Source organism: Equus caballus, chromosome 5 (genome assembly GCF_041296265.1).
Source record: "Equus caballus isolate H_3958 breed thoroughbred chromosome 5, TB-T2T, whole genome shotgun sequence".
NCBI classification, from domain to species: Eukaryota; Metazoa; Chordata; class Mammalia; order Perissodactyla; family Equidae; genus Equus; species Equus caballus.
This window is the reverse complement of record NC_091688.1, coordinates 75,956,107-76,100,285: the sequence shown is the minus strand read 5'-3', so window position 1 is coordinate 76,100,285 and position 144,179 is coordinate 75,956,107. Positions and strand designations below refer to the sequence as shown.

At 39.2% G+C, this 144,179-nt stretch overlaps 2 protein-coding genes across 8 annotated transcripts; one reads left to right on the top strand and one right to left on the bottom strand.

The window, feature by feature from the left end:
• The first annotated feature begins 44,028 nt into the window (after positions 1-44,028).
• ABCD3 (ATP binding cassette subfamily D member 3) lies at positions 44,029-119,673 on the top strand. Of its 7 annotated transcripts, none has more exons than XM_070268695.1 (25): positions 44,198-44,586; positions 62,942-63,145; positions 70,451-70,487; positions 76,908-77,110; positions 77,512-77,610; positions 80,049-80,137; positions 84,893-84,962; positions 86,331-86,428; positions 86,789-86,912; positions 89,134-89,190; positions 91,722-91,864; positions 94,534-94,603; positions 96,928-96,997; positions 97,086-97,183; positions 97,293-97,384; positions 99,200-99,291; positions 99,376-99,448; positions 99,575-99,638; positions 105,263-105,340; positions 105,446-105,511; positions 105,609-105,698; positions 106,156-106,275; positions 112,140-112,244; positions 115,599-115,655; positions 117,635-119,673. In XM_070268695.1, the coding sequence occupies exons 4-25, from the start codon at positions 77,072-77,074 to the stop codon at positions 117,710-117,712; spliced, it is 1,872 nt and encodes a 623-aa protein (XP_070124796.1). In that variant the 5' UTR covers positions 44,198-44,586; positions 62,942-63,145; positions 70,451-70,487; positions 76,908-77,071; the 3' UTR covers positions 117,713-119,673. The 7 variants fall into 7 exon arrangements, with proteins under 7 accessions (XP_023497366.1, XP_070124799.1, XP_023497367.1 ...); XM_070268697.1 differs by lacking the exon at positions 84,893-84,962 and adding an exon at positions 83,220-83,289 and having other exon boundaries at positions 44,465-44,586; XM_070268698.1 differs by lacking the exon at positions 76,908-77,110 and having other exon boundaries at positions 44,129-44,586.
• Positions 119,674-132,622: 12,949 nt separating this feature from the next.
• On the bottom strand, positions 132,623-143,997 carry F3 (coagulation factor III, tissue factor). The gene is made up of 6 exons (XM_023641597.2): positions 143,201-143,997; positions 141,932-142,043; positions 137,709-137,899; positions 135,693-135,871; positions 134,990-135,149; positions 132,623-133,615 (listed from the first exon to the last, which is right to left on the bottom strand). The coding sequence occupies exons 1-6, from the start codon at positions 143,298-143,300 to the stop codon at positions 133,479-133,481; spliced, it is 879 nt and encodes a 292-aa protein (XP_023497365.1). The 5' UTR covers positions 143,301-143,997; the 3' UTR covers positions 132,623-133,478.
• Positions 143,998-144,179: the final 182 nt, after the last annotated feature.

The following is a 144,179-nucleotide window of genomic DNA, read 5'->3' as shown; positions in this document are numbered from 1 at the left end:
AGTCATTCGTTTACTCATTCAACAAATACGTATTGAGCATCTCTTTTTATAGCCAAGTGAAAACTGCCTGTATTACCAGTCTTTAACTTCGCTGCTACATTTTGATAAGTAAGTAGGCAGACAGCAGGTAGGAAGATAGATAGACAATCTGATGGATAGATAGATAGACAGATAAATAGATAGATAGATAGACAGACAGACAGACATAAAACTTCATCTTGAACACTTCCTGAATGAATGAATTGTTGAGTTACTATAAACTTCTCCATAAACTCAAAATGAAAATACACACCTACCACTTTTATTTTTCCCAAGTAATAGCTTAAGAACACATCTGTTGCGTAAGCAGGAAGCAGAGTAGCTTCCTCTGGAGGATGTTCTCTTGTTGAACAGTCCAAGAAGCCTGGTGCTTTCAAGGTTTAAAAAGGGCAGTCAGTGTCCCCTTCCTATGCTCTGAGTATTGCGGGATTTAGGGCACAGCATTTTTTTTTTTTTTTTTGAGGAAGATTAGCCCTGAGCTAACTACTGCCAATCTCCCTCTTTTTGCTGAGGAAGACTGGCCCTGAGCTAACATCCATGCCCATCTTCCTCTATTTTATACGTGGGATGCCTACCACAGCGTGGCGTGCCAAGCGGTGCCATGTCCGCACCAGGGATCCGAACCTGAGAACCTCGGCCACCGAGAATTGGAATGTGTGAACTTAATTGCTGGGCCACCAGGCCGGCCTCAGGGCGCAGCATTTTAAGATTACACGGAGAGCCCCTTTTCTGGGGCATCAGCCAGCCCTAGAAGAGCTGGGTCAGACCTGAGCCCTCTTGCCTTCCTCTGGGTCCACCTAAAATGTTTTTCTCAACCCACAGTGAGAAATACATTTACTCAACTGAATAAACACACACACTTACGTACGTGAATTTGAAACAAAAGTTTGGCAAAAATTATCCTTACTACATGTGATCCATATTGATATAGTCTTTCTCTATTCTATTCTGTCATTTTATTTAAAAACATTCGTTGTGATCCATTAAGGGTTCAAGACCCACAGTTTGAGGAACACTGATCTAAACTTTGGTCAGCTTTTCTATTTAAACCTCAGAGTCAAGGAGGGTCTGGTTATGCCCCATTTCCTTGGATACTGGAGATGAAAGTGAACCCTTTTAAGGCAGCTACCTTCAGAGCCTCAGGGTCTGAGGAAGTCACTCTCAGTGACTTAAAGTGGCGCCTCCTTCAGCAGGGCCCTAGCCCTGCCCTTGCACGAGCAACTTGATGGCACTAACCCCTTCTCTTCCGGAAAGTGAGTCTACTTTCATTGAAAACAAATGATTTCCTGACATAACTCTTGCTGAAGAAGAGAAAAAATAACTTGAGATTTCTTCTGACCTCAACAAGGACAACAATTAAAAATCAGGTACTATTTTAAAAAATTATATAATATGTGAAATCAAAATAGCAGTTACTCTTGGGGCACAGTGACTGGACGGGAACAGGAAGACGGCTTCTTTTTCTTGACCTAGGTGCTGGTTTATGTGCATGTGTTCAGGCTATGAAAGTTCAGTGTATCCCGCTCAATCCCCAAAATAACTCTGTGAACCTGAAAGCCCGTCAAGAACTGAATGATAATTACATTGTGGAATATTCATACAATGGAATACCATACAGAAATATGAGAGAGCAATTTACAACTTACAATCACATAATAATGGATTTAAGGGAAATGTTGCTTCATGATCAAGGTGCTAGTTATACGGGTGTGTTCAGTTTGTGAAAATTCGTTACAGCTTAAAAAGTCGCCATAGCTCTATGAGAAAATAGTTATTACTATTTCCATTTGCAGATGGAAGGTCCAAGGTTCTGAGAGGCTGTTGACTTGGCCAAGGTTGCACATTCCTTAAGTGCTGGGATTGGATCCAGGCTGCCTGGCTCCAGGGCTCAGGTCGATAACCTTCTTTTTTGTTTTTTTTTTTTCTGAGGAAGATTAGCCCTGAGCTACCTCATCTTTTTGCTGAGGAAGACTGGCCCTGAGCTAACATCTGTGCCCATCTTTCTCTACTTTGTATGTGGGACGCCCGCCACAGCATGGCTTGATGAGCAGTGCGTAGGTCCACACCTGGGATCCGAATAGGCAAACCCTGGGCCTCCAAAGTAGAGCGTGTGAACTTAGCTGCTGCACCACCAGGCCAGCCCGATAACATTCTGATGAGTGGTATCTGCCTGGAAATCACGACTCTGCAGGCCTTGATAAAAGAGCTTGATACTAGGCCTTTCAAATAACCTATAACATTGTAACAGGTTTCCCTGCAGCTTTTGTGTGTGTGTGTGCATGAGTGTGTGTGTGCGCGCGTGTGTGTGTGTGTGTGTGTGTGAGTGAGGAAGATTGGCCCTGAGCTAACATCTGTTGCCAATCTTCCTCTTTTTGCTTGAGGAAGATTGTCACTGAGCTAACACCTGTGCTAGTCTTCCTCTATTTTATGTGGGACACCACCACAGTGTGTCTTGACATGCGGTGCTAGGTCTGCGCCCGGGATCCAAACCCGCAAACCCTGTGACTGGGCCACCTCTCCTTGTGGCTTTTCTACTCACTCTTTAATGGCAATGTCTTACTTCTAATCATGGAGTCTAATGTGTAATAGTGAGATAGCAACCACACAGAAAGACTGTATTCTAAGTAGCCAACGTTTCATACAACATAAGAAAAAGAATTTATATTCATAAACCAGGATAATATGACACAAATCTAAAATACATAAAAATATAATGTGGGGTGCAAACTGATTTTTTTATTAATAGCCTTTATTTTTTACAGCAATTTTAGGTTATAGAAAATTGAAAATACAGAATTGGTATACCCCTTAGTACCCACCCCTGCCAGTTTCTTCTATTATTAATATCTTGCATTAGTGTGGTGCATTTATTACAACCGACGCACCAATATTGTTACATTATTATCACCTAGAGTCCGTGGTTTCTATTAGGGTTCACTCTTGGTGTTGTATATTCTATTCTATTGTCTATTTCTCCTTGCAGTTCTATCAGTTTTTGCTTCACATATTTTGTCGCTCTGACCTTTGTGCATGTGTTTATTTTAATTGACAGCTGTGAAGAGAGACTTAGTAAAAACAAGAACACAAACTTTGTCCCAGGGACACAGTCCCAGAACGGAGACTGTGCCAGGCACGTGGGAAGAACAAACAGTGAGAGTACAGAGGGCAAGTGCCTACTTCACTGGACAAACCATCACTCGTCCGACACCTCTCAACACTGCTGTTTTCTGAATGAAATCCCTGGAAGGAACCTCTCAGGAGCGAGTCTCCCAGTTCTCCAGTCTCATTTATCATAACAACTACCTTGCAATGGAGTCAGCCCCAAGGTTCTTAATAAGGGCTCTTTAAAAATTTATTTTTAAATGTGAACTGATTTACTTAACTCATTCGTAATTTAAAAAACAAACGAAAACTAATAAAGAAGTATCATTGTCATACGTTATGGAAAACTTTGCCCAGACCCCCACCCTCTACTTCCACATAAAGACATTATCACTTGCACTGAAAAAAGCGTAATCCTAAAGATGTGAACACCTTTCAAAAGGGCGGATTTCCTTCCTTTTCATGACAATGACACAATAAATGTCCTTAATACAAATGTGTATGTACAATGTGCCATCCTTGTGACTTTTTTGCTTTCTCATTTATTATGATATTCTTTAGGAAATGGGTTTAAACTGTGGATGGAGTATTTGTATTGAAGGAAGAAGAAAGTTCTGGAGAGTAGGAGTTGAAGGCCTTAGGTGTCTACCTTAGAACTTAGCTTTCTGGGTTTACTGTGGTTAGGGGGCCTGACTGGAACAAGAGGAACAGATCGCACGATACCGGACACCTCCTGTAAACAGCCCAGGTCCTCCTGACCCCTATTCCGGCTGTGCTGCCATGATCAACGTCTCTCAAGATTCAACCAGCTTTGCCAGGGCTTCTCTAACGCTGACATAGGGATACCCCTGGGGACCTGCTCCCCAAAGGGTAGTTAACTCTCCAAGTGGCAAAAAGAGGAGAGGAACCTATGGACAAAAGCTTCCCTTTTCCTTCCCTTGAGTGGATAGTTTTGAGGCATCTTTTGTGATTCTCAAAAGATTCTCAAAAGTAACTGTTTGCCCTTAGGGGTAACCAACTGTTGAGAAGGAAAATAACTTTCCTTCTACACTTCTGGTGTTCTTGGCTGAGACACCCACTGGAATAAAGAATAGATTAATGGGAGAAAAATAAACAAAAGTTTAATAACATGTAAACTTGAGAGAAACCCAGGAAAGCAGAGTAACTCTCCAAAATGGAGGAGGCCCTCACCTTAAATACCAGCCTCAGCTGAAGACAAAAGAGGGTGTTGGAGGTGGGGAGAGTCAGGGCCTTTAAAGAGAAGGAAGGCAATTCTCAGGTACATGAAAAAGAGCAAATGTTTGGTAAATAAATGTTTGGTGTCACATAGAAACAGCGGGGCACAGAGGGGAGTGTAACAAACAGGCTTTGCTGGGTTCCTCCCTATCTACCACCTAGTTCATATTATGCTATGGTAAGAGCTTGCTTCCTGGAGCAGATTTTTTTAATTTACCCGAATTCCTTTAGGCAGTTAAGGGGTAGGTGACAAGAAAAACTTTCTGAGCCTTTTGTTTCTTAAAAATAATCAGCCTAAAATAACCCTTATGTTAGAAAGACACATTTTGGGGTGGCAAATTTTGTTCCTCTTCACAACCCATAGGGGTAATGCATTTTTGCACTGGTTTTCTCTCCATTCCTTTTTATTCTGATCCCTCATTCCATGCTCCCAGTTATCACGTTCAACTAACTGCACACAAGCTCTTGTCTCAGGCTCTACTACTGACTAAGATGACTATCTTTCACCTTCCAGCACTCCTCTTTAGACCCGCTATTGAGTGACTATTAGTTTGGTAGTGGTAATGATTGTTATGGGTCTTCTTTTATCAGTCTCGGCTATTTTTTCAAATTAAATCATCCTATTCTTAGCAAAGTTTCCAATAGATTACCATCCACAATCATCGTTCATTTTTATTGCATTTCTCTATATCGTGTTTCCTTTCTATACCTCTCAAACTGAAGCACCCCCTACTCAAATAGCATGTTTTATAAAAGAGTTCTGAGTAAGGGCTGATATGATGGGTTTATTCCTGCAAGGATAGTGAGGCATGGAAACCCATGAATATCTGAACTCTCTGGGCCCAGGAAATCAGAGTCCATGGGTTGTCTGAGGCCCACAGTGAGAGCAGAGGCCTTCAGGACCCACTATAGGGCTTCTCTGCCAGCCGCACTCAGCTATTCCCCACTAGTCTGCGCCTAATGGGATCCAGCTGTTTCTGAAACTAGCCTATTTCTCTGTTTCACCTATTTGCTCCTCTACTTAAAGTGTCTGCTTGCTGCTAGTTTCCATTTTATGATAATAACAAGGGCTTGTTCTGACTCCTCAAGGCCTGTACTCTTGTCTTTTCCCTTGTTGCCCTACATCATGGCAGCTCTGTGGGCTTCCTGTCATGTCCACTTCTGCTATGCTAAAAATCTTCTCTTCCTGTTTCCTAATCAGAAGGGAGGTGGGGGAGAGAGAGATTGAGAGAGACAGAGTACCATTCCATCTTTTTGTGCTGAGTCATGTCAGAAGCTGCTGGTCAGCCCATAAAGTCGCCCTCCTTAAGAAAGCTTAGAAAACCCAAAATGTTATATTTGTAATCCTCATTATGACCCCAAAGGATTCAGAAAATATACAATTATTATGGGCATCCTAAAGCATTTTTTATTGTGCTAAAACAGACTTAAAATTTACCATTTCAAATCCTTTTAAGCGGACAGTTCAGTGGCATTAAGTACATTCACATTATTGTGCAACGACCTATCCATCTTCAAAACTCTTTCATCACCCCAAACTGACACTCTGTACCCATGAAACAGTAAATCTCCATTGCCCCATCCCATAGCATTTTGCCTGCCTTTGCTGAGTTTATGTATTCTGACTTGCGTTAGCATTAGTCAGTCATTAACCTTCTTTTCACCTAACTGCTTGAGCGTTCTGCCCGACGGGACTAGAAGGTTAGCTAGCGAGTTCAGTTAAGCGACGCCAGCTGTGTAGGATTGGGGCCTGGGTTTCTCAGTAGGAGGGAAGACATCTAAGCTGAGTCATCATGCTCTGAAAAAGAAAAGGGAAATAAACAGGGATCTTTATTGTCAATAATAGGCATTATGATATCCATTTTTCAAATAAGGATACTGATGCCCAGAACATATAAATAATTGTTGGTGATCACGCCACCAGAGTGACTGAGTCCAAAACGGAGACTCGTTTCCCCTCTCCTCCAGGCAGGTTCTGCTTTTTGGTTCCATGCCATTTAGGAGACTGTACTTTCAAAGTTACGGTGACTACTTTGTGTTGGGCTCCAAGGGAGAGAGAAAAAGAAGACTGAGGTTTTGCTTTCAGGGAGCTCACAGATCTTAAAGCCTCAAAGTGCTGCTCACTAGTGGCTCTAGGCAAGTTCTTACCTCCAGGCTATCACCACCTACTCAGACCTAAGCAGGGTCATACGAGGAGGTAAAGGGTGAAAAGCTGGATTGTCTTTAGTCGGCGCTGATGAACGACTCAGTGAACTATACAGCGAGGAATCCACACTACGTTAAAAAGAAATAGCCCGTTTCTTCAAATAGCCAACTCCTCTAGGGCACTTAAAATGTCATTTGATTTAAAAACTTAAAGGTGCTACAGTTTTTTTGGAAAATGTATAATCAGTTTTCAAAACCCTTTTCATCCGCTGTACCAACGGTTGAGCGCAAGGAAGCAAGGTCCTGATGAAGCTGTGTCCTATCCAGCAGGCGGGCCACTGCTTCCCTTACTTTTCCAGCAGGTGTGTTTGCTTGGCACATGGTCTCCAGTGTGGAGGATGGCTGGCCCTGCATGCCCTTACATAATCCTTCCCTTCAAAGAAAATCCTGTTTCCACATTTTGGCTCTCGCAGCCCACGGTTTATATAAGTCATTCACTTCAGGCTGGCAAGACCCAGAGCCAGAACCAGAGCCGCCAGAAGAGCTCCTATCCCACTCTCACCTGTGGGGATCCTCTCCCCCTTACACACACAGAATTTAGTTACCTGTCTTCTCACTTACAAACATAAGGAGAGCAGAGCATGATGATTAAGACTTCAGGCTCTTTACTCAGGTGTCTAGATTCAAATTCGCCGCTTACTGGGCAAGTTCTTTGATCTATCTCAGTCTCAGTTTCTTCATCTGAAAATGGGGATAATAATAACCTCATAGGTTAAGTTAATTTTTATACAAGTGCTTGGAACAACCCAAATGTCCATCAACAGATGAATGGATAGGCAAAATGTCACAGAACAAACAATGAACATACTATTCAGCCTTAAAAAGGAATGAAGTTCTAATACATGCTCAGCGTGGATGAACCTTGAGACATTATGCTAAGTGAAATAAGCCAAACACAAAAGGCCAAATACTGTATGATTCCACTTGTACGGGGTACCTAGAATAGTCAAATACATAGAGACAGAAAGTAGAACAGAGGTTACCATGGGCTGGAGGAGGGAGAGAATGGGCAGTTAATGTTTATTGGATATAGAGTGTCAGTCTGGGATGACGAAAAGTTTCTGGAAATGGATGGATGGTTGCACACAATGTGAATGTGCTTAATGCCACTGAACTGTACACTTAAAAACAGTTAAAATGGTAAGTTGTATGACGTATATTATGCCATAAAAAAAGTAAAAAGTATATTACGCCACAATAAAAAAAATGTTTTTAAGTGAAGTGGGTCCTGCCACATAGCAAATTCTGTGTGCTGTGTGGTATCTCTTGCACTATTGCCAATGTTTTTCTTTAACTCTTGCATTTTTATTCAGCATTCAGTTTGATGTCCTCTCTCCTACTTCAGGGCAAGGGCTGTGTCATGCTTTGGCTCGTCCTTCACTGTATCTGCCTAGGAACCATGCATCTTGTTAGACCCTGTAAATCATTGACTGATAGTACAGATTCCAATAACCTGTGTAAAATAATGCGGCCCATGCTTTTACTCCAGTAGAGTGGATCTCAACGTTTTTTCTGTGGGAGGCTGTTAGTATGGTGACTAACAGCTAAGATTTGGAGTCAGTCAGACCCTGATTTACGTTCCAGTTTTGCCATTTACTAGCCGTGTATTACTAGCCGTTTACCTTTGGGAAAGGTACTCTTTCTTCTCAGCTTCTGCTCACCTGTTATTAGGATTACTAATATGTTACTTTCTCATATTTTTGTGCTGGTAAAAATGAAATAACATGTTAAGAACATGGCCCTGGGGATGCAATAAATGATAGTTAATATACACATTTTTTATCCTAGCAATACTGCACCTTAACTTCATCACCCTGAGAGTTTCTGAAACTGGCCTTTTCCCTTAAAGCTGATGAAATCCCTGCTCTACTGTGGGTGTTTCTGCAATGAAAGACAATGTCTTGAGACCATAAGTGCTCAGGACGATTGTGGGCCTTACTCTGCTCCCCAGGTCCAGCAGTCTCAGATGCACCAGGACGATTCTAAAAGTGCAACAGAGTGAAAGTAGAGGCTTTCTCAACTCAGAGGTAGTTCGCACTCAATGCAGATGGCTGTTCTTGGATATGAATAGCTGCTCAGAGCCCTTAAGGGAAACGATACCGAGCAAAGTTAGAGCCAAAAGCCTGGTCTCTCTCCAAAACCCACAGTACAGTCATGCATAGCTTAAGGATGGGAATATTTTCTGAGAAATGCATCATTAGGTCATTTTGTCATTGTGTGGACATCACAGATTGTACTTACACAAACCTAGATGGTATAGCCTACTATACACCTAGGCTATACGGTACTAGTCTGATGGAACCATTGTTGTATGTGTGGTCTGTCACTGAATGAAATGTTGTTATTTGGCACATGACTGTAGCTAGAGAGATGGGAGCAGAGGGGCTATTGGTCTATCCAGCCTTAAAAGGCAGTAAATACGTGAAGACAAGGTACATTGCTCAGAGGCTGAACTTGGCTTAAAAAAAAAATGGTGGCCACCATGGTTGACTTTGAAGTCAGCCAGGAACAGGAAGCAGAGGGATAGCCACAGAGATGAACCACTGAGAGCCGAGTTTTTTCTGTAGCAGGAATCAGATCTCAGATCTGGGCAGATTAAATCTTTCTCTCCCTGAAATATCTCAAGGGGCTTATTCCGGAGTGGAGTTTTGGGACATTCTCCTAGCCCAGGGGAAGGCAAGTGGTCATACTTCGAGGGGAGTGTTGGAGAACAAAGGAGATTCTCTTGGAACTGGCATTCCAGGAAGTCTGGAAGTGATCTTGAGCAAATGAAATACAATTGTGAACTGGAATAAGACATTTGATTTAACAACACTTGAGCTGACTCCAGAATACAGAGCAGAGAGAGAAAAAGAAAGCTGAGAAGGGAAGGGAGCACACAAGTCAAGAAACCACACTTTAAGTGAAGTAACTAAGAAGAAGGAAGGCCAGAGAACTGTGAACATGCTCTTACACAGAGCTCTTCCACCTCTGCCACCTGTCAACATTCCTTTGAGGTCATGCACCTGATGGCACAAAGTTTTGTATCTCTGTTTGTATCAGGCACTGCCTCAAACATGGACAGATTCCATTTTCCTGCCCATGAAAAACATTTGTGACTAATCTTCCAAAGAATGTTACATTTTATAGCCCCTACGTCTAAGTTATGAATCTTCGATCAATCATAACCCACAACTTGAAAAATATCACCCTAATTCAACTTTAGGAAATGTTTATGTCACTAAGGACTTGTCTTGAAATTTTCATAAACAGTGGGGAAATATACAACACACGCACACACATGCACAGGGATACCAGTAGAATGTATAGTGTATAATCATAACTATGAAAAAAATATAGGAAAAAAACACTGGAAAGACATTCACTAAAATGTTTAGAGGTTATATTAATTTTCTTCTTCATATTTAATATATATTGTAGTTTTCAAATTTTTAGGAGTGAATAGGTTCCTTTCATAAACTCTTCTCTCTCTCACTGTAGGCGCCCCTTCTCCCTCCTAAGCAAAATGCCTCACTCTGGACCAGGGGGTGGGCCGAAGTCTTGTGAGACTGGCATTGGGTTCTATTACTTAAATGGTGGTCTCGAAGGCCATGGTAAACAATGAGCTCCTTAGAAGAAAGGTGTGATATCAATTCAGATGATCCTAAATTATATTTTAACTTCATAGTAGAAACAATAAAAGTCTAAGTTTCAAAAACACATTCTTACCCTTTCCAAGGCAAACACTAAATTATTGAAATAACTTAGGTTTTATTCTCTCTTCTATGTGATTAGCACTGGCAAGACTGTCAATTCAATTCAGCACATATTCATCACTTGCTATGTACAAGGCGGTTTGAAGGAACACAAAGCTAAGCTTTAATCTAGGGGAAGAGAAAGTACAAGTCCATAAACAACAATATCACAGGTCAGAATATGGTCAGTTCAGCAAAGACTGTCACAGTGCTCTAGGGTGCCTATAACACCTTGTTTACACTTTCTGAATCCTTTGGGGTCATTATGCAGATTACGGATGTAACTATTTGGGCTTTCTAAGCAGTCAATTGAATATTTGATCATTAGAGAAATTCATGGGAACAATTAAGATTTTCAATAAGCAACATTTCTTAAAGATTTTTGTATTTTTAATTTTTTTTTAATTTTTCTTTTTTCTCCCAAAGACCCCTGGTACATAATTGTGTATTTTTAGTTGTGGGTCCTTCTAGCTGTGGCATGTGGGATGCTGCCTCAGCATGGCTTGATGAACAGTGCCATGTCTGTGCCCAGGATTCAAACTGGTGAAATCTTGAGCCGCCAAAGCAGAGTGCACAAACTTAACCACTCAGCCACGGGGCTGGCCCCAGTAATGTTTCTTTTATTAGATTTAGTTTTCAGAGTTAAGCCTCTCAGAGAATCTGTAATGATTATTTTGAGCTGCTAAAAGAAGTGTAACTAATTCTTTGATTTCCTAACATTTTCTTTTCAGGAGATGTGCTCACATAACTTATTTGCCTTTGGTTCTATATTTGCAAACATTTTTTCTGTGTGAAACATCCTACTGAGTTATGCATGAACCTCCATTTCACAATTTAAGGAAAGTCTGATGACCTCTTCAATGTTTCTGTCAAGTCCCAGCTCAAAACAGCCTGCGCATGTCCCTGACACCACTGCTTACCTGTCATCTTGGGTGGGTCATTTCACTTTTCTGGGCATCTATGTAATAACAGGCCTTGAGTGGTTTAAGATAGTCCATGTCATCTATTACTTACTGCTGGTTTGGTGGAGGCTAGCAGTGATGGTGGGTGGCTTCACTGGGGGAATCAAATTTTTTAAAAAGACACTGAGAGTTAGCAATTTATGTTCCTACAAGTTCTTGGAGCCCATGCTCCACCCTACATGGCACCAGGCTATTCATTATCTTGCTGCTTCTCTCTCTACTCCTCCCATTCTCCTCCTTACCTCCATCCCTTTCCTTCTGGGTTCCCTGAAGAACTCCAAACTCTTCTATTATGAAGAACAATTCCATTTCTTGAGCCTTTTCAAACTCAGTTTTTGGTTTACCTTTGCGAAACCAAACCGATTAAGATACTTAACTCAGGGGAAAAAATTCAAATATAGGACCAGTCATTCATAAAACATCGTTATAGGAGAAAAATAGCAACTTTTACTCTGCATGGATGAAAGCGTCACGCGGACATTGTCAAGGGTATGCAATATTCACTTTTTGTAAGTAATTCATGTTCTTATAAGGTATCTGCAAAATAATTTGTAACCAACTTATTCTGGATATATTCCAAATTTTCCTAAAGATGTTTTCTTTTTAAAAATAATTTTAATGGAAGAATTTATCACTAAAATTTCTCTTATTTGTGAAGTGTATGTGGGTGCATATATTTTTTACGAAATCTGCCCCAGATTGTCATGAGAAAAGAGTGTATGGAATGACTTTAACTAACTTTCCCTCTTACAGTTTATGATGTTCTTTTCAAAGTCGTGTCTATGTACACAACCAGAATTTGATTTCAGGTATTACTCAATCTACTTTTCCTTATTTGATGATCTGGGTTTCTCATTGAGTATTTATTCTCTTCCCACAGTTTCAATTGTATCCTCCACCTGAATCATGCATAAATATATACTTCTGTCTTGTCCCCTAAGGGTAGCATCTGCTGGCTGCCAGCTGAATATCTTCCCGAGATGTTCTACATGCGTCTCAAAAACAGACCATCCAGAGCAGGAGTCATCATTTGACCCCAGACATTCCCCACCTAGTGTTTCTGTTTTATTCTTTTCCTCTGTTCATTATCTTGAGTCATCACCATCCTCCTAGGGATTTGGGCTTGAAAGCTGTGTAATCTCCAAGTTCCTCCTTCTTTTAGTTCCACACTCAAAAATCTCTTCTCAAATCCTGTTGATTCCGTCTCCAAAATACCTTTTGAATTTACCATCACAGTGACTACCCTCATTCAGGCCTCATCCATAGGTCTCCGCCCACCTTGGTCTTCTGTCCCAGAGCCTCCTACACATGGCTGCTTAGGAAAATATTTCTATAGATTCAGTGATAAGGCTGTTCTCTTTGCAATCCTCAGATGGCTTCATGTCACACATGGAATAAAGTTCAAACTCAACCTCATATTCAAAGCTCTTTGAACCTTGACCTCAGTCTCGTTTCCAGACTTATCTTCAATCTATCAACAAATATTCGTTAAGTCTACTATGTGCCAGGTGCTATGCTGGGCCCTGAGGATACAAGGGTGAGCAACACCAGACCCAGTCCCTGGCCTCACTGCATTTCATCTGGGACATGCTTTCTCGCCCCCTTGAATTTCCAAACCACTCATCACTATCCAGATATGCTTTATGCTTTGCTCTCTCTAAGCTTGTCCTCTATCTGGAGTGCCTTTTCCTTCCCCATAGTCACCTGTCGAATTCTTCAAAAGGTCAGACCTAAATTTTGCTTCCTCCAAAATTTTTCCCAGGTTCCCCCAACCAGGATTAATTCATTTATACTCCACAGGCCCTTTCTACTTCTATTATAATTCATTATGGTACAGAGGAACGACCATGAACCTTGAAGCTAAAAAACACTGGGGTCAAGGCCTGTTTCTGCCACTTACTGACGTTGCAAACTGGAACAAATCACACAGTTCTTCAAAGGCTATTTCTCCACCTGTAAAATGGAGACAATAATATCTAGCTCACGTGGTTGCTATAGGTTAAGCAATACAGATAAAAATAATATGATGGCACACAACATGGTCTATCTTTTATATTATATGTTTGTAGAAATGGCTGATTATTCTATCCCTGTAGGAGTGTTAAAGGGAAATAGTCCATAATAAATTGAAACTTTTACCATGGTGATATCACTTTACCCATTTTTTGAGTTGAATATTGTTGTCATGTATTTAATCCTTTCTCTAAACTGGCTGTTGTATGTAATCTCAATCATCTCCATTCCCAGGTAATATGTATTATCCCTGTGTTTAATATTGTTTATTAGCAATCAGCATTTATTTCCATCCTCTTCTATGCTTTCCCCTGTATCAAAAGGACTGGAAGCTTAAGAAGTACATTTCTGGATGCAATTTAAATTACAACAATAAGATAAACTCAAGATATGTGGAAAAGGGAGGGAAAGTTGAAGGCATTCTTCCAAAAGAAGTGGAGGTAGACATGGTGGCTTTGGCAGATGTGAGTTTTTGCAGGTATGTCCAGACTCCATGTTCTACCAGTAGTGCCTAGCCTTGAGGCTCTTCTTTCCACTAGCTCCAAATAGAGAAAATTTGGAGAAGCGCTCTCCTTGGCCAATGTCCCATGTTCATCCCTTAACCAACTACTGTGGCCAGGGAAACAAAGCTCCCTAAGAATATGGCAACTCTCATTTGGATCATGTAGCCACAGATGATAGCGGTATACTTCCCCAAAGTAAGTGGAGTAACACAGACAAGGCCACTGAGAAGTTATCTTAGCCTAAGCTTCCCAAAAAGCAGTTTTGTGTGAAGGTAGCTTATTTAGAAGTTATCCTAAGGCACAGGAGTGAGGGTCTGGAGGAGTAAAACAGGAAAGGGGGAAAAAAAAATCCCATGATGCATTATTGACTTGGTAACCACTATGGGTAGCTGGTGCTCAATCCTGCCAGCATGTATTATTTACTTTGACATGTTAACTTGGCTGAGGGAAGCAACAGTTTCAAGTTTCTTACCGTATGGCTCTGACTGCACAGGTTTGGGAACAAATGGGAGAGGTCTGCCAGCTACTAACTATACATATCCCAACTGCACGCCCAAAAACCAGGGAAATCACCACAGGGTAGACCCCACAGATCCACTGAACCCACTGTGAGACATACTTGAGCTCGAACTCCATTTATCACCTGGCTTCCCAATGGCCCCGTTTTAACTGAAGGATAATGAAGGTACTTTAGGTCCCCTGAGTCAGTATCAACACAGAGCCATGGGCTCCTATATCAAGAGTTGTCAGAAAGTCTGAGGATTCCCTTTGTGCCAGTCCATATTCATCCTGATAAAACAGTCTTAGATGCCTTTAGAGAAGGATCATGGGAACATCTATCATATCTACTTGCAGTTGCATTGCTTTGTCTTTCCTCAAGGGGATCCACCTCTCCTTCAATGAGTGGGCTTTGGGTCTGGGAAATGACGCATTTGGAAACTGGGTGAGGGACTGTTTTTCTCTGAAGTAAAAATTGATGAAGGTTTCTGTTCACCAGCTCTTGATTTTCTGGTTATTGTATAAGTCAAATAACATTCTTGTTGGCTTTCCATCTATCTCACCCCTAGGAACACATGATTTATTAGTTATTACTACAGATTCCTGAGGGTCAAGGCATACTGAATACTACTGTAGCCTCACTGCCCATTATCCTAACAGATAAGTGCTGCCATTGGTCACTGTCATTTCAGAATCCTATCACTCCCTTGACATTAGGAATCTCAATTTCCTGACAACATTCAGTCAACCCCAGACTATGCAAGACAGGTATCACAGAGCTTCTCAAATTGACTGGTGCCCATTAGCAATACTTGCCTCATTGTTTTGGTGAAAGAAGTGTCCTCTGAGTTCTGCTGGGGAACATTGTCAAGTGCCAGCTTCTCTGATCACAAATAATAAATTTATTCTAACATTTTCACCTCTTTGAATCTTCAGACCCTTTCCTCTGTACTATGCCAAGGCAGTTCCAGCATCTCCACCTCATTTATAGTGGGCTATCATAGTGCTCAAGCTTCAAAAAGCCATCTCAGCAGCATGTCAGATAGGCTTTGGTGCTAGGCTCCTGGTGTCTTTGCCAGAACATTGAGCCCCAAGTCGTGGGGGAGTGCTCCCATGTCAATAAACTATACCCCACCCAGCTTTATAATCCCACTCCCACCACCATCCCTGACGAAGTATCCTCAAGATCCTCAGGCATTTGTGTTCCCTAGATTCCCGAAATATTCATATTAACGAGGTCCTGCTATTTCTTTGGCATGTAAGCTACTTTCCTGCAGAATGAACTGTATTTCTGCTCTGGGGCTATGCTGATATCTTACCATAGTTATGGGTCTGAAGGCAATGAGGGAAGTCATGTCAGATCTTGAAGAAGAAAACCATAACCTTGAGAGGAACCTGCTCAGGTGTGATCTTTCAAATGTCTCCAGACAAGAGGAGGTTGCTCTCTTCTACAAAGGTCAAGAGCTGGTGAACAAAAGGCTGATGTCAGTTACCACGATGGAAAAAAGGAGTCCACCTCATTTACTGTAGATCTGTGAGATGCTAGTTCTGCTCTAATGGATGACATTGGCATGGACATCCTCTACACCTGGTAAGGCTTATGCCTTGTGGGAAACTAATAAAAGAATATGAAATCTCAGCATAAGAACAAAGTAAATATATATAATCAGGCTTATTAAATACTCCACAAAAAAGAAGCTACCAAACTGATAGGGGTAAAACATACCTTGGAGCCAAGTTGATGCTGGTCATATTTTATTCAGACCTGGTGTAGCCTGCAGTCAGGACACAACACAGGGAGTCAAGGAGAAGGCCCTGAGCAAGCAGAGGAGCTTGGATGAACTTTTTAGACTTTGGTTAAAGAAAAAAAAGACCCTTTAGGGGCCAGCCCAGTGGCGCAGCGGTTAAGTGCACACATTCTGCTTCGGCGACCCAGGGTTCGCGGGTTCGGAACCCGGGTGAGGACATGGCACCACTTGGCAAGCCATGCTGCGGCAGGAGTCCTACATATAAAGTAGAGGAAGATGGGCACTGATGTTAGCTCAGGGCCAGTCTTCCTCAGCAAAAAGAGGAGGATTGGCAGCAGATGTTAGCTCAGGGCTAATCTTCCTCAAAAAAATAAAAAAAGACTCTTGGCAGATGACCTTCCGTTCTTTTCTTGAAATTATAGTCAAAGTTGTCTTGTCTTCACTTCAGCACCTCTAGAAGTGATCCCCCCGAATAAGCCCTCCAATCTATGGAAACTCCAAACCGTGTGGAGGAGGCAGTGTGATTGTGGCTGTCTACGTATGTAAACAGGTGAGCAGCTATGAATAAAATTAGTGAATTCAGAATTCTGTGTCTATGGTGATTTGTTTGAAGTCTTCTTACTCAAAATCTAGCTTAAGGAAGAAAAATACCATTTGTATTTTAATTGAAAGCATTCAGTAGTGAGGAATTTGCTGAATTTTCCCCAAGACATTCTTTTCAATAATTTAGTTGTACTGTAAGCAGTTTAAGAAAAGCTATTTGGACATACTGTTTTAGGAACATTTATACCCTCTACAGAAAAGAATCCAGTATTGTGACACCATCGTAAGCATTTCTCTGATAAGAGGGAATCGATTCCTTACTGTACGACACTGGAGTAGGGCTTACCCAGGGAGTTAAATTCTTTGTTTGGAGTAGGAATGAGGTGAAATAAGCTTTAAGTTAAGAAATTTGGAACAAAGAGGGGAGTCAACGCAGTATCTGGGACAAAGATGGATCTAGGAAACAAAATAAAGATCTAAATGTTAACACATACTAAGGGAGCGATCTTGCCTATAGGAAAGAGAGATCTTCAAGGGCAGCAGTCTGACTGGGCCAGAACTGCCAGAAATGCTTAACCTGGTTTTTAATACAAAGTAAATATTGTCTTCTCCCTTAGTGAAAGCAAATTAATAAGAGATCAATTACGGTGTCTAATCACTGACATCTGCAAGGGGCAAAGGGTTTAGGGATAACAATCAGCCTGATAATCTTGCATGTTTTGTAATGTGTTTTATATCCATTTCTCATTGTTCACATATGTACAACTCATTTCCAAACTGATCTGTAAGTCTCTCAAAGGCGAGGGCCAAAGTACTAATTTTTCAGCAAACAACACAAGGCCTATCATAGTGTCTTACAAAAAAGTCAATGAGCAAATATATTCCATAATTCAGAACACTGTAACACTGTTCTAGTTTTGCTTTTAGATTAAAATTGATCTTGTTGCTAAGAAATTTAACAGATACTCTGCATTGAAATAAATTTGCTTATGTAGTGCCTTGACCTGGGAGCAGACAAACCATGGTATTCTCTTACTTATTAGGTAGGTAAATTCAACCTCTACAAGACCATCTTAAGTGAAAGAAGAGAAGAATACTATTCACCCCGGAGGATTATTATAACCATTCAGTCAGGTGAATTCTGATTTAAAAACATTTATTAAATACCTGTTATGTACTAGGATTATCATGCTGAGCTCTGGGGATAGAATGAAGGGAATATTTTGTAAGACAGTTCACATTCCATAGCACAGGGATTTCAGAACCTTATACCTCACACGGCCTAAAGAATTTTAGAACTCAGAGGGAATGAAGATATCATCTTGATCAATATCTTCACTTCTCAGATGAGTAAACAAGGCCGAGAGAGTTTAAATGAATTCGCCAAAATCACCAACAGGTTAGCTGTAGAGTCAGATTTACAGTCTAGGTCTTCTTGTTCCTGGTACTCTGTTCCCCTGCATCCTGACACAGTATGTCCTCTCCTTGTGGGTAATGCACGGATGCTTTGCTGGAAATAAAGACAGAACTTGAGAACAGCATTTCCTCCACAGTCCTGCCTATTCTCAAATGGAACAGCATTTTATTACTGCCCACAACTTATCTAGTTCACATTTAAAAATAAAAATGTTGTGGAATTTTTTTTTTTCACTGAGGAAAATTTGCCCTGAGCTAACATCCGCTGCCAATCTTCCTCTTTTTTGCATGTGAGCCACCACCACAGCATGGCCACTGACAGATGTGTGGTGAAGGTCTGTGCCCAAGAACTGAACTGGGCCAACAAAATGGAGCATGCAGAACTTAACCGCGAGGCCACCGGGGCTGGCTCTTCAAAAAAGTTGTGGAATTTTAGGGGCCAGCCTGGTGGTGCAGAGATTAAGTGCACGTGTTCCACTTTGGCAGCCCGGCCTTCGCCAGTTCGGATCCCAGGTGTGGACATGGCACCGCTTAGCACACCATGCTGTGGTAGGCGTCCTACATATAAAAAAGTAGAGGAAGATGGGCATGGATGTTAGCTCAGGACCAGTCTTCCTCAGCAAAAAGAGGAGGATGGCAGCAGTTGGCTCAGGGCTGATCTTCCTCAAGAAAAAAAAAAACAAAAAAAAAGTTGTGGAATTTTAGAATTCATCAATATACAGCCACTCTAACATTTTGTCTATTTCTTTAGCCCCTGATCACAAATGCACCCATCAACATAGATGCAATTTTATGAATTGATCTTTTCATTAATAAATCGTAAACATCTTCTCTATGTTGCTACAGTCTCATAAATATACTTTAAACAATTAAGTTTATTGGTAGTTTCCATTATAAAAGACGACAGTTACTCTGGAAAATTTATAATTCAGAAAAGGCTAAAATTAGAGGAAAATACAGCACCTATTATTTCATCACATATAAATTTAACCACTACCTGTTTTTTGGAGTTTTTATTATAATATTTAATGACAGTAATTTTTTATCTTGACAGAAATATATTCTTTATTATAACATATTTAGGTAACCGTGTTGGCATTTCTGGAGGAGGGAGGGGCTTGAATGGGTTGGTAGAATTAGTTTCAGGTTGTTTAGTGCTGTTCAACAATATTTCTGTTTCTCCTTTGAAGCATATGGCAGAATTGTATTTCTCTACCCTCTTGAAGTCAACCAAGGCTTTTATCAATAGGATATGAGTGGAAATGACATGTGTTAGTTGAAGGTGGGAGCTTCTAAAAGCCAGTGCACAATTTGCTAAGTTTTCTTCCTCCTGCCATGGTGACCTGCAAAGTACCAGATGGTGGAAGTTCTATCAGCTCGAGTCCTTGTGCAAGGATGATGCAGAAACACGCCCACAGCAGGGCAACAAGAAACATACAACAGGAGCAAGAAATTGTATTTGCTGTTTTAAGACAGTGAGATTTTATTACTGCAGCGTAACCCTAGTCTATACATTCTGACATTTGCTTTAATTTTTGAAGCATTCTATCTGTCTCACATTGAAATGACTGCTGGTGATAGGGTGATCTGACTTTGACATCCGCCACTCCACTGGTCACCAGAGGTCATGTGATTGTACTTTCGGTCTGTTCCTGTTCCATATATCTCCTTCCCAAAGACAAGAGTTCAGTGGGAGAGGATAATCTTCTCAGATAGAAGAGGACCACTTTTTATTTATTTATTTATTTATTTATTTATTTACTTTTGAGGAAGATTGGCCCTGAGCTAACATCCGTGCCCATCTTCCTCTGTGTTATCTGTGAGATGCCTGCCACAGCACGGCTTGATTAGCAGTGAATAGGTCTGCTCCTGGGATTCAAACTGGCAAACCCTGGGCCGCCAGAGCAGAGCTGTGAACCTAACCATTGTGCCACCAGGTGGGCACCGAAAAGGATTACTTTTTAATCAAAGTGATAAAAATAACTGCACTCTCTCCTAAAATCTGAAAACAAAGCAAATTGGGTTTTTATAAAGAGATTTGTGTCCTTAACAAGAAAACAGTGTGTTTGGAAAAGTCCTATTATAGATGGTTATAATTCCTTGATTAAAGAACTCAAAGAATAGGCTGCGTAGCACAATCTCTGGCATGTAACAGATATTCAATATACACAAATTCAGAAAGAGAAAAGAGTAAAGTGGAAGAGGAAGAAAAGATAGGGAGAGGGAGAAGGAGGAAGATGAGAAGGAGGCTGAAGACAGACATATACATATATATATATATATATATTCAACCTGAATAAGATAATTTTCAAAAAGAAGGGTATGCCCATGTTGGCATTATCTTAATCAATCAAGAGGTTCTTTATAGCAGCTATGTCTCACAGAGAGACTTCCAATACCACTGGGTCTAAAAAGTCACAAGGCCCAAGTGGCAAAGCAACTTGCCTTGCAGCCCAAACCTAATACAGAGCCTTTTCTTGCTCTGGACGCCACTCAAAACCGGATGCCTTATGTGCTACTTGCTCAAAGAGTCAGAGAATTGTGCTCAAATATGGTATAGGTTGCCTCCAAAATCCAGAGAGGTCTTTTCTTTGTGATGGGAGATGCCAGGTATAGCAATGTGTTTGTAACTTTTAGAGGGGATATTTTAACATGCCTCAGACCACTGTACCCATCGAAACTCACTGGTGTGCCAGACCCCTGAAGTCTCTCAGAATTTGTCTTCCATCCTTTAGTGTACATATTAAGGCATTTAGGGTTCTTGCTTCTTCCTGCTCACCAGGTACAATTAGCATAATGTAACCAATGTAATGGACCATTGTGATAATCTGTGAGATATTAAGATCAAAATTTTCCCTCTGGGTTCTGTTATGACAGCAACAGGAGAGCTCCTATAGCCCTGAAATAAGACAATGATAGTGTTCTATGCTCCCTGCCACATAAAGGTAAACTGCTTCTGCTGACCTTTGCTAATAGGAACTGAATAAAGCATCTTCTAGGTCAGTATCTGCAAACTAGAGGCCAGACTACAAATGACATCATCACCTAATTAGGCTTGCAAAAATCTACATTCATCTTCCAAGACCTATTTGGCTTTTGCCACCAGCCAATGGACAAGTTAAACGGGAAAGTGAAGCAAATTAGCAGGTTTTTATGCAGGGGGAGTCTGGTTCTCTGGGAGCAGGGGGAAGGTAACGCTTCTGCTGGCAAGGACGGTTTAGGGGATACGAGGATTCAAAGTTCTCAGCCCCATCTCCTCTGCTCAAATGTCCTGACCATGTCTTAGTTTCCTACTCCTTTCCTATCGATGCCTTAACTTAGCACAAGAGACTTAATGGTGTTGTGCATTTAACTGATGCTGCAACTCTGCAACCTTTACAGTCAGGCTCTGTGTTTAATTCTCAGTCACACCTGCCCTGAGCATCTTAGACCTAAGGGAGTCCTTTAAAAATGTGGTAGATACTTTCCAATTATCCATCCATGCCCTGAGTTGGGCATTCAGTGCTCTAAATTTGCCCTTTTTTCTAGATATGCTCTTCCGGGTTATCAGACATGGCCATCCCAAGCCACACAATCTTTGTACCTACCATTGTTGCCATAGCCACTAAGTGTCAAGGCCACTTGACCTTCTAGTGCCCTGCTTTTAACCTTCTTTCCATTCCACGCCATTAGTAATCGTGTCCCAATATTCCCCCTTGCAAGATGGTTATCCATGTGGTCTGTTTCCTGGAGCTATCCCATTCTCCTTTAATAGTTCTATCAGTCAGGAACCTGCCAGGAAAGAGATGGAACCCTCAAAAGGGGTGATTAAAGAAATTTTAATGAACTCAGTATTTACAAAGGTGACAAGATATAGGGAAATCCATAAGAGATGGTGGAGTACCATAGGGCTAGCAATAGCAGGCACCATCGCCACCTCTAAACTAGAAAGGGCAAGTAGAGAGAGGGATTATGAAACCAGTGAGAGCTGTAGTCACAGGAGAGGGCTTCCCAGCAGGAACGTGGCCTTTGGTACAGGAATACATAATGTGCCACCCAGCAAAGAAGCAATCTAGGGAATAAATCCATCAGCCTTTCTTTGTCTTCCCATTTCCAGTCTCATGCCAGTGCTCCCCACTGGCTAAACCCAACTGGAAACCTGGTGAACGCTATTGATGAAGGTTAGGATCTTGGGGCACAGAGCAGAGTGTGAAAAGAAGGCAAATGGATCTGAAAGAACAAGTAAAGACTCTGCCCCCTAATCAACCCTCTTTCTTCCGCATTAGTATCCACGATTATTCTTTTGTTTCCAGATGAAAAACTCATTTCCCCAAAATAGGGTACACATGCAAAGTCCGATCAGCTAGTATAGCATCCTTGGGTGTTATCAATTCAGTCATATTCTCACCTGAAATCTAAGATGTTAGCCACCACCAATGCTCTTCATACAAGACTGCAGATCTTTTAAAAAGAAGAAAGAGAAACAATTAACCTAAAACATTGCTGGTATTGTCTAAAATGGACAGTATCTAGCACAGCACAGTCCTCTGACACGTTAGTATCTATGTGACTCATAACTGGAGGGCTCTGAGGCAACTGGAGTTCTCTGGAGGAAAATGGTTATCAGATGGAGATGGGGCCAAGACAGAATTAAGTACCAGGATAGCAGGGGCAGAGGGACAAACCAGGAGTTTCTGAGCTGGGTTGTCTTCAATATCAGAGCCCAATTCCAGAGATGTCAGTCCTGACAAGCATGCTCTAGCCCATCTTTAGAGGAAAGAAGGATCCGGACCCAGGGAAAGGACCTAGTAAAAAGTAGGTGATGGGGTGGTTAGAACTCCAACCTGTTAGAGTTAGGCAGGCTTTCAAGACTAGGTACTAATTCTGTCCAGTAACAGGACAGAAGGTTGAGTAGATTAGCCTCTTCCAGCAGAGATTAGATAGACAGGGAGCAGCCCGATGCTCATGTGGCACCCTGTTAATCAACAAATATTGAGCTTTATTATGTGCCAGGCATTGTCCTGAAAACTGGAGATATGGTGTTCAAAGAAGAAAAAAATTCTTGTCTTTATGGAGCTTATGTAGAAGTGAGGAAGGCAGAGTTCAGATAAATTCATTCAAATGGTTAATTAACTATTATAGTAAAACGTGCTGTGGAGGAGAACCGTAGCGTGATATCAGGGCACACCATGGGGACCCAACCTAATCTAGGGTCAGGAAGACTTCTCACGGTCATTAGCCTGTAAGGGTGAGAGGAGCAAACCACTTCCAGACACCTCTCCTCTATGGGGAAAGAGCTCCCAGCCTTGCCTCTGCCAAGCTCCAGGCCTGCACAGAACAGAGCCTGACGGAAGGCTGGCCCTGGAAGAGTCTAGAGGAGACAGAAGCTGCTTCTGGAGGTGTGTGTGCTAATGTGGGGGCTCCAATTCCATTTCCTCTGTAAGTCTAAGATTTCTGTGTGTGTGTGTGAGAGAGAGAGAGAACACTTTTATGTCTCTGTCTCCATCGCTATTTCCTTTTTGCTCCAATGTTGGGTCTTCAAACTTGGAAACCAAGCCCAGCAAACACTCAAACTGATTCTCAGGTAGCTGAGGCAAATGCTGAATTCTCTCGTTATTCCTGCCTATCCCTTCTTTCTCTTCTTGGCACCTGTGTCTGCACAGCTTTTGATTCTTTCTGCGTTGTGATTAAGAGCTCCAACTCTGAGGTCATATAAACCTAGGTTCTAATTCTGGCCTCCCCAGTTACTAACTGTGTGACCTTGGGCAGGTTCCTTAATGTCCCTTAGCTTCAAGTTCTCCAATTACGAAGGGAGGGTATTAATAGTAGCTACCTCACAGGGCTAGTGTGATAATAAAATGAGATATGCCACGAGAAGGAAGCTCTAGTAATTATTCAGTTTTTCCCTTTTCATCCCTCGGACCTGACAACACAAATCTCACCCCTGAACTTTAACCCCCATCCTCCACCAGGACACTGACTGCAGCTACTCCTAGGTGCTTCTCACTCAGGGCTGCCTCACAGAAACACCTCATCCAGCCTCGTTCTCTAGGGCGCCACGAGAGGGTTGGCCATGAAGTCGGTGCCCACCCCAGGGTATCGGGCAGCTCCTCCTCATCTCCTAACCTCTCGCCTTTCCCTCTCATTCCATACACTGTTCCTAATGTGGATAGAAGGTTTTTTTTTTCATATTTATGGAACAATTTTATGTAAACTCTTCTTAATTTTAAAGTCACCTGAATATAATGTTACACATTTCAGTCTGCAAAAAACTCTGACAACCACAATGGTTTGTACTAATGCTAACGTTTTTCTCTGGTTCTATGGGCCTGGATAGGAACGAAACAGTTCCCCAGCCTGGGACGAGATGATCTCTTGCAGTTCTTTTAGAGATATGAAAACCAAGCTAACGACAAAATAATGAGTTCTGGTCTTACACAATGTGCAAGGCGTGTGTCCAGGCTCTGTTGATAAGTCTGAGGGGTTTGGGGCTGGCATTTCAAGAAAAAAAGAGTACAGTGGTCTATATTTCTTTCTATTTAATCTTTTGTAGGATTTATTTATTTACGCTAGTTTCTTGATTTCTGGATTCGCCAATAAGGCTCCTGATTAGACACACATATTCTTCATTTCGACACTGAATGTATTTTATCATAATGTTTTTCCAACCTTTTTATTTTGGAACAATTTAGATCTACAGATAAGTTACGAAGATAGTACAATGATAAGTTACAAAGATAATACAGAGAATTCTTTTATACGTTTTGCCCAGCTTCCCCTAACGTTGTTATACTCTTCATGACATTTATCAAACCTAAGAAATCAACACTGGTACCGCGTTGTTAACTAGATTACAAAGTTTATCTGAATTTCTGGATTTCACCATTATTCCCACGTATCCTCTTGTTCTGCTCCAGGATTCAGTGGGTACCCCATTGCATTTAGTCATCACATCTCTCTAGTCTCTTCCAATCTGTGATGGTTTCTCAGTCTTTCCTTATGTTTTGTGAACTTGACGCTTGAAGAGCACTGACCAGATATTTTGTAGAATATCCCTCAATTTGGGTTTGTCTGATGTTTTCTCATGGTTAGACTGGAAGTATGGGCTTTTTAGAATACCACCGAGATGAAGTGCCCTTCTCATTGCAACATATCAGGGATACAGGATATCAACATGTACTAATCAACTTACTACCAGTGATGTTAACCTTGATCACTTGGTTAAGGTGGTGTCTGCCAGGTTTTTTCACCGTAAAATTACTATTTTTTCCCTTTTCATGTTCTATTCATTAGAAGTGAGTTACTAAATCCAGTTAACACTCAAGGACTGGGGAAAATGCCTGACGCCTCCTGGAGGGAGCAGTACTGAAGAATTTGTGGACATATCTTAAAACCACCAAAGCTTTAATAAATATTTGGGGGAGCTACTTTGAGGTTATGCAACTATTCTGTTTCTTTTTAAAGTTTCACCCACTAATTTTAGCATTCATCCCTGAATCTTGCCCACAATTATCACTGTGGTGTTAGAATAGGGATTTTCTATTGCCCTCATTTCTTTTACATTTATAATTTGGAATTAAGGAATTTTTCTTTAAGGAAGAGTTTTTCCTTCTTCCCCATTTATTTATTCGTTGTCATTTGTTTATATTGGTATGGACTAATAGACATTTATTTTATTCTTTGAGTTATAATCCAATACTATTGTTATTAATTTTCTTGATCAAATTTTTCCAGGGTTGGCTCAATAAAAGCTCTTTCTATTTCTCTATCTATCTATCAATCAACATCGGTTTATACTGATACCTTTGACTCATCCAACACCACCCAGTTCATTCTAGCCTTCCCTCCTTTGCTTATTTGTAACTTACTGTCTCTGACATAAAGAAACATGACTTCCATTATCCACAATTTATTTACTTATTTATTCAACCTTAGTGTACCTGTCAAGCAGCATCAGAATTGCTAACCTGTACTCTTGTGTGGAACACAGTTACCAACTAGAATACTTGTGTTTTTCTATAGTTCTTATGTCTTTAATCTTATAGTTTTCAGCAAAAACACTGTTTTCCAAAATTACTTAGGTCAGCTCCTTCCCCACACCTCCCATGTAGTTATGTCATACATTTTTCATACAGTTAGATTCATTTGTCATAGTCTTTCCGCATTTGGTCTTGGGATCCCCCAACATTCTGATTTATTTTTTAAAATTCACACACTGTAAAGTTTACTCTTTGTGGTACACAGTTTAGTGGGTTTTACCGATTGCATGAGTCATGAATTCACAAATTCATCCCCATAATACCATACAGAACAGCTCCATCACCATAAAATTGTGCAGCTCCTTTGTAGAGAATTCCTTCCCCTCACCTAACACCTTATCATAATGTTTTTAGTAATAAACATTTTCAAGCAATAAAGGATATTAGCAATCAATTTGTCCAAAATTTTTCCATTTTATAATTTTTGATATTTTTTAAATTTATAGAAGTAATACATACACAGTTTTGTTAAATGGTAGAAAAATGTATAATATGAAAAGCAATTCTCCCTCAGTTGTTTGCATGCATGAAGATGTAAGGGCTTATCTACCTCTATGGGTCTTTTTCTCTCCACTGGTATGCTCTTGTCTGGCCCAGTCTTGGGCCTTTATATCTAGAAGTCTCTCCCAGTAGTTAATGGTTCCAAGCCCCATTCTCAGAAGTAACCAGCACTGATTTTTTTATTTCACATATGAGAAAGTCGAGAATCAGAGATTACTCACACAATTATTTATGGTAAAACTTGAGATGAAACTCAGACTCAAGACTCCCAGCCCATTAGTCTTCCTGCCTCCTGGTGTTTTTGTCCAAAGGCATGTACTCAGATCAATCTGCAACCCAAATATGGATGACTTTGAAATGAATAACTTGTCAAACACCCATGAGGTGGTAAGTAGACATTCTGACCTCAGCTGCTGCAGCTGTAAATAAAGGGCCATTCATGTGTTGGGGCAGGGTCTCAATCCCGATGATTTTTCTTTTCCATGTTATGCCCTGGAGGCCTATAGAAAACCTTTCCACTCTGGCTGCAGCAGAGGTTTAGTAGGGATTTGTAGAGAAGCTTTCACACAGAAGGCCTCAGCAAAGATTTTCTTATGGAAGTCCCTGTTTTGAAACATTTGAGCAGTAGCAATTAGAAGCACAGCATTCCAGAACAATAAAAGCATCATTAAGAAAATCTGTGCCCTTAAAACTGAACTTTGAGGAACTGAAGAGAATGAGAAACTCCAGATTTCAGATACTAGCTGTGACAAAAAGAAGCAACCCCCCAACTGGATCAGTGTGACACTCTGAAGCAAAAGAGATCAAAGAGAGAATGTACGGAGCCAGCCTGACTCGAGAGGAAGAGCTGCCACAGGAACCGAATAGGACATCCTCCTATCGCCTCCTGGCTGAAGGGCTCACCAGCATCGAGACGAGAGGAGCTGCTCCAACTCTAAAACTATACCATGAGCATAGCTGTGAGTACTAGAGATACAGCACAGATAGTTACAGTCATTATTTCCATTGCACGATTTAGTTTTTCTGAACGAATTTTCTTATCACTTGAATAAAATGAACTCCTTCATGTACTGTTAAAGATAGATGCCCAGGGGCCAGCTTGTGGCCAAGTGATTAAAGTTCCATGCATTCCATTTCAGCAGCCTGGGGTTCATGGGTTTGCAGCCGGGGTGCAGACCTGCTCCACTCATCAGCCATGTTGTGGTGGCATCCCACATACAAAATAGAGGAAGATTGGCACAGATGTTAGCTCAGGGCTAACCTTCTTGACACACACACACACACACACACGAAAGATAGATGCCTTAACTGGTTGGAACATGCTAACATGTATAGTTGCAGCCCTGGGTGGAGCCCGGCACGGGCAGACGGGGACGACACACCCACTACAGAATGGTGCCCAAACAGGCCCTACTCCTTGCATGTATAAAACAAAAATCCCAAGCAGCAAAATGTAGAAATCTTTCCAAGTGTAGCAAAATATGCATCTTTCTGGGTCACAAACTGGTTAGATATGTTTTGAAATTAACTGGATGTCCCATTGGACATTCTCAAATACTCTAAAGCTTCTTTAGGGAAGGTTAAGATAAATTATTTCCCTTCCATGTTTTCAGATACCCTAGGTCTTCTTAAGATAAATTATTTCCCTTTCACATGTTTAGATACCCCAGGTCTTTCTCAGGACATAATAGTCTTAACACTGGAACAAATTCCAGGGCTGTTTAAGTGAATGCAACTTCTCTTTCAACCTGAATTTACCTTAAAAGATCTCCCTTAAAAAGTAATTAGCTTGTTTGTTTGTTTATTCTTTCATTCATTTAGTTGGAGTTATAACTTATATACTATAAAAGGCACAGATCTTAAGTGTTCAATTTGATGAGCTGTGATGTTGGTAAATACCCATGAAACCACCACCCCAAACAAAATATAGAACATTTTCACCACTCCAGAAAATTCCCTCATGCTATCTTCCAGTTGATTTTACCCCACTTCCAAATGCAACCACTTTCTGACTTCTATCATAAATTTATTTTCCCTATTCTTGTACTTCATATTCATTGAATCAAGTAGTATGTTTGTGTTTGTATCTTTTTTCATTCAATGTTCCTGAGATTCATTCATGTTGCTATACCTATCAGTAGTTCTTCCTTTTTCTTGCTGAGTAATGTTCCATCATAGGAATGTACCACAATCTGTTTACTCATTCTCTTCTTGATGGAAGCTGAGGATTTCCAGCTTTAGGCTGTTAGGGATAAGGCTGCTATGGACATTCTTGAATTAGTCTATAATTTTTCCCTTTTTAAAAAACTTCTTATTTTGAAATAATTTCAAACTTATGGAAAGTCTCAAAAATTAAAATGGCACAAAAACACTAATATACCCTTTATCTAGATTTAGCTATTATAAACATTTAACCTTTGCTTTATCATTTGTACGTGTGCTCTTTCTTTTTGTATATGTGTGTGTGTGTTTTCCCTGAACCATATGAAGACCCTTTACTCCAAAATTATGTCCCTTTACTCCTAAAGAGTTCAGGATATATTTCCTTAGAATATAGATATTCTTTAATATAATCACAGTATAGTTATCTATCCCAGTGAATTTAACATTGATATAATACTCTAATCTACCAATCATATTCCAATTTTGTCATTGACTCAATTCTTGACCCAATAATGTCCTTAATGAAATCTCCTACTCCCCCCCAACAGAAAATTCAGTTTAGGTTCATCCTTTATCTTTTAATTGCCACCTGTCTTTAGCCTCCCTATTTGGTCTGAAGTCTTCCTTTGTCTATACGACATTGGCACTTTTGACAAATACAGTACACCTCTCTTTTAAAAAAAAATGCTCCTTGTATTAGATTGTCCTGATATTTCCTCATGATTAGAGTCACATTATGTATTCTAGACCAAAGTACTGCATAGAAGATGTTGTGTCCTTCTCAGGGTAGGACATTTACAGGTCTGAGATGTACATCTCTCTCACACTGGTGATGTTAGTTTGGATTGCCCAGTCAAGATGTTGTCAACTTATTCACTGTAAAATTACTGTTTTTCCTCTGTTGTAACTAATAGGTAGTCCATGGGGAAATAATTTAGGATTGTGAAAATATCTTGCTCCTTATCAAAATTTCCTCCTATATTTGGCATCCATTGATGATTCTTGCCTGATTGAATCTTTACTATGATTGTTGCAAAATGATAATTTCCCAACTTGTGAATTCCTCCCATTTACCAGTTGGCTCCCAGCATTCAACTGTAATCAAGAGCCCTTTCCTCTGCACTATTATTTATTTGTTATAGGTATGGACTCATTAATTTCTATTTCTTCAATAGCTTATAATTCATTACTGTCCTTATTTTGATGCATCAATTATTCAAGATTTGGCCAAGAGGAGTCTCTTCAAGATGGTTCTGTGTTCTTGTGACATGTCCACATCATTTTTTTAAATTGCTTCTTTATTTTCTGGCATAACTAGATATTCCAGGCTCATGTTATACCTACCCTGCTCCATCCCTGGAATTAGCCATTTCTTTGAGGAGCCCTTGTTCATCTTAGTGAAGAATACTAAAGAACTTAGTACTATACCTTAAAGAACTTAAAGAATATTAAAGGTATTAAAGAGCAAGATTAGGTACTAGGTGTGATCGTTGTTATCAGAATATGTTTGCTTCTTGGCTCTTTCAGTGGACAGAATTAAGAAATATAAGAGCCAGTCCTGATGGCCTAGTAGTTAAAGTTCGGTGTGCTCCACTTTGGCTGCCTGGGTTCAGTTCCTGGATGCAGAACCATACCACCCATCTGTCAGTAGCCATGAAGTGGTCACAGCTCATGTAGAAGAACTAGAAAGACTTACAACTAGAATCTACAACTCTGTACTGGGGCTTTAGAGGGACAAAAAAAAAAAAAGAAAAGAAAAGAAAGGAAGATTGAAAACAGCTCTTAGTTCAGAGAGAAACTTTCCCAGTGGAAAAAAAAAGATAAAGAAGCATAGAACATCCCAACTTATTTCCTCCCACCCCTTGTATACCACCAATTTCATTGTTATCTTGTTTTTCCTTTAGTGTCTCTCTCTCCTTTTATTTTTTGCTGAGGAAGATTTTCCCTGAGCTAACATCTGTGCTGATCTTCTCCTATTTTGTATGTGTGTGGCCATCACATGGCTGCTGATGAGTGGTGTAGGTCCCCACCTGGGAACGGAACCTGGGCCACCGAAGCAGAGCACATGAACTTAACCACTAGGTTAGGGGGCTGACCCCTCTCCTTTAGTATTTCTTTTGGTAAGATAAGCAAATATATGTCTATATCCTTATTTTCCCTTCTTTTGTACACAACAGGCAGCATCCTATGTAAGTTTTTCTGCTTTTTTTAACTTAACGGTACCTCCTGAAATTACTCTGTCAGTTCATAGAGATCTTCTCTATTATTTTTTACAGCGCTTAGAATTGTGTGCCTGGGCCAAAGATTTTTCAATCAATGTCCTATGCTTGAATATTTTATTAGTTTCTACTATTTTGCAATTTCAAATAATACTGTATCACGTAATCTTGTGCATATGCGTTTTTATGTTTCTGGAACTGTATCTATTTCTTTGTGCATCTAAATTTCTAGAAGTCAAATTGCTGGGTTGAGGGGTAAATGCATACATAATTTTGTATTTGTATTGCCAAATTCCCCTCAATTTTTTCCATTCCCACAGTGATGTATGAGGGTGTCTGTTTTCCCCACGGCCTTGCCACAGAGTAACATTGCCAGGCTTTTGAATTTTTGCCAATGTTATGGGTAAGAAATGGACTTTAGTATAGTTCATTTTGCATTTCTCTTATTATGAGTGAAGTTCAACTTCCTTCAATATGTTTAAAGGCCATTTTTATGTCTCTTTTTGTAAATTGTCTGTTTTTGTCATTTGCCCATTTTTCTACAGGATTTATTGTCTTTTTCCTCAAGTTTTATAAGTTCTTTATAAATTAAAGATATTAGCCCATTATCTGTGATGTAGGTTGTGAAGACTTTCTTCTAGTTTGTCATTTGTCTTTTGACTTTGCTTTTGTTGTTTTTTGACATGACAAAGTTTTAAATTTTTTATTACTTATTATTATGATTTTTTTCTTTTATTGCACTTGGGTTTTTAGTCATAGTTAGAAAGCCTTCCTGATATCTAGGTTATAAAGGAATTTGCCCATGTTTTCTTGTAGCATGTGTATGGTATTATTTTTAACATTTAGTTCTAATCTGTTTGTAGTTTATCCTGGTGTATGGAGTGAGCAATGGGTTTAAATTTATCTTTTTTCAAATGGTTGTCCAGTTGTCCAAACGCCATTTATTAAAAATATATATATTTGCCCAGTGATGAAAAATACTATCTTTATCACATACCAGATTTTTATATGCAGTTGGCTCCATTTCTGGATTTTCTGTTCTATTCCACTGGTCTGTCTATTCATGTGCCGATACCATACTTCTAATTCCAGAGGCTTTATAGTATGTTTTAGTATCTGATAAGGCTAGACTCTTTCTTTTCAGCTATTCTTGCATGTTTATTTTCCCCTATGAACTTTAGGATTAACTTATCTGCTTCTACAAAAAAATCTCATCAGAATTTTTCTTGAAATTGCATTAAGGTTATTAATTAACTTAGGGAGAACTCATATACTGATGATGTTGAAACATCCTAACCAAGACAGGGATGTCTTTCCATTTGTTCCAAAAATACTCTTGTGTTTTTCAAGAATGCTTTGTAATTTTCTTCATTATAGGTTTTGGATCTTTCTTGTTAAGTTTATTCTTAAATATTTAAACTTTTTTTATTGCTACTGTAAATGGGATTTTCCCATCCATTATATCTTCTAACTGGTTGTTATTTGTGTTTCTGAACGTTACTGATTCTTGCATGCTAATTTTATATCTTGCTACCTTTGATAACTGTTTTATTGTTTGAGATAATTTTATCGTTGATTCTGTAGGGCAGAGGTTGGCAAACACTTTGTGTAAAGGACCAGAGAGTACATATGCTAGACCTGAGGGTCTAATGGTTACTGATGCAACTCTGCTGTTGTACAAAAGTAGCCATAGACAAGTCACAGGTGAATAGACGTGGATGTGTTCCAATAAAACTTTATTTAAATAACAAGGGAAGGGCTGAATCTCACCCATGGGCCACAGTTTGTCTGCCCCTACTCTAGGGTTTTCCAGGTGTACCATCATGTCATCTGCAAATAGATAGATTTACTTTTTATTTTCCAATTCCTCTCTCTCTGAATATTTTCTGTAGTCTAATTGCATTGCATAGTGTCTTCAGACAATGTTAAATAGTGTCAGAGATAGAGGCATCATTATTGTTCCTGACTTTAGCGAGCATGCTGCTATGCTTCCTCATTAAGTAAGAGGCTAACTTTAGGAGTGAGGTTCATGTATTTTAACATGTTGAAAAATTATCCATCCATTCCTGTAGCACAAATAAAACTGTGAAGAAAGCTGGTCCAAGATGCTCTCAGGGACATTAGGGAACAAGTAGTTAAGACCAAGAGAACAGAATAAATAGACCAAAAGATGAACCTAACTCTCCAAGCAAAAGATAAACAAGCCCAAAAAATTCAAACAAAACAATCAAATCAAAACCATCCTAATGATTGGGAATTGGTAGCCAAGTCCACTTTCCTACACATAGCTTTCTTAAGGAAGAGATCTTTAATTAGTTATATCCTTATATGAAATTGTTTAATAAGTCTCCTTATTATTTATCTGTGGTGTCTTTTTAATTTATTTCCAGATAATCCTGTTTTGATTATTAAAGCCTCATGTTAATAGTTTTAAACAGAAATATCTGAATCCAAGTGTGTGGCAACGATGATTACATTACTACTCTGGATGGGTCTGTTTTCCTGTAACTATATTATAGAGGAAGGATGTGGAAAAAGTATAGAAACAAAGGATGGATGGGGGAAGATTATACTGATTTTGGCACTAATTCGTCACAAAACATTGGCCAAGCAACTTCACCTCTCCATAACTCAGTTTCTTCATCTGTAAATAAGACCATTAGTCTAGATGTACAGGCCCATTGTAGCTTTAAGATATTCTGTCTGTGCTTGTCTTTTTATAGTTTCTCCCTCATAGTCATCATTATGATCTAAATAATCATCTTCTTGCACCCGTTTCACAAAATAGGAACCAAGTAAACCAACACTAAATCATAAGTCACCTGATACTTTTAACTGTTTTATGTTTCAGTGTTTTCTCCCTAAAAATTAATCACTGATAGGTCTTTGATACACTTGTAACACAAGCAATTGAGACAATATAACATGAGTTAATTTAGATCCATATTTTATTATAAGCCAATTTATATTTTTCTTATCTCAAAATTTAGCACTACAATACACAGGCGTATTGGTGAAGTTGTACTCATTGCAGTTTTTAAAACATTATATAAAGGAAAATAATTGTCTCCATTGGCCTTTTTATAGCTTTTTTATTTCAAAACTTTCTGGCATTATTCTAGTTTTTCTGACACACCAAATTTTAGTAGGCTTTTAAGTTTCCACTCTTGTGGGTAGCACAGTGATAGAGAAGCTAGGAGCCAGACAATGGCTGATTGTGATACAAGGGACTGGGGAGAAGGATCCCAGGCTGGCCAAGTTATTGGGCAAAGTTCTGTGTCTGAGAAGGAGGCCTGACAAGGTTCAGCAAAGTGTCCAACCCCAGCTGGCTTCAGGGCAGCACTTTAGTCCTAAGAGGGGGATGGTGTAATGGGGCTGAATCATGAGTCAAACTTAGCTTTATAGAGGTCCCGGACCTGCGTTTGATTGATTGGATTCCATATGCAAGCAGATGACTGAGCATTAAGCCAGCTGGATAGGGCATCAGGCGGTACTCAGGGTTTCAATCATTCACTCAATCAATAAACATGATTGGAACTGAGCATGAAGTGTGGGGCACAGTAGACCAGACAGACAATAGAAATAAATGTAAACGTAAAAGGTAGGTACATGTGTAGCAGGATAATTTCTTGAGATCTCAGTTTATGTTTTCTCCCTATAGTTTCCCCTTTCCCTTTTTCCATTCAGAGAGCAAGCCCTATGCTTCATTGCCTCAGTTGGGCTTGCCTAGGTGGGCTTCCTGGCTTTTGATTGTCAAAGCTTAAACTGAGACTGGGGTTTGAGGAGAATAAAAAGATCCTTCCAGATACCATAGGACAGAAGTGTTCTTCAGCTGTATAGTACACCAGGTCATAGGGATGCTAATTCGGAACATCTCAACCTCAGCCAAGATCTCTTGGCATGGAAGGAACTGTGCAAGCTGGGACAATGACACTTCAGTCATGGCTGGTGCAGATGACCAATAAATGGAGGGGCCTCTCAATGCTTTGGTGATGTATCAGACACCAGAACTTTGACACACTCCAAAAGGAGGAAAGCCTGAGAAGACTAGGTTTTCGTTTTTTTTTTAAAGATTTTAGTTTTTCCTTTTTCTCCCCAAAGCCCCCCAGTACATAGTTGTATATTCTTCGTTGTGGGTCCTTCTAGTTGTGGCATGTGGGACGCTGCCTCAGTGTGGTTTGATGAGCAGTGCCATGTCCGCGCCCAGGATCCGAACCAACTAAACACTGGGCCGCCTGCAGCAGAGCGCACGAACTTAACCACTTGTCCACGGGGCCAGCCCCAGACTAGGTTTATCTATTTGTTTTATACTTAAATTTCATTAAGAAAATATAACATGTTCAAAAATAGTTCTGTAACAACTGGATATCCACATGCAAAAAACTGAAATTAGACAACTACTCCATGCCATATGAAAAAGTTAACTCAAAATGGATCAAAGATCTAAATGTAGGAGCTAAAGCTATAAAACGATTAGAAGAAAATATAGGGGGTAAATCTTCATGACCTTGGAGTTGGCAATGTATTCTTAAATATGTCAACAAAAGCACAAACAACAAAAGGAAAAATAGATAAATTGGACTTGATCAAAATTAAAAATTTTTATGCCTTGAAGGACATTATCCAGAAAGTGAAATGACAACCTAAAGAATGTGAGAAACTATTTGAAAATCATATATCTGATAAGAAACTAGTATCTAGAATATAGAAAGAACTCTTACAACTCAACAACAAAAAGATAAACAACCTAATTTTAAAAAGGCAAAGGTTTTGAACAGATATTTCTCCAAAGAACATACACAAACGGCCAACAAGCACATGAAAAGAGACTCAACATCATTAATTATTAGGAAAATGCAAATCATTATCACAATGAGATACTAATTAACATTCACTAGGATGGTTATGATAAAATGGAGGTGTTGGTAAGAATGCGGAGAAATTGGGACCCTCATTCACTGCTGGTGGGAATATAAAATGGTTCAGCTGCTGTGGAAAACAGTTTCATGCCTCCTCAAAAAATTTAAACATAGAATTACCATAAGGCCCAGCAATTCTACTCCTATGTATATAACCAAAAGAATTGAAAACAGGGTCTCAAGCAAATACTTGTACACACGTGTTCATAGCAGCACTTTTTACAGTAGCCAAAAGGCGGAAACAACCTAAATGTCCATTAGCTGATGAGTGGATAAATAAAATGTAGTCTATGCAAAAAAATCACCCAGCCATAAAATATTATTCCTCCATAAATAGGAATGGAGTATCGATCAATGCTACAATGTGGATGAACCTTGAAAACATTACACTATGTGAAAGAAGCCAGACACAAAGCATCACATATTGTGTGATTCCATTTATATGAATTATCTGGAATAGATAAATCCATGGAGACAGAAAGCAAATTTGTGGTTGCCAGGTGCTGGGGGAAGGGGACAGTGGCAGGTCACTCCTTAATGGTTTGGGTTTTCTTTTGAGGTGATGAAAATGTTTTAGATCTAGGTACAGGTGGTGGTTGCACAACATTGTGAAGGTACTAAATGCTGCTGAATTGTTGACTTTAAAATAGTTAATTTTATGTTATGTGAATTTCACCTTGCCAAAGAATGTTCTTAAATGTAACAGATGATATATTCACATGGTTAAAAAGTTAAAAGGTACACATTTATTCAGTGCAAAGTTTTCTTCCTGCCTCTCTCCCTACTCACTTAGTTACTCTTCCCGAAGTCAGTCAATATTATCAACTTCCTGAATATCTTCCAGAGATATTATATTCATCTATAAGCAAATAAGTATATATTACTCCTCCTTCTACTCCTTTTATGAATAATAGTACACTGTACATACTATTCTGCTCCTGGTCTTTTTTCTGCTTAACATTATATTTGGAGATCATTCCATCTTGGTACATACAGAATTGCTTCATTCTTTTAATGGATGTATAATATTCCATCATATTTATTTAATCAGTCCTTCACTGATGGGAATTAAAGAATTTTCCCAATTCTTTGCTTTTACAAGCAAAGATGCATTATATCTATGACATTTCCCTTATGTGAGAATACATCTACAGAATCAATTCCCTGAAGTGAATTACTGGGTCAGAGGGTGTGTGCATTTGTAACGATTTCTCAGCTATTGACCAATTGTTCTACAAATTGTACTAATTTATCTACCTCTCAGAAATAGTGATGAAATATTACATAATGCATTATCAAACTTTTGGATCTTTGACAATCTGGTAGGTGAAAATTGTTTTGTAGTGTAGTTTAATTTTGTATGTCTTGTTATGTGTGATAAGCATCTATTCATATGTTTGAGTCATTTAAATTTTTATTTTATGAACTATATTTCATATGCTTTGCCAATTTTTCTATTCAGTTCATGGCCTTTTTCTTACTGATCTGAAGGTACTTTTAGGAAAATGAACCACTTGTCTGTGAAATGACATGCAATTTTTTCCTACAGTTTTCATTCTGCTCTGTTTACAGCGGGAGTTTTTTTGTCATGAAGAAATTATTTTTAAGTAGCAAAACTTATCAAATTTTTTCTTCTATGGCTTCTGGATTTTAATACTTGTAAAGGTCTTTTCCCTGCCAAGATTATAACATAATTATTTCATGAGGAATTCTTTCATGTTTTCTTCTAACAGTTTTATGGTTTCCTTAAATTTCTTTTTTCTTTTATTCATTCTTTGAGCAATTTGGAAATTATTCTCTTTATTTTGTTTGAGTATGACACATGGATCCAATTCTCTTTTTTCAGATGATGCAGGATTAAATAAGAAAATAAGAAAAATAAGACTTGGCTCCTTCCCTTGTGATGGTTACGGTCATTGGAATAAATAGGCATTATAGGAGCTGCGACAGACATCTGAACAGGGTACACTGGGGACACCAACAAGAGGAAAAGGGAGTCCAGAAAAGGCTTCACCAAGGAATATATCTCCAACACTTACTGATAATCTGAATTAACCCTCCTATACCCTTCTGGAAACTCTCTTATGTCTTCACTTTTGTGATCCTCACGCCTCTAGGTTTCCATATTACCTTTTTAATTTTTTTCAAGGAAGATTAGCCCTGAGCTAACATCCACTGCCAATCCTCTTTTTTGCTGAGGAAGATCAGCCCTGAGCTAACATCCGTGCCCATCTTCCTCTACTTTATATGTGGGACGCCTGCCACAGCGTGGCTTGATAAGTGGTGCATAGGTCCACGCCTGGGATCTGGGTTGCTGAAGCGAAATGCTCAAACTTAACTGCTAGGCCACAGGGCAGCCCCAGCCCATTTTACCTTTTTAACTATTCTTATTGTCCTGACCCCTTCTCCTTCCCCCACCTCTCAAAGGTAGGTGTTTCATAGGATTATATTCCTCTTGTCAACTTCACAGTCTTCTTTTTAATTCTTACTAAGTTCCACAGATTCCTCTATTGTGTATATGGAAAACCTCTAAATCCATATATATTTTTTCGAAATGTATATTTGAAACTCATTATATTTGGAATTCTATATCTGTTCCCCTTCCAGACTGTTCTGAGTGAGAACCGTTATGTTTTTCTCATCACTGGCCCCAGCTCCTGGTACATAGTAAGTTATTAATAAATTTCATATGAATAAATGTTTAGTATTGATCCTTTTCCTAAGAACTAGAACTTAATTTTCTGATTACCTACTGGGAATTTCCACCAGGCATTTCTTTTAGTACCTCAAAATCAATTTTTTTTCAGTTTAACAAACATTTGCTGAGTGCCAACAGTGTACAGGGCCTGAGGCTCTATCTCCTCTAAACAAACAAAAGCACAGCTGTGTGTGAGTATGTTGTCAATCAGTATGACCTGCTTCCTCAATCTGGGGTGAAAAGCACATATTTCATATCAGTTATTTTCCAAATAATTGTCCAATTCAGGCCCTTATTAGGAAATCCAGTATATTACTTGAGGCTGCTTCTCTCACCTAATTCACTTAGGAGCTAATTCAGCCCAAAGAGGTTAGACTTGTTTCCAGATAAGAGAGGGAACTGAAGCTTCCAAATAATTGCTGACCGGATATTTGGCTACCAAAAATCTTTGCCTGCTAGCTGGTGTTGCCATTGTGAGTTGGTTCTCCTCAGTCCCAAGTGTCCTTGCTCCCCTGCCATGATGTCCTGGATGCACAGGTTGTCAAGTGGCCGAAGCACAGACTCCCAAGCTTTCTCTATGCTTGGACATTGCTCCCAAAGAACACAGGTAGTTCCTAGGTGACCAAACTGGGATGACCTCATGGCTTACCCATGTACTGCGCTGGAACCAGCTCTCCCTGTGGCCCCCAGGCTCTGTTGTTGAACTAGTTCACCAGCTCAGACTTCTTATTCCTTGACCTTGAGCTAGTGAGACAGGACTATCCCAGTCTATTAGAAAGGTTCTAATATTGTTGAACCTAAAACAGAAAGAGGTTAAGATCTCAGTCTCTTTCCTCCTTGGAGGCTCTCCTGGGCAAACTTTCCCAATATTGGTTTGGGCACACTAGGGCTAGTTCAAGGAGTGGTCTTGTCAGGATGGCCTGTTACATACTCTCCCTGGTGCAATGGGTACCTAATTCTCCCATTTGTATCAGAAAGAAAGTGACTCTTTTCTAAGCAAAGACAATCTGGTCTTGATGACTAGAGGTGTTTACCTTGTCAGAGAAATCAGTGGCAGTTTCTCTTAAAAAAAATTTTAAGATCTGTCTCCCCAGACACCCTACCATCCATTAATAGAATCATATATGAAACAAAAGTAGTACAAAGGAGGGAGTGATTAACTTAGCAGGGTAAGGGAGTTGGGGGAAGTGGTCGGAAAAGAGTTTGGACTAGGGGACCATCAAAGCTTTGTTTTAGAGGATGAACTGAGGTGTGAGGATGTTAGGGCAGGAAAGGATTGGTACTGCAGGTAGAAAGAATAGCATGTTCAAGGGAAGAATACAGAGGGGAATAGCAGTGCACATTTATCTCCTGGGGCAGAGATAGAATATCTCTATTGGAGGTGAGGATGCCAAGACAGGAATTCAGAGAGGTAGTCAGAGCTTACAATACAGCTGCCTTTGTGTAAGATGTTAAGGATCTTGGAGTTTATCTTGGTGATGAGGATGCATGTGCCACTTCTAGGCCCTTGATCTCTGGTAAATATTATCATCCTCTCAGGCACTCAACCAGGAAATCTCAGAGTCAATTTAAAATTTTTCTTCCCATTAAATAACAATTTCATTCATCTCATCCAATTTGAATCCCCAAGTCCTTTACTTCCTGTTTGCTCTGTGACGCCCTGAGAGTACATGACTTTTTACCTAGATTACTTCAAGTGTTCAAACTGGTCTCTCTGCTTGATGTTTTCTTCGTCAACTGATCCTGCCTACTGCCACTAACGTAGTCTTTCTTAAATAAGATCTGAGGTCACTATCCTTCTCCAAAACCTGCAATACTCCCTCTTACATGCAAATAAAACCTCACCTGGTTAACTCTAACACCTGGTGTGTTAGATATTCCACAAGTTGACTTCCATTAAACATTTCAACCTTTTCTCTCATTTCACACCCCTTCTTGAACCTCCATCCACACCAGACTTAATCATCTTCCTGAATCAGCTTTGTATCTTCTTGTCTCTGTACCTTTGTTCCTGTTATATCTTCTCTTAAAGCCTCTTTCCTCCATCTATTTTTCAAGGCTCGCTCCAAACCACACCAGCTCCATAACAAATCACTCCAAAATTTAGTGGCTGAAAACAACGATAAACACTTACTATTGCCCACAGTTTTTGCGAGCCAGGAGTTTAGGAGCATTTTGGCTGAGCGATCCTGCTGGGGACTACTCATGAGGGGAGAGCCGCTGGAGGCTTGACTGCGGGCAGAAGATCCCTTCGCTTGGTGGGAGTCCTCCGTTCTTCCGCAGGGTTGTTTGAACGTTCTCTGTGGCAGCTGGATTCCCCAAGAACAAGGAACCCAAGAGACCAAGGTGGAAGCCACAATACTTTTTTACGATCTGGCCTCAGAGGTCACTTACCATCACCTCTGTTAAAAGTAATAAACAGAAACCTCATTTAGAACAGAGTTCGGAGCTCTCAAGCTCTACCACAGGGCAGAGCCCCACAGGAAGAAGAAAGACTTCCTCTTCTGGCTGGCAAGAGCTTAGCCAATGAGATGCTGTCACAATTTAGCCAATGAAAAGTCACTACACTTCAAACTCTCAATTCCTCCAATGGACTCTTTCTTTACAGTAGCCCCGCCGACTTCCTCTTCCCCTCTATAAAAGAGTTTCTCCTCTTGCTGCTAGGAACTTGCACGTGACTTGCCAAGGTTGCAGATACTGAATCGCGATTCTTTGTTGATCTTGAATAAACCGATTTTTGATGGAGAAATAACTGGCTGTCTCTTTAAGGTCAACACTTTCACCATACTCTTGGTCACTGTAGGGCCTGGGCCTTGCTTGCTCAGCAGAAACTCCCAGGCCCATTGCAACCAGTTGTCCTTCCGGCTCCCTTCTGAGCAGGCGGCCCAGCTACTGGGATTTGTAACAATCTGGGCCTGGCCAGCCTGGATTCTCCCTTATCCCACGAGAAGAACATTGGTCTTACAGGGAGACACAGAGCCCCTCCGTGTGAGCTACTTTTCTGGGAACGCTGGTCATACCAAGGACAGCCCTTTGGCAAACATGCAGCCTTTGTTCCTCTGCCTACTTAAGCAAGCTTCTCTTAGGGAGCGGTTGTGGGAGGGCGCATACTTCTGTCCAGCCTGCCGCCTCCTCATAAGTAGGGCCCAATAAACCTGTGTGCCTTGTTCGCAGTCTCTGGGTCGTTTCTTCGGTCTCTCGGCATGATATCCCATTGTCGGAGCCCAGCTGGGCTTGTGGCGGAGCAGTCACACAGACCAGCTCTGATGTGAGGGAGATTACACAGTCATGACTACCAGGAAGCAAGGATCAGTGGGGACAATGTTGCAGGCTGGTGAACACAATATCGCTTTAAGAGGCTTTCTAGATTCCCTAACTCCACATGCCCCTCTCCTCCCTGTTCCCAATAACTCAAATTCTTTGAAAATCAGAGCTCATGGAGCTCTGCCAATAAAATCACATTTTCCTTAATTATTTAGTATTTTAAAGTGTGAACCTGAAAAACTGCTTTGGTTAATTATCAAAAGATGTAGTGCTGAGGAACGTTGTTCTCTAAAATCCTAGATTCCCAGGAACTTCGTTGTTTGGAACTCATATAAGAACAGAAGATCCCTTTCATGCATGGAGGATGTACACCATCCGAGTCACTTTGACTTAGAGAAGAAGCCTCAATGTACAATGAAGAGGTTCAGATAAGGGGTTTTTGGACACAATATTCTACATTAATCTTAAATTTATGTTTCTAAGGAAATAGAATCCAGAGTCTGCTTCTCAAGCCGGGTCTGATACTAACCCCTTTACATATAGATCTGATTTGCTCTGAGCCTATTAAGTACTATTTCATTTAGATTCTATCTAAACTCCTCCCTTCCCGATACTATAATGACCCCCATTTCTTCCCTTTTTTGGAGACATGCCCACAATTCCTCTGCTGTGTGATGTCCTTTGCTGCAGCAAGCTAATAAACCTCTTTGTTGAGTTACAAGTTTGTCCCTGGTGGTCTTTATCTGATGGGCTTTATGAATAGCTAATCTTATTTGAGCTCGTATTAATTAATTTCATTTTTTTAGAATCACTCATGCTTCTTGAACAAGGGTACCTTTTAGAACATCTTTCCCAATGAGTTATTCTTATCTTTCCTCTGAACTATAGTCTACTTCCTAAATATATCTTTCCTCTGAAATATAATTTCCTAAATAGACTATATTTTAGACTAACCTTGAATGCCCTTCCTTCACTGCTACAAACTCCAGGATGATACAGTCACTTTCTCCCAAGATTCCTAACACTTTTACATTACTATGCAATTTATTAGTGAATTAGTAATTTTTCCTCTTGTCCTCCTGAGTGATTCCTTCTCTGGTTCTTTAGGATTCAGCTACAAAATCATCTTCTGGGTAAAGCCTTAATTGGAAGCTCTAGACAAAACTAAGCATTTTCTCTTTTATGCTGTCACAGTGCCTTGTTCATATCTCCAATGTGGCACTTACCACATTTATAGTTTTTTTTTTTTCATGCTTTTCTTCTCTACCATCCTCTGGAAAATGGAGATTATGATCTGTCATCCTTGCATCTTCTGTGCGAAGCGTGCCTACTTACGTAATTGTTAAATAATTACAATGAAAATATCTATGAAGCAAACAGAGAATCTAGTAGAAGTTCCACTTTAGCAAAATTTAGACAGTTGAACATCCCTACACACACACACACACACACACACACATACTCCCCACATCATTACTGTATCTGGTCCTGGTGATTCTTGTACTCTGTAGGCAACTACCAATTTATATTGAGAAAACACTGTTTTGTGGGCTATGTTAACACGTGGGCTGCTTTATTATGTGTGTGTATTATGCAAGGTTTTAACGACTGATACACTTGGCTTTCTCCAGTTTTCTCAATTGAAGACAGGCACTCACTAAGTTACTGTACATAAGCCAGCCTAAAAGCCAGGAATAACGATTTCTGTGTCATAAGGCCAGAGAGGAGTGGAATGCTGTAATCCGTAAAGCCCTTCTGATTCTGGGAGGAAGGCCAGCAATAATACAATGCACGGTTGTTATTTCTCTGCAAAGAACAGTGTTTCTCAAACTTTTTGTTTGATCACATCCACATAAAAAATACATTGTATATCACTACTCCGGACGCATAGGTACAAAAGACTGGAATAAAATTTTCTCAAAACAACTCCTTTATATGTGATTCATTCTGAGATTTTTCTATTGTGTTCTTTTTTCCCTCGGTTTCATTAAAAAAAAAAAACGTGGTGGTCTCGATCTCCCAAACTGATTTCACCATCCCTATAGTTTGGAAAACACTGGCTTGGAAAAGGTTTTCAATTGGTAGTCATTCTTCCCACATTTCTCTACACCTCTTCGGAGTTCCCAACTGTTGTTTTCGTCTACATAACCACAGCGCCCTCGGTTTTGTGTACCCGCTCCGCGATGGGGCCGTTCCTCTTCTTCCTGGGCTCCTTTAAAAGGGTGGTAACGGCGCACTACTGGGGATGGAGAGGCAGGTCTCATCAAATTCCTGGCGTAAACCAGGCCCGCATTTCCAGTTTCTGTAAAACTGGGCGTGATGGAGCGGAGGCGCGCGAGGGGGAGGTAAAGGAGGGGAAGGTAAGGGAGGGGAAAGCAGCGGCAGCAAAGTAGCGACGAGCCACCCGCCAAAGGTCAGGGGAGTCGCCGCGGCGGCGCGTTCCCGGCCACCCTGGGGGCCGCGCGTGCGCAGGGCGCATCCCGGGACTCTTCCGGTCGCCGCAGCACCACCGTGCGCGCTTCCGCGGAGCCAAAGGCCGAGGTGGGCTCCGGCGCGCTCAGGCAGGGGGCGGTCCTGCGCAGCCAGCACCGCCCTCGCCCCGCGCGCTCGTCTCCTCCCAGTCTGCCCCGCGCTTCCTGTACTAAAGCAGTCTCCGCTGCGTCCCCGTCCCCGGCTCCTTCGCGCAGGCAGTGCCATGGCGGCCTTCAGCAAGTACCTGACGGTGCGAAACTCCTCGCTGGCGGGGGCCGCGCTCCTGCTGCTCTGCCTGCTCCACAGGCGGCGCCGCGCCCTCGGCCTGCACGGGTAAGAAGGCCCAGGGCCGCGCCGCTCTCCCGGGCCCGAGCCGCGCTCGCCGCTCGCTCTCCCTCCCCGCCTGGCGCCCGGCGGACGGCTCCCTTTGCTCGGCGGGGTCAAGCGGGGAGAGGGCCGGCGGCGGCTGCTGCTGCCAGGCTCCAGTGTCTGGTGTCCCCGCGGCGCCGCCGTCCCGCGTGCTTCCTGTGCCCCCCGCCGCCCTCCTTCTGACCCCAGGGTGTGAGTCTTTCTCCTGCGCCGCTGGCAAATCTGTGCCTCTACCCCGCGGCGGGCGCCCCCCACCCCCTCCCCAAACCGTCTCCGTTCTGTATCAACTTTCCGAGTGTGTTCTAGTTTTGCTGTCTCACCTCCTGATAGACCGTGAAGGATTTGCTTTGTGGACGTGTATGTGTGATATGAGGATGGAGAAGGACTCGCTAGGCGAGATTGGCGAAGTCACTTGAACGAACTTTGCCCCGATTCCCTAGTAGTTCATGTTGAAAGTCGCGAGCGAGGATGGTTCGTGTGAGCTATCCTGGGTCCACTTGGCAACATTGCCTTCTAAAGTGGTGTCCCCTTGTAGTTGGTCACTGAACGCCCTGGCATTTCATCCGGAAAGGCTTGAGGGGTTTTCGTGGTATTATTTGGAGCGCAAGGTTCTCTTGCCCGGGTCTGCAGGTGGAAGGTGAAAGTGTGCTTTAGGTGAGGATTAAGATCCTTTGTGATTATGTTCCTCTGCTTCCCCTCGAGAGAATTTTAAGGTTTAGATTTAACTTTGGGAGATTAGAAGGTTAGAGGAAGGGAGAGAATTGAGTTACTGTTGTGGGATTACAGATGTAAGTTTTTATTTGCCGGGAGACGCTGCCTTCACCAAACGAAAGAGGAAAGGTTACTTCTGAAGCGTTCCCGCCAGTCATTGAGTATTTCATATTACATCTTGGGATACTGCTTTCATGCGTTTTATTTCGTTCATCTCTCTGGGCAGAGACTGTTTCCTCCTGTTTTTGATTGCCTAAAATATCCGATTAGTAGTAGACTTTACACTGAAACACTGACAAGTTGCCTTTCCGTAAAGTTCTTACTAACCTTCTCCTATCTTCCTTATCTTCCTAGAGTCTGAAGCAGTGGTCTTTCTTTCGTTTCCCAAATCCGCTTAACAAGGTTGAAAATGATTTACCTCTGTGTCTAGACAATACAGTACCTATTCACTGTGCTTTTAAAATGATTTAGTCTGGAAAATATAAACAGATTTTTCTGTTGGATTGTATACTTTCTGAGCTCCCAGTTGCAAATGAAAGTCATTTGTCATCTGGGACTATTCCAATAGAGAATGTCAAGTGCTATAAAATATCTTTGAATTACATTTGCAGTGAGGCATTTCAGTGCCTAGAACAGGTGTTTTAGTATAGGAGAGGGGATTTGAGGACTGCTCTGATACCTCTAGCTTACTTTTATCATGCTGCTTTTAGAAATATTGCTTTATTGGAGTATTACATATAGAAAAGCACACATAAGTGTAGCGCTTGAAGAATTTTCACAAATAGAACTCACCTGAGTAATTAGCTCTCCGATCTGCACCCAGGTGAGAACATTATCAGCATCCCAGAAACTCTCCTCATGCCCCTTCCAGTCACAGCTAAGGTAGCTACTGATGTAGGGCATAGGATCATAGATTATTGAGTAAGGAAAGTTTTAACATAATCTAATGGGAACTACTGGCAAAACGGTGTAGTAGAATCTGTCTTATTAAATAATTTTAGGTGTTTATTCGTTATTGTAAAATACTTTAAAAATCTTTTTGAGAAACTGAACTTTTTGGGAGGTTAAATTATGCAACAATTTATTGAGCAGAAGATTGTTGTTCATCTTTTGCATTGGCATGAGTAAGGAAAATCTTTATTTTATGCATTAAATATTTTGTGGATGGAGAATACAGGTTATGAACAAATAAGTGTGAAGTTTAAATTACTGAGAGAAAGTGATTGAATTATTTTGAAACCATTAAGAATGGTGTTGAGTCTATCTCTGTTGATGTTATACTTCCAGAAATTTTTGGCTATCTTTCGGTCAATCTCTTTGGCATCACAGTTTGAAGATTCAAGAGTTCTAACTTTATATTTTACTGGCTTTTTGGGTGTCTTTGGTAACAGGCTAATTAGTTTTACTATCTGGTGCTTAATTGAGGAACCTCTGGCTGCTTGGTCTTTTTGTGTCCATGCTATTAACAGTAGATTTTCTTAGAAAAGATTCCTTAGAATGGGATAGGTAATAGAGCTAGTAAAACCACGTTAAAAGTTACAATGTCACATTATTCCAAAGATTAGGAGAATGAGTAATTTAATGTTCTGAGTTATCTTTTAGTTTTGTTAAAGCAGTTTTTTCACCCAGCTAAATCATACACACACACACACACACACATCCATCCATCTATCTTTGTATTACATAGATATATATGACTTTATATATATGTTACTTTTTATTATGGAAAGTTTCACATATATTCAAAGTAAGCAAAATAATATACAAAACCCCCAGTACACTTTTATCTAAGAAGTACCATCAACATTCTGCCATTCTTGTTTCATCTATGGCTCTGTGCTCCCCACCCCTTAATTTTACCGGTTTTAGGTAGAAATCTGTATATATTGAACTGTACAAATCTTAGTTATATATTTTTTTAATACATGGATACAACAGTATAACACACCCCTGTCATAAGTTAGAGCATTTTCATCCCACCAGAAAGTTCCCTTGTATTCATTGCCCATCACCACCACTGTACTGTTTTTTTTTTTTTTAAAAAACGATTTTATTTTTCCTTTTTCTCTCCAAAGCCCCCTGGTACATAGTTGTGTATTTTTAGCTGTGGGTCCTTCTAGTTATGGCATGTGGGATGCCGCCTCAACGTGGCCTGACGAGCGGTGCCATGTCTGTGCCCAGGATCCGAACCCGCGAGACCCTGGGCTGCCGAAGCGGAGCATGCGAACTTAACTGCTCAGCAACGGGTCTGGCCTCTGTGCTGGTGTTTTTCATCTAAGTTTTGCCTAATCACACATCTTATTTTGTTTATTATTTCTGGAGAACAGTGGAATCTTTTTGCTCATGAATAAAGAAGGCAATATTGAGTTCAAAGGAAGTGTTCCATTTCACAATGTTGTATTACTGTGCTAAGTGCTGTGGGATCGGGAAGGGTAATGGGGTGTGTGTGTGTATTGCACATACATTCAAAAAATATGTGACATCTTATCTCAGGGAGCTTATGTTCTTGTTAGAAGAAATTTAAATGCAAATAAGTTAAAAAATGTAATGTGATGACACTACTGTGTACAGACAGAGCATAGAAGTTCTGAGAAAGGAGAGGTTAACGTGTTTGGGAAGAGTTAGGGAAGGCTTTGTGAAGAATGTGAGCTAAGCCTGGCAAGGGGGTAGGAATGGATAACTGGAGATAAAGTGAATGTTAATAGCAGCATCTATCAGATTTTTGTTGCATTTTATGATAGAAAGAAGCTTTGTGGTGCCCACAATCCATCTTCCCCTGCCACCAGAACTTTTTTTAAGAAACGCTAATAAGATCATGTTATTTCTTCACTAAAATCTTTCTGCTGTGCTAAAATACAGAATTTCTTAGCATGAGAGAATGAGTTCATGAGCTAGTCTACTGCTTCTGCACATCCCGCCATATGGAATTAGCAGTGTCTGAGTAGGGCGGGCTCTGCCCAGCCTTGGCAGGCTCACGGTAATCACTGTCATCCCCACCATTGATGTTTATTTTCCTTCAAGACTCAGTTCAGTCAGCACTTTCTCTTAGGTGATTTCTGTCGTTTCCTGATCTCCAAACTGAGGTTGTTCTCTGCTCTTGTGATACTCTGAGCATTCCTCTACTCCAGTAGTTCGACCCTGTGTTGTGCGATTTTGTTGCCTTGGCTCCTGCCCACTTTAGACTCTGAATTTCTTGAGGGCATGGACTGAGTCATCTTTAAATTCCTAGTTTTACGTTTCCCAGGTTGGACACTCAGTAAGTGGGTGGATAGATGGTATAGGATAGTCGAAGAACTTTTAAGGGTACTTCTCTGACAGGCAGTTGGAGATGTGGGACCAGTATAAACATGAGTAGAGGGATTATCTTCAGAGAAGTAATAGTTGTGTGCCTGAGGGTGTGTATCATGAGATGGGTGGTAGGAAATCAGTGGGCCAGTTGTAGAAGGCAGGGAAAGAGGGCAGTCTACATTGCCAAACTATTTATGATCTTAGAAGTAAACAAGGAACAGGGGCTGTCACAATGGCATAGTGGTTAAGTTTGGCACACTCTGCTTCCACGGCTGGGTTTGGTTCTTGGGCACGGACCTACACCACTCATCAGCCATGCTGTGTCAGTGACCTCCATACAAAATAGAGGAAGATTGGTGACAGATGTTAGCTCAGGGACAATCTTCCTCAAGCAAAAAGAGGAAGATTGGGGACAGATGTTCAGGGCCAGTCTTCCTCAGCAAAAATAAATGAACAAAGAGCAGAAACCGGACAAAGCATTTTCTTTGCCTTCCCATGAATGCTTGTCGAAGTTCAGATTTCTCATCCTGGGTTTCAGAGCCTTCCTCCATTGGGTCTCACCGTACCTGGCTAATCTTGTATGCCATTGCCTGCCAATGAGTACTCTCTGTTCCAAATAGGCCAGTTTCTGCACTGGTCTCCGAACAGGCCACATTTATTCCTGCCTTTGGGCTTTTTTTATGATATTAACCATACGTGAAATCTCTCTCTGTAGCCTCTGTTCTTCAACTCTTATCCTTCAGAAGTTAGGTCAGGGTTATCCCTTCCATGAAATATTACTTAACAACTCTGAATCTAAATGATGACCACCCCCTTTTAACTTTCTGAAGCGTGAATTTAGGTACCTTTTTGTGCCATCTGTTAGTTCCTTAACTGGGTGTGATCTAGCTGTCAGCCATCAGGGTCTGGCCAAGTCCACCAGCTTCTGAGGTGAGCCTTCATCCTTTTCTAAACCCCTATCTATAGATGGTGGGAGCACAGTTTCCTCCCCTAAATATTTCTGAGGACTTTCAGGGAGTTTTTGTTTTTCTTAGTCACACCTTACTTCATTTCTTTGCTTCTGCTCTGTTTTAGATCCCTCATACATCTTTTTTCTTGAGCCTAGCTTTTTGGTATCTGCCTTGATTCCTCTAAAGCATCAGTCACAGAGCAGGTTTTTGTAATAGACTCTGATTGAAGGTTTAGGCGTAGTGGCAGGGATTCTATCTCAGCACAGGGAACAGCTTAAAATGGAAACATTGTTTTATTTACAAGTTTCTTGGACAGTCCCACTGTTGGAAATTTGTTGACTGTTTTTCTCTGAGCCTCAGGCCTGTGGCCTGTTGGCTGGGTCTTTTCTGTACCCTTTGGATGTTCTCACATCTTTAGCTTCTACTTCTTGCACTCTCTGGCCACTAACCTTTCTGCAACTTTCCTGCATACTTCAAATTCAGCTTTCCTTCCTGAGATCTCCTTTCAAATCAAGCTCTAGAAGTGGCTGGCTTCACTTTTCTCAATTTCACAGGCCCACTAAATGTTTTGCAGTGTGCAGACGTGAGTCAGGTGGCGGGCTGGAGCTGCAGAGACCCTTAGGATGAACCATGAGGGGATGTTAAAAGAGCTGGCCCCATTTGGATTCTCAGAATAAAAAGGAGATGCTTAAGCAACCATAGTTGAAGAAGGCCTTAAAGGATGTGCCGGGAAAAGCAGCCATGTGCTAAAACCAAGTGAGGCAGTCAGGTCCAGGAGCAGTGTTCTCAGACCTGTAGCTGTCTGTGGTCTGTTGAGGGGAACAGGAACAGACTGTTTTATTAATTACACTTCTCACTTTGGGGCACATTAGCATCGTTGGCCAGGCATTCTGTTTCAGGGCTTTTGCATTTGCTGTCCCTCTGCCTGGAATGCTCTTTCCCTAGATATCCATGCTGCTTACTTCCTCTTTTCAGTCTTTTTTTCAGATGTCTTTTCAGTGACACCTTCCATTACTACTCAATTTCAAATCGCATACTCTGCCCACTTTCCTGGCTTTACTTTTCTCCTTAGCACTTTTCACCATCAAGTGCGCTATTTATTTTAATATTTATCTTGTTTATTGTATGTCTCTGCAGCTAGGATGTAAGCTCCAGGAGGACAGGAAGATTGCCCATTTTGTTCATTGTTATAGCCCCAGTGGCTTGAATTGTGGCTGGCATATAGTAGGCACCCAAAAAATGTTTTTTGAATGGCTAACTCTGAGATCCTCATTTCTTAGAGTTGTGGTTACTCTTGTTTTAAATAACAAACCTTTCTTGCTACAAATGTAAATATTGTCTCCTTAAGTATATTATGAGCTCTTTAGGAGCTGGGCCTCTTTTATATGCGTGGGTAAAGCAAATCTTAGAAATTTATAAAAATTGTATTATTAGTATTTTATAACCTGCTTTTGACAGTTAACAATAGAGTGGAAACATTAAAGACAATTTAAAAAAATTAAAAATCATCCATAATGTCATCACCATAACACACATGTTATTTTATTTTTATTACCTTTTATTCCTTATTTGTATACATTTTTACATAGTTATAATGGGCATTTTGCTGTTTTCATTTAAAGCACAGACATCTTTCCTATGTACATGAACTTCATAACTATACTTTTAAAGAAATACAGAAATACTGTTTTGTGTGACTATATCATAATTTATGTTATCCTTAAACGTTGGGCATCTAGATGGCTTCTGTAATTTTTACAGGTAATACTATAGATTCTGGTGAGTGAACATTTCCATCTCTGTTGAATTATTTCGTTGGAATAAATTGCTAGATATAGGATTAATGAATGGAAGGTTATGAGCTTTCCTTAGTGTTTGTGGATGTGAACATACTGGAGCTACACAAATTACACATATTCTATGGCACCCTTGAAAAGTAATACCATGAATGAGGGCTAATTTAATTCTCTCATCATCATTAAGGGATGTTTGATCTTTTTCTTTTTTGACTACTTCAGAGGTGTAAACTAATGATGCAAGATTATTTTAATCTGCAAGAATGCACATTTTTGTGTGCAGCACCTTGATCTTTATTATGGAGGCAGCTAGGCATAGTATAGCATAATGGTCTTTGAGTTGGATATGGGTTCAAGTTTTTATTCAGCTGTTTGCTAGATCTGTGACCGTGGTCAGTTTACTCAATCTCTGTGAGCCTCATTTTTCTCATCTGTAGAACAGGGATAATAGTATTTACTTAACTCAGGAGTTGTTAAGATTAAATGAGAAAATGTCTTAACTTAGTAGCTGGAACAAAGCTAAATAAATAAAAGCTTTACTCTCCTTATGCTTGCTGAGGGAAAACTAAAAGCAAAAACATTCCATTGTTAGGTTCTCAGAAACTATTGAGCCTTCCTAAAAATTTCATCAAACGTGTCCATGAAAATTTCCCTGAAGAAGGCTTTTGAATTGATGGAATCATTTACTTTCAGAGTTGGAAAATATTTAAATTACTTTTATGTGACATGGTTTCAGGCCTCAGTATTTTTTGCTTACTGCTTCCTGAATATGATACTCTGTATTTCTCCACTCCTTAAAGAGGAGGTCTGAAACGGAATTCATTATACTTTAGTGCGGTCTGACTGACACAGAGTGGAAGGGACTGTTGCCTACTTTGTAGATCCTAAGCTTTTATTAAAATAGGTGAGGTTACTTTCATTTTTATGACAGTCAATATTCTTTACTCATGTTTAGCTTACATGATTGTTTTCCCTTCCTTTCCCCTCCTCAACTTGTTGTGTTTGATTTTTAAACCTGGGTGCAGGTAGTTATACTTATCTTTGTTTGGGTACATCACTTCCTCCCTCTAAATATTTTTTGATCCTGCACATTTAATTAGTATTCCTCCTGTATATTTTCCAAATAAATTAAGTTATTGGACAAGATTAAGTATAGAACAGTGTATTTACACCACTGTAGCCTTTCTATTCATTGATACTCTTTGGGTGTCGTCTTGGTTCCCATCTTTAACTTACCCAGCACCTTTTCATACCTTTCCTTCTGGTAGTGACCTGGCATTCTGACAAAAGGACCAGGCATCTGATCCTTACTGGGCCAGAGTCCTTCTTTGGGATGTTTCTTCTGGAACCAGTGGGGAAGGGTCTTTCTTTTCTGGTCATGGAGCTGTGAGGAGGAGACCCTAGAGCTGTATGAGGCATTGGTCTCTTTTACATGGAGAAGGTAGAGAACCCCTGATTTGGTCCATCATCAAATGTTTTGTAGCATAATAAACTAAGTTTGTAGAACTGTCATGATCCCTTCAGAGAAGAGAATGAATTTGGTCTGACGTGACTTTTTGGTGAACTCGTACTTGCTCCTAGAATTTACCACTTTCTTCTAAGTCCCTCTGCCATAGTATCCATTTAGATAAATAAGTTGTAATTTTTTCTCAGGATCAACATCAAACTCATTCTTGACCTGATGAATACCATTACCGTCTAATCTGTTGCAATGAAATACAAGCTGGAATTATGAAGAAGAAGGATAGACTCTTTGTAATTTTCTTTAGAATTGTATATTTCAAATTATATTTTATGCAAAGTGGATACTATATTTCTTCATTGTTTTTTCTTTTGGAATGATTTTTATGGAATGTTAGAGTGGTTTAAAAATGGCATTTGTAGTCATTTCTACAAAAAATTAGGCATCATGCCCTTGCTTAAGAACATGGCTTTTATCATCACATTCTTTTTATGAGGAAATCACCTTTTTAAGGCATCTGTCAAGAATATAGTCTTCCATAATCGTAAGGATAAAATGCTGTGTGTAACTCATGGTTGTACTCTTTGGTGGGAAGTATTATAGATTTTAAGATGGTTCGAAGCCTTGTTAGGTGTGCTAAAAATGTTTTCTTAAAAACATGCATTTGTTATCCTTTTGCTAGATTAGCAGTCCTGAATGAATGCAATTAATAAAGTATAAAATTGAAGATAAAGCTTATCAAAGCATAATCAGCTAATTTGATATCTGTGAATAGAGTAGCAATCTCACATGCCACAGTAATGGTGCCATAATACTAGACATAAGCATAGATTGTATGATTTACTCTGTGCTTAAGAAGTTATCTGTTGATGTTAAAAATAAATACACTATATGGAGTGAGGCAACTTCTCTAGGTAAATAATACTTTAGTCATTTAATCATCATGTTGTGTCTATACATCATGCATGTTACTATTTAAAATATATTTGTACACTTTCGTAAACTTATGAAGTAAGCAACATGAGGTGTGATGTCTCCTCAGAAGGAAAAACAATAGTCCTGTCAGTTTATCTTATTTTACTGAGTAGGACTATACCTAAAAAGTTGTTTTAAAATTAAATACTATTTTCATGCTTCATAGTTTTAAAAATTAAATATTTTTGCATTATCAGAATAAACACATACTATGGAAAATTTGAATACTAGAAAAAAGGGACAAAACACCTATCTATCATGATTATTGTCATAGTGATTCTAAGACACATTTTTCCCACAGATATTCCTTTTCACATTTCAACTTCTCTCAAATTAGGGTGCAATTTGCAACTGATGCATTTTAGCTTTGATTAATATGATTTTGGCATATTGTTGAATTTCATTTTTAATATGCATGTTTTTAACTTGTAAAAAGACTTCATGTCAACTTGCATCAAACTCAGTCTTCTGACTTCAAATTCCGTGTTATTGTCATTTTTTTTCTTCACTATATATCTTGGAGGTATATATACTTTCTCCAAGTATATATCTTGGAGATTAACTTAAGTTGCAGGAAAAGAAGAAATTGAAGTAGAATCAAATTTTTTTCCACATTTCGGGAACAAGGACTGGAGAGAGTAGGGTGGCCTGGGAATCAGTGAACCACTCAAAGGCACCCAAAGATTATGTGCTGACTGCCCACTGATGTGTCAGATGCTGGTTTTTCTGATATTTGGTATAGAGATGAATTAGAGGTCCTATTCTCAAGAGTTGGGGGTTATGATACAAGTCAATACCTTAATTCACTATTTAGTGCTAGGTGCTAAGGACACAATGGTAAGTAAGATAGACAGGTCTCTTTCCTAGGTGGATCTTGTAGTGGGAGGACACAGAACCTATTTCATGCTAGTTTTGTGTTGGGCACTTGGGAAGATTAAAAATTAAATTAAGTAAGATTTTTGCTGTTAAGAAACTTACAGACTATTGAAAGAGAGATTCCTGGATCTTAACATTTCACACCAAATTTCTAGTTAAAAAAAAAAAAATCTGGTTATATTTTACTTAAAATATTGTTCTCCAGTTACCTATGAATACAGTTTTGTTGCATTAGGAAATCAGATTTAAGATGTTTTCGATTATAGTATTCATGTACTCTCTTCCCCCTCCCCCCATAATGCTGAAGATGTGTTGTTTAGTAGAGGAGTTGGGGCGGGGAGCAAGTGTAGGACAGAATAAATGGGATCCCTTTTTTTGTATAAGTATCATAATTTCCAGTTTAACTATTGACAGGTGAATACATTTCTCTATATATTTTCTCACAAGTTCAACAAAACAGCTGCTTCCCTCCATTGGAGAAAATATCAATGTGGGAGGAAATACAGCATTTATCCAGTACATTCTATTGAATGTTTGTTGTATGGCAGTAGACTAGGCATTGAGATACGAAATTGAATGAACATTATTTCTAACTCCAGTCTTGTGGGGAAATAGAGATACATAGAGAGTTTGTGCAACTCAGTATGACTAGACATGTGGCAGGAACAAAATTCTGTGGGAGGGAGGGCTGAGTTGGGAATGTTTAATTCTTCTGGTTGTTACGGCGGAAGTTTCACATTTGCACCTGACCTGAAGAGCTATGTAGTGTTGTGCTAAGTGGTAGAAGGCTTTCTAGGTAGGGAAAACAGCATGAGCCAAGGCATGGAGTTAGAATTTGAGAAAAAGGGACATGAGTTGGAGATATTACTATTAACTATTTATTGAGCACTTACCATATTTTAGGCATCCTTCTAAATATTTCACATTTATTTCTCACAACAGTCTTTTGAGATAGTTGTTTTATTATCTTCATTTTACTGGTGAGGAATCAGAAAGGTAAAAGTGGTTGTAAGTGTTTTTAAGTTTGAATTAGCCATGTGGAAGGTAAAAGACAGGATAAAGCATTTATATCAAATCCTTCAGATGGGCTTAGATTCAAAAGAACAGTCAAGAATCATTCAGGGGTTATTAAAAAAAGTCATGTTAAATTCAAAGTGAAGTTAATTGTTAAAATTTTATTATAGTATATTAATATTAAAAAATTATATTCATGGTGAAATACTATGATTTTTTAAACCTTTTTATTGTTTATTATATACCTCAAATACAGAAAACTGCATAAAACACATATATAACTTAATGAATTTTTTTTTAACAAAACAAACACCCTTGTAACTACCACCCAGGCCAAGAAATAAATTTTTGCCATCCACCCCAGAAGCCTTCTTCATGCCCCTACGCAGTGACAGCCTCTTTCCTCTCTGCTACTAAAAACTGCTCTCCTGACTTCTATAGTGATTGCATTTTTGCATTTCTTTATAGTTTTATCACCCAAATATGCATTCTTAAGCACTATAATTTAGTTGTGTCTGAGCTTGTTCGTTTTAAGTCTCTCTGAATCTTCACGTCCCCATGCCATCTCTTTTTCCTTCTTACAGTTTATTTGTTGAAGCAACCAGGTATTTTGATGTATACGGATTCTGTAATCTGGATTATGCCAGTGGCATACTTTTTCTTCGTTCTCTGTATTTCCTATAAATTGGTAGTTCGATGTGTTTAGATTTATTTCTGTCTTTTGGACAAGAATGCTTCCTTGGTATTGATGTAGTATACTCTCCATCAAGAGGTATATAGTGTGTCTGGTTGTTTCTCTTTTTGTGATTTTAACAGCCACTGATGCTTGATGCCTAGATCAGTGAATTTATGAGGGTTTGCAGAAGGGTGATATTTGAATTCTTTCATTTCTTCATTTATTAGGTGGAATGCTTCCATGAAAAGAAACTTTCTTCATCTACTATTTGGTTACCCAGTGGTACAGTTCATTTAGGACAGGCAGGATAGATATTTGCTTGTTTACCAGTTTTTAAAATAATGCATTAGTTCCCTGTTATTCTCTGAAGGTGACCAATGAGTTCTTCTTAAGTGTCATTATGAAACTATTGCTTTACTACAAGTAAATAAATATTTAAGGCTCACTATTTTATAGATGCTTTGGAGGACCCTGTTTTCTGAATGCAGTGAATTTTATAAACAGAATATGAAATGTGCCTCAGTTATCAATTCTTCATTGGTATGACTTCTGTATAAATTTTAGAATTACCGTGTTAGGATTTTGATGAAAATTGCTTCTAATCTGTAGATCCATTTCTAATATTGGTTATATTGCCCTCTTTTTTGTTTTCCTCAGTCTTGCCATGAGTTTGTAAAATGTGTTAATTTTTTCAAAATCCAACTTTTAGTTTTGCTTTACTTTTATTGTGTATTTTTATTTCATTATTTTTTGCTTTGATCTGTATTCTTTTGTTCTTTATACTTCAGTTAATTTTGTTATTTTTCTAATGTTCTGAGATACGTAACAAATTTTCAGCCTTTCTTCTTTTCTGACGTATGCATTTAAGGTTATACAGTTCCCTCTAAGCACTGCTTTAGTTGCATCTCACAGGTTTTTTTAATACGTAAACTTATCATTTGGTATGTATATCAGTCATTTAAAAAATTTTTTTATTTTTTTGACCGGTGACTTTTCACAAGTGTATCTCTTTATTTGTGTCATTTATCTATTGTTACATGACAAACCAACCCAAGACTTAGTGGCTTAAAACAGTTATTTTTTCCCCTCTCGGTTCTGGGGGTGGCTGGGCAGTTTCTCTGCTGGTTTTGTCTCGGTTTGCTTGTGAGGGTACGTTCAGCTAGAGGCTTGGCTGCAGTGGGCGGTTCCTATCTGGCGGTTGGTGCTGGCTGCTGGCTAGGTGCCCTGGTTCTCATCTAAGGGACTTTTTATCGCCCAGTAGGCTAGACCAGTTCCTCAGATGGTAGTCTCAGGGCAGCATTCCTAGGGCAAAGGTGAAAGCAGAAGGGCTCCCACCACATTCTGTTGGTTAGAGCTGGCCCAGATTCAAGGATGGGAAAATAGATTCCTCCTTTTTAGGAGGAACACAGGGAATTTGTCTTCATATTTAATCTACCACAGTTTCCAAACATTGGGGAATTTTTCTTGTGTTTTTGCTTTTTGTTGTTGATTACCAGCATAATTGCTTTGTGGTTAGAATATTGATTTCTTTTTTTCTTATTTTATATTACCCCTTCTAGTAGTTTGGAAGTTATTCTCTATTTTATTTTAATTATTTTACTGGTTACTCTAGAAATTTTAACATGTACTTAACTTTTCAAGTCTAAATGTTAATCAGTAATACTTCATTGTCCTCCTGGGCAGTAAAAAGGCTTTAGTGCAGTGACTCCGCTTACTTAATTGTTGATTTATATGCATTTGTTACAGTTTTTTAAAGTACAATAAGACATTATTATTACTGTTTTATATAATATTCATTTAGAGTTAATTACATATTTACCACTTCCTTTGCTTTTCATTTCTTCTTGCAACCTACACCTTCCGACTGGGGTCATCCCGCCAGCCCCAAGTAGTAAGTCCTTTAGAAATTCCTTCAGTGCAAGACTGCTGCCAATGAGCTCTCTCCGTTTTGTCAGTTAATGTCTTTACTTGCCTTCATTCATGAAAGTGTTTTTTCCTGAATATTTAATTTTAGATTGGCGGTAATTTTCTTTCTGTACATTGAAGATTTGATTCTACCATTTTCTGGTTTCCATTATGAATATTGAGAATTCAGCTGTCAGTTTGTAACTGTTGCTTCTTTGAAGGTAATAGGTCTTTTTTTTTTTCCTCCAGCTGCTTTTGATGATTTATATCTCTGTCTTTGGTCTTCTGAAGCTCATTATGATTTGGTTAGGTGTGGATTTATTTATCTGTCCTGCCTGGGATTCACTGGGCCTTTGATTTTGTGGATTGATGTCTGTCTTCCATTTGGGAATATTTTCAGCCATTATACCTTATTTCTTAGTCTTCTTGGACACCAGCTAAGATGGTCTCATTGTAACCACTGTCTCTTACTTTTATTTCTTCATTTTCCTTCTTTTTGTTTTCTCCTTGCTATACTCTGGATAGTCAATTCTGATTTAGCCCCCAATTTAGTAATTTTCTCTTCAGCTGTGTGAAATCTGTTAAGCTTATTGATTAAATATTTAATTTTAATGGTTGTATTTTTTTTTCCTGCTGAGGAAAATTTGCCCTGAGCTAACATCCATTGCCAATCTTCCTCTTTTTTTGCTTAAGGAAGGTTAGCTCTGAGCTAACCTGTGTGCCGATCTTCCTATTTTGTATGTGGGTTGCCACCACAGCATGGGTGACAAGTGGTGTAGGTCTGTGTCCAGGATCCAAACCTGTGAACCTGGGCCGCCAAAGCAGAGTGCACAAACTTAACCACTACACCATGGGGCCAGCTCCCAATTGTTGTAATTTTATTTTTTTGAAATTCCATTTGGTTCTCTTTGGTCTGTATAGCTTTTTATAATTTCCTCATCTTGGTAGATATCTTAGTTTTATGTATTTATTTCTTTAAATATGGTCTGTGTTTTTTTATAGGATGTGTTTGGAAATTCTAACATCTGAAATCTTTTTGGGTATGCTCTGCTTCTGTTTTCTGTAATTTCTGCTGGTTCTTGGCTAGGGAGTCTAGTTTCCTGTATGCTTGATTGTTTTTGATTATGGTCTGGACATTTAAAATTACTTGTAGGAATAATTTTGAGGTGTATAGTAAACATACGTTCCTTTAAGAGGACAGTTTGCTTCCTGAGGTACCTGGGAGCGGTATCAGTCGCAGAACAACTTAAAGCAAGTTTCTTAAGAGCACATTCTAAAATTTTTAGAATAGCATCTTAAAAAAGAGATGCAAGTCTCATATTTCTGATTTCTTATTTTTATTTGCCAGAGGAGTTAGGTCATTGTATGTCTACAAATTGTCACGTTAATTCCTTTCAAATGAACATCTCTATTCTTGAACTTCAGATCTAAACTTTAAAAAAATTGTCTTCTAGACAATTTCATATAATTGCCTTAATGAGACTTGAAATTTAACACATTTACAGTGAGTCCAGTCATTATTTCCCTGAATGTTTCTATTCCTCTTCTTTATTGTGGTTAATGGAATCACTGTCCTCCAGTCCCTCAGGGTGCAAACTGTGAGACTTGAGGAAATATGATCTTAGCCTTTCAGGGCATCAGTTGGAGCTGAAGGTTTCTAATACGTCCTCTATCTTTACGTAGTTCTTTAAGTCTCTGCTCTTCTTCTCTCATTTCCATATTCATTTAGTTCCTAGCTCTTATCTATTCCCTCATCCTGTCATTTTTAGCAGTTTTCCTGCATCTTTTTTTCCATTTCCATAGTTACTGCCTTTGTTCAAGTCTTCATCATGTCTGGGCCCTGATTGACTTCCGTTCTGCTTACGTGCACCTGTGTGCATGCACACACACACACACACACACACACACACACACACACACACACTGTGTTTGATATGTCTATGGAAATGAATTAGAAGAGGATAGAGATGATAAGGAAACTACTTAGAAAGCAGGTGAGAAATTATATTCGTTTACATGAGAAGTTTTGATGGCCTGAATTTAAGTTGTGTCAATAGAGGAAAAGAAGAGCGTAGAGAGAGGTTATATAGGAACGGTATCAGGAAGGGAGAACATTTAAGAATAATTCCCATGTTTGTGGTTTGAGAGGTTGGCTAGAGGAACGTACATTCACTGAGTTAGGGCCCATGTTCAGTAAGAGAAGATGGAAGGAGAGATTTGGGGTGGAAAGGTAGTTCAGACATAGGCATGTTGAGTTTAAAATGGTGTCAGTAGATCCAGGTACAGATACCTTATAAAAAACCAGATATTCAAGTCAGGAGCTCAAGGAAGAAGAGGGAGCTAGAGATTTGGGGGGTCATTAGAGAATGGATGATAGTTAGTATCATGGTTCTGACTAAGGTAGCCTAGAGCAGTATCTCTAGGGCCTAGAGATAATGGATCTAAAGATGTATTCTTCAGGATCCTAAAATTCTATGAGAATTTTCTAATTTTTCATTTTGGTCATAAATTATAAATAAGTTAGTATAAGCACTTCTGGGTCATCTAAATAACTACCATATTGGTATTGCAGATTTTTGTGCCCATCTTTGTGTTTGAATTGTTGCTAAGTGATTGTCTAGAGAGACCACATGTGTGGTAAACAAATCTGCCTTAGAACCTGCATTAGGTTGAGGTGTAATAGTGTAAAACTAAGAAAATCATCTGCAACTTTTGTACTCATATTGAGTTATTTTGCTATTAAAATTTTCTTTTGTAGTGATAATTACAAGTGAAAGATGTTTTCATAGAATTTCTAAGAAACTGAAATCTTATAATGAAGCTTTGGTTTAGAGCAATAGAATAATGTAGTATTTTAATTGTCGCAGACTAATACATGTAGATGATGTGTTCAGGCCAAGTGAAGGCCTTATAAGATGTCATGGTGTTCTCTGAACAAAGTATTTAATGGAAGCTTGAAGAAAGAAAAGTGATGGGATAGCTGACTGATCATGTGGCCCATGGGGGGGTGTGTGTGTATATGTATATTTGTGTGTATGGGTGGGTGTGTATGTATGTGCGTGTATATATGTATGTAATATATATGTATATATGTGCCAAGCATAAAAGTAAATACTTATTTTTGTGAGCAGTTCATTGCATGGATCCCTATTTGTCTCTATAAATATCAACTTGTGGGCCGGCTCCATGGCCAAGTGGTTAAGTTCGTGCGCTCCGCTGCAGTGGCCCAGGGTTCGGATCCTGGGCGCAGACATGGCACCGCTCGTCAGGCCACGTTGAGGCGGCATCCCACATCCCACAACTAGAAGGACTTGCAACTCAGATATACAACCGTGTACATGGGGGGTTTGGGGAGATAAAGCAGGGAAAAAAAAAAAAAAAGATTGGCAACAGTTGTTAGCCCAGGTGCCAATCTTTGGGGGGGGATAAAAAAGAAGAAGATTGGCAATAGTTGTTAGCCCAGGTGCCAATCTTTAAAAAAAAAAGAAAAAAAAATCAACTTGTAACATTTATTGGCACTAGTAAATTAAATATTCATTGAATATTTTAATTTTTAGAATTTTATTTTGGGATATACTAATAAAGTGATTATCCCATCAACTTTAACAAAACAGTGATTTAAAACCAGTTCATTGTTTACAAAAGAAAAGACAATGAATGTTATTAAAAAAGTCTTAGACATCACCTGGAACATACAACACATAATTCTGTACTCTTTTTACCCCAGCACTGATGATTAGTTGTTGCAATGTTATATCACCTGTCATTTTAAATTAATGTTGATTGCTTTTTTACTGCTTTAAAATTTTACCTGTTTTTAAAAGATAAATTTTATTTTGTGATTGTAGAAGAGCTGTAAACAAAAGTAATGTGCACAGAGCATACCTCCTTTTATTGCCCTTCGTGGATGTTGCATTTTTTACAAGACTCTCCACCAGCAAAAAGATTATGACTTGCTGGCTCAGATATGGTTAGTAATTTTTAGTGAAGTATTTTTAATTAAGGTCTGCACATTTTTTTTTTAGATATAATGCTATTGCATGCTTAGTAGACTACAGAATAGTGTAAACATAACTTTTATATGCACGGGGAAACCAAAAAATCTGTGTGACTTGCTTTATTGTGATAGTCGCTTTATTGCAGTGGTCTGGAATTGAACCCTCAAAGTCTCCGAGGTATGCTTATACTTAATTTCATGCTTGTGCATATTTAAGGAGGCACCAGTTTAAGGCAACACTGGGGTCTGTAAGAATTTTTTTTCCTTCAGAAGTAGTTCATACATTACCCTGGGTCTAGGAAATGCTGGCCTAGAAAAATGAACTGAGTGAGAAAAGCTTTAGGGTCAAAATTACTGTTCTGGTTAACTAAATTCTGATTAAAGTTTTGTGTGTTTTTTTTTTAATTAGTCTGAAAGATCTTATCTAAAAACTTCTATATTTTAATCCTTGGCAATTTCTTTTTGCTAGTCTTACAATTTGTCTCCTCTCATCTTTAGCGGAAGTTCCTGCTTGTTAATTTTACGTATTTTGTTGCCATTTTTAAGGAGCAGTTGACTTTGTCTCCCTCTCCCTCACCCCTGCAACAATGGAGAGCAAACGAAATGCGCTGTTCTGTTATTTTCTTGGGAAACAGTCTGTCTGAGGTTGTGGTCAAAATTTTTTTTCAGCTTTATCGAAGCATTATTGATGTATGATAAACTGCTTATATTTAACTTACACAATTTGCTGAGTGTAAACACCTGTGAAACCATCACTGCAATCAAGATGAGGAACATTTCCATCACTCTAAAGATCCCTCATGCCTCTTTGTAGTCAGTTTCCTCCCTGCCACCAGCCTGAAGCAACCACTGATCTGCTTTCTGTAACTACAGGTTAGTTTTGACTCTAGAATTTCATATAAGTGGAATCATACACTATATGCTTTTTTGTCTAGCTGCTTTCTGTCAGCGTAATGATTTTGAGATTCATCCGTGTCATGTGTATCAATTGTTTGTTCTTTTAATTGTTGAATACATTTTATGGATATACCACAATTTTTTAATCCATTTGCTTGTTGATGGACATTTGGATTGTTTCCAGGTTTTGACTATTAAAAATAAAGCTGCTATGAACATTTGTGTAAAGACTGTGTGTGGGCATATGCTTTCATTTCCCTTGAGCAAATACTTAGTAGTGGAATGGCTGGATTGTCTGGTAGGTATATGATTAACTTTTTAAGAAACTGCCAAACTGTTTTCAAAGTGATCGTACCATTGTTTTACTCCCATCAGCTGTATAAGAAAATTCCAGTTGCTGCACATCCTTGATAACACTTGGTATGGTCAGTCTTTTTAACCTTAGCCATTCTAGTGGATGTGTGTAGTGGTTTCTCATTGTGGTGTTAATTTGCATTTCCCTAGGAACTAATGACTTTGAGCACTTTCATGTGTTCATTTTCCATCCATCCATTTTCTTTGGCAAAGTGTTTAAATCTTTAAATGAGTTGTCTTCTTATTTGATTGTAAGAGTTTGTTGTGTATTCTGGATACAAGTTTTTTCTTGGATATATCTTTTGCAAATATTTTGTCCTAGTTGGTGGCTTGTCTTTTAATTTTTTTTCTTTAAAGATTGGCACTCAAGCTAACATCTCTTGCCAGTCTTCTTTTGTTCCTTCTTCTTCTTCTCCCCAAAGCCCCCCAGTATATAGTTGTATATTCTAGTTGTAGGTCCTTCTGGCTCTGCTATATGGGACACCGCCTCAGCATGGTTTGATGAGAGGTGCTAGGTCCACACCTAGGATCTGAACCGACAAAACCCTGGGCTGCCGAAGTGGAGTGTGAACTTAACCACTTAGCCATGGGGCCACCCCCTTAATTTTCTTTTTTTAAAAAATTTGAGTTAATAATAGTTTACATCATTGTACCATTTCAGTTGTATGTTATTTCTTATCTGTCACCATCTAAGTGCTCCCCTTCACCCCCTGTGCTCACCTGTCACCCCCCTTCCCCTGGTAACCACTGAGCTGTTTTCTTTGATCATGTGTTTGTTTATATTCCATGTATGAGTGAAATTATATGGTGTTTGTCTTTCTCTGTCTGGCTTATTTTACTTAGCATAATTCATTCCAGGTCCGTCCATGTTGTTGCAAATGGGATGATTTTGTCTCTTTTTTATGGCTGAGTAGTATTCCATTGTATATACATCCACATCTTCCTTATCCAATCATCAGTGGATGGGCACTTGGATTGTTTTCCATGTCTCGGCTATTGTGAATAGTGCTGCGATGAACATAAGGGTACATATGTTACTTTGGATTGTTGATTTCAAGTTGTCTGGGTAGATACCCAGTAGTGAGATAGCTGGGTCATAAGGTAGTTCTATTTTTAGTCTTTTGAGGAATCTCCGTACTGTTTTCCATAGTGGCTGCATCAGTTTGCATTCCCACCAGTAGTGCTAAAGCAATACTGAGAAAAAAGAACAAAGCTGGAGGCATCACAATCCCTGACTTCAAAATGTACCACAAAGCCATAGAGATCAAAACATGGTACTGGTACAAAAGAAGACACACGGATCAATGGAACAGAACTGAAAGCCAAGAAATAAAACCACACATATACACTGCTGCTTCATTTCTTTTTTGTCTCAGTTCTCTCTCCTCCTCTATCTGGAGCAGTTCAACGTGTCTGTCTTTGATTGTGCTGATATGCTCCTCTATGATGTCTGCTGGAGTGTTCAGGGAACCCATATTGTGTTTTATTTCTTCTATTGTGTCTTTCATCTCTAATATTTCTGATTGATTCTTCTTTATAGTTTCAATCTCTTTTGTGAAGTAGCTCCTGAACTTGTTGAATTGTTTCTTTACATTCTTTTTTAACTCACTGAGTTTTTTGATGATAGCTATTTTGAATTCTTTGTCATTTAGATTACATATTTCTTTGTTCTCAGGACTGATTTCTGGGTACTTACCATTTTCTCTCTGGTCTGGAGATCTGATATAATGTTTGATATTGCTAGAAAGAGTGGCTCTGTTTTTTAGCATCCTGGTGTTATTTGGTTGCAGTTACTGCCTATTGCCACTGGGTGGGGGTCAAGGCCTGGATATTCTGAGCCCTCTGCCTTCAGCCAAGATCCCAGGCACTGCAGCCTGGGCGGGTAGGGGAGGGGTGCTTTCTCCTGTGTGCTCTTTGGGTTTTCTCGCTCTGCTCTTGTTGTCTGCTCTCCTGGGGTGTTGGCTTGATAAGGTCACCCCCTGTGAAAGCTTTCGCCTCGATAGAGGGCTTCTCTCTAGGCTGCAAGGGCCCACCAGGGATCCTTGATGCTCCTGTGCACTAACACCCTCTCCCCTGTTCCTTCCCTCTCAGAGGCCTCCTGCAGTCCTGGATCACAGTCTTTGGGGGAGGGAGTGAAGTTTTCTCTTACCCTGTTCCACCTCCTCCAAGAGGGGCTCCAGCCTCTCCACCCTCCATTGTATGGCTGCGTGGGTCTCTCCTACATTTTTTGTGCTGTGTTTAGATGTCCTCTGTTAGAATATGAATGTCCTTTTTGTTGTATATTGGAGGGGAGAGATCACTGGGGAAGCTCACTCCACCATGATACTGACGTCACTCCCCTTTAATTTTCTTAATAATGTCTTTTGAGAAGCAAACATTTAAAGTTTTGATAAAGTCCAATTTATTGATTTTTTTTCCTTGTATAGTTTGTACTTTGTGTGTCTTATTTAATGTCTTTAACTCAAGATTACTAAAATTTTCTCCTGTTTTTTTCTAGAAATTTCATAGTGTTAGCTCTTACATTTAGGTCTATGTTCCACTTCAGATTAATTTTTGTATGTGGTGTGCAATGAGAGTTGAGGTTCGTTTTTTTTGCATATGGCTATCCACTTGATCCAGTACCATTTGTTTAAAAGATTATCCTTTCCCTGTTGGAATTGCATTGGCACCTTTGTCTTAAATCAGTTGACCATATATGTGTGAGTCTACTTCTGGACTTTTCTGTTTCTTTGATCTATATTTATACTCCAATGTCAGACTCTCTTGATTACTATAGCTTTATGATAAGCCTTGAAATCAGGTACAGTTTCTCCAACTTTGCTCTTTTAAAAAATTTATTGGTTATTCTAGCCTTTGTATTTGCATATGGATTTTAGAATCAACTTGTCACTCTACAAAAAAGCCTGATAGGATTTTGATTGGAATTGCATTGAATTTCTAAATCAATTTGGGGAGAATTGACATCTTAACAATATTTAAATTTCAATTTCCAGTTCTTTGCTCATATGTAGAAATACAGTTAGTATTTATGTATAGATGTTGTATCCTGGACCTTGGTTGAACTCAGTTAGCTTTTTTGTAGACTCCTTAGGATTTTCTATGTAGATGTGTATGGAGTCTGCAGTCGTTTCTTTCCTTTCTGTGTGCCTTTTATTTCTTTTTCTTACCTTATTGTCTGTGACCTCCAGTAACAATATTGGATAGATGTGGTAAGAGTTGTCATCTTTGCCGTGTTCCAGAACTTAGCAGAGACTCAGTCTTTCATTATGATAGTATGATGATAGTTGTAGGGTTTTGTTGATGTCCTTTGTTAGATTGAGGAAGTTCCTTTTTATTCCTCCTTTGATGAGAGTTTTTACGAGGAATAGGTGTTGGATTTCGTCAAAGACCTTTTCTGTATCTGTTGATATGACATGTGGGTTTTTTTAGACTGTTAATATAGTGAGTTACATTGATTTTTCAGATGTTAACCTGACCTTCCATTTCTTGGGTAAAATCCTCCTATAGTTTTTATAAATAGTTATCAGTCTTTTCTTGCCAAAGAAAAACGAGAAGTTTGCACCAAGCACTTCTTGCAGTATTCTAAAGTACAAAGGTTGTCTTGAGGGAAAGCACTGGTGCAATTTACTTGTGAACTGAACTTTTTTGTGAGCATCATTTTTACTTGAAAGAATGACTGAATAACTCTGGTTATTTAGCCTTGAGTATTGCAGGCATTTTCGGGTAATGCCATCAAGGAAAAAGAACTGGCAGTGTTTGTTACTAATGTTACAATTTAGGCTTTCAAGTGAAAATTAGAATTTGGAAAACTTGTCTTTGTTACCATGAGCTTGATAGCTTCCCAATGCTTAAGACTTTTCTAATGAGACTGTTACAGTATTAACAAATGTAATTTTTAAAAATATTATATAATGAAATATATTACCTTCATTGATATGGTTTCAGACTACACTGCAACATTATAGTATCACAGAAGAATATCCACAGTTATTAAAATACTCCTGTTTTACAACTGCCTGTATGTATTGCCGTAGATATTCTAGAGAGAATGCAGGCTCAGATGTGAGAATCCAGTTGTCTTCTATTAAGCCACATGTTAATGAGATTTGCCAAAATATAAACCAGTGCCACTTTTCTTACTAAATTGTTTTGTTTGGGAAAATACAGCTATTTTTATAAAAATTTTATTTAATGTTCATTGTGTTTATTATCTTCAAATAAGTAAATACTTTAAAAATTTCTGAGGTCAAATTTCCATATGATAAATATCCACAGATATAACACAAATAAATAAAAGCTTTTTGGGATCCTGAGACCACAAGGTATGAAAAGTGCTGATCCAGAATGGTGCCTAGTATATAGTAAGCAATTAGTAAACATTTGAATGATTCTTGACCATGTCACTTTTATAATTTACCTGTCTTTTCAGTAGTACATGTATTTGATAGTGTATCTTTTTTATGTCTTTCTTTCATACTCTAGCAGCCAAGTTGTTTTCCATATCTTGTCCTGGTAATGTGATTCTCTTTTCCTTGCCTCTGCTCAGGCAGAGCTATTGGGCAGGCAATGAAAAGAATTGATACAGCACCTGACGTATTTTGGAAAGCTTGCTGACTTATTGAGCAAGAAAAAAATAGATGAGCAGCTCCTGTCAAAATGAGATCACTATTAGTATAATAGACTGGTTATACAAGTGGTCATGAGTCACAAGATTTAAAAATACTTTCAGTTGGTTATACCCTGAAATGTAACAAGACAACTGATAGTACTGATTGTTATAAATGTTACAGATAGCTTGCCATTAGTGGCAAATATTAATATATTTTGAATATATTGAATACTTTTATTTTAATTTATTTAGCTGATAAATTGATCATTTCAGTAGCCAAAAGGAATATACAAGAGTAAAAGACATGTTTGTTGGAAAGCCTTTTTAGTTTCATAGGATAAAAATCAAGAAAAGGGAAATAATGAATTTTTGTTAGATTTGAATCTACCTTCTAGTAGATCATGTTTTTGGAAGTAAATTAACTTCTCTCCAGTCTTTAGCATGACATTTCAAGTGAAAAAAATGTAACCCATGAAATAGGATTCTAGTATACTGCTCTCATTTATCCTAAGTGATCGATATATAGTTGTATAGCTAGTATCTTCAAAATTGAGAACATCTGTGGAAAACATCAAAGAATTCTTTAAAAGAAGGAATTTAGAAAGCCTTAGAAAAGAGGGCTCATAATTAACTGTGCATGCCTGAACGTATATATAAAAAGCATTTTCTGAACTAGTTTTTGCAATCTCAAAAATTTAAAAACAGATAAAACAATCCTGTGATATATTTGAAGTTAGAAACGATAGTAAACCTGGGCACTGTTAAAATAAGACCATCTACTGAATTGTAGTTAAGTTTCGGTTTCTAGCCTTGTTTAGTTACCTGGTATCTTAGTACTTAAAATGTTCATTCTACAGATTGTTGGAGCTCAGCTAGGTGTTGAACATAGGGGATTGAGTAACATATGACCCCTGTAGTAGATACGGAGATGTGCTGCCCAGATTCCCCTTCAAAGAAGGGCTTACTGTCCAGCTGTGAGGAGTGCGGATCACCAGGTAACCCCTACTGCCCCCACCTTAGGATCTGCCTTAGCCGCAGAGCCACCTCCCCTGAGGTCTTACCTCTTTGGAGTGGCATGCATTTGCACTGAGCAAGGAAGAGGTATAAAGACCTGACCATTTCAGCCCATCACAGAGCACCCTGATGGACCGTGCTTGCTTCAGGGCTTCCCACCTGGATAGCTGAAATTTTCTTGGGCCTGCATCACAGTTTTTCTGCCCAGTCTTGCTTTGCTCACCTTCCTTTCTCAGTGTGATCAGTAATTAACATTTTCTACCTCAAACACCACCTCACCTTTACTTTGGAGAAGCCAACCTATAATAGCTCCTGATCTTATGGAGCTAATTTCCTGGGGGGGAATATGCATTAAACAAGAGATTTAAAATGTGATCAATGTTATATAGAAACATAGGATGCTATAGTAATGTGCTATAAAAAGAACCTAAGCCTGGTTATTATTTTGTTTAGGGAAGTAGCCTGGATTAATAATAGTCAGACCTGGGTTCAAGTGCCAAATTAACTGCTTTGAGTGCCATGAACCTTGGCATGCTCTTGACTCTTTTCCCAGCCAGTTTTTCATTTGTAACATGGGAGTGACACGTGGTTTTCTCGTCCTTTAGGTAACTAACCTGGGATTATTCACAAGGCTAGGAAAAGATTCCCAGCAGCAGGAGAGAGGGCCCAATGCACAAACATTTTTCAAGCCCTTGCTTGTGTCAGTTTGCTAATGTCCCATTGGCCAAAGCAGTTCACATGGCCAAGCCTTGATCCAAGGATGGAGAAATAGACTTCTCCTCTCTATAGGAGAATTTGTAAATAAGTGTGTGTGTGTGTGTGTGTCAATTGTCAACATGATGCCTGATACGCCATAGTAGTAGTTAACATTTACTGAGCACTTTCTATAAATTATACTTAGTAAGAGGCAGCTGGGCTATTTAATATATTCTATTTCCGTATGATATGTAAAAGAAGAAACTCATTTGGAGAATTTGGTATATTCTTTTGATATCTTAAAATAATTTTTTGGGGCTGGCCCCATGGCCGAGTGGTTAAGTTCACGTGCTCCCGTGCGGGCGGCCCAGTGTTTCGTTGGTTCGAATCCTGGGCGCGGACATGGCACTGCTCATCAAACCATTCTGAGGCAGTGTCCCACATGCCACAACTAGAAGGACCCACAACGAAGATTGTACAACTATGTACCGGGGGGCTTTGGGGAGAAAAAGGAAAAAAACTAAAAGCTTTAAAAAAAATAATAATAATTTTTATGGTGGGAACAGTTTGCAAGTAAAGCTTTTTCTCTTTTTTCTTTTTCTCTACAGTAAGAAAAATGGAAAACCACCATTACAGAACAATGAGGTAAAATTTTAAATCATCTCTTTGGGATTTCGTGCATATGTTTCATTTATTTTGTAGTATAATTTTTGAATTAGGATAAAATCATAGAATTGAAGAATTAGAAGGAAACTTAAATATCATCTCCAATGTACTACCTATTATAGGACTTCTTCCTGAAATAGGAATCCTTGATAGGTGACTTGAATCTGTTCATTTGATGGAGAGTACTACATAGGAGACAGCCATAACTGTTTTAGTTCTAGCCTGTGATGAGATTAATCTTTTCCCTCTAGCCTCTTAATGATTGACTCTATTTTGTCTTTTGTAGCAACACAGGCCAAGTTTACTCTTATTTTCTCTAATGGACTTTCATACTGTTTAAACATAGTCGTTATCTTCGGAGTCTTTTTTTCCATGCTAAGCAACCTGCATTCCTTCATCTGTTTCTCACGTGACGTGGTTTCTGATCCTTTTTCAATTCTGTATGCATTCCTGTGGACCTGGACTAGTGTGTTTGTCTACACATTATGCTTAGAGTAGAATGTGGTTGTCCAGATGTGGTCTGGCTAGCATGGAATACAACAGCGCTATTACATCTCTTGGTGTGAACACTATATTGCTAGAATTCAGCCTAAAGTTGCTTTTACTTTTCTAGCCATAACTGCCGTTTACATTTGGAGTTTATGGTGAATGGTCATCTTCAGATGTCTTTCTGATGAATGACTCTGTTGACAGGTCTTCTACATTTGTATTCATTAGTTGATGTCTTTCTTTTCTTTAATAACAGTTTTATTGAGATATAATTTACATACCATAAAATCCATCCATTTAAATGTACAATTCAGTGGTTTTAGTATTTTCACAGAATTGTACGGCCATCGCCACTATCTAATAGAAAATTTTCATCTCCCCAAAAAGAAATTCCTTACCCTTTAGTAGTCGTTTCTCATTACCCTTCCCTCCAAGCCCCTGGCAACCACTAATCTACATTCTGTTTTTATTGATTTGCGTATTTTGGACATTTCATATAAGTAGAATTATGTAATATGTGGCTTTTTATGACTGGCTTCTTCCACTTAGCACAATGTTTTCAAGGTTCATCTGTGTTGTTGCATGTGTCAGTATTTCATTCCTTTTTATTGCTGAATAGTATTGCATTGTATGGATATGCCACATTTTATTTATCCGTTCATCAGTTGAGGGAAATTTAGCTTGTTTCCCCTTTTTGGCTATTATGAATGATGCTGCTATGAACATTGATGTGCATGTTTTTGTGTGGACATATGTTTTCTTTTCTCTTAGATATATACCTAGGAGTAGAATTGCTGGGTCATATGTTAACTCACTTGCTTTCTTTTAAATAAACGTTAATTTATCCCTGTAGATGTCAGCTTATTGCGTCTATTAGTCTGTTCTATAGTATATCGACACTATTAGTGTAATTTTGAATGTAATTCTAACATCTAGTATGTTAGGTAGAAGTATTACCAACAGAGTTAATTCACTTTCTCTTTCTGCCTCAAAATAGCAGATAGTATTGATGAGGTAAGGACCAAGGAAATCCCTCTGTGGCATGTCTTAATCTTTGTTTTTGTTTTTTTTTTTTTTGGTTATGGTTTATTCAGCTTTGACTATATCCAACTGTAGCAAAATCTGGTTTTTATTTTCTCCTTTAAGACCACAATAATTTTATAAGAAACATCAAATTCCTTGATTAATTTATTAATTCATTTATTGGGTCGATCTGTCAACAAATATTGATTGAGCCCCTCATATATGCCTGGCATTGTTCTTGGCTCTGGGTGCATAGCAGTTATAAAAATGAGTCCCTGCCCTCATGGAGCTTCCATTGTACAAGTCAGCTAATATACTGGTGTAGTATCCTTAACAGAGAAGGAAATTAGAAGAGTTTGGCATGACTTATTTCTAGTAAACTCATGCTGGCTCTTAGTTATCAGTGTCTCTTAAGTCTTCCTAAACTCTCCATATTAATGTCTAACTAATCTCTGAATATCATGGAAATTGACATTAAAATTGCTATTCTTTATTTTCCATACTGTTTTTCCCAGGCTTTGAAAAATGAGAGAAGATATGCTTATCTCCAGTCTTTTGGCATATCTCCATCTTCATAATCTCTCATATCTAAATTATATTTGAGTAATCAAACCTCAGTTATCCTAGCTGTATCTGCTGTCTGCGTATCTGTGAGTTCTAGGACATCATTGAAACTAGTCAGTACAGCTAAATTCATTCGCTCATTTTTTGATTCTTCCTACTTTTTGTACTTTTTTTTTTAGCATATTCTTATTTGCAAATCATATAATGTGGCCAAAATAAATTTAGGGTAGATTAAATGGTTGACCAAAAAAAAGATCTAAGACAGTATGCACACTGATAGCACATTTGTAAAATTTATAGGAAGTTCACACACATATATATATGATAAAATGAAATCTGGTGAGATATGTGTCAAATATTAATAGTTGATATCTCTAAATGGTAGGTATAGGCTCCTTATTTTTGCTCATCAGGATTTTCTAGTTTTTCTACAGTGAATGTTACTTATGAGGGAAAGCAATTATAAAAAGGGAATCTTTTCACTGAAATATTTTATAATCTTTGGTTGGATGAGTGGAGTGAGAATTTTCATAAGACATGAGATTTAAGAAGGAGAAAAAGATTGAATGGAGTTAGAAAATAGTATAAAGAGATAATTGATTTGCCTTTAAAATACTGCTCATTTGGGGCCGGCCTGGTGGTGCACCGGTTAAGTGCGCATGTTGCGCTTTGATGGCCCAGGATTTGCTGGTTTGGATCCCGGGTGCAGACATGGCACTGCTTGGCAAGCCATGCTGTGGTAGGCATCCCACATATAAAGTAGAGGAAGATGGGCATGGATGTTAGCTCAGGGCCAGTCTTCCTCAGCAAAAAATGAGGAGGATTGGCAGCAGATGTTAGCTCAAGGCTAACCTTCCTCAAAAAAAAAAAAAATACTGCTCATTTAATTTTGACGTAATATGCATGGTATAAAGTTCAAAATATATAAAGGTAAACACTGTGCTGGGTTTGGTATTTAACATTCCCATGCATATTCTTATACTTTTGGTGGGTGTGTATGTATGTATATCTTCGTAAACAATATAGATAGAATTATTTTGCGTATTGAAAATTTCTATAAATCTAATCATTTTATGTATCATTTCACTTTTTTTCCCAGCATGTTATTTTAGATCGTTTATGTTGATAAGCGTAGATCTAGTTAATTTAACTATTCTATAGTATTCTACTGTATGAATATGAGCTGCTTCCTTTTTTACAATTATGTAGAATTTTCATTGCATACATTTATCATAATTTATGTAATTATCTCATTATTGATGAACATTTAAGTTTTTAATTTTATAGTATTATAAACAGTGTGCAAGTTTTTTTTATTTCTGTCTTTAAGCATATGTGCAGGAATAGCTGTAGGATACGTTCTTAAAAGTAAAGTTGCAGCGTTATTTTACATTTTATAGTCAGTGTACGTTTTATATTTTGATAGATGGTACATAATAGTTGTACTAATTTACACTTTCTCCAACAATATGTAGTAATGCTTACACTCTTGATGGCACCATATGGCCTTTTATTTTGTTTGCTATTTCAAACATTGATCTTTTTCGGTCAGTTCTAGTTCATCTCACCTTTCTAAGTTGATTGACACATCACTAGGAACTTCTCATTGCCCTTGACCTTGTCGCCTCCTGAATATTAGATACATTTCTTCTTCTGGTTGCATTATTACTTTAACTTCTTAAATGGTCTGTAACTAATGGTTTTCTTTTTCTATTATTTACATGTTAGATTTATATCATTAAAGTGTTTTTTTATGTTTAAAAAATTACTGAGAAGTTTAGAGGCGGGGAAAGTCAATTGTGAATTTAAAATGAATTCTTAGGAGAAACTAGTAGTGTTTATGAAATGTACTGTCTCTGTAGTTATTCTCATTTAGTTTGGTTTCAGGTATGAATTTTATTATGTATTGAAAATGTTAGAGCATCTTAATATTTCTTCAGCCTTTTGGAGCCAACCCTCCAGTCCAGGTGTTTCTTTGCAGAAAACGGTGTGATGACTTTAGGAAGTATATATTTCCCTTCATAGACTGAAATGTACTGAAAATTGAGTCAGTTTTCAGACAGCTTAAGAAATAGGAGCGGTGACACAGGAACAGAAGAGGAGGAGGAATTATATACTAGGTAGCTGCTATTATTTAAAGCTTCACGGTTACTTTCTTATAACTTTTTTGTTAAACATTGTTTGCTCTAGATTATTGAGAGCGGCTTGAAGTAGGTAGTCCTCTCTTTAAGTCAGAAGATGGCTGTTTCACCTCGGAATTATTCTGTCTAAGGCTCAAGCTAGGAATGGAGAAGGATGTTGACTACAGGTGGGATGAGGTGAGGCAGGAAGACCGTGACAGGAGGAAAAACTTGAGAGTAGAAGTTTAACTTTTTTTGAAAAAGGTAGTTGGTATGTATTGCCTTCTCTTCATTCTTTTCTTCCTATGTTTTCTTAGTTTGGGGAAGTAAAAGGGGAGATTTAGGTTGAAGTTGTAAGGTTCGACTTGAGAAAAGGCAGGCTAAAGTGAATAGACTGTGAGTAGGGCTGTTCGTCTGTCTTGGTTGCTGGTGTGTCCCCATCATTTAGAACAGTGCCATGGACCAAGTGCAGTCATCCCTTGGTATTGGCAGGGGATCGGTTCCAGGACCCCTCAGGATACCAAAATTTGCAGATGCTCAAGTACCTTGTGCTATAAAACGGCATAGTATTTTCATATAACCGATGCATATCCTCCCCTCTACTTTAAATCATCTCTAGATTACTTATAATACCTAATAAAATGTAAATGTGATGTAAATAGTTGTTATACTTTATTGTTTATGGAATAATAACAAGAAAAAGTATCTGTACGTGTTTAGTACAGATGTAACCATCGTAGCTCTTTTGATCCACAATTGGTTGGATCTGGGGATGCAGAACCTGAGGATAAAGAGCGATGGCTGTAAATAGTATTTATTGAATGAATAAGTGCATACATGTGTGAATGAAATAAACTGGGCTTGTTACTCAGTAGGAAGAGGTTTGCAGCCTACATAAGGTTTGAAAGACCTGAACTCTGTTCCAGCAGATACAGGGTAGGCTGATTCTTACTCACTTGTTTCTATCTTAGTCTTCCTGATGTAACTCCGCAAACATAGCGCCTTCAGACTTCCCTTCTTGGTCTGCAGTTCTGTACTACGGTCAGTGCCTATTTATTAGAATTATATATAAATCACTTAGCACAGTGTCTGACATATAGATGGTAGCTTATTATTATTATTATTATTCTAATTCAGTACAGAAACTATTCATTTTAGGGCTCATCGAAGGGCTGGCCCTGTGGCCAAGTGGTTAAGTTTGTGCACTCTGCTTTGGTGGCCTGGGGTTTGCCGGATTGGATCCTGGGCCTGGACCTACACACTGCTCATCAAGCCATGCTGTGGCAGCATCCCACATAGCAGAACTAGACTGACTTACAACTAGGATGTACAACTGTGTACTGTGGCTTTGGAGAGAAAAACAATAAAAAAAGGGAAAGATTGGCAGTAGATTTTAGCTCAGGACCAATCTTCCTCACCAAAAGAGTTTGGAAAAAAAAGGCTCATCGAGTTAGGTATTAATTTAATTAAAACATATTTACACCAAAGTTTGTCTAAATAATAGGATTTACTATGCCATGGGTATTTGTTTTTCAAGAGCGTAGTAGTTAACAAATAAGTGAGCTGTGATTATGGGAGTTGGGGAAGGGGCTTTGTGTGGGATGAGGTCTTTCTGGAGTGTCTTACCTATTCCAAGAAGTTTCTCCTGCCTGTTCTTCCAAACAGTCCAAGGGACATAAAGTAAATAGCCTCCACCATACCCAATTCATGTCACATGCATCCTTGCAAATGGTTTTATACCTTCATTTTCATGAATCAATGAAAATGGAGAAGTCTCTGAAGATAACAAGATTAATTACTACTCTTAAATATCTTCAGGAGTTTCCCTCTATGTGGACAATGTACTCTCTATCTTTACTGTGGCTTCAAGGCTCTGTCCTTTGTAGGCTCTGCCCACTCTTTAGCTTCTCTCATTCTTGTTCCCTTTGCCTTAGCAATGCTATCATCTTGCTCTTCAGTGTGCACACCAATTTTATTCCTCTCACTGGGTTTTTGTGCCTGGAGTTCCCTGTGCCTCACTGTACTCCTCCCTCCAAGATAGTCACATGGTTTCACTTTATTTATGTCTCAGCTTAAATGTCACCTCCCCAAAGAGACCTTTCTTGTCATCCTTTCTGAATCATTCTTTTTTTCATTACCCTGCCTAGACTGTCTGTAACTATTTATTTATCGGTTTATTTTTTATCTATGTTTCCCCTGCTAGAATGGGAACTGTATGAGTGAAGGAACCTTGTTTATCTTTGAATTTATGAGGAAGAGAGAGTGAATTGGCAGATTGCCTCTTGGAAATGATAAATGATAAATCTAGGAATCCAAAAGTTTCCTGTAATTGATATCAGGAAAATTCCTGTGCAAGATTTTTAAAAAATGTCTGCTGTTGATCAGGAAGTGGATAATAAACCATCAGTAAGTACTTGACCATTGCTTAGCTGTCTCTCTGACCTCATCTGCTGCTGCTGTCCCTTGCTCACCGCTCTGGCCAGACTGGCCATTTTGTTGTTGCTCAAGCATGTTAAACAGGCCTTCACCTTGGTATCTTGCACTTGCTGTTTCTTCTGCTTGCAGTGTTCTTCTCCCAGGTATTCACATGGCTCCAGAACTTCCCACTTCCTTATTCAGTATTTGGTAACATCTTATTTTCTTGAAAGCGTGTTTGAATATGCAGAGCAGTACAAGTCTGTGTTCTCTAAATGCAATATCCATCTCAAGAGTTGTTTATATTGATGCAGATGAAACATGGTTCTTTAATCTTATTTGTTGTAGATTTGTTATAGCAATCGTAAAAGCTTTTTTTTTTTTTAATGTAGAAAGAGGGAAAAAAAGAGCGAGCTGTGGTGGACAAGGTGTTTTTTTCAAGGCTCACACGGATTCTGAAAATCATGGTCCCTAGAACATTTTGTAAAGAGGTAAGTCTTATAAAATTATAGTATTAAGTGTTCAACTCTGAAGGTTACATAAGATCAGAACAATAGAATTATAAAGCTTTCTTTATACTACAGGTCAAATGTTTACTATGTAGGTAATGACAACGACTACTAAATTTTTATCTTTAAATCATTTCTTGTCATGCAAGTACTCTTATTCATTGCCAATTTTTAAATAGTTTTTGCTTGTGTATGAAATATTTCATTATATTTTATGTGAAATACTAGAGTTCTTCAGTGCAGCTACCCTAAATGGTGTTGCTTATTATAATGAAACAACATTAAATTTAGAAAGACAGACCTTTTCATTACATTCAGATGTTAATAAATCACATTGATATAAAATATGTTTGAGGATTTATTCATTATATTTGAATATATTCTTAAGATAGAAGAATGATGTCTGAATTCTTCAAGTATTTTCAGGAAATGAGCTGGTTATAGGAACAGTTTTATTATCCCTTCCTTTGCTCTTTAATCAAGATTATCATTATTTGATAAGTATTTTTAATGATTAAAAAATAAAATAATTGTTTTCTCCATCTGTAATTACCTCAGTATTCTCCTTTTATACAACTAGAAATATCACCTTTGACTCTTTCTCCTCCCCATACCTCCCCATGCTTTCAGTGACTGGGATCTGATCGTTTTTCCTTCTAACTGTTCTTACCTGGATATTATAGTGTTCTTTGATTAGTCCCACTTCAAAGAATCTTCCCTTTTTAATCTTTTCTGCCACATTTGTCTTCTTAAAACATAATATTTCCTGTTGTTCAAATTTTAAAAAGCATTAGCCTTATAATCTATTAGTAGCGTGAAAAGGATAAGATACTTCAAAAGCGCCATAATTCCCAAAGAGAACGCACATTCCTCCATCACACTGGACTTGCTCTCCTTCCTCCTCATTTCAGCATTATGTCTTGAGAAACTCGTAAAAAACAACTTAATAATATTTGGTTTTTCCTAATTAGATGAAGAGAATACATGTTACTTGAAGAAAAATAGGAAAATGTAGAGAGATTTTTTTCTTCTTGTCTGTCAGCCACCCACTCAGAGAGAACTTCTGCATTATTTTGAAGTATGATCTTCTTGTGTGTGAGCACGTATTTTAATAAAAATGAAATCACATCGACACTTTTTAAATCTGTCTCTCTATTTTAAGTGTTTTTCCAGGTATCCTTGAGTTTATCTTAAATTAGTCTCTCCCTTTCCATTTCTACTGTTCTCACTATATCTTGTCAGGATTATTATAATCTCTTAATTGGTCTTTTTACTTCTCCTTTTCCAACTAGTCTTCAGTTCCATAACTTTGAAATTAAACACATTACCCAACAAATAGCGCCCTGCCACACACCCTCTTCCCTGACTTTAGCTTCTAAGTTACTGCCGTATCCTTCCACTTTAGAAAGTTTAAGGTCAGCTTTGAATGCGTGTATGGGAAGTGGAGGGTGGATTCTCACCTCACGCAGAGAGACAATTGACTCCTTGCTGGTCACTCAGCCTCTCATCTCTCCCCTCCATATTCCATCTTGCACAGCATTGCTTAAGTCATGTTCCCTAAGCACTTTTTAACATTTGGTTCTACCTAGAAGCTTGTGGTAGTTTTATATTGCCTAAACTCTGCTGGATATGTGATGCCATAATTCATATGATTGTAATCTATTTCTTATTTTCCATTAAATCCTTCATCTTTTATTTTTTTTTCTCATAATCCTCCTTCTCTCACTTGTTTTCCTTGGTCTATTTAATATATTTCTAATGTTATAACCCTCTTTTGCTAGCCGAGATCTTCCCATCCTGCCATTTATCACATGAAATAATGCAAATATCCCTACCTACATTGGTCTGTTTTCTTACTTTTTATGTGTAAACCTTACCTTAATCATTAAGTTGAAAGCCCTGTGAGGGCAAGGGCACTATTAGAGATTTTTCTAACAAATTGAACCAAATTTATTCTACTTGGTAGAATTTTAGGCTTCATATTTATTATTTAACTGTATATTGACAGTTGTCATTTTTCTTTATTAAAGTTGTATGTTAAAAATATAAGACAATCACAAAAAAATATATATATAGGACAATCACAATATACTGTGATTCAGGTAATCTAAGTTATACTGCTAGTTTCTGTCACAGACTAATTGTATAAAGGCAAGGCATTTGACCTGCCTGGGATGCACTTTTGAATTCTGGATGAAAAAGTTAGATGAAATCATCTGTAAGGCCCTTTCCATTTATACTATATTTTAAAATTCTTTTAAAGTTGTATTTAAAAATTGCCTATAGGAAAAATGTCAGCCAACTGTATTAAAGCTAGAATAAAGCTTTGAACTTAGAAACCAAAAGTCTTTACCAACATAATGTTTCTTTTAACTTTCTAAGATACGTTTATTTAATTTGCTTTATCTGGTTTATTTTAGACAGGTTACTTGATACTGATTGCTGTTATGCTGGTGTCTCGGACGTATTGTGATGTTTGGATGATTCAAAATGGGACCCTCATTGAAAGGTACTCTTCTGTTCACCTTTCTCCCATATGTATGAAATACTAATTTGTCTCTTATTAAGCATTGTCTTAATAAGCAAGAAATAGATTCTGAAATAGGGATAAATACTTAGGTCAAATTATGTCTTTGTTCATTTACTTAAGAGGTATTTACTGAATGTCTCCCATGTGCCAGGCACTCTGCTCCTCTATGATGGGGATGTGCTGGGGAACAGGAGAACCCCTGTACCAAGGCCTGCAGAGCTGACAGTTTAGAGAGGGTTAGAGACGAGTACACAGAAAATTAACATGCAGTATATAGTAAATGCTATGGTGGGGTTTAAAAAAGTCACCAAGTTGAATGTCTAAAATTAATGAGATAATTTGAAGGAAAATATCAAAGCCCTTCAGGGAGTTACATTGAGAGTGTTTACTAAAAAGAAAAAAAAAATTTTAGCCATTTCCTATAGTATTTCTACATATTATTAATCACTGCAGTTGATAATTTTGAGTTTAAAAGCAAAAATAACAGTTGGGATATTAACATGTATCTGTTAATAAAGAATTTATTTCTCATGATACCAATTTGAATGTTAAAGTAAAAAATTTTTCTTGGAATTTTATTTCCTGGTATGCAATATTTTATCAGAAAATTTCTTAAAATATTTAATGTAACTTTTTGAATGACAGTACTTAAAATTTTTAAATGCTCCCACATTTTGAAATACAGGTTTTTTTCTCGTATCCTTGATTTGCTTCTTAGAGGATATGCAGGAAGAGGAAGAATGCTTTGTACATATGTTATCTGACTCATCTCGAGGGGAATAACGAGGGTTGTCTTCATAGGAGTAAAGCCCTGACCTGTGCCTCTGCTCGTGTGTAAACTGAGTAGGCTCCTCTACTCCAGCACGCGGGTCTCCCTGAAGTCTGTGGTTGGTCCCGTGCCTCTTTATTTTAATCAGGGTAATGCAGGAATAGCTTAAAAAGTGATACCTGAACATAGCTTAATGTCAAGTAGTCTCTCAGGACTACTCACAAACACACCAGTGCCCTGCCCTATTCCTCCCGCTCAGAACTGACGTTCCCAGAGCCAGTCCTTTTCTATTCTTGTTACTGTTCCTTTCGTTTTCTATTCTTTTTACTGTTTCTTCTCTTACTTTATCTCTGCATTTCAGTGTAGCGTACCTGCATTACTGTTTCTAGATTTTTCAGTTTTAGAGAGTATGTATTTATTTCCTACTTTGGAAGATGAGCTCTTTCACATGCCTGGCCACACCCATGCTCACCCTCTCAATGTGATGTCACAGTTTTTTGTTAAATCAGAATTTACTCTTTACATGATTTTGACTGTTGTATACAGCTGAGCCATAAGGTAGTATACTTGTTAGTATGCCAAAGTATACTACCAAAGTGTAAGTTTTATACACAACTTTTTGTTTTTCCTAGTATTTAGAAATTGCATGTTTTTATTTGTGTGCTTTAGTTTTTTACCTCCTTCTTACTAATTCAGCTCAAGCTTACTGACAACACTGTAAAATCTTTTTCAGTATTGTAATATGGTTAAACACATCAGGTCATCTGTCCATTTTTACCTGTTACCGGCCCCCCCATACCTCTTGTCAGTTTCCTGTCTTCCTGCTGGAATCAGGATTGATTGCTCTTTAGGCCTACCAGAGGTCAGGTTTGAATTTGTTTTTATCGTGATCTTGGGAATTTCTTTCATCTTTCTCTCCTGCATTAAATAACTTGTTTTCTGGACCTTTTATTTTTCTCTTCCTCAGTTTACCTTTTCATTTTGGCAGAAGCAGTCTTTTTCTGAGAAAGGGTACGAGGAAGTACATTTTTGAGACCATGTAGATCTGATAGTCTTCTGCTCTCACACTCGAGTTGGGTGTATTTATACATTCTCACTTCTGGTCAGTTTTGGAAAGCCTCACCCTGTTGTCTTCTGTAGTGCTCAGTGGTTCTCAATTTTGCCTACTGGTTGATTCGAATCGTCTGGAGAATTTTGAGACCTATTAATGCGTGGGCCCACCCCCTAGAGATTCTGATTCAATTAGTCATTACTTTTGAAACATCCCAGGTGATCCTAACATGCAGCCAAGATTAAAAACTGCTGATCTAGCTTCCACATTGGGAGTTGAGGCCCATTCCCGTGCTGATTGCCCTTTGTTGGCAGCGGATCTATTTTTTCCCCTCTCCGGAAGCTTTTCTGATCATCATCTACCATCAGCCGATGGTGCATTAATTTAATTAGTGATAATGGATAAGAGGAAAGTTATTATGTAGCATGAACCAGCTTATAACTCTACTAGGTGGAGTAATCAACTTGTTGGGTGTACTCAGTTTTAAGCTTGAGTTACGAGATGTAGAAAAAAATGAAAAACAAAAAAAACTTTTAAGAGTTTCTAAAAAACATGTTATTTTGATACAATTTAAACTTATGGAAAAGTTCCAAGAATAGTATAAGGAACTTCCTTATACTCTTAGCCCGAATTCACCAATTGTAAAACAGTTGTTTTAAAAGTTAACTGTTAATTTTCTCCTTAGTAAATATTTTTGAACTTCTCCTATGTATGAGATCTTTGATATTTGGTCAAATTAAAAGTTTTAAAATATTGTGAATTCTTAAGATGGAACAATTTTATTTGAAAAATTAACAAATTTCTCTAATTTGATACTAAAGCTACACTGTAAATTGATTTATTTGTCTTTTCCTTTTTGCCCCTTCCAGAATAGGTTTAGATTCATGTATTTCTGCTAAAAAAGAGTCTCAGAGAGACGTGTTATGGTCCTTAATGTATTTGATTTTAATGTCCTTTACATCTTTTGGGGTTATTTGTTAGCAGCGTGGTCAGATTTTAATAGGACAGACCCTTCATTAGGATAGAAACTGTGGTAATTCCACTATACGGAGAAGAATCTTTCATACCTTAGTACTGCTATATGTAATCAGAAAGACATATTTTATTTTCACCCATTTGACTACAAACAGCATTTTAAAATTATCGAACTATCTTGTAAAGATCCTTATGTGTTTTGGAAGAAATAATGATTGGGGCCACAGTAAAATTCCTCTTTATTAACTGTTATTTCTCTTTTGCAGCGGAATAATAAGCAGAAATAAGGCTTTATTCAAGAAGCCATTTTTTAAATTTATAGCTGCTACTCCACTGGTAAACCATTGCTGAATGATGGCATGTGCTTTACCAAAGTTTTATAATCTTGTGTGTTTCACAGCTTGGACAGCACTAAAGCACTTTGGTCTTATGTAGTTTGGTTCAGACAATTTGAATCTAAACCTCTAAACTTTTTGTGCTCTCTTAATTGCTGCTTGTCTCTAATATTATTGCTATAAACTTTTTTGTGTGGTTCTATTTTAACTTTTTTCTAGTTCAGCTTTTTTTTAAAATTTTTTACTGTTTAGGAGTTATATCAAAATTGGACTGTTAATTTTTCTGTCAGTCCAAGTACCATTTCCCAAAGTATGTTCTGTGGAATCCCAACTATGACAGAGGAAATGCTGCATGCTACAGAGCTCTCAAAGGGTTACAATGCACACACTATACATTAAGAGCTTTGAGAGGTCTTTGGTAGAGACATATGTTAGCTTTGTTTATCAGGTTTTCCCAAAGTTATTTGACCATGGAACTTTTTTACTGTAAAAGACCAGTTATCATTACTTGGCATTATTCCCCTACTCCCTCATAAAAGGCAAATTATTTCTCTATCATATACAGTCATTTTTTTGTGTGTATTGAGCTAGGTTTAAAGCATTTAGTGCAGTGTTTCTCAAAATATATTTTATTTACATTTGGGAATATTAATAAATGTTATTTGAAAAAAGCGCATGTGATCAAATAAACTTTATCTCTTTCTTAGATCGTAAACATATGGCACTCAAAGATCCTTTACTTATACAGTGTAATAATTTTCAAACTTTTTAAAAAAGTAGTGGAACCCTCGTTTTAAATAAGTTCTTAATGGATATTAAAAAAAACATAAATATGTAAAATAGATTAAAAACATACAAAAGAGGAGCTGGTTTAATTGAAGTGTGTTAACAAAGCTGAGGGCTCTATGGAACCGTTCTGAGGCTCTGAGGAACCCCACGCATCTACTTTCTGATTTATCATGTAGTCCCGGAGTCAGCAAAGCAGGACCTGCAGGTCACATCCCACTGCCATCTGTTATGGTAAACATTTTTTAGGGCACAGCCAATCTCATTCTTGGCTGTTTCTGCTCTACAATCGCAGAATTGAGTAGTTGCAACAGAGACCTGATGGCTCACAAAGCTTAAAATACTGCTCTTGGTCCTCTGTTGTCAGAGGCTGCTGATCTCTCCTTACTCTGTCTCCCTGCCATCAGTTCATACACATGAGCGTCAGGATGTTCAAATGTTTAAAAAGAAACAAACAAATACTAGTTTGTTTTATCTATAGTAACCCACTCCTCTATCTATAAAGTTAATTGTTTCAACATCTAGCCCCTTTTGTGGCAGCTTAAGCCTTTTAATTACCATTTTTACTTAAGAAAGAACTAGTTATCATTCTTATGATTTTGCAGTTTATAGAGTGATTTTCAAGCAAGCTGTTTAAAATGATAAAATTTCAAAAGCTGGAAACATGTTTTTGTAAGAAAATGTTTTTTACCAACATTTTTCTTATTCTTTTGAGTCAATAAAAATTTTCAGGAGTAATTTTAGAGCTTTACAGAAGTTTTCTTAGTGTTAAATGTTGCTGCTTTTGCAACTAATGCATTGCATGTGGTGGTTTGCAGTGGTATCATTGGTCGTAGCAGAAAAGATTTCAGGAGATACTTATTCAACTTCATCGCTGCCATGCCTCTCGTAAGTGTAATTCTTTAAAAATCTTCACAGAGGGAAAAAATTGCATCGTACTAAAATCTTTAAGGATTTTTACATATTAAATTCTTTAAAGATTTGTGATACAAAAGTTCCTGTTTTGAGTTTAGTTTTGTAACTTACAGCAGAATTTTTCAATGTCAATCTTTAAATAGAAAAATTAAAAGGAATTCTGTTTGTGATTCAATTTCATTGTGTATGGATATGGATGTATACATATGTGGATGATTTTTTTTTTTAACCTTTAGGCCAGGGTCTCTCGAATGTTTAGTAGCATACCACTGGATGGCAGAAGTACCCCTCCCCCCAGTTGTGACTACCAAAAATGTCTCCAGACGTTGCCAAATGTCCCGTGGGGGCTGAGGCAGGGAGGGGGGAAGGGGTGTCCACAAAATCACCGGGGTGGAGAATCCTTGCTTTAGACCATAAACCGTTAGAGTAATTTGAACCACTAATACAGTTGAAGTTAAATTGGAATTTAATAAAAATAAAATAAAAAATAAAAGTAAGTGTTTGGTCTAAATTATAAGTGATTTTCTTGCTTGGTTCTTTATTCTATTTTATTGACCCTTTAAGAATTTTAGTATTATAAATGCGGGAGTAAAAAGGAAGAGCTTGGTTGTAAAATACAATTAATTAGAAAACATATCAGAGATTTACTAGAACTTCAGGATGGACATACATGGTTTTTAGATCTTTTAAAATAAAAAATTGAGGTAAGCAGCATAGCGTTCATTAAAAAATTGAGATTCAGCAAAAGACCAGGGTTTTCTTGAGAAAATTTTTATGTAAATATGACTTCAGAACTATAGAAGAATTAATTTTAATATAATGATGGAAAAGAATAGTAAAGATGACTCTAGAAATAATCTGAAAAATGGCATTTTTATTTAACAAATGCAAACACCATGTGGATAGTATTCCATTGTCTAAGGTTATAGTGCTGGTAGTAGGGCACAGAAGATAGAATCATAAAGGTCAGAACTCCTAAAAGCAAGTCCTTTACATTGGGTAGAAAGGGGACAGATTTGGCTTTTAGTTTTTTTACAAAAGAAAAGGTAGCAAGGTGCTTCTCATAATTAATGATATTAACAGATTCTAAAATTAAGTTTGAAGTAAAGTTTAACAAAGCAGGTTATATAGGTTATAATATATAAACCAGTTGCATTTGGTTTGGCATGTTCTCTTTGTATCTTTGTAATTTTTAAGTAAGCTAGAACTGAATTATACCAATTTGGGCTATCAATTATAAAAATCATAGGATTTGGGGACATAGGCAATGATACAGAAATAAATTATAATTTAGTAAGTAGAAATGAAGCAAAACCAATAAAATGTGTTTGTCTGTTTTAGATCTCTCTGGTTAATAACTTCTTGAAGTTTGGGTTAAATGAGCTCAAGCTGTGCTTCCGAGTAAGACTAACTAAATACCTCTATGAGGAGTATCTCCAGTAAGTCATAACCTATTTTTTATTAAAAATATTTAAATTGAATAGTAATACTTACTATATTGAGATGTTAGAAGTTTTTCATTTTTATTGGATATGTTTTTCAAGAAAATTGCTCTTAGACCCAGAAACATAGGAAAAGATCTCAGCTATTTGGAATCTAATCCTGGCTCTTCTGTTAATTGGCAAGTCATCCTTCTCTGGACTTGCTTCCTCGTCTCTAAAATCAGTTAGGACAGTCTTTAGGGCCTCTTTCAGCTCTAAACCTCTGTGTTTACGTGAATTTATACTGTGTAGTATAATGTGAATTTTTTTGTTTTTAAAATCGTTTGTTTTAAAATCATTTTTTTATTGCTATTTTAGAGCTTTCACATATTATAAAATGGGAAATCTGGACAACAGAATAGCTAATCCGGACCAGCTGCTTACCCAAGATGTAGAAAAGTTTTGTAACAGTGTAGTTGATCTGTATTCAAATCTTAGTAAGGTGAGTGTCTCTCTTTCTTTTTATTATTTGTTAATTTGTTGAAGTTTGAATCTGAGCAAACTTATATAGCATTGATTTGTTGGACGTAACAGCAGCATATAAATATTTCATGCTTTTTTTAAGAAAATTAGAATTGTTATAATAGTTTCAACTATAATTTTTTAATTTTTTATATTATTTCTGTGAGATACTTTGGCCAAGAACTGACAATTTAGTGTCTTAAACAGATTGTATATGAATTTTTCAGGCTGATTTCAGAAAAGAGCAAATTTAAATTTTTGTCTCTTGACCTGTGTACTTTTGGTAATCGTTAGAGATTGACGCTCATTTGTGTTTTCAATTCCACACCTGTAACACTGGGCTAGGACTTCTTCCTGCTCATTTCTCTGCTTCAATCTTTCTAATTCTAATAGATCATTTAAGTAATAGTCAAAAAATTTTTACAGGGTATTAGTTTATTTCTGTTTTCTAATTACTGTTTTCTCCCTTCCAGAATATTGCCAAAGCTCTTGACTCTGATGATAGGCCTTATCCAGTTCTCTTCCTGCTAATTTCCTCAGTTCTTACTTATCTTACTCGTCTTATCTCACCACCTGTACACCTTTTGCTGTGGTCTTCTCATTAATCCATCTTCTTTGCCCTTGCCTCCTGCATTGACTAGGACATGTAGTGGGCACCTACAAGGTCTTCTACCCAGCATCTCCTCCCCTCTCCATCTTACATCCCCCATTTCCCACTCCAGTCCACATGACTTCTCTTGGTCTGGGATGGGAACTTATCGTATCTTTGCCTCTGGCCACAGTTAATCCAGATATCTAGTCTGGAGACAGAAAGCTATATACAATGGGCCAGGTCACATTGTGAGAACAGGAATGGTCCTGGTTCAACCACGTGGATGGAGGGAGGATAGGAAATTCTTGGAAAAGTGATATGTATCTATAGGAGTTTCCCCCTCGTGATAGGCCCACTACTAAGATACCTTTTCACTTCATACCAAACTGTTCTTTACTCAGCTCTTCAGAAGCCTTTGCTAACTGATCTCAAACTCTAGCAACTCTGACAACTACAAATTTTTCAGTAATCCAGCTTTTTTTTTTTCTGCTCCCATTATCACATTTTAAAGTTTGTTCTGTGTGTGTGTGGGATGGGGTGGGTATATAGGAAAATGTTCATGTAATTCTGTAGACGTTGTTACGTATTCTTTACATCTTGGCACTTGATCAAGTCTACAGCTCAGGTCTTGTCACATCTGCAATAGAGAAAAATATTATCAAATTAATTAATTTGTGATGGTGCTATATAACTACAGTATATTTACTTTTTAAAATATCTAATTGAACTCTGACTTGAATTATGAGTCATTATTTTTGTCAACAACTTTTAAATATACTGGAATTTTACAAGTATGTCTATCTTCTTGATAATTTATAAGGCAAAAAAGAAAAGATTCATCTTAGTACAAGCCAATTAATAAACCAAGCTGCCTATCCTAGTAATAACGCAGACGTTAGAAGGGGGTGGCTAAGACTCAAAGTGAGTGAACACAGTTTGGGTTTCTTGAAAAACACTTCAAAATATGTACAACTTTTAGTACGTCAGTTATCTCTGTGTGTGAGGAGCAGTACATTAATGTATTATTTGACTTCTAGAAGCTTGAGTTTTATATCAGAAAATTAGATTCATAGGCTTACTCAATTAGTTCAACATACAGATGTTGTGATAAAGTAATAGAATGAAAGAATATTAAGACCAGGAAGAGCTGCTCATTTTACAGGTGAAGGTAACATAGCAACCAGAAAAGCAGCTGGCAGATTTGGGGTTACAACTCAGATCATTTTATTCAGTGTCTTTACACTACACTGAGAAATTACTGAGTTACTAATAGTTACTTATCACAGTAGAACTACCTTAGTTGATGAAAAGTGATAAATGTTTTTCCCTCTGGATGGTTAGTAGACGTTGGTCTCTATTTGTCAGTTTCTTTAGAATAAAAGCTGTCTTATGTATTCATTAGTCTGCCACTGTGATAGCACGTTATTCATAGTGGGAACTCTGCCTGTTGACAATTATGTGTTAAATGTTGAATAGCATTTTCTACTTAATATGGTGTGTTAGCTACCAATCTAGGCAGTGAGTACTAGATTACCTAGTAGATTATAGATCTGCTAATCTGTAGATTAACTACACATTAATTCTGTGCTTTCTAATATTTATTTTACAGCCATTTTTAGACATAGTTTTGTATATCTTCAAGTTAACAAGTGCAATAGGAGTCCAGGTGAGTTTACTTTTATTTTATCTTTTAAATTGCTGTAATACAGTATTGTGAATATCTAAATGATTTGTAAGTGTAGGGGAGGAAGACATTTCCTCTACCCACTCTAGGTCCTTCTGGCTGGACAACGAATTCAAAAAAACTCACAAGACAGAATAACAGGAGAAAATTAAAGCTTTATAATGTGTATAATGGGAGAGACCCAGAAAAACTGAGTAACTCACCAAAACAGCAGAGATTCTCATCTTAAATACCCTCCTGAGATGAAGGCAAAGGAGGATACTGGGGTGGGGGGAGTCGGTTATGGGAGATTACCAGAAAAGCACAGTAAACAAGAATAAGGTTACTATGCAAATTTAAGTCCTTGCCTTCTGAATTGATAAGAGTTTCTAGAGATAAGGTAATCCTCCCTTCTTCCTGGTAAAGAGAGGGAGACACCTTTACAGATGGAGATTTCCTCTACAAATGTAAATGTCTCTTAACAACGGGTAACTTCTACTTTTCAGAGTTTCTCTTGTGTCTGCATTTTTTAAAAGTAACCAGCCCAAAATAATCCTCATGCCAAAGAGACATATCTTTGGATGGCCAATTCCAATACCCCACATAAGAATATTTATGTATCTCGAAGAATGTGTTTTTACTATATGTAGCTAATAGAGTATGGTTATAAAATAATTCTGTACTAGAGATTTAAAAAGTATTCTAATTTGGCTTTTTAATCTTCCTGAAGTTAGATACTTGGAAAAATTTTGTGGCATTAATAACCAGAAGTGCTTAAACATTGAACACACATGTATTTATTGTTGCAAAGTAATATCTAAGAAGAGATTTGCAGATAGCCATTTTAATATAAAATTTGAAGGTTAAAATATCAGAAATTCTTTTAGAATGGCTATAACAGTTTCAAGAATATAATAATGTAAATGGTTGACTATTGTCATGAACCTTATTACCCTGCCTCTCTGATATTTGTGTTGGTAAGAATGACCTTTAAATTCTCTTTGCGTATTCTCGTTGAAGTCTACCTTTAGTCATTCAGTATGTAATGTTATTATATAACACTCATATAATAGTGTGGTTGTCTTATCTATATATGTACATGTGTATGTATGTACATTTTATAGTTGGTTAATAAACAGTTTATATAGTGGTTTTTGTTCCTTTCTAAAAAACTGGGGGAAGCAGTTTTTTATTTGTCGTCTTGTCTGTCTTCTTAGCCCTTTGCTATCCCATGATCCAGGTTTAATCATTCTTATAGCTTGTTTTTACTATAAGAAAGTGAATATACCTAATCCCTCTTGTCTCTATGCTGTAATATTTTTATGATACTTAAATTACATTTTTATAATACTTAAATATATCTTCATGTATTCCTATTATCTGATTCTGTATTTCTTGAAAATAGAAACTATTTTTTAGTTATCTCTTTTGCCCATATTTGCAGTAATTGTTGAAATGCATTGACTCAATCATACATAATTTTTAAAATGTGGAACACACACTGTGTTCCACACATCCTGTGCCAAGTAGTAGGAATAAAAAGATGAGTAAGCCACTGTTCCTCCTGAAGAAGCATTATGATCTGGTGAAAGGGTAGATATTCAAGCAATTATAATGCAGTGATAAATCCATTAATAGACGTTTGAAAAAAGTATTTACTGTCCAGAAGAATTGGAGGTGATATTTGAGCTGCTTTGAGGAGGATGAGTTCGGTGTCCATTAGATATGTCAGGCCTGCCAGACATAAGAACAGCTTGACTGCATGGCATGTTCAGGAAAACAGTTATTTCAGGGTGGCAGAACATAGTATATATATGGGAATGAGGGAAGTGCCTGCGATGAGCTTAGAAAGGTAAGCTTGAAGCTTCTTTCTTGGAAGTGTCAATGGGTGATGAGGTCACTTACAGAGTTAGAAAGTATGGCAGCTGGAAGTAAGATGTAGGAGAAGGGAAAGGCAGATCAGCTCCTTCGGAGGAATTGAGCTTGAGGCTCTGCAGAGTACTTATTTGGAAATAATATCTTAGATTCTTTTTTTTTTTTGAGGAAGATTAGCCCTGAGCTAACATCTGTGCCCATCTTCCTCTACTGATATCTTAGATTCTTAAGAGTGATGGGATTAGAGATATAAATTTAGAAGGAGAAGAGAGCTAAGGAAGAAACCTCAAGAAATATTAACATTCAAAGAGAAGATGAAAAAGAGGTCCGAGAGTTATTGTGGAATCTTAAGAGAATATCCAGAAGAATTCCATCAGAAGAATTGTAGATGCCATAGAGAGTGAAGACCGCAGTTTGGAGGGTTTAGGTGAGCAAATTTAGGACAGCTAGGACATGAGCTGCACTGGTGGGAGGAGTAGATGAATAGCAAAAGCGTAAAGCCCTGGAGTGTATTTTCTCAGAAAATAAGGGGAAAAAATTAGTCAAAAGAGTAACTTCTCTCAAAGACACTGGAGTTACAGAAATTGTGCATGTTGCATCCAATGAATTTATTGTATCATCTTTGAACTTTGTATATCTTTCTTTCCTAATGATAATAGGGCCCAGCAAGCATGATGGCCTACTTGGTTGTTTCTGGGCTATTCCTAACTCGACTTAGAAGACCCATTGGTAAGATGACAATAACTGAGCAAAAGTATGAAGGAGAGTATAGATATGTTAATTCCCGGCTCATCACAAACAGGTATGGAGAAAAATATTAAATGCATTTAGCTGTCCTAAAACTTCATTTTTATGGATATTAATGTCATATAGGTTGTCTCCAAAAAGAGCAGTAACACTGTTACTGAAACTATGTTTGTGTGTGTGTATTTACCTCTTTTGAAAGTACACGTTGTGAAGGATGTCAGTTTTATAAAGTAGTAATCCTTCATGGTTCTAACCCTTTTTCTTGTTAACTGTGTAGTATCCCTGATTCACCTCTTCTTGTCTTCTATTGACTAATTTTCTGTTAATTTCTCTTTAAACATAGTCAAATACAATTCAGATTTACTTACAATTACTTCTTCAAAGGAAATTTTGTCTCAGATAATCCACAGCTATTTTTGTTTTGAGATTATGTTTGGAATACTCAGTAATTCATTCTCACTATGTGTGTCTTTACCCATTTTCCAGATAGTTTAAAATCTGAACTAGGAAGAAAAAGTATTGGGGCTTTGGAGCCAGCCTGACTAGTTTCAAAATCTACCTCCCCCACTTAGCAACTGTATATTATATGACTTTTGGCAAGTTATTTATAGCCTCACTTTTCTTATTTATAATAGGTAGATAATGCAGGGTTATTGTTAGGATTAAATATGAAATAAATATAAAGCTTCCAGCACAGTTTTTAATATGTAGCAGGTGCTCAATAAATTTTCTCATGTATTGGCTGTCAATCTTAAGTCATTTTCGAGAACCCAAATATTTATTTACTACCCTATAGTCATTTACACCATTACTTAGGAAATTATTCTTTTAACAGTTCCCTCTTCCTTTATTTCCTTGGATTGCTAAAACAGTACCAGTTTTAGTTTTGTGCTGTAGGGAGGCAGAAGACTAGATCGTTGAGTAGAGGGGTGATGTGCCAAGTGAATGAAAGATGACATCAGCTAGAATGCTTTCTGTTGCAAGAAACAGAAAATTCTGACTCAGATGGGTCCAACAATAAGGACAATTTACTACTCCACACAAGAACGCTTAAGAACAGAGCAATTCCAGGCACAGCATGATCAGGGCTCTGGCTCTTCTTTGATGCTCTCTTGGCTCTACCTTCCTTTGTATGCTGCCCCTTTCCTCAGGCTCCTTCCTGTTGTGATAACAAGATGACAAGCGCAGTTTCAGATCTCACCAGCTCTCCTCCCCTGTTAAAAGTCCCAAAACAAAAACAGACCATCTCTTCTGCTGCCTCTTTAAGAGAGCAGGGAAACTTTCCCAGAAGCCCCACAGCAGACTGTTTCACATCTCATTGGCCAGAATTACCACTTTAGGCAAGCAGGTACGGCAAAGTGATTGCCTTAGACCAGTTGGACTCATCCACTGTGGATGGGGTTGAGACCATTCCTGAACCATTTGGCTGCGCAGGAAGAGATAGATAACTTTAAGAAAATTGGAATTCTCTGAGGAAGAAGAAAGTGGAAGAGAATAGATGTTGGATAGGCAGCCATCAATATTCTGGGATATTCTGTCCTTTCCAGTTTTAGATTGGGGCTAAAATGACTTAGTTCAGGAGTAGAATTCTCACTTCATATTCCACCATAGGCTTAAATGTGAAGGAAGTAAGAGAAGTAATTATAGGTGTAGAATTGTGTTTCTTAAACTGGGATTCTGATTCCCCAGGGTATCATTGTGTAAAGGAAACCATGAAGCACAGGTCGAACATGATGCGTCTTTATAGAAAGTTAGTTCCATTTGAAGGGGTTGAGGTAGGAGCTACCTTATTTTTATGATGGAAAAAAACACAGGTACATTTTGGAGTGGAATATGAAATTCACATAAATTTTTAAGGAAAAAGACTTTTTAAAGAAATATTGGGTGTTTATTGAAGGCTGTTTTAACTGTGCCTTCTAGATGCCTATGTAAATCTTTACTTTCCTCTGCTGTAAGAGGTACTTTGCTGGGAAAGTTTACCTCGTACTGGATAGAGTGGAAACACTAGACTTTAGGGTCAGATATGAGTTATAATCTCAGCTGCTTGACTTGCCAGCTCTGTGACTTTTGCATATTTACTTAACTACACTGAACATTTCTTCGTCTATAAAAATGCCTTTTTTTTTCCTAGTGAAGATCCTTGTGGCCCTTGTGGCCCCATTGAAGCCAGCTCAAGAAGAGGGAGTTGTGAGGATATGGTGGGGTTCCAAGAATAGGAATAACTGTGCAGCTGGGCCTCCTGGGAGCTGGTGCTGTGAAGCCCTCAGGACGTCGTTCGCTTTTCTGTCTTTGAAAGGCTGTATGTCGTGACATTGCTGCCTATGGTTTAAGCTGCTGTTTTCCCTTCTCCCTCTTGTCTGGGTCTGTTCTCAATTTGTAGTCTGTAATGACTGTCCCAGCCCTGCCTTCCTATATGTCATGGCAACTTCCTTCTTATTTCTTACTTCTTTATTCAAATTTCTGAGAATTAGCCCAGCACATCTTTTCTACTTGTGGCACATGCAACATATGGTTGCAGTCCAGTCTGTCATCCAGTCAGGTGTGTGTTCCTGTGCTCCACTCAGCTGAGCTAGGTACAGACCACGGCTTGACACGCCCCCAATAAGCTCTTAGTCATAAAATGTCCATTTAAATACAAATACTCAGTCATCAAATACTGTATTTCAGTTATTTTTCAGGCTTAGATAACATTAAAATTAATTGCTAAATTATTTTCTTTAATAGTGAAGAGATTGCCTTTTACAATGGGAATAAAAGAGAAAAGCAGACAGTCCACTCAGTCTTCCGAAAACTGGTAAGATAACGTGCTTGAGGCTCACGTATTTATGGAAAGATTTTTTTTTTGGTCTATGCCAAGATATGTGTATATATCTTTACTCTTCAAGATATTTGTTTTTAGATAACTATAAAGGATTTTTATACTACATTTTCGTAAAAAATATGAGAATAGAAACTATCGTTTCTTTATATTAAGTTGCCCAGTTATAAAAATGGGTGGATTTATTAAAATAATTGCTAGTGTGTTATTACATAGGATGCTCAATAATCTTATTTAGTGATAAATTTAGTGATTCCCACAGAAAGAGTTTATTCCTACAGAAAGAATTTATAGCATTCATGAAAATACTGTGAAGATTATTGTTTAGAGCAGGGGTCAGCAAACATTTTCTGTAAAGGGCTGGATAGTACATGTGTACTTTAGGGTTTTCAGGCCATGTGCTCTCTTTGCAGCTGTTCAACTCAGCCACTCAAAAGTAGCCTTATACTATATGTAAAGGAATGAGTGGGACTATGTTCTAATAAAACTTGATTTACAAAAATAAGTAGCCGACTGGATTTAGACTAAGGGCCATAGGTTACTGACCCTTGAATTAGAATATAAACATTGTTTCTTGTGAAAACTATACTTCAGTTTTTATTTACTTGCCACTTAGAAAATCTGAATTCGAGTAATTTTGTTTATTACTCATTCAAAAGATATTGAGTGCCATCCAGGTGCCTGTGCTTATTCCAGGTGGTAACAGGGGTGAACGTGACCAACAAAATCTTGCCTTTAAGGAGCTTACATTTTAGTGGAAGTTTGTGGAATTAAACATATATTTTAGGTGATTTAAAAAGGTTAAAGAAGTCATTTTGAATTATTTTAGAAATTGTATTTTTGCGTTATTTATGTTTAACATGACTGAACTTTAATCGTGCTTACTGATAAAATATATTTAAGGTAATTTTCCAGGGTACTGATGTTCACCGGCTCACTCTGCACGTAGCTTGCTTATTTTGTTCCCATCCTTTAGATTTCAGCCCCAAAGTTAACACCTTAATGAGGCCTTGCCTTCTTGATTAGTCTATCTGAAATGGCCTCCACCACTTCCTTCTTGTTTTAATGATCTGTTTCCTTAAAAGCATATATTGCAATTTATAATTATCTTGTTTGTTTACTAGTTTGTCTCTTTCATTAAAATACAAACTCCATGAGCTCAGGGATCTTGTCTGTTATTTATTCTTGTTTCTCCAGCATTGAGCATAGTGTGTAACACATGGCATTTGTTGGATAAATGTTCCAGCCATTGTTCTTTTGCATAAGATAGTAAGAGCAAGCTACCCTGTACTCAAGAAACCCACAGCTTAGTGGAGGAGGCAATAAACATTTAAACAGCTGGATATTTTTTATGGGTTCAGGTAGTAATGAATTCTATGACCAAAAGTAAAATGGGATGGAGTGGTGCAGTCTGATGGAGGCTGTTGCCTAGCTATTTTAGCTAGGATGGGAAGAGGGTCTTTCTTGAGGAGGTGGCGTTTATCAGAATCCCACATGAAGTGAGGGAGTGAGATTTTTACATTTTACGAAGTCTGAATATCTAGGAAGACGGTGTTCCTGCTAGAGAGAACAGCAAGAGCAAAGCCTTAAGGCAGGAGCATGTTTGAGGAACCAGTACTTCTGGAGCTCAGTGAGGACAAGCAAAGTAGAAGCAGAGGAGGTTTAAGATGGAGCCCAGTGCCAGATCATGCAGGGCCTTGAATTATCTGATAGATGGAAAATTTGAGAGCACTAAAATGCAGAATAAAAAACATTTTTAGACTTGTAATTTTGAGATTATACGTGCTCAGATTAAAGCTACAGACTCAAGCTGTGCAGCATAGGTTTATATCAGCACTTCGTTAAGAGAGGAATATAAATCTTGGAGAAAGCTCAGACCAGATGTTTCCAACTACAGCCCAGCACTGAGTGCCAATCCAGACAGCTAGTGTTGCACCTAAATTTGCTCATTGTTCTGTTCTCTTTGTTTTGATTATTGATCCGTTTTAGCATATGTGTATCTGATAGTATTGTGAATACAACATCATTGTACCATTACATGCAAAGGACACCACATTAACGTTCTTCATGTAATTCCCATTCTGTTTGCATAAAAATGGTTTCATCAAGTGTTTGGCACTTGCTCAGCCTTGTGCTCCAGAAAATATGGTGTATAATATAGTCAAAAATCATAGGCATTCAGTAAATATTTGTTGAATAAATTATATTCTTTTATATTTATATTTCTTTTATCTTCATGGTAGATTCAATTTTTTTTAATGCATAGAAAATACCTATTTTTTGTTTTTGCTTTCTGCCAGGTGGAGCACCTACATAATTTCATTTTGTTTCGGTTTTCTATGGGCTTCATTGATAACATAATTGCCAAATGTAAGTATGCTGTAAAAGAGCTGGAGGGGTGGGATCTGTGGAAACGTAGAGAACTTGTACTATTTTAAGTCTTAACTGTTTGTTTCAGATCTTGCCACTGTAGTTGGTTACTTAGTCGTCAGTCGTCCTTTCCTAGATTTGGCTCACCCTCGACATGTCAGGAGTACACATTCAGAACTTCTGGAGGTAAAGCAGTAGTAATAATAACAAATTGAAAATTTAAATATAAAAGTAAAGAAAACCTAGTTTTTACTCTTAGGAATGTAAATGAAAACCGATATTTATTTCTATTTAGGATTACTACCAAAGTGGAAGAATGCTTTTGAGAATGTCTCAAGCTTTGGGTCGAATAGTTTTGGCTGGTCGTGAAATGACTAGACTGGCTGGGTAGGTAAGATTGGTAATAATGAGCAATTACAGAGATTGATTTTATTTTTTTGAGGAAGATTAGCCCTGAGCTAACATCCAACACCAATCCTTCTCTCTCTCTCTCTCTCTCTTTTTTTTTTTGCCTAGGGAAGATTGGCCCTGAGCTAACATCCATGCCCATGCCTGTCTTCCTCTATTTTATATGTGGGATGCCTGCCACAGCGTGGCTTGATAAGTGGTGCTTAGGTCTGTGCCTGGGATCTGAACTGCCAAAGTGGAACGTGTGAACTTAACCACTCTGCCACCCATCCAGCCCCATACAGAGGATAATTTTTAAATTGGGTTATCCTTAATGATTGTGCCCAGTTGAGGTTAAGATAAGGGGCAACTGAAGCCCTATTTCCTACTCTTAGAAGCTGGTTTTGATAGAAAATGAAGGAAAGTTTTTCTCTGATAGTGAACTTTTCATGCTTCCTTAAGATAGCTGTTTTGAGCCTTAAACTAAGTTAGTGGTTCTCAAGCTGTCTGCTCCACAGACGCTGGTATTAGATATGTTGGGAAATGTTAAATCATGGCAGTCTTTTCTTAATTCACAGAAAATTAAGTTAGTGAATGGAATTTTCTCATTTGAACTTGTTTGTCCCCCACCATATATTTTTTTCTTAGATCTTTGATACTAGAAACCTAGCAAAAGATAAAGATGAAGTTGATTTTAACGGAGAAAGTGAAAAGTTACCTTGTGGTGTCTGTAGGTACAGGTGTAAGTGTGGTCATATTATCTAGTAAAATTGTTCTTAGACCATAAAATGGGATTAAATATTTCAGTATTTCAAGCTGTAATATAAAGGTCTTATAACTTGAAAAAGCACTGTAAGTTTCAGGTCATCCAAAGAAATTGGATGACGAGATCTTTCCCAGGCCTGTGATGCATTGCACATTTCCTCTTCTTTATTCCTCCTCCTCTTCTCCTGTGGTTAAGGTCTCATGGAAGATAGAAGTAGTGGTAGCTACCGTGAGGAGTCTCTTCCTCTTGAGAATGCTGATGCTCGTCCTGCTTTTCAGTAACCTTTCTCATGCCTTTACAGCTTTGCTCCTTTAGGAGGTTTCTGCTTGTTATTCACAGAAAAATCCTGTTTGCTTCTCTGACGCAGAGTGCTTTCTCTTTGACCATCATGCCATTCTTCTACTCCTCAACCTCTTGTCATGAATTTTCATTTCTCTCTACTGCCACAGTGATTTCCAACTAGTATGAAGAACACTTCATCTTTTCCCCTCTTCAGAGTAGGAAGGAGGAATCTTTCCCGTTCCTCCATGTTTGCAGGGAGGTAGCATGCATTTGGCAAGCATGTAATAAACGCCTTCCTCAGGTAGAAAGGCCGGCTTTACATGTGGGTTTGTAGGCCACTCCAGCAGGAGCTCAGGGGCCATACTTCCTGGGGTGAAGGAGTGCTCCAGCACTAGTCCTTTTGTAGTATCCACTAGAAACTTCCTTAAAATTATAGCAGCAAACAGGCTGGTTGACTTAGCTGTTAATGACGTAAGTATCTGTGGAGGTGGGGATCCTCTGAAGCCTCTTCTCTTTTATCCCTCTGTCCCTGTCCTCCTACTGAAACAGTCATGGAACACGCATGCCATCACTCATACTTTAGGTTGATGAGACTTCTTTTAGGTTATTTCATTTAAGCTAAATTATAATTTTAGAAACTTCAGTTAAGTTCATATAAAATAAAAGATATGAACTTACACAATGTGTCAGTTATCTCAAATAACGAAAATAAAATATGATAGCCTTTTGAGTTTTGATTGTGGCTTTTTTTTCTTTTTAAATTTCAGTTTTACTGCTCGGATTGCAGAATTAATGCAAGTACTAAAGGATTTAAATCATGGCAAATATGAACGCACAATGGTTTCACAACAGGAAAAGGGTAAATATGAGTGTACTAGGTCACATAACATAAGTGTTTGTTGGCATAATATGATGCTTTAATACTTATTTCATACCATTTAAGGTGCTGACGGAGCACAAGCCATTCCTTTGATACCCGGTGTTGGAAAAATCATTATTGCTGATAATATTATAAAGTACGTACAGGAAAAGGTTCTTTAGCACCATAAACATTTGTTAAACTACATAGTAGCCTTTCTCTTTCAGCTCCATTTACTTAGTGTTTAATGTAAAATTATTCTTTTTATTACTTTCCTCTGTAGATTTGATCATGTTCCTTTAGCAACGCCAAATGGAGATATCTTGATCCGAGACCTTAACTTTGAAGTAAGTTTTTAAATGATTGTATAAAAGCTAAATCATCTTCAAAATGTGAAATGAAAAATAATGTCTGAATATTTTAAATAATTTTAAGGTTTCACTTAGTCTCTGAATCCACAGAATTGCTTTAAAAAGAGTTTTTGAAACACTGAGAAATCTGTTTTTCTTAGCTGACAGGACTTTAAAGTTTCAAATATTACTATCAAAAAGTCTTTTGCAAATAAAGTCCATCTCATGAAAGCCACAGAAGACACAATTAATTGGAATCTCTAATGTAGAGTGAATGTTTAAACATACAAATATAATTTTAGTCTGTTTAAATTTTTAAAAATTATGGTTTGGTATTGTTTTGACTGTGCAAGAGGATCTACACCTATAAAAACAAAATATAGAGTTTCTTATTACAAATGAAAACAGTGAGACAGCAGCACAGGATCAGTGCAGATAGCCACTTATCCAAAACAGGTATCATCTCATGCCAGGTGCAGAGTGGCGCTGACTCAGTATAGTCTGTCACGCAGATGGGAATATGGCAGGCCAAACTAAAAAGAGAAAGCACAGGTTGAGTATTTTTGTATGAGTTTTAAGAATCTCACAAACCTGAGGGTTACTATTTAGGTTATACATCTGTTGTGACTTTATGAATAGTTCGGATCTGAAATTCTTAAAGATTAGTAAGAAATTCATGTCATGCAGGCTATCTCCCAGTTCCGGATATCATTTCTCCAGAACAACACTGCCCCATAGAACTTTGTCTGATAATGGACATGCTCTGTATCTGTGCTGTCTGATATAAGGGCCACATGTGAATATTGAACACTTGAAATGTGGCTAGTGCAACTGAGGAACTGAATTTAAATTTTATTTAATTTTAATAAATTTGATCTTAAATAGCCACATATGACCAGCAGCTGCTGTATTGGATAGCACAGCCCCAGAGTTCTTCTCCCTGTGCTTATGTCTGTGACCTTCTGTAATTTGCGTTGGATGCTGGGATTCTTTTCAACTGCTTTTGTTGAAGGAATGTTGTGTGATAGTTTATAAAATAGAGACTGTAATTTTTGTATTTGTTTTTAAATTGTTCTCATCTTAGGTCAGTTTTCAATTTTTCTACTCTTAGTAATGTATATTAAGTACATCTCCACTTTTTCTTAGGAACTATAAAAATTAAAAATGTTAGTTATGCAGAGTACTTTGAACTTATTCAACAGTGAATATTGTATATTATCATATTTATTAAAGCCAGGAAACAAGAGGAAGTAGAGAAAATGTAAATATAGTTGGTAAATATTGAACGACTGCAAGTATTACAGAAATGTTTTCTCATTTGGCTCTGGGTTCTCCAGTCAGGTTGGTGTGTTCTCTTGACACAGTCACTAGCCACCCATCAGGTTTAATTTCAGGGATAAACCAGAGCTCAGAACCTCATCTTTGTTAGATTTCTAGTAGCCCCTTTATTGCCACAACCCAAGGGTAAAAGGGCCATGAGATTTCTCCATTGAAGAATCCTCTTGGCCCTTTCTCCCACCTTCTCTCACTGTCTTTATGCAGAAATAGATTCACCAACAATACAGATGTTCACATGGCTTAAGCCTAATGAGAAGGGATTTGGGATCTGTGTACAGATATGTGGAGTGGATGAGATCATGCTGATGGTCTGTGATATTACTCTCTCTGTACCACACTAAGCTGTTGCTTTCCTTTTAGTCCAAAAGTCCTTCCCTTTAAAGCCTTTATGTTTGGATTTAGTATATTCTGGCCAGTCTCTGTAACTTCACTTTCACAATTTCAGAAAGGCCTTTACTGTTTTGCTTTTTATTTTGGTGAGGAAGATTGGCTGTCCTAGTCTTCCTCTATTTTGTATGTGGGAAGCCACCACAGCATGGCCCAATGAGTGGTGAATAGGTACATGCCCGGGATCCGAACCCGTGAACCCTAGGCTGCCAAAGCAGAGCGTGTGAACTTAACCACTGTGCCACCGGGCTGGCCCCTTTTTTGCTCTTTTTTTTCTCATTTGGAAAGTCATACTTGAGTCCCCAGTGACACACCTACTTGTTTAAGTTTTTTACTTTGTGACCATGTTCTGTCCCACCTCTTGTCTGTCGTATGGTTCTTGTTTTGTTTTCCCCTCCACTGGGAGCTGTGTCTTTGATTTCTGTCCTCCTGATCTACTGTAATGAATTTCTCTTCTGTCTCTTTCTGACTTAAGGTATTTTAAATTAGACTTGGCTCTTTCTCCTTTATTTTATTTCTTACGTTTTTCTTAACATAGCCTTCCTTTATTCAGTAAACATCCCTTGGTTCTTTGTAACTTCTGATTAATTTCTACCCATCTGGCTCACTTGAAAATAAGGATTCCTTTCTCTTGGAAAGAGGCATAATAAAATAGACTTGGCCACTAAAAATAAATGTATCCTACTTAATGACTGCTTTATCTTTTCAGTTACATAATAGCCAAGTAATGTGAGCTTCTTTGGAAAACGAGATTTTATACCTTATTCTTTTATGAACACCCCAGCACAGGCGTATTTATCTATCTATAGACTGAACACCGGAAGAGATAACAACTTGTAGGTTGTCATGTGGGCATTAAAATAGTACTTTATAGCTTATTCAGATTTTTACCTTTTTAGTAAGACATGTTTATAGTGTTGAAAGAAGCCTACAAATCTTCATAAACAGCATACTTTTATATAATCTCTTAAGGCATATTTATCTGTAGGATTTTTGATGATTTATTATGGTAAATTCATATGAAGTAGGATTTATCAATAAATGTTGTTTCTGGGGGAATATTTTAATTGGTAAAAATATGGCGGTTCAAGGCATTCATTGCACCATTAAACCAATCCAGGAGCCTCAGTAGTACAGTGTTATTAAGAACTTAATTTTCAGTGGAAGTTACCCTTGTCTTTTAGGCTTAATTCAACACAGGGGGAAAAAACATTTTTATAAGTCTTAAATATAGAAAAATTATCACTGGCTCACCATGCCTAATGTCATAATTGCGAGTTTTGTCCAACATTACCAAAAGCCATGGAGTAAATAAAAGTTAATGCTGAATCTAAGATATTTGAGCGTAAGAGAGTACCTAGGAATGTCCGTAAGTCTAGTTGTTATTTTTACACATTATTATAAACTTGGTTTTTGGGTTTCCTGGCTTATTGCAACAAATAATGTGCAGAAATATTGGATACCAGTGAAAACTGCCATAATCAGTTAAGGACAGAAAAAAATGTATGTGGCTGTCATTACTCCAAGCATAGTAGTAGGGAACCGTTTAATTAACAGCTTTCTGAACTTTAGGAGCCCTTAAGGACATCACTATTATAGTAGAGTAAAACTATTATATGTAATAACCTTGCATTATCAGGAATACTCATTATATTCAATTTTACAGGAAAAGGAAATAGGTGATTGCTTTGAAAGAAGTCCATCAAAATGATTCTTTAAAATAACTTTTCAGAAAAAGAGACAGTTCATTCATCTGGCAAAGTCATTCAGAATAGCTCATTCTCTAACACTGATATGCATAAGGTGTATTTTATTGTAGATAACTATGTGGAAGGCTAGAAATTCTCAACATTTTTTTCAAAGCTCATTCCTCTTTTTATTGTAAAACATAACCTAAAATTTACCCTTTCAACCGTTAAATTTTTTTTATTGTGGTGAAATATACATAACAAAAATTTATCCTTTTAACTATTTTTAGTGTACAATTCAGTGACGTTAAGTACATTTACAGTGTTGTACAACTGTCACCACTAACCGTCTCCAGAACTTTTTCATTTCAACAAACAGAAACTCTGTATCCATTAAGCTATAACTTCTCATTCCCCCCTCTCCCAGCCCCTGCTAACCTCTGTTCTCCTTTCTGTCTCTATGACTGTGAGTATTCTAGTTACCTCATATAAGTGGAATCATACAATATTCATCCTTTTGTGTCTGGCTTATTTCACTTAACATATTCTTTTCAGGATTCATCCATGTGATAGCGATTATCATAATCTCATTCCTTTTTAAAGCTGAATAATATTCCATTGTATGTGTATGCCACATTTTGTGTATTCATTCATCCTCTTGTTTCGCTTCCACCTGTTGGCTGTTGTGAGTAATGCTGATGGCTCTCCATTTCATCAGAACAAAAGCCAGAGTCCTTTCAGGAGCTTACAGTGCCCTTGGGGTTTGCCTGCCACTACCCTATCCCCATCTCTTAGCCCTCTGAGCTCATTTCCTACTACTCTTCCTTCCTACTCATTTTTCTCCAGCCAAATCAGCCTCTTTTTTGTTTTTTGAATAGGATGGGTACATTCTTGCTTCAGTGCCTTTGCCCCAGCTTTTTGTGGGTAAGAGTTGGGGCTGGAACAATGCTCCTCCAGATAAACTTCTAATTCACACCATCTTTCAAAGTTTTGTCCAGTTGTCATTTTCAATGAGGCCTGGCCTGACCACCTTAGAAATGCAGCCTCCTCCACCCACTCCCAAGTTTCCTTGTCCTGATCTAGTTTTTCTCCATACACTTATTTCCTAACGTGCTATTTAATTTACTCATTTATTGTGCATATTTTTTATTGTATGTCTCTCTCACCAGAATGTAAACAGGTAAGGGCAGGGTTTGGATTTTTTTGTTTTGGGGTTTTTTTTTGTCTCTTTTGTTCATTAATGTAGTCCATTGCCTAGAACAGAGCCTGACTTTGAGCGTTCAGTAAATATTCATTGAATTAAATAATAGGAACCTAAGGCTCAGCAGTTTAAAAGCTTTGTGAAAGGCCGGTTCTACAGCTGGGGTAACACATCTCTGTTGTCTTCCTTCCTAGTTGGATTCATTGCTGTGTAATGTTGTGAGCTATAATTGTAACCTGGGTTTTCTGATTCTTCACGGGGTTAACACTTATTTAAGACCATAAGCTTAGAACTTATTCACTCTACGTTTTCTCATTTAACTTTACGTTGTTGCAGAGCAGTTGTGTGGCACTTGTAAATATTTCTAATGCATATATACCTTGATCCAACACTTCTAATTCCTTCACTCCAGTTTCTTCTATAAAGACATTTCTCTCTAGTGTATAAATTTGCTCACTGACTCAGAGGTTCATTGTAATATTATCTAAAGGAGCAAAACAAAATGCCAGTGACCCCAATATTCAACAAAAAGGGAGTATTTAAATAAGTTATGGTGTATCCTTACTATGGAATACACTGCAGGCATTAAAAAAAAGGAATCTGAATATACTGACCAGGAAGAATATTTCTGATAGATTGTTAAATAATAACAAATGTAGAACATATATAGTACAGTTCCATTTTTTGACAAAAAAGACTGTACACATATTTATTGTTTTCAGGAATTCTCCACTTTTATGCTTTAGCTGTTTGTATTCTGATTGAGATTAAGTTGATGATATCAATCAATAATGATTTTTAAATTAAAAAAAAAGGTAACTGAGTAGAATTTGAAAGTAAACAAAAGTAAAAGCTCCCTTCAATCATACCCTCCACTGCTTCTACCTAATATCACATTTATAGACAAAATAGAAAGTTTATCATTAGCAAAGATCTGACTTCAAGAAAGTGTTTATTGAGTATATGTTCACTCTATGTGATTAATTCAGAGACTGGTTTTCTTTCAGGTTCAGTCTGGGGCCAACGTTCTAATTTGTGGTCCAAATGGCTGTGGGAAGAGTTCACTTTTCCGTGTTCTTGGTGAAGTAAGTGCGAATCGGCCTCAAAATTTTGCCCTCTTATTTTGCTGTGTAATCTACCACATTGTGAAATTTACAACTGCTCCTCCCCTTCCCCACTGCCTTTTACAGTTATGGCCTCTTTTTGGAGGATGTCTAACTAAGCCTGAGAGAGGAAAGTTATTTTATGTTCCTCAGGTAAGACTTTGAGTTATTTTGTAATCTTTGATTTAAAGATCTTTCTATTTATTTTCTAAGAATTCACTTCTAGTAATTTTTGCTGTGCCACTACTAGAGACCTTATATGACCCTTGGAACACTTCGAGACCAGGTGATATATCCAGATGGAAGAGAAGATCAGAAAAGGAAGGGGATATCCGACCTTGTAAGGACCTACTGAAATACTCTGTTTCAGATTCTTTATCTTAATCAGATAAGTGCTTTAAGTGTCAGGTAGTTTATCCTAACCTGTAAAGCCGTCCAAAGCCTTGTCCTTAATTATAGCTTTCCAAGCTGAAGTAGTATGTTAACCACTTTGCTTAACTGTGACTTGTTGAGTGTTTGACCTTGTCTTCTATTGTTTGTTTTCTCATTGCCCTCATCCTTTAATTATGTACAATAGTTTTATTCTCTTTAAGCTACTGGATATATTTTGTCAAAGTTAGTATAGATAGAACGTAAAGGGTTCAGGGCTACCTTTGTGCCACATTCTTTTGTGAAATGAGCCTTTTTAAGTGATGTTGGCAATAGAATTATAGTGATTCTAGTTTAAAATATAAAGCAAGAGAGAGAATGTTGGTTTATAGTAAGCTTGATTTCATCTGTAATCGTTTTGTTGAAAGGTACTGAAGGAATACCTAGATAATGTCCAGTTGGGTCACATCCTGGAACGTGAAGGAGGCTGGGACAGTGTTCAGGACTGGATGGATGTTCTCAGTGGGGGAGAAAAACAAAGAATGGCGGTAAGTATGCTCTGAAGACGTTGCACAGCAATGAGACCGGTTGTATAAAGCTGCTCTTAGAGTCCAACATTTTTGACTCAACTTGATTAATCAAGGCACACAGGTGTATTTCAGTCTTTTTATTCAGCAGTTGTTGTAGTATGGATTATTTTAAATGATAATAAAAGTGCTTAAAAATGTATAACTTGCATGTAAGTTTGGAATTTGAAAAATTCGCAAATTTTCCTGTGAATGGAAAAGCTGTAGATCCAATTATGTACCGTTAATACTTTTTTCTAAAACTTAGGGAAACTTTGTAGCATGGTGATCCTGGGATATGTGGTATTCCTGGCTGGGTTACAAGATCTCTCCAGTATCTTTTCCCTATAGACATTTCTTTCTCTTACTCAGATTGTTCTCTCTGAAGTAGCTAAAGGTATTAGAGATGATCAACTCTAATGTTATTATCATTTTATTCTTTACTCTGTTCTTGCTCTTTCCTTCTGCCATTATATGTATCCTTCAGGGCTCAGTGTCTACTACCTGAAGTTATTTAGAATTTTAAAATTTTCCTAGTGTAAAGAAGCATTTGAAAGGAACTATTTTAATTTTATGATTGACTAAAGTTATCCCTAATCAAACATGACTACTAAATACTACATATTAAGAGTGATACTCTGTTAAGAGGGATAATTTTCAAAGAGTCATTTTTTAGCTATGCATACCATAGTTTGAGCAGATACAGAGGAATTTTTTTTTCCAGAGTCTTAACCTGGTGGAAATTAGAGAAAACTGTAGCCGAGGAAAGACAGCAAAGGAAATGACTGTTTGCAACATTGCTTAGTCATTATGTTCAAGTTATATTCTGCCTTTTTATTGCCTCCTTTTCCCTGATTTTGCATGTTGGTTTTTCCCCCAAATCATACCCGTTCTATATGAACTTAATAGCAACCTAATATTGTGATTTGTCTGGCTAGTGCTGTGAAATGAGATTAATCTGGTGTTGATGCATAATAAACAAAAGAGAGATGTCAGCCATACTCAAAATAGAATTTGGGCTGAGCAAGTGACAATTTGAAGTGATTGGGCATTTCTGGAGTCAATTTAGGGGATGACTATAGAAATAACTGCAAGTCAGGAGAACAGATTTAAATTCCTATACTATGACTCAAAGAAAATGGAAGGAAAAGTCAAGATTCACAAATGGGCACAAAGGAAACTCAGAAAGAAACATAAATGTGCTTGTCTAAGGAATCCTTTGTGTGTGGTATAAAGGTACAGAGGGCACAGTTTTATTTAAGGTAAGAAGTTCAAGGATGTGCCTAGAGAACTGAGAGGGTATCTTGGAAGGATGAGGGGCAGGGGAGGGTCCTGTAAACCAGATGAGCTGCGCTAGAGTCGTTTGGGAACTGGAGGAAGCTCACCCAGGACGCTGCTGCGCACCGAGCCACTGACAGGCCGGTGTTTGGGGAATTGAGTGTGAAGGTTAAAAGAGAGCATGCTGTTTTGCTGCTTTCAGAGGATTCAAGGGGAGAGAGAGAAGCCTCATGCAACAAAAATAACAACATCAGTGAAGTTGAGTGAAGAGTATGTGTGTGTTCATTTACTGTTCTTTCAGTTTTTTGTAAGATTGAAAATTTTCAAAGTAAAAAGAGGGAAGAGAAGACATTTTCATAAATTATGAAAGTTTATAAATTATAAAGGACAGACTTGAAAGGTTTATCCACCTAAAACAGTGAATCCGTAAGAGTGAAGATCAGTGTAAAACACATGAACCAAAGGAACTTGTGGGTAAGGAGAGTCAGGATTTGAATTGAGGGAATGGAATAATACTACTGAGTAAAGGGAGGTCTGCTGAACACATTTCTAAAAGCATAAGTGCTGGGAGATAAGATGATTATTCCGTTGTTTTAACAGTGAAAAACTTAATTATGATTTCCACAGAGTTCAGTATCAGGTCAGAATCTACTCTGTGCGAGGTGCTGAGCTAGGTGCCTGCCCTTACGATCCACTTAGGAGATCCAGACGTTCTCAGCTAACTGTAGACAAGGCAGCCTTCAGGGACAGCTACTAAGAAGGTGCACTGGGGTAATGATGAGGGAAAGATTGGTTCGAATGGCAGATCCCATTTAATTAAACTCGGAACAGCCCTCTGAGGTAAGGTACAGACGAGGAAAAGATGTGGAGAGCCTGAGCAGCTTACTAATGCCACAGCTGCTGAGATTCAAGGGCAGGTGGACTGACAGCAGAACTCCTGCTCTTGACCAGTGCATTGAACAGCCTTCAGTGTGCAGGTGTGCTGTCTATCCAGTTCTCCTCTCATTGTGCCTGGAAGTCTCAAGGGATGTTTCCCTCCATTGCACCCATTTGGGCCCAGGCATCATCACTCAGGGTTGCCCCACCTATTGTCATCAGTTGGGATGTCTTCTTTCTCTGACCGAGAGTTATCTTTCCCACTCCACTATTCTTGTTTAGTAATAGGTTTTCTTATTTTGAATTATGAGAAAGAATGTATCCTAGAAAAGTTGGAATATTTATAAAAGTATAAAGAAGGACCAAAACCCCCTTACCAGAGATAGCGTTGTCATAAAATTTTGAGGTTTTTAAAATTCATTTTTGTAATTCTTTTTCTTTTACCTAATTGGTGGCTATCCCCCTTCTTCAAACTCACTGAGATCTCTTGAATGTTCACCCCTCCCTTCCTGACAGTTGATCAGTCCCCTTCTGGCTCTGCCTTCTTTCCTGTGCAGTACAGACTTAATCTTCGAGGGCCTGCTTGGGGCCTAGTACGCAGGAGGTCTTTCTTAAAGGAATGAGCGATGGTCCCTTCCCTTTAACTTTCTTTTCCGCTGTTTGTTTCCTCATGTAACCTATACCCCAAGCCAAGAGCAGTTTTTCACCTTGGCATTTCTGTACATAGGCTTCTGAGCACAGCTGGAAAAATCAGAATGCTGTGGGTTGATGCCACCCTACTTTCTTGGTTTCCAATCTTCAGGGGCTCACAGCATGGCTTGGCAATCATTTTACTTATTTTTGCCCCTCTCTCTCATTTTTCATGATAATCATTTAAAAACTACCAAACTCAGGCTTTCCATCCCATCACCTACTCCACACTCTCAGCAGAATAACTCACCTCCTACTTCTTAAAGAAAAAAACAGAAGCTGTTATTTCAGTTACATGACAGCTAATTTTTATTGCGTGTTTAATAGATGATAGGCAATATGCTGAGCGCTTTACAGGGGTTATCTCTTTAATTCTGACAACAGTCCTGTGAGATAAGAAGTGTGAATGCCCTGTTTTACAGAGGAAATTGAACCGTAGTGCAGTTAAGTAGCTTGCCAACCGAAGACAGCTAGTAATATTTAAAGCTGGTGGTGCGGGATAGGGGGTGGCTTTCCAACTCAGGCAGCAGTATAACTGCAGTGTTCACATACCTCCTCACTGTGCAGTCTTCTCGTAGTGTGGTATCAAGTAGCAGCATAGTGGGAGAGAGAGCCATGATGAGAAAATTTCCATATAACGTGGTAAGTGTGGTGGTGAAGGTAGGCAAAAGGTTCTATGGGAGACGCGGAGGAATGCCTTCAGGTATCCACGCCTCTGACTGACTGCGCTGGGCTGTCCTTACCTCCCTATGTCCACTATCTGTGGAGGATATGGCATCCTTCCTCTTGAGAGAGGCTAAATGTCTCCATCTGTGGTTTTGGACCATCTCTCCTCTGACTTTATCACATCCCCTTCCTTCAGTTACACACACACCTCTGTTTAATCTCTTCTAGTCCTTCTCTTTCAGAAAGACATTTTCAGGTCTCTCTGATCTAAAAGCAAACTCTGCCTTAACCAAAGGTCCCCTATAGTGTGTTCCTTTCATTCTCCATACAGCTAGCTTCGTGATAGTCTATACTTGCTGCTTCTCCTTCCTCACTTTATACAAAGTTATAAACCTCAAGAAAGCTGTTTATATGTTTGTCATTCATTTATCAAATATTTGAATGTTTCCTATATTCAAGTGTTGGGTGCACAGTAGTGATTAAAATGGAGTCTGCTTATTGTGAATGTTACAGCCTAGGGAGGTAAACAAAGGAACAGACAACAAACAGTTCACGATATATGCAGTGCTGCAGGGGTGTTACAGAGGGACCCACCTGGATTGAGGGGGAGGTCAGGGTAGGTTTGTGTGAGGAGCTTATGTTAAGAGAAATTTGAAAGATGCAGGAAGTAGAGTAAGGCGTTTATGCTAAGCCTCGAAGACCTGACACACCTTGTGTCCCGGTAATTGAGAGGAGGCAATGTTGGCTAGAGTGCTGAGGTTAGAGAGTGAGTAGGAACGAATAAGATTGTACAGGTGAGAAGTCTGATGTTTATTCTAAGTGAAATGGGAAGTTATTGAAGGGTTGTAAGCTGAAGAGTGAAGTTCTCTGCTTTATATTTCTGAAAGATCCTCTCCAGTTACATGGAGAATGGATTGGAGAGGAGCAAAAGAGGAAGTAGGAAGCTGCTTGTCATCATCCAGGCAGGAAATGATTGTGTTCTGGGCTCAGGGCATGATTGTGGAGGTGGGGAAAGGGAGTGGACTGTAAAGTCCACAGGACTCATTTGAATGGACTAAAAATGAGGGGATAGGGGTGAAAGGGAGGAGAAGGGAAAGATCGTGAAGACTCATGGCTTTTTAGCTTGAGCAGCTGTTTGATAGCGTCATTTTCTGAAATATTTAAGATTGGGGAGAAATGGATGAATGGATTTTAAGGGGAAAAATCTAGAAAATCTGTTTGAGTTTTAGAGTTTCAAAGTCTGAAAGTCCCGTGAGTTACACAGGTAGAAAGATCAAATAGGAATTTTTATATATCGTTGTGGAAATTAGAAGAGAAGTATAGGCAAGAGATATATATTGGGAGTTTACAAATGTAAATATTTGAAATGGTGAGATTTGATGAGGTCACTCAGAGAGATACAATATAGGAAAAAGAGAAGAGGACCTAGAAATTAGCCCTGAGGAACCCCAACATTTGGTGGTCAACTGGAAGAGAAAATGCTGGAAAAGGAACTGAGAAAGCAGCCTAAGAAGTGGGAGGAAACTTAAGATCATGGTTTCACTGCCACTTTCTCAAGAAGGAGGGAGTGGTCATCTGAGTTCAGTGTTGCAGAGAAGATGAATTGGGTAAGGCTGGAAGAGTGTCCATGTTGGTCTTGTGACATGGAAATCATTGTTAGGGAGAGATGACAAATTGGAATATCTGTTAGACAAAGGATCAAAATAAAGAATTCCCAGAAAATGTAAGGCGTATGGAAAATAAACATGAGAAAATGTGTAGCAGTCCTGCTAAGCAAAGAAATGTAAGTTATAACAATCTTGATGTTAATTTTTACTTGTCAAATTAGCAAAGGCTTTAAAAAATGAGCACACTTGGCATTGACCACAGGGATATAAAACAGGTGCACCCAGAAATTATTGGTGGGAGTATTAATTGGCAACTGAATATTAATTGTCATTACTTAAGTAATAGAATGTTTAAAAATAGACACATTTTTGCCCCTGAGCTATCTATAGTCTGAATGCTAAGATTTGATTAAAATATGTGCCCTTTAATCTTGTTTAAGGACTTTCTTTAGTGTTAGTTTAAAACTCAACTTCATCTCATATCAGTCTTAAAACTTTGTTTTACTCTTAACAGTATTTCTCATGCTACATTTTACCCTTTGTTCAGGAAGACAGTAAAAACAATTAGGTTTATTTATATTGTTTCTATTTCTGGGAAGTAGATTTTTTGAGTTAGAATAGTTTTCATACTTGCTTTATAAGGCTAAATGCATATTTAATTTAAAGTAAATCTATTTTAGCTTATTAATTTCTTCATGTGGTCACACAGTATTTCTTTTTATGGTTCAGATGGCAAGATTGTTTTATCATAAACCCCAGTTTGCCATTTTGGATGAGTGCACAAGTGCAGTTAGTGTGGACGTGGAAGGCTACATTTACAGCCATTGCCGGAAGGTAAGTGGGACAGGGTCTCAGTTGAGGGTCCATGTCCCCCTTCCTCATTTGCTTTGTGTCCAACCGAAGAGAATATTCTAAGATATTAAGTAACAAAATTACTATCAAAGGATGATATCTCACTTTAATAAAAATTTTAAACTGATAATTAATAGATAGGAGTAAAAGAAAGAGTTGTAAATGAATTCTGTATATAATTCTCTTTGGCCATGTCTTAGATATGAAACAAATAATATATTTAAATTTATTTCCGTTTTACCTCATTGCCTATACTCAGAGTTAATAAATTGATATTTTCTTAATTTATACCATTAACTTTACCTAATAAGGAAGATTAGCCCTGAGCGAATATCTGTTGCCACCTTCCTCTTTTTTTTGCTTGAAGAAGATTAGTCCTGAGCTAACATCCATGTCAGTCTTCCTCCACTTTATCTGTGGGTGGCCGCCACAGCATGGCTGATGAGTAGTGTAGTTATGCACCTGGGATCCAAACCCCAGAACCCTGGCCACTGAAGCAGAGTGTGCCAAACTTAACCACTATGCCATGGGGCCAGCCCCTCATTTGTTTTTCTAATCAAGAAAACTCAACAATAATCATTTGGCAATTTTAATTTATCCATTTTTTTCTCTGACCCGGGCAATATTTTACCAAAGCTGCTTTTAGTAGTCTTTTTCTGAGGCTGTCTTCCTTGGTTCCATTCTTTAAGTAATTATTCAGTAGTCTCAGTTATTTTTTTTTCTGTGAGGAATTATCACCACCATCTCTACTCTTGTTGAATTTTGAGAACAAGATAAGTATATCCTAACTGTTTTACAGTTTTAAGTAAGTAAATGAAGTACAGGAATCTTCAGCGTTTTGTGAGTGTCCTTTGGGAGTTTACAGTAAATAGAAAAGGTCATGTTGCCTATATACAGTATGGATTCCTGCTCCTCACAGTGTGGTCACGGATCAGCAGCATCAGCATCACCTGGGAGTGTGTTAGGAATGCAGGATTTCAGGCCCTACTAAATCAGAGTCTGCATTTTAACAGAATTCCCAGGGGATTCAGATGATGTTCAAGTTTGAGAAGCATTGGCATAATGATGAAAGAATAAATTTGCTACGTTCATTTTTGTAGGAAGATTTGAACTACTGGAGTTATTTCTTTGGTAGTTTGCTTTCTATCCTTGAATCAGTTTTGATCATTTGTAATTCTTAGTGCATTTGTCCATAGAGATTCTCAGAGTTCTGGCTATCAGAGGTGTTTGTGAAGTTCTCTCACATACACTGTGGGGTCCCTGTTTGATCAGGCGTTTGGAGGCTCCTCGCTGGTAATTTGACCATGCAGTCTCCTCTTGGATCTCGCTACAGCCTGTAAATCTCCTGTAAAGCATAGAGTCCATTTGAAAGAAGAAAATTCTTATGGGGCCCCCCAGTTGATAATTTAAATTATATTACTATAATAGCACTGGAATATGTATAAACTGTAATGAGGAATGAACTCCTTAAACTTAGATCTCATTTACAACTCTAAAACCAATATAAATTTATAAATTAAGTACAGACAAAACACTATTTCAAAGTTGCATCATCAAAGAGACCTATGACACTCTTTTGCTGAAAGTAAACCACTGGCTTGGGATTTTAATTATGGAAAAATATAATCCAAGGTCCAAATCTTACATTTTGTATTTTGCTTATGTATTTTGACGTAAGTAATTCTATTATAAAGAATGCCTGCATTAGGTCGAGATCTCCTCCAATTATTGTAGAATCATTAAAAGAGAAATAATATATGAAGTAAGCTTTCAAAAATCAGATAAGGGCTGTACCATTGAAATATATGTTTTATTAACAACTAATAATATACTTATTTTGTCATGCAATTGCTAACCAATTTGAGAACATTTCCACATGGCAGCCAAACTTACGACACGTTAGAAGTGTTAAGTGATATCATAAGTTATCACTTGGTACCAGCAGAAGTATAAACACAAACTTGGGCGCTGAAATCTCATGGTAGGAAGGGTTCAGACTGTACTTAGGCTAATTTTTTTTAAATTATCAAAATGAAAATAAAATTTAGAACTCATGATGGAAATTTCCTGGATACCCTAGCATGTACCTGTCAGCCTCGAGAGATTCATTTTGAGAAACAGTGATCTAGAGCAGGGTTTCTCAGTCTCGTCACTGTTGACGTCTTGGGCTGGACACTTCTTAGTTGCAGAGGGCTGTCCTCTGCATTGTGGGATGTTTGGCAGCATCTCTGACCTCTGCCCATTCAGTGCCAGTAGCACTCTGAGTTGTGACCATCAAAAATGTCTCCAGGGGCTGGCCCAGTGGCGTAGTGGTTAAGTTCACATGCTCTGTTTAGTCAGCCTGGGATTCACAGGTTTGGATCCTGGGTGCAGACCTACACACTGCTTATCAAGCCATGCTGTGGCAGGTGTCCCACATATAAAATAGAGGAAGATGGACACAGATGTCAGCTCAGGGCCAGTCTTCCTCAGTAGAAAAAAAAAAGAAGTGTCTTCCAGATGTTGCCAAATGTCCAAGGGATGAAATCACCACCCCCCACCCCCAGTTGAGAACCCCTGATCCAGAGCAACTAGAGTTATTATCAATTAGTATTTTTTTTTAATCTGAAGTACCCATCTATAAACACTTATTCACAATCTAAAACCAGTAAGCTTTTAAAATAGAAAGATTTTTCGTTCATTTGTTAGCAGGCTCGCTGGGTAGCTGTACCTGGCCTGAACTAACAAAGGATCTTTAAAGTCATTGATTTGTCTCACTTAGTGTCAATGTCCATACGTGTTGCTGCAGAAACATTCATGTGTTTAATTACAGAATTTTACCCCAGCACCCCTGGGAGTGGTAAACACTACTTTTCCAAAATCTGAATTCCAAAGCACATTCCAAAGCCAGGTTTCCAGTAAAGGATTATAACCCTGTGTTTGAAAAACAGATTGACTGTAGACAGTGCAATGTTGACTTTATTTTCCTGATTTTTGACCTTTTGCTATTTCTACCATCCTTATACTCTTTTCATATAATTTTCACAGTGAAATAGAAGATGTGCTAGGCTATGTATTTTCTGCCCCAAACAAAATAATACACTTTTTGCTAGTACCTGTTAGTTTTGCTTTGTTTTTTTCTTATAGACTTATTGATACCTTTTAGTCTTTATTATGTGGTTGATGGCCTGTCCTTTTCATTACCTTGAACACGGCATCAGGTATAATATTTTCTCTTTGACATTGATTTTTAACAATAGCTACAAAGACAGTCATCTTAACAGCTTAAAATAGATAGACTGGTTTAATTTGCGGCTCTGCGTTAATTCACATAAACCGTACTCATTTCTCTGTTAGGTCGGCATCACCCTCTTCACTGTGTCCCACAGAAAGTCTCTTTGGAAGCACCATGAGGTTTGTATTTCTTACATTAAATGGTACAGTGAAAGTTTATTTTATTTAAATATGTGAATTGAGGTGATTATGGTTCTTCGTGTATATTCCCCTATAAATATATGCTTTAAGGCAAAAAGGTGATTCTATTTCAGTTTTATAAAAATAAAGTAGGATTTTCTTAAATATTATTGTAGTTGTTTTGAAAGCTATAGTATATATAAACAATCCCTAGTTATATATGAGAGATATTAGAGAACCAATTAGTGATTCTCTAGTTTTATAAATGACAATTGAATAATAATTAACTAAAATTTGCATAGTCTTATCAGAACCGTGGCTAGGTAAACTTTTTCTTATCATCCAATATTGACAGATAGGGGAAAGAGGCTTAAAAAGGATTAGGTGGCAAAAAGTTTAGGGACCTTTTCAGTGGAGGTCAGGACTGCGAGGGGAAACTGAACAGTGTCAGCTGCGTTTCTCCTTGCGCGGTAACAGCGTGGCATTCACTCACTGGGCCCTGCGGTTTGCAGAGACGCGGCTGTGAGGCTTGACCCGGCCCGGGTGTTGTCTTCACTCCGGCGTTCCTGCAGTGTCATGCTCGGCTAGTCTTTTCAACTCTTAACGTTAAATGAGCAAACCCGAAAAGTAAGCCCAGCGTAATTCCTTTTTGTTTTCTTTCCCCTTCCCTCTTTCCTTCCTTCCGTTTTTTTCCCCTAAGTGGTAGAGAAATTTTGGATAAAAGAAAGGATTTGAGAAAAATTGGAACAATGGTGAGGGTATTGTGTCCCATAAAGTACACACCTGACTGAACCTGATTGTGCATCTTTTTTGCCAAGTCCTGGGCTAAGTGTCACAGGGGATCCAGGATACTGTCTTTACCCTCAAGAAACTTACAGTTTAAATGATAGTGTACAAGTGATAATATGAAGAACGTGGGATTTGAAGTCAGTAAACCTGGGTTCCAGCACCACTGTTCCCAGCCTCAGTTCCTTCCTCTGTATAATAACAATTATTGATCCTTGCCCACCTGTCTCAGATTACCGTGAGGATCAAAGATGGCCTGATGAGAGTGCATAGTAAAGTGTAAGGATGTTCTGTATAGCTGTGTGACTTTTAGAGTTTTTATTGTCTTATGGCATATTATAATTTGTCTGTTTCTCATGAATTGGATGAGAAATTGCGTAACTAGAAATCAAAGCAGTTTAAAATACATCCAAGCCTTAGTGTTTGTCAGTTTACGAGCATTCCAGCCACGGGACAGCGAGAGGACTCGCTTCTTACCTCTCTCCCCTTCGGGCAGTGTAGGCAGAGCAAGATAAGCATCAGGCCAGTGAGGTGAGGGGGTCACAGGAGGGACTGCAGGGACAGAGGCCAGAATAGCTGAGAAGTAACAGTGTGGAAGGCGAGAACCAAAGCCTCTAAGTAAATCACCGCTGACTGACACAGAGGCTTCGTAACTACTGTCCCAGCGCCGTCACGGGACGGGGTAGATCCGCACGCTACATAGCTCTTGTCCTCCAGTGCTAAGTCAAAATCCAGACAGACAAAAAGCCTTAAGTTAGAGGTTCCGAGCTGATCTGGGAAACCAGCTAAAGGAAATATGTTCAAGGCCGCCCTGTTGACAGGCTTCCGCTTGGCGCAGTTCTACCTGCTGGTACGTCAGCCTTGGTGGCGGAGTCCTAGAAGCATTCTCATTTGTAGAATGCACAGAGATTTGGTTTCTTTAAAATGATGAGGAAGGCTCATATGTTAGTTCTCATAAAGGGAAGTACTCTGTCCACTCTGAGCAGTTATATTGTGACTGTTTTCAAAAAGAGCAGACTTCTTCATTTAGTTTTACCTTGGAGAACTGTATGCATTTCTGAGTATAAACTTTTGAAGGTTTTGGTGACTTAAAATAATTATTTCTGATCATTTTCTTGTATAAAAACTTCTACATAAATTCCTTACAAAAAGGAAATTCTCTTATTTGTTTTTTCCCCACTTCTTTCCCATAGTACTACCTGCATATGGACGGCAGAGGGAATTATGAATTCAAACAGATAACAGAAGATACGGTTGAGTTTGGCTCTTAGGATCGGAGAACTGGACCCTCTTCAATGAAATAATGACGGAGTACACTTAGGAATACAAAGTACATTGTAAAATAAAGTTAGCTTGTTTTTTTTAAACAAAGCAACAAATGAACTAGATATAAAATAATTGAGAACAAGTTGTTAAAACATTTAATATTACATAGAATATTGCTAATTGTGTATATGTTGTTTAATTATTAATATGTACTAAGAATGTCCTTATTCTTGTGGTTAAAAACCTGCCTAAATTAACTTGGGCTTAAATCAGTGTAACCTGATTCATCCTGGGATGTTAACCATTTGAAGTCAGCTAATTTGACTTTTATGGCTCTATCTTTTCCTTCAGTGAAGAACCCTATTTAAAACTAGGGTCATCACTTGTCCTGTTCTAACGACATAGTCTTGAATTTCATTTTCTTTCATCCCATGATAGTGGGAAACAAACGAATCATAGTGTATTATCAAGATGTACAGCATAATTGCATAATAGCATTTATTACACAGTGACAGATTTCTTTAGCTGCCACAGTTATACTCATTCCTTGTATATGTCTTGGGGTACGTTTGACTCCAGTAAAGCCATTTGAATTTTCTTTGGCTAACTAATAAATGTGCCCCACTCAATCTGCAGTATTGATTTGTTCCGAGGGTTCTTTGTGGTGATGTCACAAAAGTATATGTGCTGTCTTGCTTATAAGGGGTGCTTACTACGTTTCACACCTGATCTCTCCAGTGATTGGGGTGTTAAAACAGAGTCCTCACATGTCAAGTCAAGATCTTACAAGATTGTTAGATTTTTGAAGAATTGGTTGGATTTCTGTATGTCAGAAGCCCATTCATTGGAAGTGTGGTGGTTACATGGTGTTGAACTCCTGATGAGCCATAGAATGCACTACATGAGTAATGCACTGAGTATGCAATGTTAGCACTATCTTTGACCATGATCTCATGTTTAAAAAATATGTTCTAAAGTTATTATGCACATAATAATTATGTTTCCTAGGCACTGGTTTGTCTCTGTGAATCTTTTTTATATTTGGGTTATTATGTTGAACTATCCTAAGAGAAATCGATTTCATCTCACCAAACCACCATTAATGACTATTATTTGCACAGGGAGAACTGAAACTGAATTATCAATGTTAGATATGAAATCAGTTTTGTCAAACTGGGGTTCAGAAAGGGGCATTTTATATTGTAGTTTCTGCATAAGCGGTTTTGTTTTTTTGCAGAATTAACTCTAAGAATCACTGGCTGCCAAAGTAAAACTTGGTGTACTGATTCCACAATACGTAACATTCAATTTTTACCACTTCCTTTTAGCAAACTTGTATACTTACTTATTTTCTGTTCAGATTAAAAAAAAAATCAGATATCCTATACAATCTTTGCTTGTTCCTTTTATTTTGGTATCTAAATACTGGGTAGTTCATACCTAGTTCGTACAGACCTGACTTGAAAAACAGAAAACTAAACATTCAGAAAGCCCTTTGAGCACCCAGACTCTCTTTTTTAAAAATTTTTGTCAAATGTAGCTTTAACAGAATGAATTTCTCTTTTAGAAAAGCCGGACAAAACCTTCAGTGTACCTCGCAAATGCTACCAAATAGCCAGGAGACTTTAAAAGATATCATCAGTCCTGGGAAAGATTTAATGGCGGGAAAGTTGGAGATTGTCATATTCTCAGATTTCTGAAAGTGTCCTAACCTGAGTTACCCTCACCCTGCTAATAGAAGTCTGCTGGCTGCCTCCCGACTGTTTCTATAATGGATTCTTGCCATCAAAAAAACAATTTTGGTTTCTATTCTTTACTTTTTCTTCCTTTTTTAATTTAACAAATATTAAAGTGCCTCAGCATTTGAAGAGTGGAGGAAGATCTCTCTCCTGGAGATTCACAGTGTATATTAACAAAATGATTGTTGTGAGAAGGCCTACAATAAAGAAATCCAGTGTTTCCAAAACTTCATTGACCATGGAACGTCTTTTTCCACATAGTTACTATTCGTATCCTCCATAGACTGCACTAGGAAACGGCAGTTTAATCTGAAGAAAAAGCTAAAGGATAAGAACTTTTCATCCATGAGCAGCAGACTCCAAACCAAGTTTATCACTCTGTGTTGTAATACCAAACTTTACACTCTATATAAAGAGAAAACAGGGATTTAAGCAACCAGGGTTGTTTGCAATGCATTAATAGGATACAACCTATCTAGGCTTTGCTTCTGTCGTGGAGGCAAAATTTTACCTCTGCCCTCTTAGGGTTTTTGGCTGGGTCTGAGAATTAAGTGGACGTAAGACAGATTAATAGGAGAAAAGCGTACAAGTTTAAGTTTTATGTGACACGGAAGCACTCATGAGGAATGAAGACCCAAAAAAGTGGCAGAACCTAAAGGCTTTTATACTAGGTTGAACAAAGAGAGGCAGTTGTAGAAAAGTGAACTACGTGGAAAGGCTAAAGGAAGCTAAGAATTATTTTTAATAAGGTTTGTTTGTATAGAATTCTCTGAGTTGCAACATCCTGTCCTTGATGATAAGAATGTTACTTCTAGGCTAGGGAGGATGTCTCCCATATGAGACTTTCATCTCTTGTTTCCAGGAAGAAAAATTGGGAGACTCAGGACCCTTCTTGCACTTGCTGTTTAAGTCCCGTTAGCTCAAAATAATCCCTGTGCCAAAGCAGTGTATTTTGGAATGGCATATCCTGCCACCCTTCAGCTCCTTCCTCCTCTCCTAATGATTAGGATTTGCTTTAAAACTGGTGATATAGTATCTATCATTTCCTTCTATGATTTTTTAACTTTTAAACTTGCTGTCTAAAACTATGGTTTGCCTAAAAGAGTGAATTTACTTCTATCAGGTGGACTTTAGTGTTGGTTGTAGGAAACTTTACATTTTACCTACAACAGTAACTTCCCCTTTGTGAAGAATTGGCATGTTCTGACCTGTAAGCATATCATATGCATGTCACTTAAAAAAAACTAGTACCAAAAATTACTGAAAAATAGTCCTTTCCCCACCCTCTAGGGGTAACCATTTTTAACTTCTAATTGTTTTGTGGCAGTTACTTTTTATTTTTTAAACAATCTGCTATATACCTATTTCTTGATTTATCAATTTTAGACATTCTGTACTGCCCATATTGCTACCACATCCTCCACATATAATGAAGTCATTTAAAAAATTTGTAAACGCTATTTCAGTATAAGACAATGCAGAAAAGCCCATAAATCTTAAGCTCAATGAGATTTTAGAAAGTGTGCATGCTCATTACCACCCTCCAAATCAAGAAATAGAACATTGTCACACCTCAAAGGCCTCCTTCATATCGTCTTCCAGTTATTAGCCCCTATAAGCCACTCTTCTGACTTTTATCACGAGTTAGCTTGCCTATTTTTGAACTTTATGTATATTAGATACTTTCTTGTGCACGACTTCTTTCCCTCACCCTTTGAGACTGACACGTCCATGGTAGATGAGGCAATAGTTCCTTACTTTTCTTGCTGTATAGTGTTTGTTGTGTGAATAGACCATATTTTATTCATCTTACCGTTGGTGGGCATTGGGTTTTCTGTTTGGAGCTGTTAAGGAATAGTCCTTACAAAGATTCTTATACGTATCTTCTGGTGCATATGTGTGCGCGGTTTTGGAATGGAATGTGTCCAGCTTGGTCGTGTACTGCCATACTGTTCTCCAAAGTATTGTACCATCTTTACACTGCCACCATGAGTGTATGAGAATTCCATTTTCCCAGTTGTTGCCAATGTTTGGTGTTGTCTGTGTTATCTTTTTAATTTTAACTTTATGTATTTTTAGCCGTCAGCAGTAAATCATTGTGGTTTCATTTTGCGTTTCCCTGGTCAGTAATGAGATTGAGCTTGTTTCATGTTTATTGGTCGTTTGGATATCCTCTTTTTTGAGGTGGTCATTTAAATCTTTAGGCCCCCTTTTATAAATTGTCCTATTGATATTAAAGATTTTTATGTATTCTGGATATGAGTCCTTATTAGATAAATGTTCTGGTATCAGACAAAGTAGACTTTAAGACAATGAGCATTTTTAAAAATTGAGGAACATTTCATAATGATAAAAGGATTGATCCAACAATAATTTAAAAAAAACCCACATAAATACTTGAATACAATTAACCAACTTGACCTAATTCACATATGCATCTAGCAACCGCAGAATTCTTCCAATCACTGAACATGACAGATCCCTCCATTTATTTAAGACTTTTTACATTTCAGTCACTAGTGTTTTGTAGTTTTCTGTGTAGAGGTCTTACACATTTTTCATTAGCTTTATTGCTAGGCATTTGATGTTTCTTGATTCTAGTATATATTTTATCTAACATTTCATTTTCTGATTGTTGCTACTGAATAGAAATTCAGTTAGTTTTTGTATATTGATCTTTGTGACAGATTGTATTTTCCAAGGATGGTCCCTTGAATATGTATTCCAGCCCCGCATGCTCTTTACAGTATGTATAACCATCCTCCATGGAGAGGTGAGGTCTCTTCCCTCCCCTTGAACCTGAAACCTTTGTAACTTCTGGTGGGACTTCTGGTGGTGGGTGTAACTTCTGAACTTCAAGTTCAGGGCCTTGGGGTTGATGAAGGAGGAGATAGGATGATGAGAGGCTAAGTAACACTTTATTGGGGTGGCACTTGGAGAGAATTGCATGACAGGGAAAGTCTTTCCCAGTGACATAGGCTCAACACTCACGAAAACTGACATTACTAAGGAAAAATTGGTTTCAGAGATGGCTGTGTGGGACCACCGCCCATTAGGGGACTAGGACAAGGGGACTTCTAGGATGAAAGGGGAAATCAGAGGGGCTCATGTGTCCAAGAAATGTCTCTCAGCAGTAATTGCCCTGAAAGGCAGCGGTGGTTTGGGGTCTTTTATGGCTATAAGGCTGTCTTATCTATGGTTAGCAGGTGTTTGATGCAGTTTTGTGGGGTTTGTTAAGTTGGTAGGCTCTAATTGACTAAAAATACTGTCTGGGGACTACATTTAAAGCAATTGGATGTGTGAGGATTTGGCATCAGTGGGCTTTGGGCTAATGGTCCTAGCCTGCTGTGAAGAGGTAAACAACATGGGGGCCATTCTAGGTGAATACAGAGGGGCCATCTCTGACCCATTTACAGAATCTTGCAACCAATAGAATGCAGTGGAAGTTCCAGTTAAATCATTTTAAGGTAACAATCAGTGTTTGCTTTCTAATGAGTGTACAATATTGTTCACTGCAGAACCAAGGAGAGAACTGTGTTCCTTCCTTTCTGTCTTTACCCTCTAGTATCTGATGGCCTTCCCTTTTTTTTTTCACCTTGCTCCATATGCCATAATTATCATAATAGTAATCCTTAATTATTTCCACTTGTGCCACCATATCAGTGTTCTGTTACTTTCCAGAGATGTCCTTCAGGGGTCTTCTGTCCTCCTCCACCTGCTTCTGTAGGCTGGCTGAACCATCAGCCTGACCCTGAGCCCTCCTGCCTTGGAGCCCATGTCTTCCTCTGAGGTTTACTCCCTTATGTAGTGGAACATGTCCTACAGTAGCTTCCTGGGAGAGAGTGCATGGGAAGAAAATCCTCTGAAGTCTTAATATGTCTGAAGATATCCTTATTCTGTTATACCTGGTTGGAATACTGAGTTTAAGCTAAAGATTATTTTCCCTTAAAATTTTTTATAGTCCTTGTCCTCATATTTTTCTTATATCAGGTTTGCTGTTGAAAAGTTCAGTATTCTGATTCTTGTTCCTTTGCATCTGACGACTACTACTTTTTCTCCTCTTCCTCTCTCTCTGTCTCTCTTCCTCTCTCTCTCTTTCTCTCTGTCTTCCTCTCTCTCAAGAATATCCTCTGCCGTATCTGGCAAGTCCTAGTGTGCGAGCCTCTCAAGAGCTCTCTGAAGGCAAATTAATTTTCTTCTCCCCTTTTTCTCCTCTGCACACATAGGGCATGGCTCCCTTTTCTGTGTACAAACATTTTCTATTCCCTTGTCCCTTATTAACTGAAAAATCTAGTCCATTAATTTCCTCTCTTTTTCTCTTTGTCCCTGTGGATTTAACCTCTTAAGTTTACTTGGTATCATTAGTAGGATCTTGGGAAGGTGAGGAGAAACACATGTGTTTCGTCTTTGACTGGAAGTCCATAAAGACTTTTTGAAGTCCCTATGTTCATATTTTTTTCACAAAAGATTGTTTATTTTAGCAGTAAAGAGGATAGTATGTTTAAGAAATCTCAAAATGAATAATTGAGCCATGATTCTGGGATGTTCTTTAGAGCATCATATTTCCAATGATTATGTAGAGCAAATTCATGATGTTTAATTTCTTAGACCTTTCTCTTGATTCGAGTAAAACCCCTTTTGCTGGTTCTTAGAATGGAAGAGCAAGCTCTGTGATCTGGTCATTCTGGGTCTCTGAAAACGCTTTTTAAAACATTGACAATCATCCTAAACATAAAATAGCTAGAGCCAATACTTTAAAAGCTATCTTTTTATTTATTTATTTTAAATATTGGCACCTGAGCTAACAACTGTTGCCAACCTTCTTTTTTTATTTTTTATTTTTCTTTATCTCCTCAGGCCCCCCCCGTACACAGTTGTACATCTTAGTTGCAGGTCCTTCTAGTTGTGGGATGTGGGACGCCACTTCAACATGGCCTGACGAGCGGTGCCATGTCCACGCCAAGGATCCGAACCCTGGGCCACCGCAGTGAAGCACGTGAACTTAACCACTCAGCCACGGAGCCGGCCCAAAAAGCTATCTTTTTAAAGAAAGATAAATGTTAAAGATAAATTAATTGGCCCAACTCTTTAGTCAAAGCCATTTGGTAAATGGCAAAAACTTTGGGATGATTGGGCAACGCAAACTCTGAACTTTGTCAAACACACATTTGTTTCTGACATTATCCTGTGCCCAATGATGTGAGCATCCCCTCTTCCTGGAACACGCTTGCATGTCCTCCTCTCCCTGCCCCCTTTTGCCTGGTTAACTCTGTGTCCTACAGCTGAGATTTTAGATTCACCCTTCTAAGTCCAAGTTACATGGCCGCATGAGTTCCCCAAACACCCTATACTTTCCCTATCATAGTATTTATGTCCTATTATCATTACTTGTTTGATGTTTTCCCCTGCAAATATGTGAGCACAAGAGCTGAGATCAAACCTGTTGTATTTTAATCAAATGTGTGCGTGGCACATAGTTGGTGCTTAGTATTAGAATAAATTAATGAATAAATGAGCGAATTCGAATGCATAAGCATGGTTCTTGCCAAGGAAATTATGATCTAGAGAAGGGGCTATGACAGGTAAAGACCGCTTCTGTACAATATTAAGGGTCGTAAGAAAGAGTTGTGAGGAGGTAGGAGGAGTGTGCTGGGAATCTGGGAGAGGAAAGCTCCTGGGTGAGACCCAGGAAGTACTGTGGACACTTTGAAGGATGAGTAGGAAGAAGCAAGGCTCCTGACTTGGTGAAATTGAGGCAGGAGAACTTTTGGTCTTTGGAAAGCTGTGGATTAAGGCAGAGGCCCTCAAAGTATTGTCTTTGGGAAATGCGTAATATTTGCAATATGATTGTGGCTCTGCTTTTACTTTTGGCATGGATTAATAACTTAATGATTTTTAAGTTTCGTAAATGGCATCTTCTCATCAAGTCTGCATAGTTCTATCCGTTGGTGAGGTGTCTGTTTCCCTTCTCCACCCCGCCTCCCCTCCCCTGCCTTTGTGAAATCGGGAATAGCAGCTACATGGTTGGGGAAAGCACAGAGAGCAGAGCTTCTCAGCCTTCAGTGTGCGTACAAATCACCTGGAAAACGCATATTTCAGTTCAGTAAGTCTGGGGTGGGGTCCAAGGATTTCCATCTCTAACTAGCTCTCAAATGACGCTAAAGCTGCTGTCCCCAGACCACGCTATAAGTATCAGGGCCTGGGGTGGGAGCTCTAGCTGTGGACTAAAGAGACAATTACAGGCGGAGCCATAGCAACTTGGAGAAGGTTCCCTGGTTCAGTGACTCCAGCTATCCCTCCTCCAGTGTTCCTTTATTCTTAATCATTTACAGGTGTTTGTGTTTTTGTTTGATTGCTTTTCTCCTCTTATAATCCAGTCTATGAACATTCTAGTCAAGTTGTCAATTCTGCTCAGGAACTGAAGATGGCACCACAATCTTAGTCATAAAGGACACTTCCAGTCCCAAATGCTGTTATGCAAGGGAAAGGCATTTTCCTGCCCCTCTTGAGTGTTACAGTTCTTATTCTCTGGCCTGATTTTTGCTCAGAGAAGACAAGTTACTTTGCAAATGGAGCATAGTTTTGGGGGGTTTTTTTGAAAATCAGGCTGGACAAAGATTATGGCCAGACCTTTTTCTTAAAGGTTTTTTAGAATCCTATTTTAAAAGGTTATTTTATATGTTCAAGATGAATTGCAATTTCTGTTTCAAAATACCTGGATTTTTTTCCCCAGTATTTTCATTTCCTTCAGAGAAAGAGTGTTATTTTTGACTGATGCTCTATCTAATAACCCATAATAATGGAATTTAGGTGAAAAAGGGTTGAAGAGTTTTAGACCAATTAGCTCACTTGACAAAAGAGAAAACAGGCTTCCCAGTTTTGCTTAAGTTCTCTTGAAAGAGTTTCTGTTCCTTGCAACAGGAAAAATCCTAACAGACCCGTATGTAAGGAACCCTCGCCCAGGGAGTGTGCAGCCTCCAGGTGGAGGATCCTGTCTATGCTTTATGTCTTCTTAATTTGATTTTGGCTTCACCGCAGGCTGCATTCTGACCTCTCCAAGGGCTAGGAATGCCCCATTTGGGTCAATAGCTACTCCCAGCCTCTCACTGCAGTAAATAATAGATGAAGCCAGTGGTTCTCAAACATTGTTGGGCATTAGAGTCACTTGAAGGGCTTCTTGTTAAAGCACAGATTGCTAATTCAGTAAGTCTGAGGTCAGGGTTATGAATTTGCTTTTCTAACAACCTCTCAAGTGATGCTAATGCTGCTGGTCTGGGACCACACTTTGAGAACTATTGGATTAAGGTAACTTTGGAACAAGGCCATGGTTTAGAAGTAGCCAGGAAAATGAGCAAAATTTCTTCAGGGAATCAGATATGCACACAAGATTTAATCTTTTCCACCATGCAGACAGCTTCCCTTTAAAAGGAAATAGCATAGCATAGCTGTTCACGGAGGGAGAAAAAGAGGATATTAAAAATGTGGACAAGTGGGAAGCTAGGTATGGAGCAAAGTAGAAGCAGGATGAGCAGGGAACGTCAGAAGGGCTCGGGTCTGTCCTGCAGAGTGGCTGACCCAAATGTGCTTGCATTTAGGAAAGAGGGGTTCCTCTTCCGCCTTCCCACCAAACCCCTCACAGCTGCTGATGAGGGAAAGTCCGTCCACTACTCTCTCATTCTTTCTAAAAGTATGACTCCTGGTAAGATATTATTACGCTTCATTTACACTTGAATGTGAGTGATTTTTGAGTCATTTCTTTAGTTGAAATGGTGGAGTGGTGTCCTTTGAAATATCAGTCTATGCTTTTTTCCCTGGTATGTCCTCTGACCCTTGACCCCTCTCCCCATTCAATCAGTCCGCAGTTCTGTGATCATTGCCTCGAGAAGAGATACGGCAGCTGAAAGCAGAGAAAAGTGGTCTCCTCTGGTTGAGGACAGTTTGAACAGACAGGACTAGGGCACATTCAACGGATCTAAAAGAGAACATGGCAACAAGTAAGAGCAGGGCTTCCCCACTCCAGCCCACTGCCCTCCGACTAGAAAAGGATTTCCCATGGTGGAGGGAGAGGCTAGTCAGAGGGGAAGTGGAGGGACCTGGGGGGCAGGAACAGTGGTTGGTGGCGGTGGTGAGTTGGACACAACTCCTGGGAAAAAGCACATATTTTCAGGGGAATCACCAAATTGCTTGGGTTGGTTTCTGCCAGCTAGTGGAAAGGAAGCCTAAATTAAATCAAGTCCCTAGAAAATGAAGAAAGTTACAATTACTGTGTACATGGGCTATGTACTGCTATTTCTACCACTCTAGGGGCCTTGTTCGGGGGAGGGCAAGAAGACGCATGGCTCAGGGGTAGGGAGTGGGGGCTAAATGGTGAGGGACTGGGCAGGGCAGGGCTGAGCAAGGGGTCCAGTGTATGAACTGGCCTGTGCACAGCAGCCTTCTGGTCCCCATGCTCCCAGGGCGGTCACCAAGGGATCGAGTGCTCAGCTCTGAAAGCTGGGGAGACTGTGGAAGGAAGGACCAGTGTCAGCTCACACCCACCTCTTCCTTGAAGGCTTGGTGGCTCCCCAGAGAAGAATGTCGTCATTCCCTCTTTGGACTCCCAGAGAGAGACCTGGCGGAAAAGCCTGTGGAGAATTGTTTCCTCTGCATCTGGTGCCGGGCCTGGGGTCTCTGTTGGTCAACAGGGTTAGAAGTCAGGAAGAAATGCTGGTCACAGAGCAGGGGAGAACAAGGACACGCTGGAATTTGTTGGCACCTCTGTGCCTGTCTCTCACCCCCTCTGACCGTGCCAACCTTCTCCTGGCTGCTGCTTCACTTCTGTCCAAATCTTCTGCACGTTTCTCTTTTGGTCACCTCTAATCTAGAATCACAGAGGGAAAACAAACGCTGGGAATACGTGGTTCCAGATTAGCCAAATTGACACACTACACAACCCCCCGCAGAACTGTCTTGAAGGGTTGAGAACAGTACCTATAAAAACATAATTTACCTTTTGAAAAGGAATACTCTGATTGCCATGAGGAAAATAGACTCTAGAGAACTAATTGTGGACAGAGAGAGACCAGCTAAAGACTATGGCAGTAATGTAGTCGGAGATGGAAGTGGCTTGAATTAGAGGGGTGACAGAGGAGGAGGTGACTTTTGGAATTGGGATAGATATATATATATACTTTTTTTTTTTTTTACTTTTTGTTGAGATTACGATAGTTTGCAACCTTGTGAAATTTCAGTTGTACATTATTATTTCTCAGTCGTGTTGTAGGTGCACCATTTCACCGCTTGTGCCCACCCTCCACCCCCCTTTCCCCTGGTAACCACTAATCTGTTCTTTTTGTCCACCTGTTTAACTTCCACATATGAGTGGAGTCATACAGAGATTATCTTTCTCTATCTGGCTTATTTCACTTAACATAATACCCTCAAAGTCCATCCATGTTGTTGTGAATGGGACGATTTTATCCTTTTTTATGGCTGAGTAGTATTCCATTGTGTATATATACCATATCTTCTTTATTGGAATTGGGATGTATTTTAAAGGTAGCGCTGATAGGCTTTGCTGATGAATTGAATGTAGCATGGGAGAAGAAAAGAGAAGTCAGTGATGACATCAAGGGTTTCAGCCTGACCAAATGGTGGTGCCATTCCTTGAAATGGAAAAGATTGAGGGGGAAATGAGTTTTGGGGTTGGGGAAATTACATATTCTCTTTGACTGTATTAAGATTGACATGCCTGTTCGATATCCAGGTGGAGATGTGGAAGTAGCTGTATCTACAGTGCAACTCTGGGGTGCAGGAAAGAGGTTGGGGCTGAGATGCACATGTGGGAGTCAGCATCTGGATGATATGGGCATATAGCGAGATTGAGCTAATGACAGGGCCATGGGCTTAGATGTATTACCCAAAGAGGGTTTATTGATGGAGAGTAGTTTGGAGCCCTAAGGTAAAACCAACATTTAGAAGTCAGAAAGAGTAGGATAGTGTCCAAGAAGAAGTAGAAAGTAAGGAGGACATCCAGATGAGGGCTTCTGCGAGGTCAGAGGAAGATGATTTTTTTAAGATAGAAAATATTAGTATGTTTGTATTCTGATAGAAATGGAAGGGCTAGCCCCGTGGCCAAGTGGTTAAGTTCACACACTCCACTGCGGTTCACTAGTTTGGATCCTGCGGATGGACCTACACACCACTCATCAAGCCGTGCTGTGGCGGCGTCCCTCATAGAAGAACTAGAGTGACTTACAGCCACGATAGAAAACTATGTCCTGGGGCTTTGGGGAAGGAAAAAAAAAGAGAGAGAACTTGATAGTGCTGGAAAGAAGGGATAATGTCAGGGCAAAGTCACTTAATAGCTGAGAGGTCATGAAAATAGAGTGTTATTTTACATTATAAGCTTTTTATATTATAAGCTTATGTTATAGGCAGCTTTTGTCCTCTGTGTTTCTACTCTCTGGTCAATTAGGGTGCTTTTGACTGCAAGTCAAAAAAGTCAAGGAAACCCGAGTCAAACTTGCTTAAACAATTAATAGACTTATGTCCTGTGAAAAGTCCACGAGTGGGGCAAAGCTTGATCCAGCAGCTTGGCGATGTCGCCAAAGACTTAGTTTCTTTCCATCACCCTGCACCGATTCGTCCACTCTGCAATATGTCAGCTCCGATTAAGGCTGGCTCCCTTTGTGGTCTCAAGATGACTGCCAGCAGCTCTTGTGGCTACGTGTTTCTTCATTTTGTTCACTAAGAGAGTAGCCCAGTATTCCCAGAGAAAACCCTGAGATTCACCCTTTCTGGACTAGGTCAGGTCGCATGCCTGCCCCCAAACCAATTTCTGCAGCCGTGCTGAAGGAATGCGCTGATTGGCAAATCCAGATGAGCAGGGGCGACGGGAAAAGAGTAGTGTCCACTGTAAGCATGTGGACAAAGTCACATTGTAACAGGACTAAACGTCCTCAGGCCACCACTGGACAAAGATAACACATGCTAAGTACACATGTCCTAGAACAGGTACAAATTGCATCTGGGAATGAGTTTACTTGCTATTTGATGGATAGAGATAATAATTGTTCCTTTGTTTCTTTAACAGACAGGTACTTAGATTATAGGCCATTGGCTAAGGTAAAATGTCATTGGATTTCACAAGTATTAGTTTCTTGTGAAACTTGGTCAATAATTTAAGATGGTAAAAATAATTTAAGATGGTAAAAATCTCTCTTCAAAGCACAAAAGTTTAGTTTACTAACAATTAGCTTTGTGGCTACATGAAGGGCCGGGATAAGTGAGGCAGTATAATGTGGCCCATTGCAGGGCAGCAGTTTCTGGATACAGCCAACAATTTATGGTCTGGTTTTCCGCTCCAGGGCTAATTACGGTGTGGATTTTCACAGCAGCTGTTTAGTGTCAGCTATAAAGAGAGGTGTGGAAACCTGAGGCATGGTTAAAATTTCAGTCCTGAAGCTTCCTGATCATTGCAGTGCAGCCTCATTTGAATCTGTAATGAATTCCTTCCCTGTGAACAGCCAGACACCTCATTACTACCCGAGACCTGCTTCTACTCTGCCAGTACTTTCTTTAGTGGGACCATTCAAATTCCTTAGATTATGAGGCCACAGAATTCCATAATGCTGTAATTATTCCTGGCAGAGAAAGAGCAGCCTGATGGAAACGCCCCGTCAGCTGGTCAGACGCCCTCTCTGGGGAGCTGTTCCAGCCCGCATGCAGCACACTGAGCCCTTTTCCCCTGGCAGCCCCGTGAGAGCAGGAATGCAAGATAATGGCCAAAACAAGCTTCTTTCAGGACATGCCCCCACGCCAGCCTCTCTTTTGTTGACTCTGCTGCACCGCCCCCCCCCTTCTCTGGCACGACAAAACGCCGCAACAGTGTACGATGCAGCCTCTCCAGGATCGACACAGATTGATTATAGCAAGAAATCAACAAAACCAACCCAATAACCCAACCAGTGGTCTGTTTCCCTTCATGTCTCCAAAGTTTCTACCATTTTTTTCTTCTCTCAGGCTACTATTTTTACTGGGACATCAAAGTTTTGTCTTGTCCATTCTTCTTTAGAATGTGATGTTATACCAGACAATTCTTGCTTAGGGCTTTATTGACAATGCTTAGAGTTCTTTGGAGCGGGGAGACAAAGTGGATTTAAAATTTATGAACAGCTGGACGGTGAACCAAGCCCTTGCTTCTTCTACCACTCGCTCAGTGTCTGCTTGGTGGGGTCACTTCCAGATGGGTGTGCCATCAAGATGCTTTTTCTGGATTGCGCTGGCCCAGCCTTCCACCATGGGAAGCAAATGCAGTTGTGGCCCAACTAGGTGCCAGGAATCTCATTTTCATCTCTCGTTAGAAACCTCTTCCAATACAGCTGTGAGATCAAGACTGTTCTGCTATATTTTATTTGCATTTGAATGGAGGACTCACTGTTTCCACATTCTGGAGGGAGGTAATGAAGTCAACTCAACTCAGCCACGACTAAGAACCCACGGGCAGGGCCACCCTAAAGAGGCAGTGAACATGAGACAGACCCAGTGCAGCCCACAAAGAGCGCTCAATCTAGTTTGCTCTTAATTAACTCTAGAGACCCTGCTCATCTATCTTAGATTGTCCTTTCATCCGACTTTCTTTCAAGACAATATCAGAATAATTTTTCTTCCTTTCTCCTCTCCAACTTTCACCCACAACTCAAGCTAATGCCCATGAAAACTAATGCTAAGTGTGCAGGAGACTGGATCATTTTCTCCCTTCCCTGTAACGCTATACATCTCTGCCCGCTGCCGTGTGACTTGTGGTAACCTCCCATAGGCAGAGTATTGTCAGGCTTGTTTGTATCTTTCTTGGGCCAGAGGCACGCAAGCAGAAGCGACAGTGGGCCAGAATGGAAAAGAAGTTTTAAGAGGCGGCTTACAGCTGGAAGATGTGGCTGCCTATTTCTACTAGTTCTTTGCTTTTCCCTCTCTCCTCATCCAAATAGGGACTTCACTTTTGGTTTGGGTCCTAGAATGAGAACATTAAGAAAAGCTGCAGTCGACTTACAACCACCAAACTGTCATGTGAGTGAAAAATAAAGATAATTTTGTGGTAAGTCACTGAGAATTTTAAGGTCATTTGTTACTGCAGCAGAGCCAACTAATAAAGACCAAATCATAAATAATAAATAGAAGACATAACAAATACAATAGTCACAATTCCCAGTCACCTTTATTTATATAAAAGTATATTAAATAAATTATCTCAATATATACAAACAGAACAATATTACCTCTATAAATAGTAAATCCCCATATATAAAACCTTTTTAAAAATTATATAAATATATACAATGCTGACCATGGAAACTTAAAAGTACCTTAAATTATAAACTCTACGTAGTTTGTTTGTATAGTAGTCCTATAAAAACATCGTCAGCTGTCAAATGTTTCATCAACAGCATGTAAGTCAGGTAAAGTGCTAAACTGCAATGCATGTTGGGATGTGCCCATAACAGAAGTCTTCTGCATTTAACACATTCATAGAAAAGTTTGCCAATTATTTTGAACCTCCAAAAGAACTCAGAAGAAAGAAGAACCTAAACACCATATTACAAAAGCACAGATGTATGTTGAAAAAGTTCACCCAAATTTCCATTTTACTCTCCCACATGGCTTGAAGTCAGCCTCTCGAGAGTTCTCCAAAAGCCCACCCAGGATTTTTTAAGGCATTTGTCCATTTGTTTTTGCTTAGATGACCTGGTTTCATCTTGAGTGTAAAATATACAGTCTAAAGCATGATATGTGCAAAAGGTGCCATAGTGTTAAAACAGAAATTTTAAAAAACTCGGAATTGGTTGTACCGTTCATTACATTCCAAAGTGTCTAATGCTCACGTGGAAACCAGAATGCTAATTGTGAGAACTGGTCGGATAAAGAGCTTTCTTTGAGCCCAAGGGTGTTCTGTTCCCAAATACTCATTTGTGTTTCCATATATTCTATTCTCTTAAGTTCTTGGTCACAGTGCAGTATCAGCTCTGCGGGGGCTGGCAGCACCCATGAGCGTTCTTTAAACAGTACGGAGGGGGGCATGCTCCTTCCCCAGGCGCCCTGATCGCACCTTCCTGCACTTGTACAGAGACACAGCCAGGATGATGATGGAGATGATGACCACAATCACCACCACGCCAATGACGACTAACGTTTCTGAAAAATAAAAGGTACCAAGTCAATTTAGAGAGAGAGCTCGAAGTCAACTTAATCAGTCGGCAGAACTGAGGGCATAACCCCAAGTTACACCATCCTGCTTTTTCATAATTTGAAATTTTTCCTCCACTCTTTCCACCACAACACATTTTGATTAGGAAAGAATTTGTCAAACCCTAGATGTTTTAGGGCAATTGACAATGGCAAAAAGCATTTAACGGGCCATTTAATAAATTGGATAATGCTGACAGTCTAGAAAAGATACACGCACATGGAAGCGAGAACAGCTGTTAGAAACAAGTGGCTAAAAATAATGCTGAGTTTGGTGGCAATGACTACAGTAGAAGATGAACTGTCAGGGCAAAGAGAGAGAGACAGAATGCCAGCAGGATTCAGGTGAAGAAGAGATGATAACTGGTTGCGGCAAAAGAAGGCTTCTGTGTGGAGGTGGCATTTGAAACGGTTCTCAAAGGACCCATTTCAGCAGATAGAGAAGAGGCGGGGAAGAGCCATCTGGGGATGCACAAAGACAGAGAGGCCGTGAGACCCAAGCTGGCTTTAGGAAGATGGATGTGAGGGCTGTGGGTACAACGGCCCAGAGGGGTGCAGGGCCGGAGGGAAGGAGAGCCCTTCCCTCTGTCAGCATCAATCAACAGGAGAGAATTTATTTTAAAGTGTTTTTAAATTTTTAAATCTTGTCTTAGCAAGGAGCTTAGGTCATCATTACTAGGCTCCGACTCTTTTGTTCCCTGGAAGGACTCAGAGCACTTCCTCTATAAAGCTGGAGGGACACCCATAGGCTTTCAGCCTCGTGTATGTGTCAGAACACCGACAGCCCTTCCAGTTAGGAACCACTCCTCACGTGGTGTCTGGGCCCCAGCGTGTACATACACGGACACACACATGTTGGCCATGGGCACACACATGCACATGGGTATATCTAATAGGCTCAATCCCTTCCCTTCATGGGTTGGACTTTGTATCCTCGGTGGCAACAGCCCATGATGGGTGCTCACAGTGTCTAGTGGGTGCTGCTGCAGCAGGTCCAGAAGTTGGCCCCAAGGCCCCAAGGTCAGAATTCAAATATGAAAAAATGCCCAGAGAAATCTGTGACTTTATGCTAAATCCTAAACACGTGTGTGTACTCAGCAGAGAGCTTAGCACACGGTAGGTGCTCAAGAAAACACTTCCTAATACAAGGGAACATAGAAACATTTCTAAATGCCTAAAATTGTAAGAGTATCCCCAAAAAGACAAAAACAAAAAAACCAAGGAAGTTTCTCCCTGAACAGAAGTACGTCCTGGTTCTGAGGGTGAGGTGGTCCTCTGAAGGCATCCAAGCCTTCCAGATGAATGACGGACAGAGCCACTCACCTCTGGACACGGCTTTGTGTTGGCTAGTGCACTCAATGGGACTTTCTGGACTCTTCTGGTTAGTTTTCCGTGATGGAATCACTGCTTGAACATTGAAGCAGTAGTCTTCTCCTTTATCCACATCAATCAAAAACTCATTAGTGTTTGTCTTCGCTGTTTTCTGTTAAAAGATAGAGTTCTTAATTCCTCTGGGCTCAGAGTGAATTCTCTCCCCTTTACTAAGTCACTGTGGAAGTAAAAGCCTGCGTGGACACATTTGACATATACAGGATTGGAAGTGACTTGGCTAATCGGCTCCCGCTGTAACTGCTAAGGATGCTTTTTCTAAGACTGAAGATATCCAATTTAGGCCCATCCAAGCCAATTTAGCCCCTTTAAAAGATATTTGCACTAGAGGAAAAAAGGAAGAATGAAGGATTGTTAGACGGAAAACAAATTCTGCCTCTGGAATCCTCAGTAACTAAGTAAAACTTAGAGATGCCTGGTCCAGCCCTTGGCAGAAGCACTTGGGTTATCCAAGGAGGCCTGTCCAGTCACAGGGCAGCTCAAAATCACAGGTGGACCTAGGACAGCTGGTGCTCTCCCCTCCACCCCACCGCCCTCGCAACCACCTTGTTCTGATCTGGTTCAACTGGGAAGGAGGTGGGCTGTAAAATCAAGGATCCGCGATTTAAAACAAGTCATAAAAACGAAGAAGTCTCACCTTTCCTGTACTTGAAGCTTTCCAATAATAAAGCATGTAACTTAAGTTCTTGCCAAAAACATCCCGGAGGCTCAGGTATGTGCCGTTCACTCTGACTAACGTACGCGCATCTTGGACAGTCACATTTAGTTTTGTCCCAACTTGTTCAAAACTCTGAATGGTTGGCTGACTGAGGTTTGCTAAAACACAGAAAATGAGCTTCACTGGAACCAAAGAATTCTATACAAAGGAGAATCCCACTTAGTTATCACACTTAATAACGAGCTAGTCATCCTTCATAAAACACCTGCACAGACTCAACTCCCTGACAGCAGAAAGCTCAGCGCCACCGGAGCTGAGCCCTGAGACATCCTATCGCAGCGCTGTCCGGTGGGAACACAATGGGAGCCACAGAGGGAATTTTAAATTTCCTTGTAGTCACATTAGAAAGTGTAAAAAGGAACAGGTGAAATTAATTTTAATAACATACTTTATTTAATGCAATATAGCTAAAGTATCATTTCAACATGTAATCAATATAAAAACTTTGAGATCTTTTTCGAAATCCAATGCGTATTTTACACTTACAGCATTAGCCGTCTTTCAAGCGCTCAATAGCCACATGTGGTTAGTGGCTACTGTATTAAAGACCACAGTTGCATAAGATTCCATATTTGAGACACAATAAATCAGGGGCTGTGGGAAAGCCCAGGAAATGTTTTTTGGTACCTCAAGGAACTAGTTTTAACCACTGGGTCTCTGCAACTGCTTAATTACCTCATGTGCTTTGGTTAAACAACAGTAAAACAAATCCTAATATCTTAACACAAATTATATGCAAGTATGTGTGGGTATGTGTGAGCACAAGCAAAATAAATACATGAAATATTTTCTACCTCGCATCACAAAGGATTTGAAGTGGTCTACAAAAACCTCACTATAAAAGGAAATCGTGAGGATGCCATCAATGGAGGGAGCATGAGCATCAACGTTGCTGCCGAGTTCCTGGGGTGGCCATGGGTGTGGGGTCTGTACTCTGGCTGAGTGCCGGGAGAGGCACACAGGGGCTCAGGGAAGGCAGCCCGATTCAGCTGGGGTAAGGCTGCCTCCTTTTTCCACCCTCAAAGCAGATACTAGAGGGGGAAAGTGGTTGACTGTCCCTCCCAGTTCTCACCATCCCAGCCTGAGAAACTGTTGTCACAGGGTGGTCAGAAAAGCACCAACGACACAACACTTCCATCCTGACCTTTCATTTGAAGTCTTCCCAAAAGAGCAGCTGACTTCACACTGCCTAACGTGCTGCATGTGTTTATTTGAAACACCTAGTTTAGAACCATGGTCGTGACAAGAACATTTAAATCTCCTACTTGGCAGGAAACCTCTGCATTCCCTTATTAGATGCTAAGGTCAACTTACTGGGACAAAGGCTGGTGAGAAAAGCATTCCATGTTTTCAAAACCAGCAGGAAGGAGCCAGGCTGGGAGCAGCCGGGAAGTGCTGGCACATCACGGGACTCAACTCATAGTCAAGTGATTAAAAAAGGTCAGCAAGCCCATCATGGGCTCAGAAGGAAACTCTCCCCATGGATCTGGGATCATTTGTGGCAAACCCTGAACTGGAATTACTGGTCTGGTGATGGGACAGAAAATTCAGGATGTGTGTGTGTGTGTGTGTATTTTAAATATAAATATATATAAAATCTCCTAAATACACGTGGGGAAATGCTGAAACCCCAGCCTTGGGGGATTTCCTACTCCCAACTCCGCCCGCATCCAGCCAGTTACTGGTAGGGGGTCTGGGGACAAGGTAGTAGTGAAAGTCACTTGATGACATTGTTATCAAGTCCAAAGTTCACGTTCTGTGAACCTCCTATCACATCCAGAATGAGCAATGAGCACTTACCCATTTCTGAGAGAGAAGATGTGTTTATGGATAAATACTTTTTATCTAGTGGCCCTTAAGGGTCACAAGCTCACGAGAATATTCAGAAGCTTATAAGAACAAGAAGGAAAGGTTACTACAAACCGAGCTACTTACTCTCCAGGAAAGGGGTGAACTCCGGGGCGTTTGTGAACGGAGGATCCCCTGCAGAACTGGTGGCGTTTGCCAGGTAGGAAGAGACCCGCGCCATGTACGTCCCTGTCACGTCTTTTACAACCTCATCGGTGAGGTCACACTCTGTGTCTGTTGTGTAGAAGCATTTGCTTTTCCAGTTTCCTAGTCTAGGGCTACAGGAGGAAGGAAGGAAGAGAAACGGAACATGGTGACCTGCATCCAACAGGACAGATGGCTCGCTGGCTGAGTGTTTTGTTACAATAGCATCCATGACCAGTCTCTGCCAGGGCCCTGGTTTGCTGAGCGCTTCAGATGCTCTGTTTTGACAGGTCAGGCAACTGAGGCAAAGTGAGATTGGGGGACCAGCCCAAAGTCACACAGCTGGTCTTGGAGCCAGACAGCAGTTTGACTGCTGGGTCTGCGCTCTTAACCATTTTGTGCAGTATCTTCCTTAAAATGTAGACGATTTGTCAAGGTTACGTGGGAAAAAGAGGAATTTTCCATCAAGACCCGATTATTCATTATAGTCTACTTATTATATTACATCATATTACTTTCTGTTTATTATATCACATTCTCTATTCCATGTGGAACATAATCAATGTAGCAATAATAGAGTCTATATATCTTATATATTACATTCTATCGTGACCATAATTAGTGTGGTTATTTAACACTTATTAAATCTATTATACACCAAGTACTGTACTGGGCCCTTCACCCATTACTTCATTTGATATAATCCTTCCAAGAAGGTACTGGATCTTTTTTAGACATGAGAATACTGAAGCTCAGAGACACTCACTAACTTGGACAAGGTCACACAGCTAACTAGGTGAGACCTGGGTCTGTTCATCTCATTATACTATATGCCTTCCTCACTTTCACAAGATGTGAACACCTCTTATGAAAGGATAATAACACAGGTAGTATCTGTCTAACAAAGTCTGAGAGACTAAAGAACAGATCCTTCTTTTGTAAGACGTCACTGAAGAGGAAATGATTTAAAGAACTTTACACTAAAGATGAAATTGTTCTAAAGGACCAAAACAATTCATAGATAAATGTCACTGCAACTTGATCCACACACTTTCATCCCACTTTAAGTGACAGCTACACTGCTCTTCCCTTCAGCATCATCGACCGCCAGAGCCCCACCCATCATTCAGGGCCACGCTCCAGTCTCATTGTCCCCAGCAATCCCCAGATCCTCTTGCTTAGAAGTGATCTTGCCCTTCGCAGTCCCCAGCACCAGTATCTCCATTAAGCACCTAACGTGAACACAGTCTGCTTGGTACCAGGGTCCACGGCCTCATGCTCCCTGCCAGGCACAAAGCTTCTAGGTGGCCAGGCCATGCTGAGTTTAGATGGTTTGCATTTACAGGTGGAATTCAGGGGGAAACAAGCTGCCAGATGGATTCAATTGTCTAAATTCATACAGAAGGACCATCAATATGTATTTTTTAAAAATCTGAACTAAACAACTAAGCTAAGAGGGTACGGGTAAACACATTCTTTGTCCTAAAATTCACAAATTAAAATTGATACAGAAATATTTTGGTTTCTTAGATTTCCCTAATTTCATGTGAGAAAAGTAGAGAGGCTGTCTTAATGCCAGAATGATCAAAATGCATTTTAAGAAATTCTATCACTTCTATTTTAAAAAGCAAATGAGAACAGGATGATACTTCTCCATCGCTATGGTAAACAAGTTGTTCCGATAACAGGAGAGAGACTGCTGGGCTCTGTGGCCACATTCCAGCTGAGAAAGCCAGTATTCGGTTCCTCCCAGCTCACACGTGGGAACCACAGTGCTCTATGGCCAAATTCAGTACAAACGCCTGGATCACCAAAATAACAGTGAAGTCGTGTGCACAGCTAACGAGGGTGCTTCTGCAGTAAGTTCTTCTGAACGCTATACCAGCATCAACACTTTAAAAGCCTTCGGCCTTCCTGTAGATATTGCCAAACCTCCTGATTCGGAAATAATAAAAGTCTCAGCTGAATTACTAAAAAATTTCAACATAATCCAGACTCCCCAGTTAGGAATAGGTTGTTTTCTGGAAGCTATGGAAGTTCGGTTTTAGAACTCAGAACATTCCCATGGAACCCACGTTACAGGTGATGGTTCAGTGCTAGGACCTGAGCCAACCTCCCAACCATTACTGAAACCAGTTCCCAAGGGGCTAAATGGAGCCGGAGCTCCCAGGAGGGGCCTCAGGCCCAGAAGTGGGGCCCCGTGGCTGGGGACAGGCTGGTAGGGGGTGTGGAAGAGGAGCAGCAGCTTACGGTGCTTTCTTTAGGGAAGGGAAACCCGGAGGGAAGGAGGCCCACTGAGGAGATGCAGAGGGAATGGCTTCCCTTCCTCCTTCCAGCTTTGGGCCCTCACAATAGTCTGTGGCAGACACACCTGAGGAGGTGATGGCGTGGGGTCCTGGGGGGTCCTGGGTTCCAGAGCCGACTGGCACTCATCATGGGTGCAGTCATGAACAGACTCTCACCCTCCTCTTCTATAAAATGACTGCTGGGGTCCTTTTCACCCAGGAAGCCCATTTACCCAGGGGGAGGTCACAGAAGGGTGTGGGTCTCCGGAGCCCAGGGACTGCTCACAGGTCCTCTAGTGCAGGGGCAAGAGTATGCGGAACCGCCATGTCCACGGGCACCCCCAAGCTGCAGCTCTGCTCTAGGAATCTTTACACATCAGGGACCATGTTCACTTAAATAACAGCAGCCTTGGAAAGTCCAGGAATTTAGAGTTAACAAAGGCTTATGTTTAAAAATCAGTTAAATCATAAATATGTTTCCACATGTTCACCAAACATAAGACTGAATACAAGGAGGGGTCAGCTAGTGGCATAGTGGTTAAGTTCACATGCTCCACTTCAGTGGCCCAGGGTTCGTGGGTTTGGATCCCAGGCATGGACTGACACACTGCTCACCAAGCCATGCTGTGGCAGTGTCCCACATACAAGATAGAGGACGACTGGCACAGATGTTAGCTCAGGGACAATCTTCCTCACAAAAAAAAAAAAAAAAAAGATTGAATACAAGGAGGTAAGCATTTCTCTTAAAATCTTATCTTCACTATCCATAAGGAAAAGTGTCTACTAAGATAAACTTCTGCTGTGTATCACAGGAATTACTTACTAATTCTCAACGAGTGAAATCTGAATTGACAAGTTCAACCATAATCATTGCCTTGGGTTGTGAAATTCCTTTCTCTCTCTCTATACATGCATGCACACACAAATTCTCTTCCCTATTGGTTTGGCATCAAGTTTACTCTGAGAAAGAAGAACATCCACCTAAAAGAGCCCCTCCGTACCTAGGAGTCGTATTCCTAATCCTATAGAAGGCTTGACACAAGCTAAAACAAAACAAAACAGCAAAACACCTTTAATTTTAACCTGGGATATTTCTGTGCCTTTATACAATTAGTGTTAAAATAATTTCCACAGCAGCTGCCCCCTATTTATTACGGTCTCTACCAAGCCTCTGGAACATTTCAGAAACCAACAACTTGCCAAGAATATGGTGAAAACTATCCAGGAAGACAGGTGGCACCGGTCCAACATTTCGATTGAATCTGCTGAGTTGCGGGCTCTTGGGGAGAGCTGTCAATCACATCTGAGGATGAAGGAAGGAGCAGAGCAGCCCTGAGGCTGAGGGTGCAAAGCAAGGAGTATTCCCTTCTGGCTTAGCGAGTAAGGACTCTGACCTCTTTTGAGATCATGTATGCAAGTGAATTTTGATTCACGAGTCCAAAGATTAATGAATCAAACACTGCTTAAGGGCCAGGTATAATGTGAACGCCACCACACCTCTTCGCTAACACGTTAGACCCAGCTCATAGTCTAGACAGCAAAGGAAAAAGACGTGCGTGCTGAGATGAGATTAGTTATCATTGACCCAGAACCACATCTATCAGTGTCCCCTGCTCAGGAAGCTTCACCTCTCCACAGCTTATACTCCACTTATGAACTTTCCCATCGTCTCCAAAAACAATTAGAACGTTCCATCAGTTTGAGGTCTGGAAATGTTGCAGGTTTGACAAAGTATGGCTCTGGCCAACAAGTTACTATGAAAGCCTTCTTCTTTGTCATCTGTTAAATAATCTCATCCATTAATCAGCTTTAAAGACATTTGAATTCAGCACAGTGGAAACATCAAAAACCTTATTTTTTCTTTTTTTGAAGGTAGCTTACCTTATCTCAACAGTGTAGACATGATTGATGGGTTTGGGTTCCCACTCCAAAATTGTCTTGAAATTAGTTGATTTCCAAGTTAAATTATATGCTGCCACTACATCTCTAGTCCCTTTGAATAACAGAGAAAGAGTTTTTATTACATGAACTTCTCAGCACCTGATTGCATGGTGATGCTAGAAAACGCGCCCCCCACATCACCATAAACCTCACTTTTTTTTCTTCCAACCACAAAAAGCTTTACTACTGAATTATCAAGAGAAAAAAAAAATCTTCAAATTTTTTCCAGACCCAGAATTTCCTAGTGGCAAGATCTACCTTATAATCCAAGAAAACAGGCAAGGATCTTGAAATCTTTGTGTGAAATTATTCCTGGAAGAAGCTCTGTGATAACTTGACCTGGAACACAGCCCAGGAGCCATCAGCCTCTCGGGATGTTCAACGTCCAGCTGGGAAGGGTAGGGTTGGAAGGTTCAACTCGCCAGAGCAAGTGGGCCAAGTAGGGTTTTCGGTAAGTTACGGAAAGCGGCAAACCCAAACATGTGAAGGGAGATAGGGCAGCATACAACGAAAAAGCCAAATCTTGACTTTTTCCGTGTTTCATCTAAAATGTCTCTATATTGAAACTTCCATAGATCCCCGGCAGACGTGCACCCTGTCACACCGTCGGATGTACATCAGTTAGGATGCTTTCGCCGATACTCAGCAGGTCAGTCTCTGCTCAGCCCCTCACACCGAGTAGGCATACGGGGCATGCACCATGTGGTGCCCCCTCCAACCCAAGCAACCTTTTGCAACAGGATTGCCCCTAACCCAATCTAAAACAAAGACGATCAAGATAAGACCGAGCGCCGCTTTTTATTAAGGGTAGCGCACATATAATGGAGGATAATATCCAGCCATTGCATGCCGACCCGTGCAGGTGCGGAGCCACGTCCCACCACCTTCAAGGTCGCGGCTTCCTGGGAAGCTCTGGAATCCCTACACTTAAGGCCGAGCGCCAAAAATCCACCTACGCAACAATGGATGCCCGGACCAGCACCTCTAGCAGAAGGGGCGGCGGGGTCCCAGGCGAGAACTACCGACCCTCCAAAACCCGCCTGCGCGCCCAGGCGCCCAGGTTCATTCAAACTGGGCTGGGGCGGCGCGTCCGAGTCCGGCAGGCGCTGGGGGCACCTCTGGGCAGCAGGGCGAGCCGGCTGCCAGCCAGGGCTGTCCCCACTCCTCCGGGCGGCGTTCCTCAGGGCTTCGGGGGCGGATGCCACTCACCTGCGGCTCCAGCCACCTGGAAGAGGACCCAGCCGAGCAGGAGCGTCCGAAGGACGGCGGCCTCGGCCAAGGGCACCCGGGACCCGGCGAGGGTCACCATATCCACGAACTGGCGGTGAGGTCGGAGGACGCCGCTGCGCCCAGGAGGCTGGGTGGACTGGGGAGGTCGGGCTGGAGGCGCCCTTGGGCTACCAGAGAGCGTGTGGGGGCGCAGGGAACCCCGAGTCTGCGGGAGCCCGTGCAGGGCGCGTTATAAAGAGCCCCGCGGCCGCCCCCGCCGCCCCTCCCCACTCCCCGCCCCTCCGGCCACTCGCCGGCGGGTGGGCGGCCCCTGCGATTCCACACCCCTGCCCCGCCTCCTGCTGTGGGAAACTCCAAGACCCGCAAGGGGTGAGTCACGCGTGATTCAACCGCGCCGCCAAGCGCTGAGCTGCGCTGGGGCCCCTGGCGGTTCCAGGTATTGCGGAGAGCCAGGCCTCCTGGCCCCCCTGGCCCTCAGGCTCCAAGAGCCCCCAGCCCCCGGGCCACCCAGGCCCGCGACCCCGACGTCCAGGCTGAGTGGGCAGCAGTTCTGGAGGAAGAAAGAGGGGATGCATTGGAAGGAGCTCTCGAGAATGGAGGAAAGGGATTCTTCTTCCCTTCTGCATGTGGTGATACATGCGCGGCCGGTGGGAGGGGCAGCACCTACAGAGTTTAACAGAAAGTCCTGGCTCCGGCTTCCGCTCCGGCTCCGGCTCCCGCGGGCCCGGGAGGGCGTTTCCCAGCGCTTTGTGCACGGGGGGCCGAGCTCGGAATCTGCAGCCGAGTAACCGCGTGAGGAAGGAGGGCCCGCTCCCAGCTGCGGTTTCATCTTCTACCCCGAAGGCTATGAGACCTGGCCTTCCTACTCACAGGGCCCTTAGCGTGGGTCACATTCTCTAAAGGTGATGCAAAGGCAAGTGTGTCTGCTCACAGGTCCGAAGGTCAGTTAGCCCAGACG

Bases quoted from the DNA above. Each gene is read 5' to 3' on its own strand.
- ABCD3 (XM_023641598.2), top strand. From the start codon at position 44,477: ATGGCGGCCTTCAGCAAGTACCTGACGGTGCGAAACTCCTCGCTGGCG. The intron at 96,998-97,085 runs GTAAGTATGCTG...TGTTTGTTTCAG, and splicing joins TGATAACATAATTGCCAAAT to ATCTTGCCACTGTAGTTGGT. The intron at 97,184-97,292 runs GTAAAGCAGTAG...ATTTCTATTTAG, and splicing joins CACATTCAGAACTTCTGGAG to GATTACTACCAAAGTGGAAG.
- F3 (XM_023641597.2), bottom strand. From the start codon at position 143,300: ATGGTGACCCTCGCCGGGTCCCGGGTGCCCTTGGCCGAGGCCGCCGTC. The intron at 137,900-141,931 runs GTAAGCTACCTT...TTCCTCCTGTAG, and splicing joins GTCTACACTGTTGAGATAAG to CCCTAGACTAGGAAACTGGA. The intron at 135,150-135,692 runs GTGAGACTTCTT...ATCTTTTAACAG, and splicing joins AAGCTTCAAGTACAGGAAAG to AAAACAGCGAAGACAAACAC.